Consider the following 144,179-nt stretch of genomic DNA (forward strand, 5'->3'; position numbering starts at 1 on the left):
AAAAATCTAAATTTCAAAAAAACAATGGGCTATAACCCATCGTTTTTTTTCATTTTTTCATTTTTTTCAAATCCTCAAAAATGATGAAAAACGGCGTGCTATAGTATGCCGTACGATATGGGCTATAGCCCATGGTCCAAAATGATGAAAAACGAGGATAAAAAAATATCAAGTTTTCAAAAAAACAATGGGCTATAACCCATCGTTTTTTTCATTTTTTCATTTTTTTCAAATCCTCAAAAATGATGAAAAACGGCGTGCTATAGTATGCCGTACGATATGGGCTATAGCCCATGGTCCAAAATGATGAAAAACGAGGATAAAAAAAAAAAAAAAAACAAAAAACAATGGGCTATAACCCATCGTTTTTTTCATTTTTTCATTTTTTTCAAATCCTCAAAAATGATGAAAAACGGCGTGCTATAGTATGCCGTACGATATGGGCTATAGCCCATGGTCCAAAATGATGAAAAACGAGGATAAAAAAATATCAAAATTTCAAAAATACAATGGGCTATAACCCATCGTTTTTTTTATTTTTTCATTTTTTTCAAATCCTCAAAAATGATGAAAAACGGCGTGCTATAGTATGCCGTACGATATGGGCTATAGCCCATGGTCCAAAATGATGAAAAACGAGGATAAAAAAAAAATCTAAATTTCAAAAAAACAATGGGCTATAACCCATCGTTTTTTTCATTTTTTCATTTTTTTCAAATCCTCAAAAATGATGAAAAACGGCGTGCTATAGTATGCCGTACGATATGGGCTATAGCCCATGGTCCAAAATGATGAAAAACGAGGATAAAAAAATATCAAGTTTTCAAAAAAACAATGGGCTATAACCCATCGTTTTTTTCATTTTTTCATTTTTTTCAAATCCTCAAAAATGATGAAAAATGGCGTGCTATAGTATGCCGTACGATATGGGCTATAGCCCATGGTCCAAAATGATGAAAAACGAGGATAAAAAAATATCAAAATTTCAAAAAAACAATGGGCTATAACCCATCGTTTTTTTTATTTTTTCATTTTTTTCAAATCCTCAAAAATGATGAAAAACGGCGTGCTATAGTATGCCGTACGATATGGGCTATAGCCCATGGTCCAAAATGATGAAAAACGAGGATAAAAAAAAAATCTAAATTTCAAAAAAACAATGGGCTATAACCCATCGTTTTTTTCATTTTTTCATTTTTTTCAAATCCTCAAAAATGATGAAAAACGGCGTGCTATAGTATGCCGTACGATATGGGCTATAGCCCATGGTCCAAAATGATGAAAAACGAGGATAAAAAAATATCAAGTTTTCAAAAAAACAATGGGCTATAACCCATCGTTTTTTTCATTTTTTCATTTTTTTCAAATCCTCAAAAATGATGAAAAATGGCGTGCTATAGTATGCCGTACGATATGGGCTATAGCCCATGGTCCAAAATGATGAAAAACGAGGATTAAAAAAAAATAAAAAAAAATCAAAAAACAATGGGCTATAACCCATCGTTTTTTTCATTTTTTCATTTTTTTCAAATCCTCAAAAATGATGAAAAACGGCGTGCTATAGTATGCCGTACGATATGGGCTATAGCCCATGGTCCAAAATGATGAAAAACGAGGATAAAAAAAAAATCTAAATTTCAAAAAAACAATGGGCTATAACCCATCGTTTTTTTTCATTTTTTCATTTTTTTCAAATCCTCAAAAATGATGAAAAACAGCGTGCTATAGTATGCCGTACGATATGGGCTATAGCCCATGGTCCAAAATGATGAAAAACGAGGATAAAAAAATATCAAGTTTTCAAAAAAACAATGGGCTATAACCCATCGTTTTTTTCATTTTTTCATTTTTTTCAAATCCTCAAAAATGATGAAAAACGGCGTGCTATAGTATGCCGTACGATATGGGCTATAGCCCATGGTCCAAAATGATGAAAAACGAGGATAAAAAAAACAAACAAAAAAAACAATGGGCTATAACCCATCGTTTTTTTCATTTTTTCATTTTTTTCAAATATCAAGTTTTAAAAAAAACAATGGGCTATAACCCATCGTTTTTTTCATTTTTTCATTTTTTTCAAATCCTCAAAAATGATGAAAAATGGCGTGCTATAGTATGCCGTACGATATGGGCTATAGCCCATGGTCCAAAATGATGAAAAACGAGGATAAAAAAATATCAAAATTTCAAAAAAACAATGGGCTATAACCCATCGTTTTTTTTATTTTTTCATTTTTTTCAAATCCTCAAAAATGATGAAAAACGGCGTGCTATAGTATGCCGTACGATATGGGCTATAGCCCATGGTCCAAAATGATGAAAAACGAGGATAAAAAAAAAATCTAAATTTCAAAAAAACAATGGGCTATAACCCATCGTTTTTTTCATTTTTTCATTTTTTTCAAATCCTCAAAAATGATGAAAAACGGCGTGCTATAGTATGCCGTACGATATGGGCTATAGCCCATGGTCCAAAATGATGAAAAACGAGGATAAAAAAATATCAAGTTTTCAAAAAAACAATGGGCTATAACCCATCGTTTTTTTCATTTTTTCATTTTTTTCAAATCCTCAAAAATGATGAAAAATGGCGTGCTATAGTATGCCGTACGATATGGGCTATAGCCCATGGTCCAAAATGATGAAAAACGAGGATTAAAAAAAAATAAAAAAAAATAAAAAAACAATGGGCTATAACCCATCGTTTTTTTCATTTTTTCATTTTTTTCAAATCCTCAAAAATGATGAAAAACGGCGTGCTATAGTATGCCGTACGATATGGGCTATAGCCCATGGTCCAAAATGATGAAAAACGAGGATAAAAAAAAAATCTAAATTTCAAAAAAACAATGGGCTATAACCCATCGTTTTTTTTTCATTTTTTCATTTTTTTCAAATCCTCAAAAATGATGAAAAACGGCGTGCTATAGTATGCCGTACGATATGGGCTATAGCCCATGGTCCAAAATGATGAAAAACGAGGATAAAAAAATATCAAGTTTTCAAAAAAACAATGGGCTATAACCCATCGTTTTTTTCATTTTTTCATTTTTTTCAAATCCTCAAAAATGATGAAAAACGGCGTGCTATAGTATGCCGTACGATATGGGCTATAGCCCATGGTCCAAAATGATGAAAAACGAGGATAAAAAAAAAAAAAAAAAAAAACAATGGGCTATAACCCATCGTTTTTTTCATTTTTTCATTTTTTTCAAATCCTCAAAAATGATGAAAAACGGCGTGCTATAGTATGCCGTACGATATGGGCTATAGCCCATGGTCCAAAATGATGAAAAACGAGGATAAAAAAAAAATCTAAATTTCAAAAAAACAATGGGCTATAACCCATCGTTTTTTTCATTTTTTCATTTTTTTCAAATCCTCAAAAATGATGAAAAACGGCGTGCTATAGTATGCCGTACGATATGGGCTATAGCCCATGGTCCAAAATGATGAAAAACGAGGATAAAAAAATATCAAGTTTTCAAAAAAACAATGGGCTATAACCCATCGTTTTTTTCATTTTTTCATTTTTTTCAAATCCTCAAAAATGATGAAAAATGGCGTGCTATAGTATGCCGTACGATATGGGCTATAGCCCATGGTCCAAAATGATGAAAAACGAGGATAAAAAAATATCAAAATTTCAAAAAAACAATGGGCTATAACCCATCGTTTTTTTTATTTTTTCATTTTTTTCAAATCCTCAAAAATGATGAAAAACGGCGTGCTATAGTATGCCGTACGATATGGGCTATAGCCCATGGTCCAAAATGATGAAAAACGAGGATAAAAAAAAAATCTAAATTTCAAAAAAACAATGGGCTATAACCCATCGTTTTTTTCATTTTTTCATTTTTTTCAAATCCTCAAAAATGATGAAAAACGGCGTGCTATAGTATGCCGTACGATATGGGCTATAGCCCATGGTCCAAAATGATGAAAAACGAGGATAAAAAAATATCAAGTTTTCAAAAAAACAATGGGCTATAACCCATCGTTTTTTTCATTTTTTCATTTTTTTCAAATCCTCAAAAATGATGAAAAATGGCGTGCTATAGTATGCCGTACGATATGGGCTATAGCCCATGGTCCAAAATGATGAAAAACGAGGATTAAAAAAAAATAAAAAAAAATAAAAAAACAATGGGCTATAACCCATCGTTTTTTTCATTTTTTCATTTTTTTCAAATCCTCAAAAATGATGAAAAACGGCGTGCTATAGTATGCCGTACGATATGGGCTATAGCCCATGGTCCAAAATGATGAAAAACGAGGATAAAAAAAAAATCTAAATTTCAAAAAAACAATGGGCTATAACCCATCGTTTTTTTTCATTTTTTCATTTTTTTCAAATCCTCAAAAATGATGAAAAACAGCATGCTATAGTATGCCGTACGATATGGGCTATAGCCCATGGTCCAAAATGATGAAAAACGAGGATAAAAAAATATCAAGTTTTCAAAAAAACAATGGGCTATAACCCATCGTTTTTTTCATTTTTTCATTTTTTTCAAATCCTCAAAAATGATGAAAAACGGCGTGCTATAGTATGCCGTACGATATGGGCTATAGCCCATGGTCCAAAATAATGAAAAACGAGGATAAAAAAAAAAAAAAAAAAAAACAATGGGCTATAACCCATCGTTTTTTTCATTTTTTCATTTTTTTCAAATATCAAGTTTTAAAAAAAACAATGGGCTATAACCCATCGTTTTTTTCATTTTTTCATTTTTTTCAAATCCTCAAAAATGATGAAAAATGGCGTGCTATAGTATGCCGTACGATATGGGCTATAGCCCATGGTCCAAAATGATGAAAAACGAGGATAAAAAAATATCAAAATTTCAAAAAAACAATGGGCTATAACCCATCGTTTTTTTTATTTTTTCATTTTTTTCAAATCCTCAAAAATGATGAAAAACGGCGTGCTATAGTATGCCGTACGATATGGGCTATAGCCCATGGTCCAAAATGATGAAAAACGAGGATAAAAAAAAAATCTAAATTTCAAAAAAACAATGGGCTATAACCCATCGTTTTTTTCATTTTTTCATTTTTTTCAAATCCTGAAAAATGATGAAAAACGGCGTGCTATAGTATGCCGTACGATATGGGCTATAGCCCATGGTCCAAAATGATGAAAAACGAGGATAAAAAAATATCAAGTTTTCAAAAAAACTATGGGCTATAACCCATCGTTTTTTTCATTTTTTCATTTTTTTCAAATCCTCAAAAATGATGAAAAATGGCGTGCTATAGTATGCCGTACGATATCCTCGCTACGATATCCTCGTACGTTATCCTCGCTATAGCCCATGGTCCAAAATGATGAAAAACGAGGATTAAAAAAAAATAAAAAAAAATAAAAAAACAATGGGCTATAACCCATCGTTTTTTTCATTTTTTCATTTTTTTCAAATCCTCAAAAATGATGAAAAACGGCGTGCTATAGTATGCCGTACGATATGGGCTATAGCCCATGGTCCAAAATGATGAAAAACGAGGATAAAAAAAAAATCTAAATTTCAAAAAAACAATGGGCTATAACCCATCGTTTTTTTTCATTTTTTCATTTTTTTCAAATCCTCAAAAATGATGAAAAACGGCGTGCTATAGTATGCCGTACGATATGGGCTATAGCCCATGGTCCAAAATGATGAAAAACGAGGATAAAAAAAAAAAAAAAAAAAAACAATGGGCTATAACCCATCGTTTTTTTCATTTTTTCATTTTTTTCAAATCCTCAAAAATGATGAAAAACGGCGTGCTATAGTATGCCGTACGATATGGTCTATAGCCCATGGTCCAAAATGATGAAAAACGAGGATAAAAAAATATCAAAATTTCAAAAAAACAATGGGCTATAACCCATCGTTTTTTTTATTTTTTCATTTTTTTCAAATCCTCAAAAATGATGAAAAATGGCGTGCTATAGTATGCCGTACGATATGGGCTATAGCCCATGGTCCAAAATGATGAAAAACGAGGATAAAAAAAAAAACAAAAAAAAACAAAAAACAATGGGCTATAACCCATCGTTTTTTTCATTTTTAAATTTTTTTCAAATCCTCAAAAATGATGAAAAACGGCGTGCTATAGTATGCCGTACGATATGGGCTATAGCCCATGGTCCAAAATGATGAAAAACGAGGATTAAAAAAAAACAAAAAACAAAAAAAACAATGGGCTATAACCCATCGTTTTTTTCATTTTTTCATTTTTTTCAAATCCTCAAAAATGATGAAAAACGGCATGCTATAGTATGCCGTACGATATGGGCTATAGCCCATGGTCCAAAATGATGAAAAACTAGGATAAAAAAAATATCAAAATTTCAAAAAAAACAATGGGCTATAACCCATCGTTTTTTTATTTTTTTCATTTTTTTCAAATCCTCAAAAATGATGAAAAATGGCGTGCTATAGTATGCCGTACGATATGGGCTATAGCCCATGGTCCAAAATGATGAAAAACGAGGATAAAAAAAATATCAAAATTTCAAAAAAACAATGGGCTATAACCCATCGTTTTTTTCATTTTTTCATTTTTTTCAAATCCTCAAAAATGATGAAAAACGGCGTGCTATAGTATGCCGTACGATATGGGCTATAGCCCATGGTCCAAAATGATGAAAAACGAGGATAAAAAAAAAATCTAAATTTCAAAAAAACAATGGGCTATAACCCATCGATTTTTTCATTTTTTTCAAATCCTCAAAAATGAAGAAAAACGGCGTGCTATAGTATGCCGTACGATATGGGCTATAGCCCATGGTCCAAAATGATGAAAAACTAGGATAAAAAATATATCAAAATTTCAAAAAAACAATGGGCTATAACCCATCGTTTTATTTATTTTTTTCATTTTTTTTCAAATCCTCAAAAATGATGAAAAACGGCGTGCTATAGTATGCCGTACGATATGGGCTATAGCCCATGGTCCAAAATGATGAAAAACGAGGATAAAAAGAATATCAAGTTTTCAAAAAAACAATGGGCTATAACCCATCGTATTTTTCATTTTTTCATTTTTTTTAAATCCTCAAAAATGATGAAAAACGGCGTGCTATAGTATGCCGTACGATATGGGCTATAGCCCATGGTCCAAAATGATGAAAAACGAGGATAAAAAAATATCAAAATTTCAAAAAAACAATGGGCTATAACCCATCGTTTTTTTCATTTTTTCATTTTTTTCAAATCCTCAAAAATGATGAAAAATGGCGTGCTATAGTATGCCGTACGATATGGGCTATAGCCCATGGTCCAAAATGATGAAAAACGAGGATAAAAAAAAATTAAAAATTAAAAAAAAAACAATGGGCTATAACCCATCATTTTTTTCATTTTTTAATTTTTTTCAAATCCTCAAAAATGATGAAAAACGGCGTGCTATAGTATGCCGTACGATATGGGCTATAGCCCATGGTCCAAAATGATGAAAAACGAGGATTAAAAAAAAACAAAAAACAAAAAAAACAATGGGCTATAACCCAGCGTTTTTTTCATTTTTTCATTTTTTTCAAATCCTCAAAAATGATGAAAAACGGCGTGCTATAGTATGCCGTACGATATGGGCTATAGCCCATGGTCCAAAATGATGAAAAACGAGGATAAAAAATATATCAAAATTTCAAAAAAACAATGGGCTATAACCCATCGTTTTTTTTATTTTTTTCATTTTTTTTTAAATCCTCAAAAATGATGAAAAACGGCGTGCTATAGTATGCCGTACGATATGGGCTATAGCCCATGGTCCAAAATGATGAAAAACGAGGATAAAAAAATATCAAGTTTTCAAAAAAACAATGGGCTATAACCCATCGTTTTTTTCATTTTTTCATTTTTTTCAAATCCTCAAAAATGATGAAAAATGGCGTGCTATAGTATGCCGTACGATATGGGCTATAGCCCATGGTCCAAAATGATGAAAAACGAGGATAAAAAAAATATCAAGTTTTCAAAAAAACAATGGGCTATAACCCATCGTTTTTTTCATTTTTTCATTTTTTTTAAATCCTCAAAAATGATGAAAAACGGCGTGCTATAGTATGCCGTACGATATGGGCTATAGCCCATGGTCCAAAATGATGAAAAACGAGGATAAAAAAATATCAAAATTTCAAAAAAACAATGGGCTATAACCCATCGTTTTTTTCATTTTTTCATTTTTTTCAAATCCTCAAAAATGATGAAAAATGGCGTGCTATAGTATGCCGTACGATATGGGCTATAGCCCATGGTCCAAAATGATGAAAAACGAGGATAAAAAAAAATTAAAAATTAAAAAAAAAACAATGGGCTATAACCCATCGTTTTTTTCATTTTTTCATTTTTTTCAAATCCTCAAAAATGATGAAAAACGGCGTGCTATAGTATGCCGTACGATATGGGCTATAGCCCATGGTCCAAAATGATGAAAAACGAGGATTAAAAAAAAACAAAAAACAAAAAAAACAATGGGCTATAACCCAGCGTTTTTTTCATTTTTTCATTTTTTTGAAATCCTCAAAAATGATGAAAAACGGCGTGCTATAGTATGCCGTACGATATGGGCTATAGCCCATGGTCCAAAATGATGAAAAACGAGGATAAAAAATATATCAAAATTTCAAAAAAACAATGGGCTATAACCCATCGTTTTTTTTTTTTTTTTCATTTTTTTTTAAATCCTCAAAAATGATGAAAAACGGCGTGCTATAGTATGCCGTACGATATGGGCTATAGCCCATGGTCCAAAATGATGAAAAACGAGGATAAAAAAATATCAAGTTTTCAAAAAAACAATGGGCTATAACCCATCGTTTTTTTCATTTTTTCATTTTTTTCAAATCCTCAAAAATGATGAAAAATGGCGTGCTATAGTATGCCGTACGATATGGGCTATAGCCCATGGTCCAAAATGATGAAAAACGAGGATAAAGAAAAAACAAAAAAAAACAAAAAACAATGGGCTATAACCCATCGTTTTTTTCATTTTTTCATTTTTTAAAAATCCTCAAAAATGATGAAAAACGGCGTGCTATAGTATGCCGTACGATATGGGCTATAGCCCATGGTCCAAAATGATGAAAAACGAGGATAAAAAAATATCAAAATTTCAAAAAAACAATGGGCTATAACCCATCGTTTTTTTCATTTTTTCATTTTTTTCAAATCCTCAAAAATGATGAAAAATGGCGTGCTATAGTATGCCGTACGATATGGGCTATAGCCCATGGTCCAAAATGATGAAAAACGAGGATAAAAAAAAAATCAAAATTAAAAAAAAAACAATGGGCTATAACCCATCGTTTTTTTAATTTTTTAATTTTTTTCAAATCCTCAAAAATGATGAAAAACGGCGTGCTATAGTATGCCGTACGATATGGGCTATAGCCCATGGTCCAAAATGATGAAAAACGAGGATTAAAAAAAAACAAAAAACAAAAAAAACAATGGGCTATAACCCAGCGTTTTTTTCATTTTTTCATTTTTTTCAAATCCTCAAAAATGATGAAAAACGGCGTGCTATAGTATGCCGTACGATATGGGCTATAGCCCATGGTCCAAAATGATGAAAAACGAGGATAAAAAAAATATCAAAATTTCAAAAAAAAACAATGGGCTATAACCCATCGTTTTTTAATTTTTTTAATTTTTTTCAAATCCTCAAAAATGATGAAAAATGGCGTGCTATAGTATGCCGTACGATATGGGCTATAGCCCATGGTCCAAAATGATGAAAAACGAGGATAAAAAAAATATCAAAATTTCAAAAAAAACAATGGGCTATAACCCATCGTTTTTTTCATTTTTTCATTTTTTTCAAATCCTCAAAAATTATGAAAAACGGCGTGCTATAGTATGCCGTACGATATGGGCTATAGCCCATGGTCCAAAATGATGAAAAACTAGGATAAAAAAAATATCAAAATTTAAATAAAACAATGGGCTATAACCCATCGTTTTTTTATTTTTTTCATTTTTTTCAAATCCTCAAAAATGATGAAAAATGGCGTGCTATAGTATGCCGTACGATATGGGCTATAGCCCATGGTCCAAAATGATGAAAAACGAGGATAAAAAAAAAATCTAAATTTCAAAAAAACAATGGGCTATAACCCATCGTTTTTTTAATTTTTTCATATTTTTTTCAAATCCTCAAAAATGATGAAAAACGGCGTGCTATAGTATGCCGTACGATATGGGCTATAGCCCATGGTCCAAAATGATGAAAAACTAGGATAAAAAATATATCAAAATTTCAAAAAAACAATGGGCTATAACCCATCGTTTTTTTTATTTTTTTCATTTTTTTTCAAATCCTCAAAAATGATGAAAAACGGCGTGCTATAGTATGCCGTACGATATGGGCTATAGCCCATGGTCCAAAATGATGAAAAACGAGGATAAAAAAATATCAAGTTTTCAAAAAAACAATGGGCTATAACCCATCGTTTTTTTCATTTTTTCATTTTTTTCAAATCCTCAAAAATTATGAAAAACGGCGTGCTATAGTATGCCGTACGATATGGGCTATAGCCCATGGTCCAAAATGATGAAAAACTAGGATAAAAAAAATATCAAAATTTCAAAAAAACAATGGGCTATAACCCATCGTTTTTTTATTTTTTTCATTTTTTTCAAATCCTCAAAAATGATGAAAAACGGCGTGCTATAGTATGCCGTACGATATGGGCTATAGCCCATGGTCCAAAATGATGAAAAACGAGGATAAAAAAATATCAAAATTTCAAAAAGACAATGGGCTATAACCCATCGTTTTTTTCATTTTTTAATTTTTTTCAAATCCTCAAAAATGATGAAAAATGGCGTGCTATAGTATGCCGTACGATATGGGCTATAGCCCATGGTCCAAAATGATGAAAAACGAGGATAAAAAAAAAAAAAAAAAACAATGGGCTATAACCCATCGTTTTTTTCATTTTTTCATTTTTTTCAAATCCTCAAAAATGATGAAAAATGGCGTGCTATAGTATGCCGTACGATATGGGCTATAGCCCATGGTCCAAAATGATGAAAAACGAGGATAAAAAAAAAATCAAAATTTCAAAAAAACAATGGGCTATAACCCATCGTTTTTTTCATTTTTTATTTTTTTTCAAATCCTCAAAAATGATGAAAAACGGCGTGCTATAGTATGCCGTACGATATGGGCTATAGCCCATGGTCCAAAATGATGAAAAACGAGGATAAAAAATATATCAAAATTAAAAAAAAACAATGGGCTATAACCCATCGTTTTTTTTTTTTTTTTCATTTTTTTCAAATCCTCAAAAATGATGAAAAATGGCGTGCTATAGTATGCCGTACGATATGGGCTATAGCCCATGGTCCAAAATGATGAAAAACGAGGATAAAAAAAATATCAAAATTTAAAAAAAAACAATGGGCTATAACCCATCGTTTTTTTATTTTTTTCATTTTTTTCAAATCCTCAAAAATGATGAAAAATGGCGTGCTATAGTATGCCGTACGATATGGGCTATAGCCCATGGTCCAAAATGATGAAAAACGAGGATAAAAAAAAAATCAAAATAAAACAAAAAACAATGGGCTATAACCCATCGTTTTTTTCATTTTTTTCATTTTTTTCAAATCCTCAAAAATGATGAAAAACGGCGTGCTATAGTATGCCGTACGATATGGGCTATAGCACATGGTCCAAAATGATGAAAAACGAGGATTAAAAAAAACAAAAAAAACAATGGGCTATAACCCATCGTTTTTTTCATTTTTTCATTTTTTTCAAATCCTCAAAAATGATGAAAAACGGCATGCTATAGTATGCCGTACGATATGGGCTATAGCCCATGGTCCAAAATGATGAAAAACGAGGATAAAAAAAAATCTAAATTTCAAAAAAACAATGGGCTATAACCCAACGTTTTTTTTATTTTTTTCATTTTTTTCAAATCCTCAAAAATGATGAAAAATGGCGTGCTATAGTATGCCGTACGATATGGGCTATAGCCCATGGTCCAAAATGATGAAAAACGAGGATAAAAAAAAAATCAAAATTTCAAAAAAACAATGGGCTATAACCCATCGTTTTTTTCATTTTTTATTTTTTTTAAAATCCTCAAAAATGATGAAAAACGGCGTGCTATAGTATGCCGTACGATATGGGCTATAGCCCATGGTCCAAAATGATGAAAAACGAGGATAAAAAATATATCAAAATAAAAAAAAAACAATGGGCTATAACCCATCGTTTTTTTTTTTTTTTTCATTTTTTTCAAATCCTCAAAAATGATGAAAAATGGCGTGCTATAGTATGCCGTACGATATGGGCTATAGCCCATGGTCCAAAATGATGAAAAACGAGGATAAAAAAAATATCAAAATTAAAAAAAAAACAATGGGCTATAACCCATCGTTTTTTTATTTTTTTCATTTTTTTCAAATCCTCAAAAATGATGAAAAATGGCGTGCTATAGTATGCCGTACGATATGGGCTATAGCCCATGGTCCAAAATGATGAAAAACGAGGATAAAAAAAAAATCAAAATAAAACAAAAAACAATGGGCTATAACCCATCGTTTTTTTAATTTTTTCATTTTTTTCAAATCCTCAAAAATGATGAAAAACGGCGTGCTATAGTATGCCGTACGATATGGGCTATAGCCCATGGTCCAAAATGATGAAAAACGAGGATAAAAAATATATCAAAATTAAAAAAAAACAATGGGCTATAACCCATCGTTTTTTTTTTTTTTTTCATTTTTTTCAAATCCTCAAAAATGATGAAAAATGGCGTGCTATAGTATGCCGTACGATATGGGCTATAGCCCATGGTCCAAAATGATGAAAAACGAGGATAAAAAAAATATCAAAATTTAAAAAAAAACAATGGGCTATAACCCATCGTTTTTTTTATTTTTTTCATTTTTTTCAAATCCTCAAAAATGATGAAAAATGGCGTGCTATAGTATGCCGTACGATATGGGCTATAGCCCATGGTCCAAAATGATGAAAAACGAGGATAAAAAAAAAATCAAAATAAAACAAAAAACAATGGGCTATAACCCATCGTTTTTTTCATTTTTTTCATTTTTTTCAAATCCTCAAAAATGATGAAAAACGGCGTGCTATAGTATGCCGTACGATATGGGCTATAGCACATGGTCCAAAATGATGAAAAACGAGGATTAAAAAAAACAAAAAAAACAATGGGCTATAACCCATCGTTTTTTTCATTTTTTCATTTTTTTCAAATCCTCAAAAATGATGAAAAACGGCATGCTATAGTATGCCGTACGATATGGGCTATAGCCCATGGTCCAAAATGATGAAAAACGAGGATAAAAAAAAATCTAAATTTCAAAAAAACAATGGGCTATAACCCAACGTTTTTTTTATTTTTTTCATTTTTTTCAAATCCTCAAAAATGATGAAAAATGGCGTGCTATAGTATGCCGTACGATATGGGCTATAGCCCATGGTCCAAAATGATGAAAAACGAGGATAAAAAAAAAATCAAAATTTCAAAAAAACAATGGGCTATAACCCATCGTTTTTTTCATTTTTTATTTTTTTTAAAATCCTCAAAAATGATGAAAAACGGCGTGCTATAGTATGCCGTACGATATGGGCTATAGCCCATGGTCCAAAATGATGAAAAACGAGGATAAAAAATATATCAAAATAAAAAAAAAACAATGGGCTATAACCCATCGTTTTTTTTTTTTTTTTCATTTTTTTCAAATCCTCAAAAATGATGAAAAATGGCGTGCTATAGTATGCCGTACGATATGGGCTATAGCCCATGGTCCAAAATGATGAAAAACGAGGATAAAAAAAATATCAAAATTAAAAAAAAAACAATGGGCTATAACCCATCGTTTTTTTATTTTTTTCATTTTTTTCAAATCCTCAAAAATGATGAAAAATGGCGTGCTATAGTATGCCGTACGATATGGGCTATAGCCCATGGTCCAAAATGATGAAAAACGAGGATAAAAAAAAAATCAAAATAAAACAAAAAACAATGGGCTATAACCCATCGTTTTTTTAATTTTTTCATTTTTTTCAAATCCTCAAAAATGATGAAAAACGGCGTGCTATAGTATGCCGTACGATATGGGCTATAGCCCATGGTCCAAAATGATGAAAAACGAGGATAAAAAAAATATCAAAATTTAAAAAAAAACAATGGGCTATAACCCATCGTTTTTTTTATTTTTTTCATTTTTTTCAAATCCTCAAAAATGATGAAAAATGGCGTGCTATAGTATGCCGTACGATATGGGCTATAGCCCATGGTCCAAAATGATGAAAAACGAGGATAAAAAAAAAATCAAAATTTCAAAAAAACAATGGGCTATAACCCATCGTTTTTTTCATTTTTTATTTTTTTTCAAATCCTCAAAAATGATGAAAAACGGCGTGCTATAGTATGCCGTACGATATGGGCTATAGCCCATGGTCCAAAATGATGAAAAACGAGGATAAAAAATATATCAAAATTAAAAAAAAACAATGGGCTATAACCCATCGTTTTTTTTTTTTTTTTTTTTTTTTTCAAATCCTCAAAAATGATGAAAAATGGCGTGCTATAGTATGCCGTACGATATGGGCTATAGCCCATGGTCCAAAATGATGAAAAACGAGGATAAAAAAAATATCAAAATTAAAAAAAAAAACAATGGGCTATAACCCATCGTTTTTTTATTTTTTTCATTTTTTTCAAATCCTCAAAAATGATGAAAAATGGCGTGCTATAGTATGCCGTACGATATGGGCTATAGCCCATGGTCCAAAATGATGAAAAACGAGGATGAAAAAAAAATCAAAATAAAACAAAAAACAATGGGCTATAACCCATCGTTTTTTTCATTTTTTCATTTTTTTCAAATCCTCAAAAATGATGAAAAACGGCGTGCTATAGTATGCCGTACGATATGGGCTATAGCCCATGGTCCAAAATGATGAAAAACGAGGATTAAAAAAAACAAAAAAAACAATGGGCTATAACCCATCGTTTTTTTTTTTTTTTCATTTTTTTTAAATCCTCAAAAATGATGAAAAACGGCGTGATATAGTATGCCATACGATATGGGCTATAGCCCATGGTCCAAAATGATGAAAAACGAGGATAAAAAAAAATCTAAATTAAAAAAAAAACAATGGGCTATAACCCATCGTTTTTTTCATTTTTTTCAAAAATGATGAAAAACGGCGTGCTATAGTATGCCGTACTATATGGGCTATAGCCCATGGTCCAAAATTATGAAAAACGAGGATAAAAAAAAAATCAAAATTTCAAAAAAAAACAATGGGCTATAACCCATCGTTTTTTTCATTTTTTCATTTTTTCAAATCCTCAAAAATTATGAAAAACGGCGTGCTATAGTATGCCGTACGGTATGGGCTATAGCCCATGGTCAAAAATGATGAAAAACAAGGTTAATGTTTTTTTTTTAAATTCAAAAAACGATGGGCTATAACCCATGTTTTTTTTTTTTTTTTTTTTTTTTTAATCCTCAAAAATGATGAAAAATGGCGTGCTATAGTATGCCGTACGATATGGGCTATAGCCCATGGTCCAAAATGATGAAAAACGAGGTTAAAAAAATTAATTCAAAATTTCAAAAAAACAATGGGCTATAACCCATGTTTTTTTTTTTTTTTCATTTTTTTCAAATCCTCAAAAATGATGAAAAATGGCGTGCTATAGTATGCCGTACGATATGGGCTATAGCCCATGGTCCAAAATGATGAAAAACGAGGATAAAAAAAATATCAAAATTAAAAAAAAAACAATGGGCTATAACCCATCGTTTTTTTATTTTTTTCATTTTTTTCAAATCCTCAAAAATGATGAAAAATGGCGTGCTATAGTATGCCGTACGATATGGGCTATAGCCCATGGTCCAAAATGATGAAAAACGAGGATAAAAAAAAAATCAAAAAAAAAAAAAAAACAATGGGCTATAACCCATCGTTTTTTTCATTTTTTCATTTTTTTCAAATCCTCAAAAATGATGAAAAACGGCGTGCTATAGTATGCCGTACTATATGGGCTATAGCCCATGGTCCAAAATTATGAAAAACGAGGATAAAAAAAAAATCAAAATTTCAAAAAAAAACAATGGGCTATAACCCATCGTTTTTTTCATTTTTTCATTTTTTCAAATCCTCAAAAATTATGAAAAACGGCGTGCTATAGTATGCCGTACGGTATGGGCTATAGCCCATGGTCAAAAATGATGAAAAACAAGGTTAATGTTTTTTTCAAAAATTCAAAAAACGATGGGCTATAACCCATGTTTTTGTTTTTTTTTTTTTTTTTTTCAAATCCTCAAAAATGATGAAAAATGGCGTGCTATAGTATGCCGTACGATATGGGCTATAGCCCATGGTCCAAAATGATGAAAAACGAGGTTAAAAAAATTAATTCAAAATTTCAAAAAAACAATGGGCTATAACCCATGTTTTTTTTTTTTTTCATTTTTTTCAAATCCTCAAAAATGATGAAAAACGGCGTGCTATAGTATGCCATACGGTATGGGCTATAGCCCATGGTCAAAAATGATGAAAAACGAGGTTAATGTTTTTTTTCAAAAAATCAAAAAACGATGGGCTATAACCCATGTTTTTTTTGTTTGTTTGTTTTCCAAATCCTCAAAAATGATGAAAAACGGCGTGCTTTAGTATGCCGTACGGTAGGGGCTATAACCCATGGTCAAAAATGATGAAAAACTAGTTTTTTTTTCTTTTTCAAAAATTCAAAAAACGATGGGCTATAACCCAGACGTCTATTTTTAATCGTTTTTTATACGTCTATTTTTAGACGTTTTTTATCCCATTTTTAGATGCACGTCTAATAGCCGGCTATTGCTCAGTGGGATGGTCAAACATTATGAAAAACGAGGTTAAAATTTTTAATTCGTAAATACAACAAATTGAGCAGAGCACCACAGGGAGTTGAACCCCGTTCTGGTAAACCAGGAAGTACCACACCAGTGCCTTTTTTTGTTTTGTTGTATTTTACAGGTCCAAAAGCAATCACATTCATTACATTTCAACAGTAAAGTTATTTCACAATTTACACTGTAGTTAATAATAACAGTATATAAAATAATAAATCACAAAGCTAACTTTGTCAAATTAGCTAAATATTGTTAAACGTACTCTTGCCGATTTCTCACAACAAGATCATTAAAAAATAGGGTGCAAGTTGTTTTTTTTGCGATTTTGGAGGATTTTAAAAAAAGGTGAAAATCATGGAAAAGCGACAGGCCATCGTCTCGGAGCGATGACGGGGAAAAAGCGATGACATGACGGGAAAAAAGCGATGACGGGAAAAAAAGCGATGACGGGAAAAAAGCGATGACATGACGGGAAAAAGCGATGACGGGGAAAAAAGCCATGATGGGGAAAAAAGCGATGACGGGAAAAAAGCGATGACATGACAGGAAAAAAGCGATGACATGCCGGGAAAAAAGCGATGACGGGAAAAAAGCGATGACGGGAAAAAAGCGATTACGGGGAAAAAGCGATTAAGGGAAAAAAAGCGATGACGGGAAAAAAGCGATTACGGGAAAAAAGCGATGACATGACGGGAAAAAGCGATGACGGGGAAAAAAGCCATGATGGGGAAAAAAGCGATGACGGGAAAAAAGCGATGACGGGAAAAAAGCGATGACGGGAAAAAAGCGATTACGGGAAAAAGCGATTACGGGAAAAAAGCGATGACGGGGAAAAAGCGATTAAGGGAAAAAAAGCGATGACGGGAAAAAAGCGATGACATGACGGGAAAAAGCGATGACGGGGAAAAAAGCCATGATGGGGAAAAAAGCGATGACGGGAAAAAAGCGATGACATGACAGGAAAAAAGCGATGACATGACGGGAAAAAAGCGATTAAGGGAAAAAAGCGATGACGTAAAAACTTAAAACCGTAAAACGTAAAACCGTAAAACCGTAAAACGTAAAACGTAAAAAGGTAAAAAGGGAATACGGAAAACGGAAAACGTAAAAACGTAAAACGTAAAACGTAAAAACGTAAAAACTTATAACGTAAAAACGTAAAACGTACAAACGTACAAACGTACAAACGTAAAACGTAAAAACGTAAAACGTAAAAACGTAAAACGTAAAACGTAAAACGTAAAACGTAAAACGTAAAAACGTAAAACGTAAAACGTAAAAACGTAAAAACGTAAAACGTAAAACGTAAAACGTAAAACGTAAAACGTAAAACGTAAAAACGTAAAACGTAAAACGTAAAACGTAAAAACGTAAAAACGTAAAACGTAAAACGTAAAACGTAAAACGTAAAAACGTATAACGTAAAAACGTAAAACCGTAAAACGTAAAAACGTACAAACGTAAAAACGTAAAACGTAAAACGTAAAACGTAAAACGTAAAACGTAAAACGTAAAACGTAAAAAGTAATAACGTAAAACGTAAAACGTAAAACGTAAAACGTAAAACGTAAAACGTAAAACGTAAAACGTAAAAACGTAAAAACGTAAAAACGTAAAACGTAAAAACGTAAAAAGTAATAACGTAAAACGTAACGGAAAATCGAGAAAACGGAAAACGGAAAACGGAAAATCGAGAAAACGGAAAACGGAAAATCGAGAAAACTGAAAACGGAAAATCGAGAAAACGGAAAATCGAGAAAACGGAAAATCGAGAACGGAAAATCGAGAAAACGGAAAATCGAGAAAACGGAAAATCGAGAAAATCGAGCAAACGGAAAATCGAGCAAACGGAAAATCGAGAAAACGGAAAATCGAGAAAACGGAAAATTGAGAAAATCGAGCAAACGGAAAATCGAGAAAATGGAAAATCGAGAAAACGGAAAACGGAAAATCGAGAAAACGGAAAACGGAAAATCGAGAAAACGGAAAATCGAGAAAATCCAGCAAACGGAAAACGGAAAACGGAAAACCGAGAAAACGGAAAATCAAGAAAACGGAAAACGGAAAATCGAGAAAACGGAAAACCAAGAAAACGGAAAATCGAGAAAACGGAAAACGGAAAATTGAGAAAACCGAGAAAATCGAGCAAACGGAAAATCGAGAAAACGGAAAACGGAAAATCGAGAAAACGGAAAACGGAAAATCGAGAAAACGGAAAATCGAGAAAACTGAAAACGGAAAATCGAGAAAACGGAAAATCGAGAATACGGAAAATCGAGATAACGGAAAATCGAGAAAACGGAAAATCGAGAAAACGGAAAATCGAGAAAACGGAAAATCGAGAAAACGGAAAATCGAGAAAACGGAAAACGGAAAATCGAGAAAACGGAAAATCGAGAATACGGAAAATCGAGATAACGGAAAATCGAGAAAACGGAAAATCGAGAAAACGGAAAATCGAGAAAACGGAAAATCGAGAAAACGGAAAATCGAGAAAACGGAAAACGGAAAATCGAGAAAACGGAAAATCGAGAAAACGGAAAATCGAGAAAATCCAGCAAACGGAAAACGGAAAATCGAGAAAACGGAAAACGGAAAATCGAGAAAACTGAAAACGTTAAATCGAGAAAACTGAAAATCGAGAGAACTGAAAACGGAAAATCGAGAAAATGGAAAATGGAAAAACGGAAAATCGAGAAAACGGAAAATCGAGAAAACATAAAAACGTAAAACGTAAAATCGAGAAAACGTAAAATCGGGAAAAAGAAAAAGAAATTATCCTCGTTTTTCATCATTTTTGAACATGGGCTATAGCCCCTACCGTACGGCATACTATAGCACGCCGTTTTTCATCATTTTTGAGGATTTGAAAAAAAAACAAAAAAACATGGGTTATAGCCCATCGTTTTTTTAATTTTTTAATTTTTCTTTTATCCTCGTTTTTCATCATTTTTGACCATGGGCTATAGCCCCTACCGTACGGCATACTATACATAGCACGCAGTTTTTCATCATTTTTGAGGATTTGAAAAAAATGGGGGAAAAAAAAACATGGGTTATAGCCCATCGTTTTTTGAAAAAAAAAATGAACCTCTTTTTTCATCAGTTTTTAACATGGGCTATAGCCCATACCGTACGGCATACTATAGCACGCCGTTTTTCCTCATTTTTGAGGATTAAAAAAAAACATGGAAACATAGCCCATCATTTTTTGAACTTTTGAAAAAGAAATTTAACCTCATTTTTCATCATTTTTGACCATGGGCTATGGCCCATACCGTACGGCATACTATAGCACGCCGTTTTTCATCATTTTTGAGGATTAAAAAAATTAAAAATAAAAATAAAACATGGGTTATAGCCCATCGTTTTTTTAATTTTTGAAAATAAAAATTAACCTCGTTTTTCATCATTTTTGAAGATGGGCTATAGCCCATACCGTACGGCATACTATGCATACTATAGAACGCCGTTTCTCATCATTTTTGAGGATTTTAAAAAAACAAACAAAAAAAACATGGGTTATAGCCCATCGTTTTTTTTATTTTTGAATAAAAAATTTTAACCTAGTTTTTCATAATTTTTGACCATCCCACTAAGCAATAGCCGGCTATTAGACGTGCATCTAAAAATGGGATAAAAAACGTCTAAAAATAGACGTCTAAATAACGTCTAAAACACGTCTATTTTTAGACGTGTTTTAGACGTCTATTTTTAGACGTTTTTTATCCCATTTGTAGACGCTCGTCTAATAGCCCATATCGTACGGCATACTATAGCACGCCGTTTTTCATCATTTTTGAGGATTAAAAAAAAATAAGAAAAAAAACAAAACATGGGTTATAGCCCATCGTTTTTTGAATTTTTGAAAATAAAAATTAACCTAGTTTTTCATCATTTTTGAAGATGGGCTATAGCCCATACCGTACGGCATACTATGCATACTATAGCACGCCGTTTTTCATCATTTTTGAGGATTTGAAAAAAACAAACAAAAAAAACATGGGTTATAGCCCATCGTTTTTTGAATTTTTGAATAAAATTTTTTAACCTAGTTTTTCATAATTTTTGACCATCCCACTAAGCAATAGCCGGCTATTAGACGTGCATCTAAAAATGGGATAAAAAACGTCTAAAAATATACGTCTAAATAACGTCTAAAAATAGACGTCTAAAACACGTCTATTTTTAGACGTGTTTTAGACGTCTATTTTTAGACGTTTTTTTATCCCATTTGTAGACGCTCGTCTAATAGCCCATATCGTACGGCATACTATAGCACGCCGTTTTTCATCATTTTTGAGGATTTGAACAAAATTAAAAAAAACGATGGGTTATAGCCCATCGTTTTTTGAATTTTTGAAAAAAAAGAATATCCTCGTTTTTCATCATTTTTGACCATGGGCTATAGCCCATATCGTACGGCATACTATAGCACGCCATTTTTCATCATTTTTGAGGATTTTAAAAAAACAAACAAAAAAAACATGGGTTATAGCCCATCGTTTTTTTAATTTTTGAATAAAAAATTTTAACCTAGTTTTTCATAATTTTTGACCATCTAAGCAATAGCCGGCTATTAGACGTGCATCTAAAAATGGGATAAAAAACGTCTAAAAATAGACGTCTAAATAACGTCTAAAACACGTCTATTTTTAGACGTGTTTTAGACGTCTATTTTTAGACGTTTTTTATCCCATTTGTAGACGCTCGTCTAATAGCCCATATCGTACGGCATACTATAGCACGCCGTTTTTCATCATTTTTGAGGATTAAAAAAAAATAAGAAAAAAAACAAAACATGGGTTATAGCCCATCGTTTTTTGAATTTTTGAAAATAAAAATTAACCTAGTTTTTCATCATTTTTGAAGATGGGCTATAGCCCATACCGTACGGCATACTATGCATACTATAGCACGCCGTTTTTCATCATTTTTGAGGATTTGAAAAAAACAAACAAAAAAAACATGGGTTATAGCCCATCGTTTTTTGAATTTTTGAATACAATTTTTTAACCTAGTTTTTCATAATTTTTGACCATCCCACTAAGCAATAGCCGGCTATTAGACGTGCATCTAAAAATGGGATAAAAAACGTCTAAAAATATACGTCTAAATAACGTCTAAAAATAGACGTCTAAAACACGTCTATTTTTAGACGTGTTTTAGACGTCTATTTTTAGACGTTTTTTTATCCCATTTGTAGACGCTCGTCTAATAGCCCATATCGTACGGCATACTATAGCACGCCGTTTTTCATCATTTTTGAGGATTTGAACAAAATTAAAAAAAACGATGGGTTATAGCCCATCGTTTTTTGAATTTTTGAAAAAAAAGAATATCCTCGTTTTTCATCATTTTTGACCATGGGCTATAGCCCATATCGTACGGCATACTATAGCACGCCATTTTTCATCATTTTTGAGGATTTTGAAAAAATTAAAAAAAACGATGGGTTATAGCACATCGTTTTTTGAATTTTTGAAAAAAAAGAATATCCTCGTTTTTCATCATTTTGTATGTAGGACTAGTAGCATGCCAAAGTTTGTGCTATTGCCATATATAATTCATTGGGCGTTTAAGTTAAATCGGGAAAAAGAAAAAGAAATTATCCTCGTTTTTCATCATTTTTGAACATGGGCTATAGCCCCTACCGTACGGCATACTATAGCACGCCGTTTTTCATCATTTTTGAGGATTTGAAAAAAAAACAAAAAAACATGGGTTATAGCCCATCGTTTTTTTAATTTTTTAATTTTTCTTTTATCCTCGTTTTTCATCATTTTTGACCATGGGCTATAGCCCCTACCGTACGGCATACTATACATAGCACGCAGTTTTTCATCATTTTTGAGGATTTGAAAAAAATGGGGGAAAAAAAAACATGGGTTATAGCCCATCGTTTTTTGAAAAAAAAAATGAACCTCTTTTTTCATCAGTTTTTAACATGGGCTATAGCCCATACCGTACGGCATACTATAGCACGCCGTTTTTCCTCATTTTTGAGGATTAAAAAAAAACATGGGTTTATAGCCCATCATTTTTTGAACTTTTGAAAAAGAAATTTAACCTCATTTTTCATCATTTTTGACCATGGGCTATGGCCCATATCGTACGGCATACTATAGCACGCCGTTTTTCATCATTTTTGAGGATTAAAAAATTTAAAAATAAAAATAAAACATGGGTTATAGCCCATCGTTTTTTTAATTTTTGAAAATAAAAATTAACCTCGTTTTTCATCATTTTTGAAGATGGGCTATAGCCCATACCGTACGGCATACTATGCATACTATAGAACGCCGTTTCTCATCATTTTTGAGGATTTTAAAAAAACAAACAAAAAAAACATGGGTTATAGCCCATCGTTTTTTTAATTTTTGAATAAAAAATTTTAACCTAGTTTTTCATAATTTTTGACCATCCCACTAAGCAATAGCCGGCTATTAGACGTGCATCTAAAAATGGGATAAAAAACGTCTAAAAATAGACGTCTAAATAACGTCTAAAACACGTCTATTTTTAGACGTGTTTTAGACGTCTATTTTTAGACGTTTTTTATCCCATTTGTAGACGCTCGTCTAATAGCCCATATCGTACGGCATACTATAGCACGCCGTTTTTCATCATTTTTGAGGATTAAAAAAAAATAAGAAAAAAAACAAAACATGGGTTATAGCCCATCGTTTTTTGAATTTTTGAAAATAAAAATTAACCTAGTTTTTCATCATTTTTGAAGATGGGCTATAGCCCATACCGTACGGCATACTATGCATACTATAGCACGCCGTTTTTCATCATTTTTGAGGATTTGAAAAAAACAAACAAAAAAAACATGGGTTATAGCCCATCGTTTTTTGAATTTTTGAATAAAATTTTTTAACCTAGTTTTTCATAATTTTTGACCATCCCACTAAGCAATAGCCGGCTATTAGACGTGCATCTAAAAATGGGATAAAAAACGTCTAAAAATATACGTCTAAATAACGTCTAAAAATAGACGTCTAAAACACGTCTATTTTTAGACGTGTTTTAGACGTCTATTTTTAGACGTTTTTTTATCCCATTTGTAGACGCTCGTCTAATAGCCCATATCGTACGGCATACTATAGCACGCCGTTTTTCATCATTTTTGAGGATTTGAACAAAATTAAAAAAAACGATGGGTTATAGCCCATCGTTTTTTGAATTTTTGAAAAAAAAGAATATCCTCGTTTTTCATCATTTTTGACCATGGGCTATAGCCCATATCGTACGGCATACTATAGCACGCCATTTTTCATCATTTTTGAGGATTTTAAAAAAACAAACAAAAAAAACATGGGTTATAGCCCATCGTTTTTTTAATTTTTGAATAAAAAATTTTAACCTAGTTTTTCATAATTTTTGACCATCTAAGCAATAGCCGGCTATTAGACGTGCATCTAAAAATGGGATAAAAAACGTCTAAAAATAGACGTCTAAATAACGTCTAAAACACGTCTATTTTTAGACGTGTTTTAGACGTCTATTTTTAGACGTTTTTTATCCCATTTGTAGACGCTCGTCTAATAGCCCATATCGTACGGCATACTATAGCACGCCGTTTTTCATCATTTTTGAGGATTAAAAAAAAATAAGAAAAAAAACAAAACATGGGTTATAGCCCATCGTTTTTTGAATTTTTGAAAATAAAAATTAACCTAGTTTTTCATCATTTTTGAAGATGGGCTATAGCCCATACCGTACGGCATACTATGCATACTATAGCACGCCGTTTTTCATCATTTTTGAGGATTTGAAAAAAACAAACAAAAAAAACATGGGTTATAGCCCATCGTTTTTTGAATTTTTGAATACAATTTTTTTACCTAGTTTTTCATAATTTTTGACCATCCCACTAAGCAATAGCCGGCTATTAGACGTGCATCTAAAAATGGGATAAAAAACGTCTAAAAATATACGTCTAAATAACGTCTAAAAATAGACGTCTAAAACACGTCTATTTTTAGACGTGTTTTAGACGTCTATTTTTAGACGTTTTTTTATCCCATTTGTAGACGCTCGTCTAATAGCCCATATCGTACGGCATACTATAGCACGCCGTTTTTCATCATTTTTGAGGATTTGAACAAAATTAAAAAAAACGATGGGTTATAGCCCATCGTTTTTTGAATTTTTGAAAAAAAAGAATATCCTCGTTTTTCATCATTTTTGACCATGGGCTATAGCCCATATCGTACGGCATACTATAGCACGCCATTTTTCATCATTTTTGAGGATTTTGAAAAAATTAAAAAAAACGATGGGTTATAGCACATCGTTTTTTGAATTTTTGAAAAAAAAGAATATCCTCGTTTTTCATCATTTTGTATGTAGGACTAGTAGCATGCCAAAGTTTGTGCTATTGCCATATATAATTCATTGGGCGTTTAAGTTAAATAACTCAGAAACTATAAAACATTTCAAAGTAAAAAGTTCCAGCATGTGTCTCCACAGTAAGCTGCATAATAAAAAGTGTGAATGGAGTTTCTAGGTGAAAGTGATTTTTGACGTGCCAATGTCTGCCATTGAGCCCCATTGTAAATTTGAAAGGACTATATTTCTAAAACTATGAAACATTTCAAAGATTCCTTTTCAGGCAAACATGTCCACCGTAAGATGAACCTAAGTAGGCTAGGGTTGCTAGGTGTAAGTATGGAGGACTAGTAGCATGCCAAACTTTGTGTCTCATCTTCTGTAAATCGGTCTTGAAAGTAAAGACTTGAGTGTGGTTTGAACTCACCATCTCCCGATCATGTGGCAGCGTTCTAACACACTGAGCCACTGGCTCCAGACAATTCACGGATGCAATTCTAACTCAGCTTCATGTACAATCCTGCTGCAAGCGATAATGTATCCGAATATTTTCAAAAAGCACTGAAATGTTAAAACTAGCTTCTAGGAAGGGGAAGTACGGATCCAAGCTCGGGGTCCCAGTGTCACCGGTTCAAGCCCCGCTTTAAACAAAACGGTATGGAGTAGACTTATGACAGCAGTGAATGGCAAACGTTTAGCATTGGATTCAGAGTGATTTCGAGTAACTGCTACAGTCAACCAAATTATTTTTCACTGCAGGGAGTCAAGTATGCGTTTACTGAACGTCATCATTCATCAGCATGCTCACATATATAGTTATAGCGATATCTGCTGTCTTTGCATAAACACCTTGCTTCCTGCTTTAAGGAACTGACAAGACCTTCCAGCACATAATGTTTGATCATTTCTTCAGTTTTTTAAGTCCCATTTTGTAAAACCCAAGTTTAAAGCATGCATCACTACTTACTAACCAATACATAACTAAGCCCTGGAACAAAATTCAACACAACGATGTAACAACATTCTTTTAAACATTTATTTTCAGGTTTAACACAAGTAAATGTGCATTGTTGTACAAACATGCAAAGTGTGCAAAAATACTGTGCAATATAAAATATATGAACCATGTTAGGTTATTATTAATACAAGTAAACTTTATATGGACCCCCAGGATCGAGTGCACCCAGGGGGCCGGGCCGGTTTCGGCGAGCCACTCCGCTCCGCGTCCGAAACGGTAGAGAAATGACAGAGTTACCGTGTGGGGGTCCCTCTACTGTACCCTCTAGTCTACTGTACTGTACTGTCACACCCGAAATCATCATATATACAGTTAATACGTGCGTGTGTGTTTGTGTGTGTGTTGGTTGCGCACAGGTGGTGAAAAACATGCGGTTTTCGTGCTCATACCCGGCCACCCGGCCACCCACACACATATAGCTCCGTAAGGAGTGGTTGCACCACTCAAAAAAAGGGTGGTATTTTATCATGACCATTAGTGAGGACTGAGGAGGACCAAATATACGAAGATCAGTTGAAAACAATGAAAAGTGGTGAAGTGGTCCTTTAAGGTACATGTATCACTTTTGTTCCACGGTCCACCACGCGTATCTTTGTCGTTTTAGTTTCGTTTCCAGTGCAGTGATACTTAAACTCTTCAGCACACAGCACAGAGCTGAGGTCAGTCACTCATTCTGAAGAGGAGAGCAGCGCACACTCATACACTGCTCCCTCTCGCACTGTATACACACACAGTGCAGGCTGCAGCCATAGGAGGACACCACGAATCAATCGGATCAATAACAATAATAATAATCAATCATAACGATCTGGCACGATGAAGACGGGATTCGTATTGTTCTGTGTCGTATGCGCTGCGGTGTCAGGTAAGAAGTTATGCAACTGTCTTCTACTCTGACTTCTACTGAACTGTTTTCACAGGGTTCTTTTCTCCTTCCCACTTCACTTGTGAGTCGTGACTTATAAATGCTGTTTGTGGACAAAATGTTCCATTTTCGGTGCTTGTCTAATTCTGCACGCGTGCATGTTTCTGTGGGTGTTTCTTTAGAACACAATGGAAACAAAGTTAACAGACTGTCACGATTTGGTCGTGTTTGACTTTGACCGGACGGTTTTTTCGTGGTGTTTCTGTGTGTGTGTGTGTGTGTGTGTGTGTGTGTGTGTGTGTGGTTGTGCGTGCGTGCGTGCGCGCGTAACCTAGCTGCAGCCTACATATCTGCGTAATGAAGAATAATTATAGTCCAATAATAACAACAACAATAAGATCAACCCTACAAGTAACATCTAATTATCCTAAAAGTATTATTCCCATTAAACACGTGTGTGGGAAGGGGGGAAATGCCTATGATGATATGCGAGTTGTTTAGGGGATACCTTAGGTGGTAACGTTTAATGAAACAGACTATTCAACGGTTGTTATTTATTACATTATTTTACAGTGTTTGTAACTTCCTCATGTTGGACGATTGGATAACAACGCTCGTCCATCATGGCGGAACTTCAAACTATAATTTTACACTTGCTCCATTTACAGCCCTTACATCTACATAAAAGCTAATATTTAAAATATAAAGTGCTCGATCACTCCAGAGCCACGGATGTTACAAATGCTCCTCGGGTGGGTACCCGTATCTTCCATGTTGTTCAATAAAAAGCATTTGAATCAGATCATCTGGGGCCATTTTATCATTAGAGTTATATTGTAATCGGAGTGCAATACAACTCTCAACCGATAGGGTCGAGTGGTTGAAATTTAAAGCATAATGAGAAAATGGCCACGGATCTGATTAAAATGCTTTTTGTTGAACAATACGGAAGCTACTGGTACTTATACCCACCCGAGGAGGATTGTAACATCCGTGGCCCTGGGGTGAGAACTTTATATTTGAAATATGAACGTTTATGTAGATGTACGGGCTGTAGAGCAAATTATTATGATGGTTCAGGGTTTATCGATGACATGAGTTTCCGCAAGGCATGGAGCTGCAGTTTGCGGAAACTCTGGAGTCCACTGTCCATGGTCACATGCTTCCATGGTCACAAGTGTGGCAACCGCAAAAAGGCTCACTCCGCAAGTTTTCACATGCAGTGGAAAACATTTGGTTTCATTTGTTATACACGCTCAGAGTTACAGACCTATCCATTTGGTTTTGGTTCCATTTGTACACTCAGAGTTACAGACGCGTAAGGGTCCATTTGGTTCCATTTGTAGGCCTACAAAATAAATGGAATCCTCCTAACTTGGAGACCCCATGGGAACGCCCTCATGGCGCTGACAGTACCCGAACCCTGTGTTGAGAATCACTGATTAATAAATACATATACATATCTCTAAACTTTACAGTCGAGTTGGTTTACATATTATTGTTTGATTGAAAATGTTATTAACAGTTTGTAGAATGGGTCCTACAGTTCAACAAAAGTACAGGTCAATACAAAATCTGCTAAAAGGATGAAACCAGATTAAGACTTCAGTTTTCAATTCATCAGAACATTTAAAGACATACAGACATTTCTGTATGCAAAACTAGGGATTCACATTCATCAAAGGCTTTCGGTAGCGTGTTCCACATTTTAGTGGCATAGGTTGACATTAAGGAAGTATTTTGACAGGTACATGGGTTTTTGTTTTTGATCGCGGACTGCCGCTTTCCCACTGTGTTCATGTTTGTGTAAAAGGAGTCTCCATGTTTAATATTAACCATCAGGCTACTGTCTGTGACCATAACATGCATCATCATAAACGGCTGTACTTTGACCCTCCTGTCAGCTATTCAAACATTAAAGCCATGGTTGATAACGCTGTCATGTTGGCGATTCATTGTAACACAAATAATTGCAATTAACGACCTAATTGTGTGGACATATGAACACAAATTTATTTTTTGTTTGGTTTTTAGGCTTCATAACAAATTTCGCTGGGCAGATATGACAAATAACTTAGATTTCTGAGATATTTACTCAGAATCCTACTTTAAAATAAATAAAAAAATTGCTGAAATAGCTCATCTACAAACTTACAACACGTGTCGCAAGCCTGTAGATCTGCTGTTTGGAAAATGTTTGAGCATGGAAATGATTATGACGAATATGCAAAAACATTCGCGATTATCTCAAATAATTGCGATTAGGCGATCTCAGTTGTTGTGGCACAAAGCAGACTCAGTTTTGCTGGACACTGCCACAGAGCAAAAGACCAGGTCATTGTGGATATTCTTCTGTCCATCAAGAGGAACAAGACCACTCACATTTCCAGATGTTCTGAGTAGGGAGTCTAGGGACACAGGACTCACTGTGAATGCACTTGCTGTGGCAATGAGCAACAGAGACCAGTGAAGCAGCTTGTGTCGCAGATCTCAATGAGCAACAGAGTGGAAGCAGCTTGTGTCGCAGATCAATGAGTAGATTGTAGATTGATTATTCTTCTCACAACAATTGGAACAGAGTCGAACTAAATGCCTCATCTCCTACAATTCCAAGTGTTTATTATTTGGGGGGGTCGCGGCCTGAAAAGGTTGAGAAAGCTGCTATTCAGACAAAAGGCCATGGTTGAGATTAGTTCCCTTGATGTGGGAATACTGTTATTGATACCGATCGGACATAGATTTTGACCTGATTTGTTGCTGTCGCCGTCGGGCAGAAACCCAGCGGTCATCAATATGTCTGTTCAGGGACAAATGTGTCTGTGGCAAAGACTTGGTCTTTTTTTTTTATGATGTTCTTATTTTGATCAAGATACCCAATTAGCCCTTCGCTAAATCCCACCCCAAAAAGCGATTGTCCAATGCCAATCCAAATAGTTTAGCAACTGTTACTATGCAGGTCAAGCTTTCGCCAATAGCTGTCAATGTTAATTACTTTGCATGGCTGTGTTGTTGAACATATACACGGCTTAACGTTTGGAAAGTTACACACCTGACCCACCCAGGTGATGGCAATATACTAATCACCGTAGTCTTACCGTGCATTACATGAAAACTCCTGTTGAAAGTTGATTTCTCCCTCTGTCATTTTCTAGTTTATTTATATAATGACATGCACATTTGTCCAGTGCATTGCCTACTGCAGGCCTGGTTGACTAGATTTAGAAGACATTTTGATGCTCTTCCTACTGAAATGATAAATTATTTTTATGGAGAAATCCTTCTATGGGGGAGAAGGACAGCTTGCCCTGTCTCCTCGCTGCTAATGGACCTATTTGACAAGGACGGGATGAGGAGGGACTTAGCGAAGGGCTAATTATTGGATGTCAAGTCTCCAGGTTTTCTTCAGAACATGTATGACACTTATTTACAACAAAACTATGGCATATTACAGGTCCAACTGGTACTAGTGGTTCTCAAATGTTTTATTTGCAAGGACCCCAAATTGCCGGTGCCACCACATCGTAACAGACCGGACCTTCTCTCTGGTGTGTGTGTGTGTGTGTGTGTGTGTGTGTGTGTGTGTGTGTGTGTAGTTCTGTCATCCGCTGAAGAGGGGAGTCCTGAATACCGACCGGCGGCTACCGTAGGTCCTGCGGCAGAATTTAACCCTGTGACCAAAGTGACAACCACTGCAGCCACAACCACTGCAGCCACAACGACCGCAGCGACAACCACTGCAGCCACAACCACTGCAGCCACAACCACTGCAGCCACAACCACTGCAGCCACAACGACCGCAGCGACAACCACTGCAGCCACAACCACTGCAGCCACAACCACTGCAGCGACAACCACTGCAGCGACAACCACTGCAGCCACAACGACTGCAGCGACAACCACTGCAGCCACAACCACTGCAGCCACAACGACCGCAGCAACAACCACTGCAGCCACAACCACTGCAGCCACAACCACTGCAGCCACAACCACTGCAGCCACAACGACTGCAGCCTCAACAACCGCAGCAACAACAACTGCAGCAACAACTGCAGCCCCGACCACCGCACCACCCAAGCCTACAACGCCGACCCCCGGGCCCACCACACCCACACCGTCGCCCACGACGGCTGCCCCCCCGACCCCCCCCGGGCCCACGCAACCCACCAACCTGACGGCAGGGAACTACAACGTCACGGATGCGGCGGGCGCCACCTGCCTCCTGTGTCAGATGGCCGTGCAGATCCGTCGGCAGACGGACGCCAAGGTAACGTGCGGTTGTAACGAGTGGTTCTTCTACGTCGAACCGAAGCGGAGCGCATTGGAATGGAAAATCTTCAATTTACAATTTTTAGACTTAATCCAGAGAGATTTACAGTAAGCAAGACCAACACATGGTAATACATCAAATAGTCATCAAGGATTATAAGTAAACCAATAACCTATCATCAGTCTAACAGTAGAATACATCCTACTATAAATGCACCACATCTCTGCACATAATGCACATAACTCGAGAACCATTTGCCCCACCGACTTCAAATTCTACACATGCGTTCCACACCCCCACAGGGAGTGCACTAGTGCAGTGCCCGGCATCGAGTCGGTCGATACCCACGGACCACGGTTGTCCAGAACCGCCACAAAAGGCTCTGGTCAGGCTCTGCCAGTGGGCCTAATGAGCCCAATTCCTCTCACCTGTGCAATTTGCCGCCTCTGCCTCAGCCAATTGATTGCTTAACCAGTCCACTTTTCAGTCAGTTTGCAGCACTGTTCAGGCACAGGCAGACAGATACAGAGATCTCCATGTGGGACACAGACGAACAGTTAAAATGGGTGCTATGACAGGTATTGCATACTAGATCTCCATACACAGTATGGGCACAAAAGGGACACAGATAGTTAAAGCAGGTGCTATGACAACGGGTATTATTAGGTTCCCAAGTTGCATTGTTGGTAGGCCGGAGGCCGACGGGCACGTACAGGTTTAGTAAATATAGAAATAGCATCTAGGATCCTAAGTAAACCAAGGACCTATCATCAGTCTAATTCTAGTAGAATATCTGTACAATTAAACTATAAACACTATAGGATGCCAAATCAACAATGACTTGGCATCTGTTTACATAACATGCTATCTAAATGACAGATTTAACCTTTTATCTGCACGGTCGTCGAGGCTAGGGAAAGTGGAGTCTGAAGAGGTGAGTTTTCAGACTACGGCAGAAGATTGGGAGTGAGTCTGCAGTTCTAATTCCAATGGGGAGTTGCGATTAAAGTTCTCAGTAGCCGCGACTGATTTCAGTCATTTGGATTCCATAGAAGTCTTCTACAGAAGTGTGTTGATTGTGTGGTCATTTTAACGTCTACTCAGGCTTTTGTGTTTCAGCCAAGATAGTTTTTAAGTTGCTTGATTCAATATTTAATGTATCTTTTATTAGTTTTGTCAGACACGCTAAGTGCATTGAACTTTAATGTATTTTGTGGCTTTCACCTTTATTTTATATTTTTATGGAGGGACAGACAGTCGACTGACAGGAAATGGGGAGAGAGATGGGGAAGACATGCAGTAAAGGCCGTCGGGATTAGGAGTCGAACCCGCGGCACACTGCCAGACTGGATTACCAGCCAAGGTGCCTGGACCGCTGAGCCATGGCCCAGGCCCAAATTAAAAAGTAACCATGTTCGGACAATATCAGTCACCAGAAGCAGAGACGTGTGTTTTCAATGAGTCTAACATTCATTAGAAGTACAATATCAGTCACCAGAAGCAGAGACGTGTTTTCAATGAGTCTAACATGGGTGTGGGGTCTGATAAAATGTATATATAAATATTGTATATACTGTAGCAGCCTGAATAGACCCCAGAAGTGTTTAAGTGAAATAGCACTTTACGGTATTCTACGTAACCTGATAGTGGTTGACCCGACGTGCCATCAACATGACCCATTTTGACAACAGTGAGTCGACTTTATCAGAGCAATTAGCAATAATGTGAATGACACCTGACTGTTTATCATGTGACTGATGATATCCTATCAGGGGAGAGTCAGTTACTTGTCCCAGATTAACAGGTCAAGTTTGAGATTGGAATAAGCATACTAAAGAAAACACTATTTATTGTCGTCAACAACTTGACATGGGTCACACAGACCCATGTTTATGGGTAGCCTACATGAGCCTAGCATCGGTCAATAAACAACATGCTATCTAAATAACATTATGTACATTATGAAACTATAGGATGGCAGTTAAACAATGAACCTAGCAACTGTCTAAATCATAGGACTCTGCAGTCTATGTGATCCTATAGTTTACTGAGACACGACACAGTCTCTCTGCATTCTATGATCCTATAGTTTACTGAGACACGACAGTCTCTCTGCATTCAATGATCCTATAGTTTACTGAGACACTAAACTGTCTCTCTGCATTCTATGCATGCGTTTACCTTGCTTATTCACTCTGGATAAGAGCGTCTGATTGTAAATTGCATGTGACACATCTAACAACTTCCTCCCTCCGTTTGTTCCACAGACCAGCTTTCCGTTTACGGTCGAACCCGGGGACACCAAGGCGAGCGGCGGCTGCACCGCGGACCAAGCCACGCTCACCCTGTCCTTCAAGCAGGGAGCCATCACATTCACCTTCAAGAGGGTAACTAATCTATTATTATACCACTTCACCTTCAACAGGGTATCTAATCTCCCACGTTTTTGGGTGAACGACTAAACGTTCCCCCCAGAATAGCATTGGTGGGGTTTAAGTGGTTAAACTCCAACTATAAAAGCTATTTTCAGTCTGGAAATGGAAACAAATATTCTCTCCAGTTTTCCTCCTGACATACTATATCTTTAAGGGTTAATATGACATAAGGTTCTATAAAGTAACAATGTAATTCAGGGGTGCCGTGGATGATAACGTTATTATGTGTATTATTATTATACAAATAAGCAGGTGTGTGTTGAGGAAGTTGGAGATGGGTCAGTGGCGTAAAAATAACACCTATTCTCACCTTTACCTTACAATAACATGCTCTACAACATTTTCAGAGTGCCTGCACAAATTACAGGGGCACGCACACACACACACACGCACACACACACACCTGCAGTTGGTCTTACCAGTGACTCTGTAGAAGAAAACATCACAACATGAGTAAACAAATACTAAACACATTCTAAGTTGACTTAAGTTAAAATGATGGCTTGCATGACAAACACCCATGCACTCACACACACACACATCCGTTGTAGATTTACAGTATGCTCATAGTGGAAGTCAGGCTGTGAGAGGTGGTTGGAGTAAAGGGAAGTTGGAGATCCTCTGATTCTTGTGACTGTGGGGGAACTTTGTGTGCGTTTGTGTGTGTGTGTGTGTGTGTGTGTGTGTGTGTGTGTGTGTGTGCGCGCGTGCTTGCGTGCGTATATATAAAGACAGCAATCTGCTGTGCTTTGTAGAATGCACAAACAAGGCGATGACACAACGTAAACACACACGCGCGCACGCACACATACACGCACGCATACCTAACTGCTCATTGGGAGCAGTTAGGTGGGGTCCAGCCCAGCGTATTGCTCAAGGACACTTCGACACTAACCCAAGGGGAGCTGGTAATCGAACCAGGAACCTTCCAATTCCCAGCTAAAGGGGAAGTCTTGAGTAGAAGCCTCCTCTTGTGACAGTCCTGCCGTGAACTTTCGGTATCCTCCAACACGCAGTCTGTGTGTGAAACCACGAAACATGCACTCATCACTGAGTCAGCACAGCTGGGTGCAGAAGCTCACATCACAAGGGCTGTCGGTCATGTGACTAACGTGACGCTCTCCCCGTGTCACAATGTTGATTTTGGCAGCAAATTTTGATACATATTGTTTAGTATAGACAAAATATAAGATTTTAGTCGACTAAATGCAGTTGATTTAGTCAACAAAAGTGGATTTTGGCGGGCCTTGATGCCGTCGTAATGGCTGATTTTATACTTGCTGAAAATAGCCGATCATTTGACGATCATTACTGATTTAACCTCCGTGGGTTAATAAAGGTATCTCTATCTATCAGTGTCATGAATGCTATATATTCAAATATTATGAAATGTAAACAGCACAGAGGTACAGTCAGACAGTAAGGTTTCCATTGCAGTCCTATGCATTTCCTCAAAATACTGTAGCATAAATAATCAACACAATAATACACAATGTGTCATGTCTGTTCTTCTTGTCTCCCCAGAGTAAAGCTGATAATGACGTCTTTGTGGACTCAGTAGCGTTCAACCTGTCCTACCCTCTCGGCAACGGTGAGTGACTGACGCTCCGAACCTGTGGGTCACGACCCTCAGAGGGGTCCCCAGAGGACCATTAAAAGTATAAATACAATATATAAAAAAGTAAAAAAGTCCAAATGTCATCAAAATGTACAAAGAAATACCAAAAGAAGAAAGTACTCATCATGCAGAATGTCTCAATTCACAAGTTCATGAATGGAACATATTTTGAAAATAGGGACGCTTTGTGATCGCCACCGGTATTTTCAAATGGCCGAAATGTATATAGGGCGTGGTTATTAATGTAGTGGTTAATGTATGTATGTTTTGTAACACTAATCAAAATGAACAAAGTAGCTAGTAACTTAACAATTTCAAATAATCGTAGTGGAGTAAAAGTACAATATTTGCCTCTGAAATGTAGTGGAGTAGAAGTAAAAGTACTGAAAATGTGACGCATTCAAGTATAAATACCTCACAATTTGCCCCAGGGGAACGACAGTCTACATGTTGGCGCAATGCAGCCGAGCCAGTTTGACCGCTACAGGAGTGTTGAAAGAAGAGCTCTGATTTCTTTCCTCCAGCAAGGTTTCCCTCCACATTGTTTTGGGTCACACGAGTCAAGACTAAATATCGTTTTTATTATTCCATTTAGAATCTCTGATGGGCAAAATATATTGAAAATGTATTTTGATACAAAATACAAATACTGGGTCAAAATATGTATTTAAATACAAAATACATCTCATTTCTTCCATCTCAGCAAAATACAAAAAGGTATTTCAAATACGTATTTCAAATACATGTATTTCAAATACTGCCCATCTCTGTTGGGTACCAGGCAGACACCAAACGTCTCCTTTGGATCTCGAACTAAGAACGTTTGTGAACCAGTGGGTTAAAGGAAGCACTTCAGCCGTTTTCAACCGATCTGTCTTTATAGAATTGGTCCTTACTAATAATGCTCAATCATGCAACAGTTTAATAGTTCCGAGGAAGCAATCTGATAAGATTGAAATAGCTCTCTACCCAACGTGCTTCAAATGAGCATAATGGAACGCCTAATCAAAACAGCTGTGCTGGGCAGTTCCCACAGACGATTTGGTTGAGTGACTATACTTAAGCTAGGCGTTTGCATGGGACATTTTCGGTGGCTACATCTGTCATTAAAGATTTGTGATTTGTCATCGAATATCTTAGTATGTTTTAATTTATTTTTAATAATGATGTTTGGAAAAGAACCTCCTCCAGCGCCACTCAAAAAAATCTAAAAGGAATCATTACAAATAAATGAAAACAGTAAATTAAAAACCACGGCCCTCTCACGTCTTAGGACAATATCAGTCAACAGAATAAATATATCATGGTTAAAATGGAGTTTGAAGTTATAATGGGTTTATATAGGAAGTAGGCGGGGCAGTAAAATGAATCAAATCAAATATCTAAATACTGAATCGAACAACTTAAAATGTTCACATAAGCCTGAGTAGACGATAAAATGACCAAACGTTTTATTGAAAGTGAAATATCCCTTTAAATCACTCCTGATGTGCCGTTTATATGTTGTTTTCACAGCTAGTGCCTTCTCCCAGTCCATCAACTCGCTGCATCTGTTCAACGCTGCCATCGGCCACTCGTACTCCTGTAAGACGGACTCGGTTAGCATGGGCAACACGCTGTTCCTGGACTTCACTCAAACACGCATGCAGGCGTTCAACCTGACCCAGGCCAAGGAGTTTGGTAAAGGTAAGTCTGGACGCACGCGCTCACACGCACACGCCATCATCATTACCAACAACACCAAGTGGAAGCAGAAAATATATGACCCCGTTTCACCTGCACATTATGTTGCCAGGTCTATAAAAACAAGCCCAAAAGATGCAACTAGCGAGCAAAAAAACACCTATAACTACCAATATAATCCACTTTACAGGAAAAATAAGCCCAGTCGCTTATAACGAGCAGACATGGCAACACTGTGTGTAGTTAAGATACCAGCATTCTTATCTGTCAGCCCCATTTCAGGAACTAGTTATGCTGACTCATTTCCACACATTCCTGCTACTTCTTTCAAAGCAATAGATACACAAATCTGCTCCGCCTTGAATCCTTGAGACTGGCTGTGCCTGGTTGGGCCCGTAGCACTTGGCCTAGCCTTGACAGTCTTATACAAAATGTTAAAATGTCATTTAGATAGCATGCTATTTAGACAAACGCTAGGCTATTTGTTTACCCGGCATCCTATAGTTTACTGGGGTACTACACGGTCTCTCTGCATTCATGACTTTCAGGCCATCGACTTGGCCTGAAAGTTTGTACGGAACAAAAATCCCATCCATAGACTTGGTCACGCACATGACATCATTAAAAGTCCATAGACATGGCCACACACATGACGTCACAGGCAGAACACACAAAGCCAGACGTTGGGAGTGGCTAGCGCCTCAAAAAAATCTATAATCTGTACATTGAAACTACAAACGATAGGATGCCAGGTCAACACATGAACGTGGCATCCCCATTTTCCCCATAGACATTTCAAAAAGTATTTATTTAAAGACCTTAAAGGCCTCGAACAAAGTCAACATCCAAGTTGACAAATCATGACAACACATATTTTTAGGCCGAAGAAATAATTAGAATAAAAACAAAGAAAGTGTTGTACCCTGCCCTTTTTTCGTCTTTCTAATTATGTGTTCCGCCCAAAAAAAGTTGTTTATCGTCATGATTTTTCAACTTGGCTTTGTCCGAGGATTTAAAGGTCTTTAAATAAATACTTTTTGAAAAGTCTATGGCTGAAGGTCAGTAGACCGAAAGCTTGCTAAATAAATACATTGACTGTGCGCAGATCTGAGTGTGCGGAGCTTCCCTTTATTTTTCTCATGTTCCCTTTGTGGCTCCAGCACCTCACTTAAGTTTTTCAGCGGATGAGTTATTTTTACACAAAAGTCTATGGTGAAAATTTATGGGGTTATTCTTTCCTGGTGCCCTTGTCGTTCTGAAAGGGCGCCCCCCTTTCAGGACTGCAACGCTCTATAACTTCCACCAGGAACAGGTGGTGAAAACTAGCACTTGTGCTAACACACTGTAAGCAACGCATCTACAAATTGTACTACTACTACATATCAAATAAATAAACATAACAGGTTTCTATGTCAGTGGTTCTCAAACCTTTTCCCACCGACCTCCATCTCCATCTCTATTCCAGGGAACTCCCAGAAGCCAAGATTTGAGTTAAAACATTTGCTGTGAAATTATATACACAACACATTTTTTTTTGAACACATTGCCACGATTTTTCAAAAATAGTTCCACTTGTAGATCTGCTATTTTTCAATAGGTAAAAAGTAGAGGTCGCTTCTCACCCTCAGGTGTCTTACTGGTTATAATAAATATATTTAATATGCTGGTTATAATAAATATATTTAATATGTATTTTTCAGCTGACATGTGCAAGGCAGACAGACCAGACTACCGCGTGGCCATCGCGGTGGGCGTCACCCTGCTGGTCCTCATCATCATCGTGGTCATCGTCTACCTGATCGGACGAAGGCAGAGGACCAGCGGATACCAGACCCTCTGAGTGGGCCCCCGGGGGCCCTATGTTTACCCCCCTCTCTCTCACACACACACACTCAGGTCACACTGCCATGAGTCACTTGCGGTTTTTTGACATTTTTAAATATATATTTTTAAATGTAGGAAAAGAAAATGGGATTTTAACTCAAGTCGTGACCAATAATAAAAATTGGTCCGTGACCCACAAATGGGTCCCGGCCCACTGTTTGGGAAGCCCTAGGGCTACTGGTTCTCAAACTGTGTGTCGGGATCCCCAGAAGGTGTCCCCCAATGATTCGCTTAAAGGACCACTTCACCACTTTTCAACCTATCTTCATATAATAGGTCCTCACTAATAATCTTGAAAAAATGGCGCAATTTTCTTCTACTCGGTCTGTGTCTCATAGGAGGGCTGTGGGCAGTTCAGAAACCGTCTTCCAGTGACATCATCAATGGGGAATACAAGCTAATAAAAACTGCAGGCTTTCTAGTACTGAAAAGTTGCAATGCGAAAATGGAAGCCATCGTTCTCACGATAATGAAAACAACATTTTCATCAAAAAATCTTGTTTAAAAAATAATCTGCCTAATGATGATGTCACTGGAAGACGGTTTCTAAACTGCCCACAGCCCTCCTATGAGACACGGACTGAGTAGAAAAATATCGTGCCATTTTATCATGATTATTAGTGAGGACCTATTATATGAAGATAGGTTGAAAAGTGGTGAAGTGGTCCTTTAATAACCCACAAGGCCAAGTCTACAAATTCCTTCTAAATCCTTCTCAAACAGTTTTCTGAAAAAATTATATATATATATATATATATCAGGTTGCTGTCGGGCAGAAACCTTTATCTCCATTAAAGGTTTTGTGTTTTAATATAATTCGTGAATAAACGTCCTACTTGATCACACTACAGCGTCACACAAAAGCATCGGGAGTAGCAGATTGTGAAAACTCGAAACTGGCGCGAAAGCGACACGTTTTGAGTCAGGTTTCCACCAGACACTCCGAAAGATAGACAAATAGACAAATAGCTAAAATAATCGTTGTGGCCTGAAAGGTTTGAGAACCATCCATCTAGGCTGCGTTAATGTATCCACATCACATCCATACTGTGATATGAGACTAGACATGGTCTGAGAGTTTGGATACTGTAAGGTTGTGTAACTAAGTGTTTTCCTGGTTGTAACCACTTACGCCTTATTTTATACTTCACACATCATGTGAACTTAGAGATCAGGCTAGTATGGACAATCTTTGGGGGGGGGGGGGGATCTTATCCTCGCAAAACCAATGTATTTGGTCCAAAATATCACAATACTTGGTGCCAAACTGCACTTAGTCTTCTACGCTGTCTGTTTGTACTTGTTTCTCTTGCTTTACTGTTTAATGTTTACAATCAATGTCACTTAAATTACTTTGGACACCTTTGGCACAAAACAAAAATATGAAAGGGAATTAATTAGGGAGTTTATTTTTTTATACATGATTTTGAATGTTATAATCTGTCTGTTGTGTAGTGGGGTGTTCCCGTGGTGGAACCCCCAAAAGACGAACTAAAGGGACAGTATTTGTTAGAGATACTGATATACTGAGATACTGAGTCCCGATACTGTATCGGTATCGGCTCTTATTTGTCATATCGAGTCATATCGGTGGCAAGTAAATAAAATGTTGGGGCATGTGCCATGTGGACTGGAGTGTGCTTTCAAGTTGCACAAACTGCAAGTGCACATTTGAGTCAGGAGTCTGCTATAAACACAACACGAGATATATAGCTAGATAACTATAAACACAACACTGGTAACACAGAAATTGTGGTCGGGACATCCCTAGTATTTGATGATTCTTTAATGGAGTATTTGCATCATACAATAACAGATCTCCACGGTTGTTTTCATTTATGGTTGAATTTTTTTCACAAATGGAATGCTCAAAATGGGGACGCCATATTGAAAGTGGTTAATACGGCACAATGATCTTATGTTTTGATTTGAAATATAATTTCTCATTATTATAAATGCATGTCTTATTATTATTTCCCTCACCGTTGGCGCCCTCTGGTGGGCTGCGGATCCCACTATGAAAATCCCCCGTATGACTTTACAGTCAACATCTACAAGCTGAAACACGCTTTAGGAAAACATGATAGAATATCCATCTTCATTAGGACATAACTTGTTTTTTTTTATACTTGGCATTAAACCACTTGAACCCCAGCATTCTTATTCTGGGGAGAACATTTGACAAAAATAGCAGATCTAGAGATGGAGTGTAGGCCTGCTCTTTTTGGTGAAGAGATTTTGTGTACTGTAGATTGAAAAGGAAGTCTACATGGTCTAAGAAGTGGTTAAACTAAAGTAATGAGAATTCTGAGGCACCCGTGGACTTACCCTATGGTGGCGCGACGGCACCCACTTTGAAAAACCCACAATTTCCCCTGACATTGGAGCCTGAACATTATTATGGGATGTTAAATGGTGGAAGACATATAGGTTGAATAATTGTAAATGTGCGAAAAATTGTTATTTTGTCTCTCGTGTGTTTGAAAAGGGAATACGTGATCACTCGATACGTTTTGAATGATTTTATATTTTCAGTTCTGCAGTAGTACGGTATGCATATTCTGGCATTTGTTTGCATTATGAAATTGATAGATAAAATTGATCGATTTAAATGTACAGTTCTGTCACCATTTTATTAAGAGCAAATCTCTACTGTACAAAGTGTTTTCTGCTAATAAAGAGTTTATTAGGAGATGTCTGGCTATGTCAATATGAACTGGAATGTTTAACCGTTTACAACAACATATATTTCTATTAATGGATAAATACATTGATATTTCTATTTGCCAGAAAAAACCAACAACATCAACACTATTATAGTTTATATTATTATCATTGCATTATTTAGGATGAATTTCTACATGCTCACACATAACATGTGAGCTTGTAGATCTGCTATATTCAACTCAAGTCAATTATAAAAGTACAACTCACACAAAAAGTATGTTGTATACATCCAGATCAACACATTGCCTCGACAATTCTGTGAAATCTACAGATGAATACACACACACGCACATATTGACATTTCATTTCTACAAATGTGCAAATGTGGAGATTAACCCCCGCACGGACTCCTGGGCCGGTCGCATTTCACCCCAGTCCCTGTGTTTCAGTAACCTGACTCCGCCAGATTGCGGCAGTATTGAGTTCACCAGTTCCCTGCATCGTTTCTCAAGCAGAAACGATGAACCCGGAAGCAGCGGGACAAACATTTGATATCTCCATAATAATTTCGAGTTAATAATTTGCGCTGTGTGTAATATGTCATAAGTCTCTAGCGGCCACATACAGCGGCATATCGCTCCGGCCAGAAATGGACCGGAGTACATCGTCTCTGCCTGAGAGTTCCCAGACTCTCCCTGCTGGCAGAATGCAAAGGTTGTCCAGCAGGGGGAGTGGTTTCACCAGGCTAGTGTTTCAGAACCACCGCTGTAAATACAGAGGGGCCCACAACAAAATTATTATTTTATTAACCTGAATTTCATTTTTAGTAGAGTAAATTGTCAATGTCCTTGCGGCCCAGTTCCCTCCAAGGGCCCCGGGGGCCCCAGTGGGTAATCGGTCCTTACTGTGATTTCATGTAGCATTGATCCAAGAGCAGCAACCACACGCAAGCACGCATGCATCTGTGGCTCAGATCTGCAGTTGGTCTGTCCAGTGACTCTGTAGAAGAAAACATCACAATATGAGGAGACGAACATTAAACGCATTCCAAGTTGACTTACAGTACTTACATAATTAATGTCAACGAAGTCCACACCCATAACACCAGAGGGAGTTCAACAAACCATGTGAAACCCAGATTCGGCACAAACAAGGGACTCAATTATTTTCGCTCCTAGGCCACCAAAATGTGGAACCTTAAGACATGCGAATCCCTTGACTCCTTCAAATGCACTCTCAAAGGGCACTTACGGACGGAAACTGGCCCCCGTAAAATCTGATTCTAGCCCCCCCAACCTTTTCCCCCGTCACTGTATATGTTTTTTATTCCCTTTTTACCTCCTCTATGATTTCAAGTTTTTGGCTATAGAAGTGTATATTTGTACGTCTATAAATGTTATGATGAATTGAACATGGTGGGCCCTATTGTAAACAAGTGGAATGCTTTATGGTGTCGTCCACAGTTAACAGTTTTGTATTGAGTTGTGCTTGAAATGTACTGTAATTCTCCACTCTGTTAATAAATATTTCAATCAATCAATCAAAGCAGTCGTGTTGTTTTTTACAGCAAATTTAGATTTTAGTTTACTTTTAGTCATAGTCTTTTGAATAGTTTTCAATTAGTTTTAGTCACATTTTAGTCACCTGGAATGTTTTAGTGTTAGTCTAGTTTTATTCGATTAACTCTACAGTTGATTTAGCGCGACGTGTTGTAAGCTTGTAGATCAGCTATTTTCAGCATGCAACCAAGTGTAAAATGACTTGTGTCTTTTACTTATACTGGTAACCTTCCTAACATTTTAGTCTAGTTTGTATTTGTTGACAAAATTGTCAATATATTTAGTCTCAATTTTAGTTATCACTTAGTTTCCATTTAGTTTGTCAGTGAAAAAAGGTAGTCGAACAGAAAATTGAAGTTGAAGGTGAAATGATGCCTAAACAAACACTAAACACATTCCAAGTTGACGTACAGTAAGGTGAAATGATGCCTAAACAAACACTAAACACATTCCAAGTTGACGTACAGTAAGGTGAAATGGTTTACATGGCAAGTGTGAAATGGCACCACATGGTCTCATCATGACATTGTGTCAGCCATTCATCAAATCAAACTGTATTTATAGAGCATACAGTGAACATGGAAACAAAATGGGAGAATATAAAAACAACAAAGAAAAAGACAGGTATTGCACAATTTAATTAACCCTGGTGGTTCATGAAGGTATTGCATGTGGTCCCTGACCATGCATTTAGTAATGTAGGATTTAGTCGGGACCTAGTTATGATTGGTTGCCTCGTCTTTAAGCAACGGCATGGCTCTCTAGCCTATGGGACTAGTCCTGATTGGCTCAGCAAACAACAGCATGAACAGTCAAGGCTTCCTCTCTAACACAACAGCTGCTAATGTTATGCGCTAAACTGTCATTGAACCACAAAATGTCGCAAACGAACACAAACAATGACCATGAGGTTGTGACACACAAACGTACACGTTACTAAAATACTAATAATACTAATACGGTGATGATCGTCCATTAGGAGGTCAAGAAAGTCAACAGAAAAGGGGAGTTGGAATCTCAAGAGGGGGAAGTGCACCGGATGGTCTGGTTGAGCCATTATTATTAGGACATAATAACCAATGGGCCATTGGTTGAGAAACAGTGGGATGTATATGCATGGGATGCATAGCAAGTGTTACAAAGGCACTAATCTTTAGCCCATAGCCCCACCCAACACAACAACAGTGGTCCCCAGTTTGATTCTAAGTCAGGATGACTTAGACTTCCAGGGTGATGTAGGGTGACCTCGTTCACAATCAGTTGAAAACCCCTGATTTAGGGTTCTAAAAACAAATAATGAAATCTTAAAATCAATTTCTAAATTCAACGGGTAGCCATTCACACAGTCTGCCACTCACACACAACATGTAAACTTCAACACGTTAAGACCCGAGGCCGATTTTGCAGGTCTGCAGATTTCCAGCGCGTCGACGACACCGGTCATACGAAGGAGTGTGAATAGAATCGGGGGCTGATGGTGGTGGTAGAGGGTTCGGAATGCTTTTAACGGTTCCGCTCACCTGTTGCGAGGCTGTGATGTCATCCTCCAGGTCGCGGTAGCAACCATTCTTGTGTCGTAGGAGGTCGCCCCAGAGCAGAGACTGGCGGCAGCGAGGACACGCCCCCTCCACCGGGAGGAGCATGTCACCCGGCTCCGCCTTCAGGAAGTGTCTAGCCAGGCACGTCATGTGACTGCTCATGTGACAGGAAGCGTGGAAGCAGGTCAGATGATCTGCGGGCTGGAATAGGGGGGGGGGGTTAAAGGAGGTTTGGGGTTGATGAAGGTTGATGAACTAAACCAGTGGTTCCCAAACCTTTTCAGGTCAAGGACCCCCAAATTGACACTAATTAGCCCGCGGACCCCAATTTGAAAAGATATGCCAGGGACCCCCATAAGAGAAGAATTTTACGGCTCTAGCAGTGATTCTCAACCCGTTTAATTTTCAAGGACCCCCAGTTTGACATGCATTAGTCTACATACCCCCATTTTATGGCATTCCAATCTCTGGGACCCCCAATTTATATTGTAAAATCAATGTTGATTTAACTGAGAGTGTACAAATGGAACCGTTAGGGTCCATTTGGTTCCATTTGTACACTCTCAGAGTTACAGACCCATAAGGGTCCATTTGGTTCCTAACTATCATTTAGCTGGGGACCCCTGGAACTCACTCAAGGACGCCTGGGGGTCCCTGGACCCCACTTTGGGAACCACTGAACTATAGGGCGATATGACTTCACATCAATATCATGATTATTTCAAAGTTTTGCCTCGATTACGATTATTTAAAGGGGGAAAAAAGAGCACAAAATAGCAGATCTACACTTTTTTATTAAGTATAAACATATGGCTTAAGTGACTATATCACCATAACACAATATCCAAAATGCAGGTCAATATATCTAATCTCATATGACAATATAAATATCATATCCATACTATCTTTTGTGCAGCTAGCTATGAAAATGTAATTTACCAGCTATACAATGGCCCGCCGCTCTGACGGTTCCATAAGACTAATTGGACACCATCGGTTAGCCGCTTACTGTGTGTTCTGTACAGTACCGCAAAATAATTCAGATTTTACACACAATCAATGAGAATAAAATTACTATTGACACATGATTCATAATTGCAGCAGTGCTTTCCGTTCATGGCTCTGACATGGTACTGAATGATTTTGATTGAAATGTTTTTAACACAAATAGTTCCAATGGCATCAAAATGTGGTTGTAAGTACATGCTTATCGGTGTTGTGAGGGTGGGGTGGGGGGGGGGGGGGGGTACTTCCCTCCAAGGGGTACCTGCTGGGCCAAAAAACGTTTGAGAACCTCTGGTATATTGTGTATCGTTGCTGCCATACAGAAACCTCTTGTCAACATTCCAACCTTTTATGTTGTGTCGTAAATTAAAGGGATAGTTCACTCCCAAAATGAATGTATTTCTATCGATTACTCCCCCATGGAGACTTGAATTCATGGAACGGTTCTTGAGTTACGTGGATTACAGCCGTACAGACAGAGACATTGTGCATTTATAGATAGATAGATAGATAGATAGATAGATAGATAGATAGATAGATAGATAGATAGATAGATAGATAGATAGATAGATAGATAGATAGATAGATAGATAGATAGATAGATAGATAGATAGATCCCGTGCTGTTGTCAAACCTGGACAGCTTTCCTACAGATGGAGCACAGGGACGTCACTCGGGGTGCATCCTCTCCCTGGCCGGATGGTGGCGCTGCTGCTGCCGCCTGCTGCTTCTTAGCACGGACGCTTCCGAACGCGATGGGGATGTGGAGAGGAGGCTGGAGGAGAGGCTCAAAGTCCATCCTGTGGAGTGTACAACACCATCATGACAGTTTCCTGGTCAGTCCTTAGTTGTATAATCCATGAATGGTTTTCAACCCTTTTCATATTATCAAGGTTCATTATCTATTCTGCATTTGAGCCATGGACCACCATTTGATGACATTTAGCCTCTCAAACCCAAGACAATATTTTTTTATTTTACTGTTCAACAGCGTTCCATAGCCACACTCTTAACTGTTTAGACTGGTACTAGTAACTGGTTATTACACGTAACATGGCCTCTTGTCATTGGCTCATTGATAGCCTAGACATGCCCATATGCTGCCACCTCTATGACGATGCTTAAGAGAGCCTCCTCCCTCCTGGAGGTATCGGATCACCGACTTCGGTCTGAGTTTGAACTGAGCCCACTACAAAGACTAATAGGTTAAAACGATCCTTTGTCCCGGCTGCTATTCAAATGCTGAACAGCAGATAGCACTTTATTCTTGCCTCTTTGCACATACTGCCCACTGATGCACTTTTGCTGACTTTGCTACTATTGAATGTCATGAATTCTCTGTCTCTAGTGCCCTGTTCTTAGATCTTAGTCTTGTATTGAATGTTGTTGTGTGTATTTTCTTACTATGATCTGGCTGCAAACCAATTTCCCGCAAGGGACAATAAAGCTAACCTTGACCTTGAACCCTTGACTCTGATGAAGACCACAAGGTGGAAACGTTAGTCGTTCTGTATACTTGGCAAATGGCACCTAATAAAAGGCTCTAAATGTCTGTGCTGCTCCAGTGTCCTCTCCTCCTTCTGCAACTTATGTCCCTGTACCTGTACCTGTGAAGCACTGGATCAGCCGTTCCAGGCTTGAGGCGCGTTGGTAGTCTCCCTTTGTTCTTAAGCAATGCATGTGTTTTAACAGTAATTTAACTCTTGGGTGTAAAATGGATATAATTTTACACTCTCAGGAGTAAAATGTGGTTACCAACTCTCCATCATTTAGCTGGGGACCACCTGGAACCCCCTAAAGGACCACATGCGGTCTCCGGCCCACTGGCACCACCAGCACTATCCCCGCTGCTCCCATAGAGTTAGAACTTATAAGGCTGCTCCCTGACGCTGGATCTGCAATTTTTGAGTCTCCTCCCACCGAGTGGTTAAGAAACTGTTGGACGACCAAAAACACTAGCTGGGGTTTCTGCGTTGCATTACATTGAAATCGGTGACCTATGAATACGGTTTCGACGGATGCAACAGCTGTACCTATTTGTAATAGTCTCCCGCACAGAGCCCTGCAAGCTGTGGGCCCTGGAGCTTAAGCTCCACTATGTTCCATTGTTGATCCGAGCCTCTGCAATTTTTCAACAGATACATTTATTCCAATGAATGGTGACAATTCTGACTTCTGAGTAACGATTATGCAAAAGAAAATAATTCTCCAATAAGTATTAAGTGCGATTACCTGTACTCCTGCTTGAGCCAGCGGGTGGTGAGGGGCAGGCGGCTCCACGGCGCCACCCGCAGCATGTTGGAGACCACGCGCCAGTGGAACTGCAGGCTGGACTCCTTCTTAGAGCGCCGCATCACATGGGCCAATCGCCTGGAGGAGTGGGGGTGCTGCCATGCCCACTCAAACTACCAAATAGAACGACAGGAGACATGTCACATGGGCCAGGCAAACTACCAAATACCAATAGAACGACAGGAGACATGTCACATGGGCCAGGCAAACTACCAAATGACGAGTTTGACGCTGTTTAATACAGTTGACATTTTTGACGTTGACGACGACGGCGACGACGTTGACATTTTTGACGTTGACGACGTTGACATTTCTGACGTTGACGACGACGACGTTGACATTTGACGTTGACGACGACGACGTTGACATTTTTGACGTTGACGACGATGACGACGTTGATATTTTTGACGTTGACGACGGCGACGACGTTGACATTTTTGACGTTGACGACGACGACGTTAACATTTTTGACGTTGACGACGACGGTCATTTTTGACGTTGACGACGATGACGTTGACATTTTTGACGTTGACGACGACGTTGACATTGTTGACGTTGACGACGTTGACATTTTTGACGTCGACGACGACGTTGACATTTTTGACGTTGACGACGACGACGTTGACATTTTTGACGTTGACGACGACGACGTTGACATTTTTGACGTTGACGACGTTGACATTTTTGACGTTGACGACGTTGACATTTCTGACGTTGACGACGACGACGTTGACATTTTTGACGTTGACGACGACGACGTTGATATTTTTGACGTTGACGACGACGGCGACGACGTTGACATTTGACGTTGACGACGACGACGTTAACATTTTTGACGTTGACGACGACGCCGTTGACATTTTTGACGTTGACGACGACGACGTTTTTGACGTTGCCGACGACGGTCATTTTTGACGTTGACGACGACGACGTTGACATTTTTGATGTTGACGACGTAGGGCTGACCTTCGATTACGTTTTTGATGATCGACGCTTCGATATAAATTTGTTTCGATCTTCGACGCTTCGAAACCCAACGGGGGGGGTGCGGTGCGAGGTGCGCGATGCGAGGCGCGCACCTTAAACAATAGCGGAGAGAAAGGCTTGCTTGGATTGGTCTCAAAATCGGAAAGCGACAAAATCGACAAAATCGGAAAGCAACAAAATCGGCAAAATCGGAAAGCGACAAAATCGGACATTTCTGACGTTGACATTTTTGATGTTGACGACGTTGACATTTTTGACGACGACGACGTTGACATTTTTGACGTTGACGACGACGACGATGTTGACATTTTTGACGACGACGACGTTGACATTTTTGATGTTGACGACGACGACGTTGACATTTTTGACGTTGACGACGACGTTTGACATCAATTCGATTTCAATTCAATTGAAATTTAATACGATTATTAAATAAAGAGCAGAATGACAAAGCCTCCAGAAATTAATCTCACCCTCAAAGCCGCGATGTCCGATGGAAAGCCATGGATGATCAGAACCATCTCCCTGAAAGGAACAAACACACATGGAGATCATGAGTAATACACTAGGTTAACGAAATAGAGATGTAAAAATCTAATAAAATAAAAACACCCATGGGGATCATGAATAATATACTAGGTTAACGAAATAGAGATGTAAAAATCTAATAAAATAAAAACACCCATGGGGATCATGAATAATATACTAGGTTAACGAAATAGAGATGTAAAAATCTAATAAAATAAAAACACCCATGGGGATCATGAGTAATACATCGTTTACTAACTAAAGATGTAAAAAGAAATATTGAGTCTGTGAAGTGAGGGGCGCTCTTATCATCATACATCATCATGACGTCATATAGAAACTATGCTATTTGCTCAGACACTGACGTAAAATTGCCCATTTATTGTAAATGGGAATTTAATAGGGGGGGTAACAATACATTTTCACAGCGATACGATACATATCACGATACATGGTTGACGATACGATACGATACATGGACGATATTGGTTCATTATGGCGATCCGATACGATTCAATGATTTGAAATCGATACAGTAACTATTTAAAATACATTGACATTATTTTAAACTAAGTAATTAAACCCTTTTTTCTTCTAACAATTGCTGAATACCACGCACAAAATTTTGCTTAGCAACACGATTCAATACCGATTATTTCCATTGCAAAACGATATGATACGAATACATAGTCAATGTTGCCGTTTTCATTTCGCTATACTTTCTTCTTCTTATTCTTGAAATCGATTGCATCGATTTTTCGATGCAGTTACTATATCGTTACACCCCTAGAATGTAATGTTTGTGTAGGACAACGTTTGTGCGCACAAACAGCTTGATATAGGCCACTAAAAAAAAATCACTCGTGTGAAGTGAGGGACGCTCTTATCATCAACATCAGATTCCGTGGTCAGCCAATCAAATCATCACGACCGTGGTACACACAAACACACAAAGCTGGGCATAAGAGGGGCTCAGAAATATTGAATGCAGTGTGTGAACGAAACCAGTCACAAGATGCATGTTTATCGGCCACATGACGTCCTACGTTGTCATTTAGTGCCCTACACATTAAAGTCCACAAACTTCGCTGCCAGAAGGTCGTTGGCTAAAGCCATGCATTGGAGGGCCTAAAGCCATGCATTGGAGCCTGGAGGCCCCTCAAAAATAAACAAGCTTCTCATTATATAACAGGGTTATTACTAGAGACACAGTGACAGGGGTTAACCTAGGGTCCCTCGTTGGTTATTCCACCCTCCATAGGACGCAGATTGACCTACTGTCTGTTAGCGGAGACCTGTGCTGTCGCTTGAGTGTTGGTGAGATGTTTCAAAGATGCATAAAACAGCTATAGGAGTCGGAGACAGCGGGAACGTGTGCAAAACAGCGCTAATCAGAGTTGCCGTTAAGTTTTCTTTTTTTTTTTTTGCTTTGCTGAACTTCTCTCTCCTCTCTCGTCCTTGTTGACTTCCCATTGTACAGCATCCCGCACGAGACTGGCTAGCTGCGCGTCCTAGTTACTGCCTCTGATTGGCCGACCGCATACATGGAGGATGTTTATAATGCTGTTGTGTCGTGGGAGGCGGGACATGGGAAGTGAGGAAGAGAGAATTTCAGCGAAGCAAAACTTTTAAAAAATATTTAAAATACTAAACTCCGATTAGCACTGTTTCGCAAATTCGCACACATTTCCGTTCTCATTCCGTTCACATTCTCCTAAAGCTGTTTTATGCATCTTTGAAACATCTCACCAACACTCAAGCGACAGCGCAGGTCTTCGTGAACAGACAGTAGGTAAATCTGCGTCCTATGGAGGGTGGAATAACCCTAGGGTACCGCCGTCCAAATTCAGAAAAGGTAACCGAGGGTGCCGAAAGGGACTAGCCTAAAGGCAAAGCCCAAACCCCACCAGTTGCAACTCCTTGCAACAAAACCATTTTAAGGTCAACCACACCATTGCAACTGGATTCACATTTTATAATGGCTGTTGGTAGGGGCCGTTCCACATTTTAGTGACATTACTGGCAGAGGAGCGAAAATAATTTAATCCCTATAGTGATCTAAACACTACAGCATGCAGAGGAGAAGTCATAACAGAACCATCTAAATACTACAGCATGCAGAGGAGAAGTCATAACAGAACCATCTAAACACTACAACATGCAGAGGAGAAGTCATAACAGAACCATCTAAATACTACAGCATGCAGAGGAGAAGTCATAACAGAACCATCTAAATACTCAACATGCAGAGGAGAAGTCATAACAGAACCATCTAAACACTACAACATGCAGAGGAGAAGTCATAACAGAACCATCTAAACACTACAACATGCAGAGGAGAAGTCATAACAGAACCATCTAAATACTACAGCATGCAGAGGAGAAGTCATAACAGAACCATCTAAATACTTCAACATGCAGAGGAGAAGTCATAACAGAACCATCTAAACACTACAGCATGCAGAGGAGAAGCCATAACAGGTAAGGTAAGGTAAATTTTATTTATAAAGCGCCTTTCAAAACAAATGTCACAAGGTGCTGTACAATCTCCCCCCTGCTCCGCTCCCTCCACTGGCTCCCGGTCGCTGCCCGCACAGAATACAAAACTCTGATGCTGGCATTCAAAGCAACCAAAGGTATGGCTCCCCCATATCTTGCAAGTATGATCGAACCCTACAAACCCTCCTCCACTCAGATCAGCCAACGCAGGGAAGTTGGAAGTACCCTCACTAAAAACGCCGGGACAACGCTCCACACGTTCCAAACTCTTCTCCCTTCTGGCTCCAAAACTGTGGAATGCACTTCCCATTGCAGTCAGAACTGCAGCATCACTCCCAATCTTCCGCCGCAGTCTGAAAACCCACCTTTTCAGACTCCATCATGGCCCATAGCACTTACCACACCCCCTTAGATAGCATTTCTGTAGACTTAGATAGCATTTGATACAGACTTATAGCATGTTATGTAGACAGCACTATAATTGCATTGTATGTAGTCATAGCACGTCATAGTACATATGTATAGCATAGTAGTATAGATGTGTAGTTTATATGTATAGCTTCATTATATAGATATTCCACTGTTACTTTCTTAGATTACGCATGTTTCTTGATAAATGTTTTTATGTGATGTATTCCCATGCTTTTTTGTTCTTGCTTAATGTAAATCGCTCTGGATTAAGAGTGTCTGCTAAATGCCTAAATTGTAAATTGTAATTGTAAATTGTACAATAAATAAAATGAAATAAACAAGAGCAACACATAGATCAACAATAAAACGAAAACACAATGACAGAGTAATAATACAAATATATATATATATATATATATATATATATATATATATATATATATATATATATATATATATATATAAACATACAGTACCATATAGACAATATTACAGACAAAAGTGCTTTTGAAACAAATGGGTTTTTAGCAGCTTTTTGAAAGCCTTGACAGATTCTGCCCTCCTTAGGGAAAGGGGTAATTCATTCCATAGGGAAGGGGCTACAACTTCAAAAGCTCTATCGCCTTTTGTTCTCAGTCTTGTGTTGGGAACCACTCCATACTGGTTAACAAGCTTAAAGCTATTGGTTTTGATAGCACATCAGCGAGCTGGATGCAATCCTACCTGGAGGGGAGAGAACAGATGGTGGAGGTGAACGGAACACTGCCCCCCCCCCCCCTCCCAGTGAGCTGTGGCGTCCCACAAGGAAGCATACTAGGGCCTTTACTGTTCCTAATATATGTTAAAGGTATATTCAGTGATTTCACTTAATTCAAATATCACTTATTTTTTTGTTTTGTTGTGATAATCCTCTCTAGTGTGCTGACCATATAAGGAGTTCCTCCCTGTCCCCAGTTAACCCCTGTGGGTCAAAAAACCTTAGGTTTCGTTTTTGGCTCTCTATCCTGATTGGATGAAAGGCTTAGGTCCCAGCCAAAAACGAAACCTAAGGTTTTTTTTAGTGAAATCACTGAATATACCTTCAACGACATGACATCAGCTTGTGACTGCAACTTGTTCCTGTTCGCAGATGACTCAGCACTGCTGGTCTCGGACAGGAACAAGCTGCAGGTTGAAAAGACCCTCAGCTCTGAACTCGGTAGAATCTGCACCTGGCTCGCTGATAAACTATCCTTACACCTGGGAAAAACTGAATCCATTCTCTTCGGATCAAATAGTAATCTCAGCAAGGCAGATGGCTTCTTCTTGGTTAGAGTGGGTGACAATATTATCACACGAAAAGATGAAATTACCTACCTAGGTTCCATCCTGGAGGCCAATCTTTCCGGTGATAAAATGGCCACCAACGTAATCAAAAAAGTCAATCAAAGAACAAGATTCCTTTACAGGATCTCCTCACTGGTCAGCAAAAACACCTTGAAGACCTTAACAGGAGCCCTTGTACAAGGTTTCTTTGACTATGCATCCACCTCTTGGTACCACAGCACCTCAAAGGCCCTTAAAACAAGGCTCCAGACCTCCCAAAACAAACTGGTCAGGCTCCTACTTGGCCTCACCCCAGCCCACTTTGACAGGCTGGGATGGCTTAGGGTCGACGACAGAGTACAGCATCTTGCAATGGGTCTGGTTCACAAGATTCGATACACCACAAAGATACCCATGTACCTGTCTATTAAAATACTTCCTTAATGTAAACGAAGTCCACACCCACAACACCAGAGGGAGTGCAACAAACCATGTACAACCCAGATTCGGCACAAACAAGGGACTAAATTATTTTCGCTCCTATGCCACCAAAATGTGGAACGCCCTACCAACAGTCATTAAGACATGTGAATCCCTTGACTCCTTCAAAACCGCTCTCAAAGGGCACCTACGGATGGCTGCAATTCGAACAATGTGGACCCTGTTGTAAAGAAGTGTAATGCTTAATTGGGTCGTCCACTCACAGTTAACAGTCTTTGTATTGAGTTTGTGCTTGAAATGTACTGTAATTCTACAAACTGTTAATACATTTATCAATCAATCAATCAACTTTGAGCAGGTCTTTACCTGAAGACCTCAGAGTTCTCACATTTGAAATGGGGACTAAAAGAGCAGAGGAGAAGTCATAAGAGATTCAGTCCATAGTCAAATCATAAAGTATTCAGTCAATCAAGTCCCTGTACCCCACTTAGTAGCCTACTTACTCAAGGACAATAAATACTTGAGTAAAATTAATGTACTCAGTTAAATTACCATGGTCCTCGCCCACTGGTCCTCTTGGCCCCGCCCTTGTGACGTCCTCCGTTGTGCTGGCCGATGCGCCGCTCCGGGTTTACCGTAAAGCCGATGTAGATGCGCCCCTTGAATTTAGGGTTGGTGCAGTACAGCATGTACACCCCGAAGAACCCCTCCACCTCCACCACCATGATCTATTAAGATAGCTCGAACCAGTGCTGGTTGTCTCCGAACTGAACTTTTTGATATGGTTCATTAAATGCGTATCATGCCAAATAAGTGTGATGTCAGCGCTGGATATCGCTGTTGTCTCCATACATGGGGCTATAGGTGTATGGAGCTCTAGGTGAAAGCTTTCATTACAAGTAATAATTCATTATTAATAATAATACCACCGAGGGGTCTGAGTAATTTAAAACCCTTTTGTCTTTAAACCTAGCGCAATATTGGCTGGGCATATTGTACCGACATTACGGTATAATTAGTAAACAAACTGTTAGAGATGTGTGAAGTTGAGCTACCGTTACAAATTAAACACATTTAAAATAATAAAAAACACGTTTTATCATTCTGTAGCTGTGTTCTCACCCTTCACAAACCGTTGATATATATGCATGTTATTAAATAAAATGTAATTGGAGTTAAAAGGTGCTCTCCTCTATAGCTCTCCTCCACTAGGTTTAATGTACACAAATATCTGCTGCTAAATGCTAATAAACGTTAGCATGCTGCTGTAGTTGTTTCAAATGTACTGTCCGCCGCTCTGCCTGATTAAAACTCTACTGTCTGAAACCGAAACTCACAGATCACACTGAAAACCAGTGGTGGTGGGTGTAGTTAGTTACTTAACTTACTTTCAACTGTAGAACATGTCATTTAACCAAAGATCGACAAAAGCAGGGGCTCGCAACTCACTTTGTATACTGGGCTGGCGTTGGAATATTTTAGTTTGTTTAGCCTATTTTTTTATATTTTGTGTCAGGCAAAATATTCGACGCCATCTAGCAGCGTGGAGGAGGACCCCGGGAATCGGCTCCCGTGATTGGCCACATCGCCGACACACGTCCCGCCTCCGCGTTCCAATGAAACGATTGTCATTGGTCACACTCGTCGCTGCCGCAATGAGATTGGACGCATGATTATCGACCCCTCCCCCCCACAACTTCCATACACCCCACCCCACACTGAATCACACCAACGGATACAAATGTTTCCATGGAATGAATTGATCGTAACACTACTTTGACAGATTCAAGTGTAAAACATTGTAACAATAAGGATAACATCTTGTTAATTGATTTCTGACGTCATCATGGCTGTGACAGCTGATATGATCCGTGATAAACTCACCAAGGAGCTGGAAGCAGTGCATGTGGTATGACGACTTATTGATTATATTCATAGTCATAGAAGCACATTCTCCAGCATTTTCATGTCAAGGACCGCCCAATGAATATGTATTTGGCTGCAGGCTGGCAGACCCCCATCTGGAAATATAAGTTTTTGCCAGCGACCACTAGAATAGTAAAACTAAAAGCAGAGATCAGATCGTGCATCTTTGGGTCATAGACCTTCTGCAGGCATCAAGCAGTCAGTTAGTGAATGTTAAGGGGTCAGGGTGTCATCACTTGATTGTCCAATGTGTCACACCTGTATGTGCCATAAATGTCAGTGACAAAACTCATGGGAGTTGTAGTCCTTACAATTAAGTGTAGTTCCAGGGACTGAGGGACCCCCGGAACGGAATAATTATGTTGTTGAAAATGGTCAACAATGCCCCCTAAAATTGCCCTAACAAGCTTATGTGATTTCCAAATGTAAATGTCTAAATGTTCTAGAAAATAGCAGATCTATAAAGCTTGTAAAGCTTCCAAATAGCCAATTTTGAGAACCAGTGCAATCACACCCACGCCCTGGCAGGAAGAAAGTGTTGATGCTACAGCCTACATCAGCTGCCTGTCGCCTATACATCATCACTGGCTCTCAAACATTTGCAAATCAAAATATTGCCTTCTTACACTGTACCACTACCAAACGTAAAAAAAATACTCATACTTTAGTTACTTTCCACCACTACCAGTGTTACTGTGATAATGGTTGTTATAACAGTTTATTACATGGCTTGGTTGAATGCTTGATTCTAATTGGTCAATCGCTGAATTCAGTGGTCTGTTATTTCTTGATAATGACCGCTCCGCTCTATAACAGACCGATGCCTAATGAATCAAACCCTCTGAGCACCTGCTGCGCCCCGCTTGATTTACTGCTGTTTCCAACAATCCGCTTGATTTACTGCTGTTTCCAACAATGTCATTTACAGTTAAACATTGCTCTCAAAAATGTTTTTGAAAACATTTGAGCGAGAAATAGACGAAGCAGTACCTGAAAATGTTATCAATTCACTTCCTTGTTTTCCGACACTGCTGCAGCTGGGCAGACCCAATGACCACCTAGGCAGACATTATCCCTTACGTACCTCATCCCAGCAAGCCAAATTATGTCACGATGACGTCCTACGACGTTCAGGACTAGCTCAGCTCATATGGGGATGTCATTTCCAGTTGAAATAATATAGCTTATTCTGGGCCAGATCTGACAAGTTATGGCCTCTATCGGACTCTCTGATTCCTCCAGCGATTAGTGGGCAGAATCTATGTTGGTTGAAATCAGGTGATATTCTGGGCCAGATCTGACTAGTCTTGGTTTGACTTGATCTGGCGTCCCCAATAGGGACGTCACTAATTCCACTCCTGACCGTGCTTGCTGGGATGCAGTCAGTGGTGAATCTTATCTCTGGTGGTACGCTAAGTTTCAATGCCACGCGCACGTCGCTTAACACCTACTGTACACTACAAGTCACCAGGATTCCCCTCCCATCCAGTGCCATCTCTATTATTTATATAAAGGAAAGGAAAGGTACTATGTTTACCCAGGGTAACAGGACTAAGCTCAAGAACTTGTTTACATCCAGGCCCTGCTCATAGAACATTTCATGGTAGGGGTTCAATGCCTTGTCCAAGGGCACTTCAGCGGTGGTTCAATGCCTTGTCCAAGGGCACTTCAGCGGTGGTAATTTTAACGTGCCGGTCCGGGGATACGAACTAGCGACCTTCCGATATCAAGACCGCTCCGCAAACCGTTCGGCCACCGCTGCCCCATATATCTATGCTCAAACCAAGTGGAAGTGTGTAGGGTGAGTGGCAAGGAGCTAGTTTCAAAAAGGGGGTGAGGTGACGTCCATGCATAGTCGAAGAAACCTTGTACAAGGGTCTCCTGTCAGGGTCTTCAAGGTGTTTGTGTTGACCAGTGAGGAGATCCTGTACACTAGGGACTGTATTTTGCGTGTCTTAAGTACCAGGTCTTATTCCCTAACTTGAGTAAACTAAAGACCTGGAGGCGTGATCAATGCCATTTGGCTATTCTGAGTGGCCAAAGAGCATTGATCACGCCTCCAGGTCTTTAGTTTACTCAAGTTAGGGAATAAAACCTGGTACTTAAGACACGCAAAATACAGCTACAGGGTCTTGTTCTTTGGTTCTTTGGCAGCCTTTGTAAACTCTGTTGAGGTTGTTCTTAATCGATGCATGTGCGTGAGTGTGCTCCTGAAACATCTCTGGGCGGACGGTGTGGTACTGCGTGCAATGACCAGTGTGACACTGACCGTGTGATTTTCACAGGAAGTGGAAGACACCTCGCCCAACAGATGTGCCGCTAGCTTCAAGGTGCTCATCGTGTCATCACAGTTCGAAGGGAAACCTCTGCTACAGAGACACAGGTATGATTAATGGTGCATTTATATAGCACATTTATGCAAACTTTGCATACATACACACACACACACACACACACACACCGGAAACCATGTAAGCCTGTAAGGCACCAACCTGCACATCGGGAGAAATTAGGGGTTCAGAGTTTTGCTCAAGGACACTTTGACACTGACACTGGGGGAGCCCGGGATCGAACCTGGAACCCAAGTGGCCGCTCCACCTCCTGAGCCACTGCCTATATAGTAACAATGTTATGCTGTTTGTAAGTCTGAGAGTGTACAAATAGAAGTAGAACCACTCTCAGAGTTACACAAACATTCACAAGATTGTGCATATACGTATAAACACCAGCTTCAAGAAATATGACAAAATTTGTGAGTCATGGCGGCACCGCGGCAGGAGCCATTGTTCAGTAAAGCTGGGAAAATTATAATATTTATATATCCAAAAATGAGTTAATAGCACAGGCACAGCCATACTCTAGACATATAGTATGTCTGACAAAAATATCAGACATGCAGAAAAGCTGTGAGTTATAAGAATAGAGCTATAGCTGTGTGCCATTCAAATGTGGGGATTTCTCTGCTTAAGGTTTTTTAACTTGACTTCAGTTCTATAAGCTGTAGTTTCAAAACCATTCACTCAGTTAACCAATATCTAATTATTTTGATATGATGTTCTGCTTTCATATGAAATGAAAAACCCCCAAAATGCAAAAATTCACAATGATTTGATTAGTTGTTAAACAAGTTCGGTCGCACATTTATCCTGATGTCCTTGTGAATTTATAATTGTATTAATTGATTGAATACTTTATGAACATGATTATATTAGCAGAAGTATACAGTCAAAGGTTATGTTAAAAGGCCCAGGGGGGTTGTTTCCATTGTGGTTCATTGTACTCAATTCATCATCAACAAATAATAAATACATACAATATGTATTATACTACTATACCAGCATTGCATTAATTTTTTTTTTTTTAAGATATTTTTTTGCGGCTTACGCCTTTTATTGATTTTTTTTGAAGGGACAGACAGTAGGCTGACAGGAAACGGGAGAGAGATGGGGGGATGACATGCAGTAAAGGCCGTGTCGGGTCCGGGAGTCGAACCCGCGGCACACTGCGACTGGATTACCAGTCCGGTGCCCAGACCGTTACGCTACGGCCTGGGCCGCATTGCATTAATTTAACATAACAATGATAATGCATGGGGTGCTGGCCAAGTGGTCCGGCGCATGCCATATATAGGCTCTGGCCTGACAGCGCATTGCGTGTTCGAGTCCCGTTCATGACGACCTTTGCTGCATGTCTCTCCCCTTCTCTCCCTCCCACTTTCCTGTATGTCTTCAAATAACTATCAATAAAGGCAAAAAGCCCAAAACATATCTCTAAAAAACCCCAATGATAATGCATAATGGAAACAAAAATAATTACACTCTCACTTCACATAACCTAATGTGTAGTTACTGTGGTCAGCCTTTGGGTGGCAGTATAGCCCATCAAAAATAATAATTCCGTTTCTGACCCATCCATCCCTAGCACCTGAACAGTTACTTGCCTTTACAGAACATTAATAATAAGTAATAATTATATAAAAGATCAACTGACATTGTTTTAGAGGTTTTATATATTCTGAAGTTGTCCCTTATCTGTTGCCGTACGTTTAATGCCTGTATCACTAGGCTCCCTCTCTTTTCAACATAGTAGGCCTACCATCTCTTCAGAGATAGCAGATCTACAAACTCGCGTTCTGAGCTTAAAGATTTTCTTTTTTCGCCAAGGGATTTTTCCCCCCAGAATAGGAACTGTAGAATTCATGTGTTTAATCCTCTTATGTTGGTGGTAACTAGGGCTGCCACGATTCCAAAATTAACTTGACGGTAAATTGTCACACAAATAAATGCGATTAACTATTTAATTGTGTTTTTTGCATTGAAAGTTACAATTTGTATTTCTGTTTGCGTTTTAGGCTTCGTAATCACAAATTGCACAGGATACAAAGAAATCAATGGCACACATCATTTTTTTCTTTCCAGAAAATTTACAAAATATCGGAAATAGTTGAAACATTTTAACATGGAAACGATTGTATTCCTCTATGAGTTAAGCCATTTAGGACTGAGACCAGATTCTAGAAAATGTCTTCTAAATCCTGAGTTTTCAGAAAAACCTATGTTTCTATAATTTGAGTGGTTTTCAACTATTTAATGTCAAGGACCCCCAGCATTATATGTAATTGTCTAGCCTGGCTCCAGCCCTGAATCGCTAGCCACGCGGAATAATGAAGTGAAACAAAATGAAAATCCGTTCACTGGGAAAGAATATATATATTCAAAGATTTGCACACGTTTTCACATTTTTTCAAAAATAGTGCAGAGTACATGGATGGAGGTGTGATATGTGTGTCTTATACCTTTTAACCCTTTGTGTGACAGGCTGGTGAACACGTGCCTAGCAGAAGAACTGAAGGAGATCCATGCTTTTGAACAGAAGACGCTGACTCCTGAGCAATGGGAAAAACAGAAGACAGCCCAGTGACACACTGATGTACACACACTCACACACACACACACACACACACACACACACACACAGAGAACAGAAGACGCTGACTCCTGAGCAATGGGAAAAACAGAAGACCCAGTGACACACACACACACACACACATTAAGTGGACTACACGTCTGCTATACAATTACAATAGTGGTTCTCAAGCCACTAAAACTCTGAGAGTATACAAATGGAACCATTTGTACACTCCTTGGTTCCATTTTGTACACTCTCAAGAGTTACAGACCCATTTGGTGCCATTTGGGACACTCAGAGTTAGGGAGCTTAAGGGGTGCATTTATAACCCCATGTAGGAATTGTTAAAGGGAACAGTTAAGGAATGGGACTGTTGAGAGGTTCGTTATAAGGAACCGGAATCGTTAAAATCCTAAAAGATCTCAACCCTACGCAACACAACACACACATTGTGTACACACGCACACCCTTGTAGTGGAACAGCGTGTGTATGTCATTAAGGCGTGCATAACCACATTACCCTCATATAAGTTTACAATGTCACGCTAAAATGTACCTTATCTGTATATAAAGCTAAAGCCAGGCCCAAAATACTGAACCTGCAGTGCTTGGGAAGAGAACTACAAGCTGTCTTATCTGTATATCAGAGATACTACAGTTAAATGTCATGAAACAATAAACAATATCTAAAGGTTATTGTTGTCTGTGTACTAGTGTTTGTTGTTGGTAAGCATCCATTTACAGCAAGGGTTGGCAGGCTTTTTGGGCACATGATCAATAAACCTATAGTGATTCTACACTACAGTCATGCCAAGCACCCCCAAATTGATATGTACTTGGCCATGGACCCCATCTGAAAATACTTTGTGCCAGGGAACGCCCCAAGTGAAAATAGTTTAACATACATATTTCAAGGCTACACCCAGCAAGCATGCACGGTGAGGACCTGGACGAATTAGTTACGTCTTGATGGTGGCCAGATCAAGTCGAACCAAGACTAGTCATATCTGGCCCAGAATATCACCTGATTTCAACAAACATACAGTACATTCTGCCCACTAAGACGGATGTCCCTGGATGAATCACAGAGAGTCCGATCGAGGCCAGATCCACTTAAGTCATTGCATAACTAGTCAGTTCTGGACCAGAATAAGCTATATTATTTCAACTGGTGAAGACGTCCTGGAAATGACGTAAAGAATAAAGATCATCCCCATATGGGCTGTGATCTGGCCTAGTCCTGAACGTCACCGGAGTTACCGGAGCACGTCATAACGTCATCATGACGTGCGTTGTGAGATTGTAGACTACTCAAGTTAGGACGGACGGAGCCATACTTCATACAATTTGATTGATTTATTTATTTGACAAGTGCTTGTTCGACAGAAATACAAACAAATGGCCGACGTCTCTGAGGATGTGCATTTATTAAAAGAAAATTGAATGCAAAAAGAAAAGTAACAAGAAGTAGCCAAATCATTTGAACTGGTTAGTTTGAACTTGTATTCCTTTAGATTTGGCCCATCATCCAAAGGGGTAGAATAACAATTTGTCTTCACAAATATACGCACTTGAGAAACTCTTAAAGAAAAATGTATTAAAAAGGTTACTCAGGTAAATGCAACAGTAAAAAAGCACACTTGTGTGAAGTGAGGGGCGCTCTTATAATACATCACAATGATCGCATTCCGTGCTCAGCCAATCAAATCATCGCTATGGGGTACACACACACAAAGCTGGGCATAAGAGGGTCTAAAAAGGGTCTAATAAGTGTGTGTGTGTGTGTGTGTGTGTGTGTGTGTGTGTGTGTGTGTGTGTGTGTGTGTGTGTGTGTGTGTGTGTGTGTGCGTGTGAGTGTGCATGGGATGTCCATCATGTCCTGGTCAAGAGGTGCATGCACATCCACAATTAAATTGCAAGGTGCAGGATCCAAAAAATTACTGAGGAAGGATTGAGGAGATCCGCACACAGTTTTAAAAGCTCCCAAAATTGTTATTTATATGGTATCCCCCTTCACATTCAGTAGATCCTGTGATATTTTGTGGTCAGATGTAATTCCCTGGGGTCTAGTAGGACTAGAGTAAATAACAATAAAGAAATTGCCATAACATTTAGTAAAAAATACATATTTAGCCACCTGTCAAAAATAGCTAAACTCGCTAAAACGAAAGAAAAATAAATACTCATATTTTACTTTCTTTAATAACCTAAAACATGAACCTTGGTTGATAAAAAAACAAACTTGTCCTTTAAACATCTGCATTACTTAGTTAATTTACAAGAAGTCTACACAATTAGAGAGTGTAGAAGAATTGTTATTTTGATCAACGTTTGCGCCCTTCAATAATGGACCTTGATATGAAAAGGGTTGAAAACCACTGATTCAAATGCAAGAGCAGTTCTATTTCAGCATGCTAATTGTGCAGGAAGAGAAAAGGCAAGATTGTTTCCATTAGCTTGGAATATCTGACATCACCGGAAGTATTATTTCAGACTGTGCAAAACAGAACATATACCATCCTGAACGCAAGTGATGTTTTTCCTCTGTCAGTCTCCTTGAAATATGTGTGTGTGTGTGTGTGTGTGTGTGCGTGTGAGAGAGAGAGAGAGAGCATGTCATTGTAACCTTGTATCTCCAAATACAAAATAAATTAAAAAAATGTCATGTCATTTTAGATTTGAGCTAAAATCCGTTATTTATTTATTTATACTTTAGCTATTCAAACGTAGCAGATATACAAGCTCATTGCACGTTATTTTTTGCTTTGTTAAGTTTGTAGATCTCCTATTTTTGGAAAAATTAAAATCTTTGAACATAGCCTACATATTTCTAAGGCAAAACATATTTTACTCAAATATTTGCTTCTGCTGGAGTCCCTGGAACTAAATATTTTGAAATGGGGATCTGCGGCCAAATATATATCGTTTTGGGGGTCCTTGACATGAAAAAGTTTGAGCACCACTGACACAGAAACACAAGTAACTCAGAAGACGATGTAGAATTGGCCTCATATCTTGAATGGGTTAAAGTACACGCCTGTGGGTTTTACATTTTGATTAACACAAGAGCTTGTTGTGACTAAAGAACAACCTTGGGGCCATCGCAAAACAGATTATTATTATTTTTCCTGAAAGGTATACAGTTTTCTGACATCCAAGGTTTCCACCTGACAGCCGAGGATACAGCGAGTCCAGAATGTGACGCACAAGTGTGTGTGCGCGTGTGTGTGTGTGTGTGTGTGTGTGGAGGATTAGTTCCACTACTTTATCCCCTGTGGTGAGGGGCTTCCATGGTACTAATGGAGGTAGCGGCGCCTCAGAGAGAGGAGGTGGGTGCGTGGGGGTGGGGGGTGGGGTTGGTGGGCGGCATGCTCACTATCCGTGGTGGAAGAAATCTGAGGGCAGAGCTTCGTGGTCAAAGTGAAAGTACCATTTGGCATGTCCCTCTATCATACTGTAAAGTCTCATAAATGTATGTATTAAGGGCTACACACACCGTCTGCGAACGCCGCGCGTCAAAAAAGCCGCCACACGGCAACGCCTGTGCCGGGTCGCTGTGCACCCGGTGTGTGATGGGTTTTAGGGGCACAAGAAGAATTTTCATAAAACTGCAATTTTCATTGGCTAAAACTGCAATTTTCATTGGTTAAAACTGCAATTTCATTGGCTCATAAAACCTTCATTCGTTCACGTGTAGGAAATTGTGTGCATTTTGATCAAAGATCCTGGGAGGAGGAGACACATGTGTATCAAAGTTGTATTGCGGACGGTCAAACGGTTCATGAGCTATGCCTGTTCAAATTGAGTGCTATTTTCAATTGAGTGCTATAGCGCCACCATTTGACCAATGGTCGTGGGCTTAGCGTTCCCTCATCGTTTGGGATAGCCGTCTACCATATTGCCAAGTTTTGCAAAAAACGACTGCACGGTTCAGCCAGAACTTCATGCTATTTTTGGCGGAAGGAGAAGGGGAAGAGGAAGAAAAAAACAGACAAATACAATAAGGGGTCAAAAGTCCCTTCGGACTTGGTCCCTTATTAAAACATGCCTAGCCTATATTTAATATAAGTCGACTACACGCGTATATCGATATACACAATCTAGGTCTCCGCCAGGCCGGGGTGCCTACCCACCCAGGGACTGCTAATGCAGGCCCTGGGAACCTTACGATTCCCAAGCGGCTGCTCTACCGGCCACTCTACCCCTGAGCCACTGCTGCCCCAGGGGTCCTAGACTTCCCATCCACCCACCCAGCCAGCTGCAGGGTCCTTTTTACACGCCAGATGGATAGAGAATTAAAGAATCGCATACGATCAATACATCAACCTGAGCGCTGTATCAGGGACGGATCGCCTCAATTAAGATCTCCACAGGAGAGCTGTGCTGTGTGGTCCTCACTGACTCTCGCTCTCTCTCTCTCTCTCACACACACACACACACACACACACGGGTGGACAGCAGAAAAGTGCATTAGGCTACTCAACTACTGTACATGTGTTGTTGGGAGCTGCTTGTATGGATCGACTATTGTTTTTTTTAAACTGAATTAAGTAGCCTATAAAACCGTGCCAATATAAAGCATAAAACAATACATAATTGTTGCTTTGATGAAGCATGCTTTGATGAAGCATGCTTTGATGAAGGCTGTCTTTTGGTTTGTGCCAATAAAATATATTCCAAAAAAAGTTGTAGCGTGAAATGAAGAGTTAAAGATCTATAAGGGTCCATTGGTTACCAACTCTCTGTGAGCGACTAGTCACCACTCAGGGCAAGAAAGCACAAGACACAGGGCAGCTTCCTTAATTAAGTTGGTTAGGTTATATTTTATTCCTCTCAGTTCAGGGAGTAATGCAACATAGAACATTTTGGCTCTCCTCTGTTTAGACAGTGGCTCAGTCTCTCCTCTGAGTGTTTGTGGAGACGACTGATTTCACCTGTTGTGCCTTGAATAAAGGGACACAGATTTAGAACACTTTCCTGGGGTCTTTATGTGTGTAATACGTGGTTTTAGATATTTTAGATTTTAGCAGCGTCCATGATGTCATCATGGACACTGGGCTCACTTCCTTCCTGGACTACAATTCCCATAATGCTTTGGTGCATTGCTCCTCCTTGTGGATAGGGGAGGGCTGTCTTACTGAGCCAACATGTAGTCCAGGAAGTAAGTGAGCCCAGTGTCCATGACATCAGAGACACTGGGCTCACAGCTAAAATCTAAAATATCTAAAACCACATATTACACACATAAAGACCCCCAGGAAAGCGTTCTAAATATTCTAAACGTCATTAACATATAGTGTCCCTTTAAAGGGATTGTGACATTTAAAAAAAGGTTTTGGAATTGTTCTTATTTTTTTTAGGTTTTCTAATCTCAATTGCACCCAAAAAACATGAACTTTTAACATTCAGTAGATTTTCTGTGATCTGGGGTTTTCTGGCTCAAACAGGTGCTCTGATTTGCCGGCAGTTTGTGATGTAAAATCCTGCAAATCCCATATATGTCAATGGGATTTGCCAGCAGATGTTACTGTTTTCATTGTAGCTCAAAAGGCTTCCAAACCCCAAAGAAAACTTCAGACCACAGAAAATCCACTGAATGTTCAAAGTTCAGGTTTTTTGGGTGTAATTGAGGTCATGAAACCTAAAAGGAAAAAGAAAAATAAATTAAAATGAATGTCATAAAACCTTTAGGTCCATGCACAACAGGTGCGCAGCCACACCCAGCTCTGAGTCCAGTTATAATAGTTTGACTCAGGTGTGACCAGGTGTGACTGCTTAAATCAGTCACCCTTCGTCTCACACCCTCCATCATTTAGCTGGGGACCACCTGGAAGTGGAACCTCCTCAAGGACCTGGTCCCCGGACCACAGCCCTCCCGTGAGACACAGACCGAGTAGAAAACAAAATGTGGCATTTTATCATGAATAGTGAGGACAAATTATATACAGAGGTAGGTTGAAAAGTGGTGAAGTGGTCCTTAAATATTTGTTTTAAACAAAACATATCACTTACACTACCTATACGTAAAACATTTGAGTACTTTTTCCACCACTGAAGCCACGCATGAAGAGGCAGACAGAGTCAGACGCCTGCAGCATGCGGAAGAATAAAGTGCACATCATGCAGGCTCCATTACTCCCAGCTACCAGCTGCGCTGTTCTCCACCGTGCCCCCACGCCCCCCAGGTCTGTTTTTAAACACCGACTAGAAGCCATGCTGTGATGAGCATTAATTCTCGCACATGATCACAACGCCTAGCACTTCTCACTTTAAGTGAAGAGCGTGTACACGCACACGCACACACACAGTAGTTTCTCCCAGTGGATCCTGCCAGGAGCTGCCTATGCCATAAAGAGTATAGGTGAGTTCCAGTCTAGTGCCGGCCACACCCCAGCAACCGTCGTGCCCAGGGCACCCCCCCGCGGACCCACCCACTGGGTCCTTTCTCTCCTGCCAGAACTAACAGGACGTGTGAAAACTAACAAAATGAAAACTACTCAAGAGACTATGGGCTGTATTTTGCGTGTCTTAAGTACCAGGTCTTATTCCCTAACTTGACTAAAGACCTGGAGGCGTGATCAATGCTCTTTGGCCACTCAGAATAGCCAAATGGCATTGATCACACCTCCAGGTCTTTAGTTTACTCAAGTTAGGGAATAAGACCTGGTACTTAAGACCTGGTACAAAATACAGCCCATTATGACTAAAACTAAAATCTAAATTTGCTGTCAAAATCAACACTGGTGCGAATAAGGCGTTCGATGATGTCACTGCGGTCTGCGATGATGTCACTGCGGTCGGCGACGACGTCACTCATTCGTCCTTGCCGACGCTGAGCATGGCGTGCAGCTCCCCCGGCTCGTATCCCAGCAGGCCCTGCAGGTTGCAGACAAAGCGGTAGACGTAGCGCTTGCCCGCCGTCTTGTGGATGATGTTCTTGTCGTAGTAGTAGCGCAGGCCGCGCGACAGCTTCTCGTAGTTCATCTTGGGCTTGTTCTTGCGACGGCCCCACAACAGCGCCACCTGTGGCCGATGGGGTGGAATGTAACCGAGTAAATTTTCTGTATTTTATTATATATTTTTAAAGGGATTGTGACATTAAAAAAAGTTTTTCTTATTTGTTTTTGCTCATTTGCACCCAAAAACATAACATTCAGTAGATTTTCTGGCTCAAACAGGTGCTCTGATTTTCCTGTGGACTGTGAGGTAAGAGTCCACAAAACAGGAATGACAGGAATTTGCCAGCAGATGTCACTGTTTTCACTGTTTTGCCTGTTTTCATTGCAGCTCAAAAGGCTTCAGACCACAGAAAATCCACTGAATGTTCAAAGTTCATGTTGTGTGGGTGTAATTGAGGTCATAAAACCTAAATGAAAATAAATGTCATGAAACCTTTAATGATTAGATTTTTGCTTTTCTGCCTTTATTGATAGTATCAAGTGAAGATGGACAGGAAAGAGGGAGAGAGAGAAGGAGAATATAGTCTCAAGACAGATTGTTATTTCGAGGAACAAACAGGGGTCGCTGTTTTCCAGAATATTTGCTGATGGGATTCTCAGATTGGAAGTGGAGAGACATGCAGCAAAGGTCGTCATGAATGGGACTCGAACACGCTACGCACTGTCAGGCCAAAGCCTATATGTGGCATGCGCCTGGACCGGGCTCCTGTGCCCAGCTTTGTGTGTGCGTGTGTGATTGGCCAGAATGTGATGATGTATAATAAGAGCGCCGCTCACTTCACACGAGTGTGATTTTTGTCCAGCTTTTGGTGTATGTGCACAAACAGATACACAAACTCCCAAACCCCCAATTCCCATTGACAATGAACGGACAATTTTACGCCATAGTGTCTATTTTACATCATGATGGCGATGATAAGAGCGGCCCTCACTTCACACGATTTGTTTTACTTTAGTGGAGCATTTGCCTGCCTGTCTGTCTGTCTGTCTGTCTGTCTGTCTGTGCACGGAATGTCCGTGACGTCATGGTGATTAATCAAACGCACTTGATTATAATATAATTACAAAACATACATTAATCACTTCAGTAGTATATACATTTCGGCTATTTGAAAATAGCCAATCTACTTAGATCTGCTATTTTCATATTTTAAATTTTGTAAAATGATGAGTATGTACTACTTTTGGTACTTTTAAGTAAATTTTGATACCAATACTTTTGTACTTTTCCTCAAGAATTATTTCATTCCGGACTTTTATTTCCTCCTCCCCCCATACTGTCAGCTGAGTTCTTCAGCGAAAACCTTCAACTTGACTCAGTCATCCAGTGGTCCTTGAGGGTGTTCCAGTTGGTCCCCAGCTAAATGATGGATAGCTGGTAACCAAGTGGACCCTTATTAGACTCTCGTAAAATGAAACCAAATATAATGTTGCGCTCTCAAGAGTTAAAATGAGTCAGAAGTTAAAGTTAGAGTCAAACCCTTTAACAATCTAGTAAATAAAGTACATAATCGATCAATACAAACGGTCGTACCTCATCAGGTAATGAGTTAATAGGGTATTCAATCAATCAATCAATCAGCACAAACGGTCATACCTCATCAGGGTCGGTCAGCTTGAACTCCCAGCCGTCGCCTGTCCAGCTGATGCATGATTGACAGCTGCGATCTGTAAGGAGCTCCAATAGGAACTGCCACAGTTGAATGGGACCACTTCCTGTTTGAAAGGAGAGAAACACACCTGGAGTTAAAAGTTAAACTCCTTTTTAGAAAGAAAACATATTTAAACAAATCGGATTCCAATCTTTGAGGCACAGATCTGATTCAGGCTGGATTTGGCTGCCAGTCTGAACACACAGACGATCTGTGGCAGATGCGATCTGGTCACTTGCAAGTGCAGTGTGACTGGTCGGACCAAAAGATCAGATTTGAGAAATACATCAGATCTGACAGTCTAAATGAGGCCTAGACTCTCACCAGTGTATCCAGCCACTATAGTAGCAGGTGAGTATATATATATATATATAAAAGTCTCACCAGTGTATCCAGCCACTATAGTAGCAGGTGAGTATAAATATAAAAGTCTCACCAGTGTATCCAGCCACAATAGTAGCAGGTGAGTATATATAAAAGTCTCACCAGTGTATCCAGCCACTATAGTAGCAGGTGAGTATATATATATATATATAAAAGTCTCACCAGTGTATCCAGCCACTATAGTAGCAGGTGAGTATATAAATATAAAAGTCTCACCGGTGTATCCAGCCAGGATGGCAGCCGGTATGACGGCTCTGCTCATGTCCGTCTGGTTGCCCACGAACTCTTTGAAGCTGCGGTGCTGGTGCTGAGGAGGAGGGAAGCGGAACGGACTCTCCTCCAGCGTGCCAGTGGCCACCGGCCCCGGCTCCACGTCCTGCAGAGACCCGCTCCAGGATATGGAGTCAGCCATGTCAGAGTCGTCATAGCGCAGGGTCTCTTCTAGGTCCGGCTCTGAAGGGTTTAACATCACACACAAACCAGAAACAGAAACCAATGGATTATATATTTCAAGGACGAGAGATCACAATACAAATCCTAATCATTCTTCCTCCACACTGGGAGAAAAACAGCATCTGAAAGTTTGATGGGGCATTTTTACACACGAGTGCAGTTAGAACTTTTCCATTGCATCTTATGAGAGGTGGGGTAATGGGTTCTTGTGCTGCCGGCCTGCGTGCGCATGCTGGTGCCTATCAGCGTGACGTCGTCTGACAAGGCGTCTACACTACAGGCCTGGTTGACTAGATTTAGAAGACATTTTGATGCTCTTTCTACTGAAATTATGGATGGATTTATATGGAGAAATCCCGTCATTGAACATGCATCTCTATGGGGGAGAAGGACAGCTTGCCCAGCTGTCTCCTCGCTGCTAACCTATTGGTTTTCAGTAGGTCCAAAAAACCACACCTACTGCTATACTCGGAACCCTGGACCAGAGATTAAGTGCGTACTACCTCCGGCGGCCCCCAGGTGGTGCAGTAACGTCACAGGGAGCAGGTGGTAGTGTTCAGGGTGATGAGACAGCGTGGCGGACACCGGTTCGAGGCTGTGCAGCTGGACGCCGTCTGACTGGAAATCCACGCTCTGTCTGTCTGGACACACGTGATGGTCCTCGTAGTCTGTAGGACAACACACACACACAACTGAGAAATGCCATACAGTATGTTTGTCCATTATGTGTTTAAAATATATTGTCCATGTATTTGCCAGATAACATCCCTTAGGCCAGTTGCTCTCAAACAGTTTCATGTCAAGAACCCAAATTGCCCAGGCGGTGGCGTAACCGTCTGGGCACCCGACTGGTAATCCAGTCGCAGTGTGCCGCGGGTTCGACTCCCGAGCCCGACACGGCATTTACTGCATGTCTTCCCCCATCTCTCTCCCGTTTCCTGTCAGCCTACTGTCTGTCCCTTTAAAAAACTAAACAAAAAAAAAGAACCCCCAAATTTACATTAGTCCGTGGACCCCATTTGAAGAGATATGCCAGAGACCCCCATAAGAGATGATTTTAACGGTTCTAGGAGTGATTCTCAACCCGTTTAATTTCAAGGACCCCCAGGTTGAAATGCATTAGGCTACAGATCCCCATTTAATGGCATTTCTGCTCTACCGGCCACTCTACCCCCCGAGCATGTGTGTATCGTATCGTCAACCATGTATCGTGGTGTGTATCATATGTTAAAATGTTATTCTAGATCTGCTATTTTTGAAAAATCGTGAAAATGTGGCACAGATCTTTGAATATATAATCTTTCAGAGTGAACGTTTTTAACTCGAATCTTTGCTTCTGGGGGGTGCCTGGAACAAAATATTTTCAGATGGGGGTCGGCAGTCAAATACACATAATTCTGGGGCTCCTTGACATGAAATAGGTTGAAAACCACTGAAACATCAGGTTTTTCAGAAAACAGTCTAGAAGATTTAGAAGACATTTGTAGAATCGACCTCAGGTCTTTGTTACCTTTGTTTACATGAGTGTGGTGGCAGTAGGACGACATCGAGCACAGGGTCAGTGATGAGCTAGAATCATATTCACACTCTGGACACACACACACACACACACACACACACACACACACACACACACACACACACACACACACACACACACACACACACACACACACACACACACACACACACACACACACACACACACACACACACACACACACACACACACACACACACACACACACACACACACACACACACACACACACACACACAGTTAAAGCAGGTCATGTTTGCACGTTTGGAATTGCAACAGCTGAAATAAATAATATAGCAATATTCTGATATTAACCTGCACGTGGCCCCCAGTCGCCCATGTATGATATACATGTAAGGCACTGACCTCTCCTCATGGTGTCCAAGTGCTCCCAGAGGATCTCTCCGGCCGTGCAGTCGGAGGTGAGCCCCAGGAAGGCGTGTCGGTCCAGGGCACACAGCTCGCTGCCCTGCAGGCTTCGTAACTCCGGCCCCAGGCTCCGCAGACCGAACTCCACCTGGCACCAGTCCAGCCAGTGGTTCACCTCCCATTCTGACCACAGGTTGGGGTCTGCATTAGAACACATAAGCAAAAAGGTTCTGACCACAGTTTAGGGTCTGCATTAGAACACATGAGAGCAAAGTTCTGACCACATGGGTTTGGGTCTGCATTAAAACACATAAGAGCAAAGTTCTGACCACAGGTTTGGGTCTGCATTAAAACACATAAGAACAAAATACTTTTTTTACTGGGACCACCTGTATAGGTGTTCTTTTAGGGCAGTTTGGAAGGAGGGTAGGGATTAACACTTCTTCATGGCTGTTAATTGTCAGCACAGATGAGATATGCTATAGCGGTCAGGAGACAGTACCTTGTGTCAAGTGCTGGCTGCTTCTCTCCTGGGTTTAGGGTTTAGGCGTTAGGGTTTGGGGTCAGTTTGTTAACCTTGAGGGAAGTGCTGGCTGCTTCTCTCCTGGGTTTAGGGTTTAGGCGTTAGGGTTTGGGGTCAGTTTGTTACCTTGAGGGAAGTGCTGGGTGCTTCTCTCCTGGGCGAAGCCTGCAAACGTAGCGCTGACCGCCTGACTCAACACCTCCTTACTGGTGGGGGTCAGCGGGGGCACGTCCAGAGGGTCTGACCGCAAGCACAAACAATTGAGTGAAAGCCGTTTAATTTGTTCCATATTCATTAGAAAACAAGTGGTGTATAGTAAGTACATTCAGTAATTACAAAGTAATAAAACAAATCAACCCCACGTTTACCAGCTGCAACATTAAAGCACATTAATGCATTACTAATTCACAATATGATTACATGATTATCAAGTGGACCATTACTGCATACTGCTATGTTTGAATTTAGTGCCGCGCTACGAGCTTGTAGATCTGCTATTTTTGAAAGATCTTGAAAATGGGGTGCAAATCTATTAATACACGGTATATTCTTTCAGAGCGAAGGTTTTTAACTCAAATCTTTGCTTCTGGGGAGTGGTCCCTGGAACTACATATTTTCAGATGGGGGTACTTCCTGGACTACATGTTGTCTCAGTAAGACAGCCCTCCCCCTATCCACAAGGAGGAGCAGTGCACCAAAGCATTATGGGAATTGTAGTCCAGGAAGGAAGTGAGCCCATGGACACTTTGAAATACTGAAATAAACAAAAAAAAAACACATATTACCCAAATAAAAACCCCAGGAAACTGTTTCGTATGGTTGCAAAAGGGGTGAAGTGGCTCTTTAAGCCCCGTCTACAATATCAGATCTACAAGCTCACGTAGATCAGCAACTGCAGTTGTGAACTTGGGGGTGCGAGGGTTCAAGTGGTTAATTAAAAATACCCCGGTCCCACTGTTGAAGACCCCTGGTAATGGTATACACACATGTGGTTTTTTCTTTTCATATCAAGGTCCATTATTTATTCAGCATTTGAGCCACGGACCACCATTTGATGACATTTAGACTCTAAACTAAAGAATATTTTGTTGTCGTTGGATAAGATTTTGTCTACAATTCCATGCTGTATTGATGTCGGTACTATAGGAGAGACAACAGGCAAACGTTGATCAAAATAAGATATTCTCTAATTGTGTAGACTTCTTGTTAATTAAGTAATGCAGATGATTAACAATAAATTAACTCTTGAGAGTGTAACACATGAAACCAAATGGACCCGTCCGATTGATTTAATTTTACACTCTCAAGAGTTACAAGATCTACTGTATTTAAGGGTCCATTTGGTTACCAGCTCTCCCGTCATTTAGCCGGGGGACCACCTGCAACTTCCTCAAGGACCGCTGGTTGAGTACCACTGATATATAAACATAAACAGGAAACAATAAAAGCAGGTTAATTACCGTACGCGTTCCACTCCATGGCAGACGGACCGACGGGGTGTGTAGAGGAGAGGGGATCAGAGTGGATGAAATGACCCCCACACGGGGCGAGGAAGACCCTTTTAACACATTTTGGACGGGAACGCATCTGTGTCGCCTTAGCTTTTAACCATTTTTAACCGTTATTATTTTAAACTTTAGCTGTTGAAAACAGTCCTATACAAGCTCGTAACGCGGCACCGAATGCTACGAGCTTGTATTTTTTTTAACTCGTGAAAATATGTATTCTTTCAGAGCGAATGTTTTTAACTCATATCTTTGCTTCTGGAGGGTTCCTGGAACAACATATTTTCAGATTGTGTTTGGCGGCCAATTACATATACATTTTGGGGCCCAACATGAAATGGTTTGAGAACCACTGACATAGAAACAGGTTCTTTCAGAAAAAAGATTTAGAAGACGTGTTGTAGAATCTGGTCTCAGTTCTAAATGGGTTAATATGATGGATATGTGGGAGGGGACCGGGCCAGGGCTCTAGCTGTGATTGACACGTGCCAATCATGCGGGTATGAGGCGGGGCATGGGACTCGTAGGCTGCATTATGTCTGCATTTTAGGGAGTGGTGTAATCGAGCATGGTGTTCACGCATTAGGACCAGGAAAGCACCTGTGACATTTTAGATTTTAGCGTTGGCTATTAAAAAATAATTCTCATACATCAGCCAATCAAATCATCACATTCCGTTCAGTTCTCATACAGACAAACACAAAGCCGTGTGTGGCACCCCTACAAAAGTGATTTTCGAGGGGGGCTTTCCGAGATTACGTCATGTGGCAGCCCAAGTCTAAGGACTTTTAATGTTTGTTTGGAGCCTTTTTAGCCAAGTCTATGGACTGTTTTGTTAGGGCAGTTATGATGAAAATTGTTTGCCAGCCATGTCTATATGAACTTATTTTTGGAGACGTTTGTTTAGCGCAGAAACAACATAAGACGTCATCTGGCTGATACATCTTGTAATAATTTGTCTTCATACATGAAGTCTCAGCCAACACCAGCCAGGTAAACAGAAGAACTTGAACATTACAAGGTGGTCAAGTTTGGAAATGCATGCTCCAGCCAGTTATTATGTCTGTGTCTCTTTTATGCCCATATATGGAGTTCTTTGTCAGGCATGCCCAAATATGCAAATATGTCAGAACAAGCCAGCATGGAGATGGAGAGCCCGGGCAGGGGCCCATGTCCAGAGCCCGGGCAGGGGTCTTTTGTGCCGGTTCTGGACAGCGGTGTATCTCACCGACTCGACACCGGGCACTGCACACTACAGACGTTTGACGAAAACCTTTTAGTGACGTTGTGCGAGTCAATACATCAGTGGTCGGCACAACCACCACACAACCACACCGAGACTTTGGTTATTTCTAGTGTCATATTGGCCGATAGGCCTACCGATACATTACATTATTACTGTATATTGAACTCATTGATTGCATATGATTCGATACCGATATGGCATTTTTATGGCCGATTTCGATTATATCGCTGCACTATAATTATTATTGTTGAGATCCTTAAAGATGAAAACCGTAGGCGCAGGTCTCCCGGTTTCTTTAAACAGAAAATACATTGATTGGCTCTCGACACTTGTCACACATCCAAGCTTCACGAAATGAACAGTTAAAAACACCAAAAGATTCAAAACAACTTTCTTTAATAATCACATAATTGTAATCCCCATAGGGGGATTTTAGATCGCCTCATATAAGAACTGTGTTTGAACAAATCCCGGCCGTTTCACTCATATGGATTTGAAGAATCAACTGAGAGAAAACGCTATTGTCACGGCTGCTGAGACAGTTTGTTTATTTTTGGACAATTGCACCATTTTAAGATGGGCCCAGGTTATTCTCCATAGAGAAATTACTTCCGTGAACCAGGGGATGAGCGAGCGACGTCAGGACTTCGGCGCTCTATTAATCAAATAAACAAAAAAAGAAAAGAAAAACAGACTTCAATGGATGCGTTTAAATAACCGACCGGGGAACTGTCAGGGAGTAAGTATTAAAACTAGTAGGGGTGTGTTCAATTAATCGATACAGCAACAATCTTAACGTATTCCTAATCGATACAGAGGCTACCATATCGATATGGCAGGAAATGCCGTTTGTGACACGGCTTAAAAAATAAATAAAAATAAAACAGTTTCTGCCCGACACAGTGACAATATATGCTTTTTGTTTAAATGTCATCAATGATTCAAATTGATTTGGAAACGTAACACTTTGACAATATTTGTCAAAACATCTGCAATGGGTGCCCTATAGACCCAAGGTCATTGTGTGCTTCTCTGCTTGTTCTCTATTGGAGTCTAGTCTACATCGTTATGGAGCTTCTTCTTCCCATTTTGGGCGGGAACCCCTTTTGGTGTTTTAAACATTATGTTATAATTTAGCTATTGAAAAATAGCAGATCTACAAGCTCATAGCGTGCCACCGAGTGGCGCGCTACGAGCTTGTAGGTCTGCTATTTTTGAAAAGTCGTGAAAATGTGGCACAAATCTTTGAATATATATTCTTTCAGAGCGAATGTTTTTAACTCAAATCTTTGCTTCTGGGAGGCAACAACATATTTTCAGATGGGGTTCGGCAGCCAAATACATATCATTTTTGGGGTCCTTGACATGAAATATTGAGCACCACTGATATAGAAACATGAGGTATTTCAGAAAACTGTTAGGATATAGAAGATTTTTTTAATTTCGACGTCAGGCCTAAATGGGTTAATGCACTGCTAACATACTGCTAACATTTCTGAGTCTTTGAGTCTGCCATTCTTAGTATACAATTATTATTTTTTAAATCAGTCTACTACAAACAAGCAATGTAAACTTAATTCCAACATCAACCAAAAGCATGAACTCAAACTGAGGGCAGAACAGTCAGTATTCTAAATCAACGCTTATCGCGATACGATATGTATCGTGATAAGTGTTGATTCAGAATCTATAGCGCCTCTGTATCGTGATACGTACCAATTGTGAGGTTCTTAGATAAGCATGTTAATCAATTAGCTTTTAGAGTTTTTATAACCAACACATCTATTAAACAGCAGATCTACCAGCTCATAACATTTTGTGAGCTGGTAGCCATTTTCAAAAGCAACGTAATGTTATGAAATGTATTGGCAATCTTCAACTATGATGACATGCCCAAAGTAGGGATACATTATTAATTGATTATTTCACTAAACTACCGCTAGTCTCATATTGTGGGAATAGGACCGTTAAGTTAAGGAACTGGAATTGTTAAAGGACCCCCAACTCTATGTGTGTGTGCACAGACTAGAGATGGAGTTCAAAACATGATACCCGAAAAACCTGATAACAATCTTATTTTAATTAAAAGAAAGAAAAAAAATGTATCCCACAATTTTGCAACCCATTTTTTCACCCAGTGTCAATTATCTAATCTGGGCGCTACACCTGGTGGGGCAGCAGACTGACCTCATGCTTCCTTCTATGCATGAGGAGTCCAAGCTCATAGACACATAAACGTAGACACCCCTTATCTTGAATAATTGAAGGCACAATTTTCACGAGATACCTTGCAAAGCATTTGCCTTCAATGAGCGGAAGCGTGCGTAACATAAGTCCTGGAAAAGACGCGCTGTGATTGGCCAGTAGTCACTTGAGTGACAGCGAGAGACATGGAGGAGTCGCATGAGTGACGTCACTTGGGCAGCGACGCAGCGTGCCTTCAGCACTTCTAAATAAGAAAGCTGCGGAGAACTGACCATGCCCGAGGGGGCCACCAGAAATACACAATATGTATACATATGTGGATGACATAACCAATTTGATGTTTCTGCACTCCATGAGGGTGTGTGGAACGTGTGTGAATTTGAAGTCGGTGGGGCGAACGGATCTCGAGTTACATGGATTACAAATTACAGACATACATAGACGTGGCACATTTATAGATAGAATATATCAAAACAATCTAAGCAAAATAATCTAAGCATATATAGTTTGCTGCTGAATGAGCAGAAATGGGAATTAATAAATTACAGGTCTCTCAAAACAAGCTGGTCAGGCTCGTTTTGGGGCTGTCTGCAAGGGACCATGTTGGTCACTTTCAGCAGTTGGGTTGGCCCCATTTAGCAGTCAGGTCAGTTCAACTTCAACTGAACATAGTGCATAACGTATATATCAACAGCGCCCCCGAGTACCTTTGTAAAAACTTTTTCAGAAGCGCAGTGAAGTTCATTCCCATCTTACCAGAGCCAGCATAGCAGACCCTGGCCATGCCCAAATTCACCACTGAAATGGGAAAACATTCCTTTAGATTTGGAGGAGCAGTAAACTGGAACTCGCTACCCCGGAATATGAAGAGAATCTCCTTTTTAACTTTTTAAGATAAGGGTCAAAGCATGGCTTTTAGAAAATGTTGCAGAATAGTATCATGTTTAACTATATTAGTAACGAGATCACATGTATTTATGATGTAGGCAGTGTAGCTCTTGATTGTGTTATTTATTGATTTAATTATTTGATTTCAGGAGTTGTAGTTCCAGACTATTATATCATTCGGAGATTGTGGAAAGGTTGTCTGGCTATGCGAGACTACATGTAGTAACTTGATCCTTTGCCTGTTATCTCTCCTAAATTATGGTACCACATCAATACAGCATGGAATTGTGGACAAAATCTAATCGAACGACAACAAAATATGTTTTAGTTTCGGCCTGAGAGGCTAAATGTCATCAAATGGTGGTCCATGGCTGAAATCCAGAATAAATAAGGGACCTTGATATGAATGAAAAGGGTTGAAAACCACTGGATTAAACCACTGTTTCCCAAACACTGGGTCGGGGACCGATTTGTGGGTTGCGAACACATATTTGTGGGTCCCTTTTTGTTTATAATTATTAATATTTCAAAACCTATTCCAAAAACATTTCCCCAAAAAATAAAAATCTTCCATGACTTAAAAACAAATGCAATGATTTTTTTCAGTAATTTCATGAAGAAATCAAAGGAAAATCAAATAATTTCCATAAATTAGAAAACAACTGTTTGAAGAAGTCATGAAGCGGCGCGTTGTGAGCTTGTAGATCAGCAATTTCCACTAGTTCGGGTCCCGGGCAAATGTCTAATCTCTCTTTTGGGTATTGAGCTAAAAGGTTTGTGAAACACTGAATTAAACAAAAGACAAAAATAGTTTTTTTGTTTTTGTTTTCTAAAGTAAAAAAGTGAAATCAGTGAAGGTTTCCGCCGTACTCCCGCTGCCTGCTGTGAGACCGCTGGTGGAACTTGAGGCCGCCGCAGTTTCGGAACGTCTTGCCGCACTGCGCGCACGCGTACGGCTTCTCGCCCGTGTGGATGCGGAAGTGCCTCTTGAGCGCCCCCGAGTGGCGGAAGCGCTTGGTGCACACGGAGCAGGTGTAGGGCCGCTCGCCCGTGTGGATGCGCAGGTGCGTCTTCAGGTTCTCGGCGCGGTTGAAGTCCCGGTTGCACACGGTGCAGCGGAACGGGCTGCAGCCCGGCGGGTACAGCTGCAGCTTGGTCCTCCGGGGGGCGCTACCACCCTGGGGCCTGCTGGGGGAACCATCAGGACATTTTAACACCACAATCAGTGCCGGGATTTCTTTCAAAATAACAGCTCGGGGTGCTGCGCAGATATGGCCGCTTTTACTCTGTAAGTAAAGTCGCTGAATAATCCCTCGCGTTCATATTTCGAACGAGAGGCATGTTGGAAGTCAGAAATGAAGAGCTTAGTATATCCATCTGGTCAAAACCACGGAGAGCTCCTTAGATTAGGAGATATGAGGCATTCTTTCTGATGCGCGAAGAGCAAGGAGTATGGTGCAGAAGGAGAGGCCAACTCAAAAAATATACAGAATATAACAGAATATTTTTATCTCGTTTGACATCAATGAAAATGCGTTATGACGTTCCCACTCCACTTCACCACTTTAGTAGAAAAAAATTGTGCCATTTTATCATGATTATTAGTGAGGACATATTATATGAAGATAGGTTGAAAAGTGGTGAAGTGGTCCTTTAAGTAGAAGCCAAATCTAGTGGTGCCGTGTGTGTGTGTGTGTGTGTGTGTGTTTTAGGCTGATCAGCAGTGACACTTGGTGGTCAAACAAGGCTATTTCCGTGCTCGGACGGACAGACACAGGGACACACATAGCTGCGTAATTGAGTGGCTAGCACCACTCAAAAATAAAAGGTATAACGTCTCGCTCTAGCGCCACAAGGGTAAAAGTAAACAGCAGAAACCCGTGGCGTGTAGAATGATTTGACCATACTGTAGGTGCGCGTATCATCAGGTGTCATGCTCGTAGAAAGCAGTACCACACCGTGGTACAAGTACTTTTTTGACGTGCACGCGCAGGGATGGAACGGTGCAAGTGCGTGCACGTTAGAACGCGTCCCCCTAGATTCAACAGAAGACGCACAAGACTTTCCAAGACGCACCAAGTACCCAGTGGTCTAGATTTCGACTAGATCAACTGTAGATTTTTTAAACTGAACTAACGCTAAAACATTTCAGGTGACCAAAACTAAACGAAAACTATTCAAAAGACTATGACCAAAACTAAAACTCAAAATGTGCTTGTCAAATACAACACTGTTCCCGATACCTTGCAGGCGTGGCTTGCTGCTGCCTGGCGGTGTGCTGCAGCTGCTGCTGCTGGCGTTGCTGCTGCAGGGCGTGTTGCTGACACTGTCCGTAGTGTCTGCGCAGCACGCTGGGGGCGTGGAACGTCTGACCGCACAGCTTGCACGCGTTGTGGTGGTGGAGGCTGGTGGGAGGGGACACGGCGTGGTGAAGGCTGGGAGGAGGAGGGGCTATGGCGCCCGCGGAGGGGGGATGGTTGAGTCCGCCGGCGGCCCCGACGTTGACGCCGTACACCTGGGGGTGAGGTGCACAAAACAGCACATTGAACGCATGTAGATGCACGCGCAATCTAAGATGGCCCGCTCCAGCGTCACACTCGACACCTCAATGCTAACGTGAATCGCCAATCGACTCGAGCGGATCAAAACATGGATAAAACATCAATTTATGTCATTTGATCGATTTACGGGTTTGGCGGGCGGACTAAAACAAATAACGTAAGTTACGCAAATGGCGCTTTATGGGTTAAGTATGGAGCACTTTTCCCACCACTGAGGAGGAGGAGGCCTGGGTGGGGGCCATGTCTCCTGGGGAGAGCAGGTTGGAGAAGGCTCCTGGAGAGGAGAAGTCTGGAGCGCTGCCCCCGCTGAGCTGAGGGAGGTCTGGGGGATGAGCTGCAATGAGGGAGGAAAACAGGATGGTTAGTGAGGTGAGCCCTTACACGAATAACTTCATCAACATTGGTGCTCGAGAGGCATCCTAACCAGATGCTCGAACCACCTAAGCTCCCTAGGGAGGTCCTCGATGCACGTCCCACAGGGGAGGAGACCCCGGGGCAGACCAAGGATCAGGTGGAGGGATTACATCGCCACACTGGCCATGGAACGCCTCGGGATCCCCCAGGAGGACGTTGCTAATGTTGCTCTGAAGAGGGAAGTCTAGAGGTCTCTGGTGGAGCAGTCTAGAGCTCTGGTGGAGCTGTTGCCCCAACTATGGATAAGCGGTTGAAGATGGATGGATGGAACATTAGTGCTGCACAATAAAATAAAATAAAATCGAGATCTAGATTCAGACACCTATGCGATCCCATTTCAAGAATGGTGCAGCACTAGTTGGCTGTCCAATTAATTTTATAGTTACTCTTTGTTTTGCTACAGACTTTAAGAGAGTTTTAAGTCTGTTTAAAGGCTGTCACATTTTGTACATGTAGTAATGTTCAGCCACTACAGAATAAAGACAATAAATATTGACATGGAAAAAAAAGAGAATCGTGTGAAGAATCGTGAGCTCAATTCTTGGGAAAGAAAATCGAGATTCACATTTGAGCAAGAATCGTGCAGCGCGAATCAACATCATATCCTTTATTTAAACTAGGCCTGTCACAATTATTGCATCATTGCCTCATCATCGCAATTAGTTGAGATAATCGCAATTGTTTTGCATAATCGTCAATCGTTTCCACGTTGAAAAGAATGTCCATAAACAGTTTTCAGAAAGAAATAGCAGATTTACAGGCTTATAACTTACAAGCTTACAACACAGCGTGTAGATCAAGTATTTCTGCTATTTTGTAAAAATTGTGATTTTCTTGTATATTTAATTATTATTTTATTTTTCATATCAACCCTGTGCAATTTGTGATTAGGAAGTCTAAAAGGCAAACAAATAGAAATTGTAACGTTCCAATGTTCAATGCAAAAAACACAATTAAATCATTAATCACAATTATTTGTGTGATGAATTAATCTGCAACTTAAATTTATAATCATGAAAGGCCTAGTTTAATCCATTAATTCAAAAAATGTCTAATCTAATTCAAGACCTATGTTTCTGTATCAGTGGTGCTGATACAGAAACATGAAGGAACCCCAAACTTAATGTAATTTGGCTTCAACCCCAATCTGAAAATATGTTGTTCCCAGTGTTGGGCAGTAGCTAGCTACAAGTAGCGAAGCTACATAGCTTAACTACATTTATCAGTAGCTTGATGGTAGCTTCACTCCTTTTGAACCAAGTAGCGTTTTTTGTAGTGTAGCTATTTTTAGACCCAAGTAGTGACGTAGCTTTCAACAAAAGCTATACGTTACAAATTGACTGTTAAATAAAGTTTTGTGGGGGAAAAAATCCCTGGAAAAAGAAAACACGATTGGTTGGTTTAGATAAGAAGAGTCTGACACAGTTATGTTGTTAAGCAGCAAGAGGATCCCACGCAGCAGCTGTCCTTTTATCTCTAGCACAACACAATTAATTACTCACCTAATGCTGCCTGCAGGTTCCATGTTTAATTCCAGCGTGTGTAACCTACATTATTGTCTAAGTGAAAGTTTTCATATTGTAAATTTGATCGCTAACGTGGTTTAGTGACTATAGTACTTTGACAGCTCATTCATCGTAGCTTGTTTACAAGTCAAACGGACTTCTTGTGCAGAAACTGCCCCATCAAAATAAGAGCCACTTGTATTGATTAGTCAACACTAGTTTTATTTCTAAGTCTACCTACAGGACATTAACATCTCATTTAAGTGCCTGTCAGCATTCTCTCAATCTGAGTATCCCATCCTCAAATATTCGGTAAAACAGTGCCTATCGAGGCAACAGTCTGTCTTGAGAGACTAGCATTCTCTAGTCTAAATTATGTCTCTCAGCTGGTGTGCAAATGGCTAGGCTGTGGCAATAATAATTAAAATAAAATAACAAAAAATAACTAAAATCGTTACTTTTTTGGAACCATGAACTTTAGTTCAAAACGTTGAATTATGAACTGAATTAGTTCCTTTAAAAAAAAATTAACTGTGAACTGAACTATAGTTAATAAAAAAAAGAACTTTCCCAACACTGAACACATGAATCAGCCGGCTCCTGACACCGCAAGGTACATTAATACAAGTAAATGTGAAAAAGTTGACACCAAAAGCCAGACAGAGGGCTTGTTTCCTGTTTGTTTTTTAATAAAAAATCAAACTCAGCATTTTTGCCTGCCTATAGGCTATTTGTTCGGTGGAAACTTGATCATTAAGTTGATAAAAAATATTAAAAAAAAAAAGTAGTGTCCATGTAGCTAGCTACTTTTGCCATGTAGCTTATAGTGTAGCTTGCTACAATTATCTGGGGATAGCTTTGTTGTAGTTGAGCTATATTTAATAGAGAGTAACTGGTAGTGTAGCTTACTACATTTTCCAAGTAGCTTGCCCATCACTGGTTGTTCCAGGGACCCACAAGAAGCAAAGATTTGAGTTCAAAACATTTGCTCTGAAAGAATTTATATTCAATGATTTGCGCAGCATTTTCACGATTTTTCTGATCTACAAGCTCGTAGCGTGAGTGCCACGCTACGAGCTTGTAGGTTCCCTTCCTGAATGGGTTAAACACCCCAACACATTAGTGTTTTTTTCAACTACTGAAAAAGGTGAGTTTCTTATCACCTAAATTATAAAATACTTTTAAATCGAATAGTTGTCTGGCTACACGAGACACCATGCCGTAAAACCACTGTACACCTCTGCAAAACAATCCTGGTTATCCGTCGATATAATAAGGGAACATCTGCGGTCGTATAATTTCAAAAAGCTCTTCTTACTTAGTGCACGGCTGGGTCCAGGAACCACAGGCTCCGGGTGATGGTTGTGGACGTCAGTGTCCAACATCTCCAAAGGCTTCCACTCCTCCAGCATCTTGGACTGGACGAGAGACAGACTGTCCGGGCCAAAGTCCTCCATCTTGGACTGGTCGAGAGACAGGCCGTCCGGGCCAAAGTCCTCCATCTTGGACTGCACGAGAGAAGACAGACCATCGGGGCCGAAGTCCTCCACCGCCATGGAGTCAAAGCAGCAGTCTGCGGCCATGCCTTCCTTCGACGCGTTCTCCACCTTGATTCTAACCAGCTGGACGCTACAGGACCTGTCCTGTGTGTCTCTGGGATGCAATGTACCGGACCGGTTGTCCTCCGCGCCTCTGGGACAGATGGTACTGGACACGTTGTCCTCTTTGTCTCTGGGACGAGGTGGCAGGGCTGCGTCTCGACACGACCGCTTGGCACTCTCCGTCTTACGAACACCAGACATTTCTTGCTGGGGTTCTGTGGAGAGAGATGGGACAACAGAACGGGTAGGGGTCAGTGTACTGGGGAAACATGCAGGTCTACTTCAATCCTCTTTGTCAGTGGTTTGGTGTCAAGGTCCATTTTATTGGGCATTTTAGCCACGGACCACCATTTGATGACGTTTAACCTCACCATGTTGATATCGTTGGATAGGATTTTGTCTACAATTCCATTCTGTATTGATGGTGGTACCAACAGGCAAATGTTGATCAAAATAACGTAAAATGGAAACAAATGGACCCGTAATTTAACACTGATTTAGAAGGCATTCGTAGAATCGGCCTCAGGTCTTATTGGGTTTAGACACAGAGCAAAAAAACACACACTATAAAAAAGGATATTTTGGATATAAATCACCAACATACCGTGGTCAGGAAGGGTGGAGGTCTCAGAAGGATACTGCTGGGACAAAACCCTTCCATCTGCACAGATCTCCCTGTACGGAGGGCCGAAATATGGAAAAATAGAATGTCAGTATGTCACCATTCTTTTTCAAGCAGTATCACAATCTTTTGACTATATACCTTTTGACTATATAGTTGTGTATATTCGTACTTCTCTAAATGTTTTGATGAATTGAAAATGGTGGGCCCTATTGTAAACAAGTGTAATGCTTTATGGTGTCGTCCACTCACTGTTTACAGTTTGTAATTCTGCAAACTGTTAATAAATCAATCAATCCACGATATTATCACGATTCATAGTTATTTTAATGGTTATTTTTCAAGTTACTTCACGGTACAGCCACCTACAAGGTAACAAAAACTAAAAGAAAAGGGGGGGGGGGGGGTGATGATTTATTTTTTAAAGGAAAAATAAATTGCAACTGAATGGCTGGAAAATGAAAATTGATTGTTTACATATGATAGCACACATTGGGCATGCATAAACTTTCCTTAATGATTATACATGCATCTGGTTTCAGTATATACTGTATATATTGTATGTATTTTCTCTATTATTAAGGTTATTGTAGCGGTCACTTTGTATTGGTCGTGAGGAGGGGGGCCGGTCAAAAACGGGTTCCCAGCCAAAAAACTTTGAGAACCCCTGAATTAAGGTATAGAACTGAAAATCATTGCATCAGTGCATTCACTGTGTCACGATATCTCTGAAAAGGCATATGGTGGAGACGTTGTATTCAACACCGTATGGCCCACCCCTACCTGAACGTGCCGCTGTCTCCGTCCTCTGAGCCGTCTAGGTCAACCTGGGGTTCTGTCTTCAGGTCACTGATCATCTCATCCTGGGATCCGGACAGGTTCTGGAGAGTTCGGCTGGACAGCACTGCCGGGGCCACAGTAGTAGTAGTAATGTATTTTGGCGGGCCTTGATGCTGTCGTAATGACTGATGACTTATACTGGATCTCTTATCCACTAGGGACTAGTGGACAAGAGATCCAGCCTGGCTTCTAGCCTGGCTTTGGCCAGACACATAAGAGGATTCACTCACGCCTCCTCCCCGCTATGCGTCTGGAGTGGAATTTGGCCCATATAGGCAGAGAGTATGCGGATTAAGATGCAGAAGTATGCTGGAGAAATCAGAAAATGACTGCCCAATAAGTGACAGCGTTTCAACTGCTGTGCCGTACAACAGCCTCCAATTGGTCCACGTGTATATGTGGACATAACTTACACGCTGCGGTATTTTAAAAACAACAATGGCTGCCCTCGACACATGTTTAAAGGTTTCCACAGAAACGAGCCATAGTGTGAGACAGAGTTACGAGTCTATAGGCTTCACAGTGACAAACGAGTTGCATGAACCACGTGACCGGGCTGTTTTCTGCCGCCTCAATGTCGTAATATCTTACTCTATGGCTCTGAATGGGACGAAGTCCAGACTGATACCGGGGAAGAAGCGGCAGGTAAAGCCAGGCGACTGGACTGTATCCTCATGAGGACGACTAACCTTCTGGGGCCACCTTTTAGACAGAAACAGGCTCCAGAGAAAATGGCAAAGTCCCGTTGCGCTCTCATTTTTTATTCAGCTTTTACAAGGGGATGCAGTCAATCACTGAACACGCTGTAATGTGCATGCCAGGTTGGCCGATGTTGCTAGGCGGCGGGGACAGACTGCCAGATAGACCAGGCACCACATGTACAAGAACCACCGTTCTGTCGTACTTCCTATCACAAGGCTGTTTGTTTACATCATGGTTTTACATTCACCATCGCTAGTTGCTACATTTGGATGCGTAGGATGAGCGGGGCGAGGGAGCGCGTGCCCATTATAGATCTGCTATTTTTGAGAAATCGTGAAAATGTGGAGCAAATCTTTTAATAGTATATTCTTTCAGAGTGAACGTTTTTAACTCAAATATTTGCTTCTGGGGGGGGGTCCTCGGTCCCTGGTACAACATATTTTCAGATGGGGGTCAGTGGCCAATTAGATATATTTTTGGGGGTCCTTGACATGAAAATGTTTGAGAACGACTGACATAGCAACATGGTTTTTTTTGGAGTACCATTAAAAACCTATAAGGCAAAAGAATATGTCAAACCAGGGGGTTTTCATGATTCTGAATCCATTCCAAGCATTAGTTTTGCACGGAAAACACTCCTGGGGCTAAAAACGGCTATAACCACTTGCCTAAATGTGATGAGTTCAGTACATTTGGGATCATAAAAAGCCTTGAACGATAACGTTTGCCATTTCTTTTGGGTCAGCCTTTTTTTTTAGCTTAGATTGACTGGCCTAGTATCCGCTGAGGAGGACTCACCAGGTTCTGGATCTCCAAAAGGACCTCCAGAAGAAGGACTGCTCTCTCCTCCCATGTACGCTCGGAAGATCTCCAGCTGCTCCTCGGCCTCCTGCAGCCTCTGCTTCAGGGTGTCATTTTCCCGCTGGGTGTGGGTGACCTTCCCCCTCAGGTCGCCCATCTTCTTGACCAACAGCTTGGTGACCTCCTGTACCGTTATCTCCACCGCCACCTAGAGGGAATACATTACATTACATCTTCTGGACCAACAGCTTGGTGACCTCCTGTACCGTTATCTCTACCACCACCTACAGGGAATACATTACATTACATTAATACATTAGGGATGGACCATATACTGTAAATCGGTAGCATAATCGAAATCGGACAAATCGGCCACAAAAAGGCCATATCGGTATCGGATCGGTGTCAAAATAACAGATTATTTAATCGGTTTTCACCATCAAAATAAATAAATGAATGAAAAAAATTCATCAATGCGTTCAATATAAAAGTGTCTAGTACCTCTAGTCTAGAACAAAAGCCAAATCAAATATAGTGTACAATCTTAACTAAAAATAAACATGTTTCTACATTTAATTTGTGCACTCATCTGATTCAGTAGGTTCATGGTTGTATTTATTGTTACATCTTGTGTACAGGACTACAGGTACATAAGAGTTTAACTTATTTTTGTGTGGCTTCCTTACAGACAATGCAGCAGCATCGATAGCATAACATTAAAAAACTAAACCACAGCAAGCACAGCAAACAAGAATAAAGTGTGCAAGAAAGAGCAAAGTGTAAAAATAATAGTAACATATGTACATGTGCATGTTTTCCCTGTAGTAGCAAAGTTAGGTAAACTTTTTGTGAATAGCTTCAGTCATTCAGTTGTGAAAACACCTTTCACCCCTCCCCAGAGTGAAAGGTGTCTGTGCGAATGTGGTGGAAAAGTGGAGAGATTTGACTAAATACACGTTTTGTGCAAGAACTTTCACATGGATATGAAAGTAGAGGACCATATCTTACTCCAAGTCTTTGGAATTATTTAATGGGTGAGTACAAACGGAGCACCAATCAAAAAGAGGATAATTCAAGCTTGCCTTTCAGCAGTAATGTTAGTGAGTCACTGAGTTTAATGTAATTTAATACAATCAGAAAGGACTTTTCTGTTTGGATGGGTGTCTGTCAATGGCTGGTGTTGTTTATTGTGCTGTTATTCATGTCCTCACTGTTTTTGACTGATTCACTGTATTTTTGCTATTAGTTTAAGGTTTTGCTTTTATTTAATGTTGCTTTATGCTCCCCCCCTTCTCTTTCCACCAGTGATATTATTTATGATAGTATATCATACCTGGAAGTAGCCATGGTTCACATTAGCTCTAGATTTTTTTGATAATGGGATTAATCTAGATTTGCAATAGCCTCCATTGACTCCCTAGTCCTACTCATCCTAATTGCGTTTGCGATCTGCTTGTATTAAACGACGTTAAACTCACCAACATTGCAGCTCTAGGCCAAGCTTGATTTATCCTCTTTCAATCTGCCGAGTTTGTTTTTCATAAAAATCCACCGTAGACATGTTATGAGCTACTTTCTGTCAAGAAATTGTAAGCATGTGATTATTTTTCTTAGTGTTGCAGTTTGTAAGCACTCGTTTTATTAACAGGTCGCACTGCTGCCTCCTGCATTATGTGCAAATTCGAAACAGGTGGTACACAGGGCCATTCAGTGAAATACGACGAGTGCTTCCAAACTCCAGCACTGGGAAAAATAATCACCTGCACATAATTTCTTGACAGAAATTAGCTCATAACATGTCTACGGTGGATTTTTATGAAAAACAAACTCGGCAGATTGAAAGAGTATAATTCAAGCTTGGCCTAGAGCTGCAATTTTGGTGAGTTTAACGTCGTTTAATACAAGCAGATCACAAAGGCAATTTGGATGAGTAGGGAGTCAATTCCCATTATAAAACAATCTGGTGCCATCAAGGTGCAAATTGCGGCTAGGTTCACATGAGCGTCATTGCGGAACTCTTTTTTAAACGTTCAGGTTTCAAAGAGAAAGTGCTTACCTCAGGGCCACGGATGTTACAAATCTACTCAGGCGGGTATAAGTTCCCCTTATTGTTCAATAAAAAGCATTTTAATTCGATCGGTGGCAATTTCCCCATGGTTTATAATGTAATCAGAGTGCAATACACCTCCCAAACGATAGGTTCGCGTATTTGAAAGCAGTAAAATGCATGGGAAAATGGCCACTGATCAAATAAAAATGCTTTTTATTGAACAATAAGAAAGATACTGGTACATATACCCACCCGAAGACTTGTGCTACATCCGTGCCTCAGGGCTGAGCACTTTATATTGGAAATATTAACCTTTATGTAGATGTGAGGTATGAAGCCAGTGCGTAACGCAATGTGAAATTGCGATTTTGACATGACTGTCATAAGGGCTAACCTCGAAGGCTCCATGGATGGTGTTGACCAGCTCCTCCTGAAAGCAGGCCGACACGGAGGGGGAGGAGGGCGGCTTGCTGCTCATCTTCATGCCGCTGAACGGTGTCAGTCTGGTTCTACTGGAGCTCGGATGGAGGCTTTATGAATTTATGCACACATTGAAGCTTTACAACAACACAGCACTAGTACAGCTCTGGTGATGATGATGATGATGATCCGCCATTGTTGTTCCTTCTGTGTGTACTCACTGTGTGCCAGTGTTGCCGGATTTTGCGACAGAAATAAGCCACCAAGCCCAAAAGTAAAGCCACTCCACAAAATGAGCAAATTTAAAATTCCGATTCAGATAATATTCATCAGCTATTTGAAAATAGCATATCTACAAGCATAGCAGAATATAAAATAAAATCTGGTATGTGCTAGGTAGGGACCCCCCTGCCTAGCACATTTTCCAGATGGGGGTTTGTGTGGGTTGTGGGCAAATACATGGGGGTCCTTGACATGGAAATGTTTGAGAACCATTGGTTTAAACATTTACTCATTTAGGAACCAAACCTAAATAAGCAATTTAAATATATAGGCTACACTTTAGTTTAGAAACAAGCCCCAAACAACCGCAACCCGCAACTATTGTACAGGCATCTTTACAGAAAAACAACATGCTCAAAGTCGCTTATAATAAGCGGACATGGCAACACTGGATCTGCTGTAATTCTACTGACTCACGGTGTACATTATTGCTCATGTGCGCCACCTGCTGCTGTGGAGAGTACATACAAAAGAAGAGGGGCCCAATCTTATAGGCATTTGTAATATACTTTGAAAAACATCTTCTGGATGATGGTATTGAAATAGTCTGAAAGATTGATTTAAACAAATTTTACCATTGTGTGCCCAAATGTTCATGTCTGTAGTTAGGGGACAAACAATCTGAGAACCCATCAAGGAAAAACAGCAACAGTCTCTCTCTAGGGCAGTGGTCCAAAGTGGGGTCCGGGGACCCCCAGGGGTCCTTGAGGGAGTTCCAGGGGGGACCCAGCTAAATGATAATTTGGAACCAAATGGACCCTTATGGGTCAGTAACTCAGAGAGCCACTGTGGCTCCCAAACTTTTTCATGTCAAGGACCCCCAAATTTACACTAATTAGCCCACGGACCCCCATTTGAAAAGATATGCCAGGGACCCCCGTAAGAGAATATTTTTAAGTCTCTAGCAGTTGATTCTCAACCCGTTTAATTTCAAGGACCCCCAGTTTGACATGCATTATTCTACGGACCCCCATTTAATGGCATTTCTATCTCTGGGACCCCCAATTTATATTGTAAAATCAATGCTAATTTAACTGAGAGCTAATTTAACTGAGACCCTAACGGGTCCATTTGGTTCCATTTGTACACTCTCTGAGTTACTGACCCATAAGGGTCCATTTGGTTCCAAATGATCATTTAGCTGGGTCCCCCCTGGAACTCCCTCAAGTACCCCTGGGGGTCCCCGGACCCCACTTTTGGAACCACTGCTCTAGGGGACTAGACCGAAGTTACTGACCGAATATACAGTGGCTGAAACTCATGTGGAACTGCTGCTTTTGAGATGTGATGAACAACATTAGCAAAATATGGGAATTTATTATGGCTGATATTAGAGATGTAATATCATAGAGTTGGTTTATTGCTGTGCTGGATAAGTAGCTTATGTTCACAATGTATAATGACAAGTAGGCTATAGTAATGTTAATGTATGTGTCATGTATATAATACATTACATGTGTCATGTAATAATGTATATGTATTTTTTTCTGGCTTCATCCTCATAGCAGTTTTTGTATTGACCTGCACTTAGTTTGACTGTACGCATGTTTCCATACTGTAGGTGTAGGCCTACACATTCTCCCCTTTTTTTAACTGTTTATATGATGGATTTCCTTTTTCATATAAGTGTATATTTGGGTATGTCTTTCAGTTCTGATACATTGAAAATGGAGGACCCTGATGTAAACAAGTCTTAGTGCTTTTTCTGGTTTTATCCTCGTAGCAGATTTTGTATTGACTTGTGTGCTTTCGTTTGAAATGTACCCATTCTACAAATTGAATACAATTTTCAATCAATCAATTTCAAGGGTGCCAAGCAGGGTTAAACAATCACTGCATGTTTTGTTTTGTGATTTCTTCTCCGAAATGTAAAGAAATGCTTGTTTGTATATTTTCATATAATAAACTTTGCATCCTCTCCTGGGAGACCAATCCCATTTTCTTTAAAGCACTTGTGAGCTGCTTGCAGTACCCCATCAACCAGCAGATGTCACACCTGACACACTGTAAACTTTTGAATGGAAGCTCCTGCAGATGTGGATACATTCTAACTTTAAACTAGGCTATCCTACAGAAGAAAATAAGAGTAGGCACCTGAGAGGAATGGGCACTTCAAGTTCAAAATCAAGTTAACTTCTTTCCAAAATCAGAAATTAAAAAAAAAAAATGCTTTGGAAAATGTTCTGAAGTAAGAGGCTATACATGATTTGAAGACACCTGAACATTTGACATTTAAGGACCAATATTTCAACAATTGTGGGTCTGTGGGTCATTCAAGTCCGCAACACTGTAACTTTGTAAAGCTCCCAGTCAAGGCTTTATAGATTAACGTTTCGACATAGTCTTCATCAGAATAGTCAGTCATTATGAAGTGTAAATCTTGGTCCGATAATGATGCACCTGTTGCACCATGCACGTTCAAATCATGTACACTTGTATACATTACTTAAAGAATTGTAAGCACTTGTATCCTTGACATTTAAAAATAGCCAATTTCACAGCGAGATGCTGAGACCTCTCAGACGGCCACTATTCCAAATAAAATACAATTAAGCAATATTACACGAGTGGGTGTGTGTTACTGTCATTAATGGCACGCCTGCGTTGCTGCAAGAACAAGCAGAGTTCTGTAAGCAGTGCAGAAGTGCCATTAATGATAATAACACACACCCTCGAGTGTAATATTGCAATAATGCAACCGTTACCCTTAAAACTAAGATAGTCGCCAAAAAATGACAGATGAAGCCACTACGACCACAAATGTCGCAAGAAATTAGCTAGCCTATAGCCAACTGAGTCTGCCACGCTCTGTGAGAACACCATGGCTGAATTCTTTGTTTTATTTAGGTGTTCCATGATGCTGGTTTGAAGCACGGCTAGAAGGCCGTTTCAGATTGCTTCCTCAAAACGACCCGTTGTATAATGTTTTATTCACCACCATAAACACACAGCCTGGTAGATTTTCTGTCGTTTTATTTATTGAACGTAAGACATCGACATTAAAATGTTAGGTCAGTGTTCCACAATACAATCTTCTCAGTAGCAACAATCCAAACCCATCATGATTCTCCTCCTCATCTCTCCCACCACAGTAAATGCTCTTCAACAGTGACTCACAGTCGTGCACAGTGTGTAAGTTAAGTATAGTGGGATGGTAACACAGCTGGGATAGAGAACTGAACAACGGCCTGGTATGATGTGATTAAAGTCTACAGTGCTCACAGACAGGCTTCAGAATGAACATCACAACATGTATGTGTAGCGACTACACGGTCAGCATTACAACATGCGCGTGTAACTTGCGAGGTCAGTAAGGCAAATGGAGTCGTTTATATGCTTCCTTCAGATCGCAGCCCAATCCTCATTTCTCTAAAATGTCTGCTCGGACAGAGCAGACATCCGTGCAGGTTTTGGGGCTGCTAGTCTGAACAGAAGCCTTATTAAGAGAGGTATCAGTGAGCATGGAGAAGAGAGGAGAGGAGAAGAGAAGAGAAGGGGTCTTTCTTTCTTTACCATTGTGAAACCGTCTCAGGAACAAAGCACAGTACCGTAACTCCACAGACTCCCAACCTGTTCTCTGGTTCAGGCCACGTTCACAGCTGACCACCCATCCGACCACTAAACATAGCAGCCAATCAGTGCATTACCAGAGCATGTTTTTAGGTTTAACGATTGATCAAATCAAATCGGATTTCGCATATTGCACATTATATTATCAATCGAGCAAAACCAACATAGTATACTTCAAAAGGAGTAGTTCATCCAAAAACAACGTAATCGTTTTAACCCATTCGGGACGGAAATCCGTTTTATATATATATATAAATATATATAATATATATATATATATATTCTTTCACAGTGAACATTTTTAACTCAAAACTTTGCTTCTGGTGGGTCTATGAAACGGTCGGCGGCCAATTACAATATTACAAATTACAACAATAATATTTGGAGTCCTTCACATAGAAATGATGATTTAGATTTAGAATCTAAAGAATATGCCCTGCGGGCCACAGATTGGGAGTCACTGGGCAGATACTGAGAGAACACCGACAAGATCATGCTGAACAGAACACGGCAAAAAAATAAGATTATTAACTTATTAGTCCATATTAATTATTAATTCATAATCAATAACAGCCGTCCGGATTGCAGAGGTCAGACAATCAATGAAGGAACACACACACAGAAGCAAATGCATACATTCAACATACATCATAAAATACTGTTGGAAGAAAGAGGTGTTATTTTGGCCCAGTTGGTACTAATTGTGATCTTATAGGTCTGCTATTCTCTCTGTGCGAGAGATTAAAGTATAAATCGGGTCAATCCGTCGCGTCCGTGATGGATTGTGATCTTGTAGGTCTGTTATTCTCGGCCGTCGCACGACGTTAACATAAATCAGGCTATAGGTTGTTACTATTCGGAGTGATGACGTATACAGAGTGAATATGGAAGTACAGCTTCCCTGGCAAGGCAAAAAAATGCCAAATCTCGATGCTTTTGATGGCAGAATTTCATAAATTTCCTGAAAAGTAACATTTTGGACAGAGCAGAGGTGATACATTTTAGTGCATAATGGCTGTGTTGTGTTTACAAGCTGTCGCCGTGGCTACTACTGTACGTGTTTGCTGGTGTGGAAAATCGTGTTGTATAAAGGTTCAAAGGTCATCATTCACTACAGACATACCGTGAAATAATACTCCATGTTGTAAAGGTTTCAGTCTTTAAGTATTTACTACAGAGATACTGCCACAACGTAACACTAGTCACTAGTGGATAGAAGAAAGAATATGCTCTTATCTCTCGTCGGAAGGCAGTGTAAGGGATGTTTTTTCTGGTTAAAACTAAAATGTTGTTTGTTCCTACCTAACCTAACCCTAAACGCAAGCACGGCAGCAGCACGTGTTTGATCGCATGTCCGACCGCTGTTTCTGCATGTCGGTCCGTTGGTGTGTTGGTGTGTGTGCATCGCGTTCATTAAAAAAGCGCTCTATATTCAGGTTCCCGTTTCTCCCCAGCTCTTCAGTAAAACACATTTGCAGGTTGACAGGATGACATTCCAACGCATCCATTCCCGATGCTCTCTGCTCACTCGTTCTTTCTCTGCTCATCACTTTCCAATCACTTTCCAATTTAACTTGCTTATACGTTCCCACGTATACGAGTTCTCTCCCCGGATTGAATGAATTTAGCATCCCAAAACTTGAAAATGTATTCCGTGTTTGCTAAAAAGAGCTGGAGAAACAGGGAGACATGGCCCCGTTACCGTTACTGAACAGACACTCAATAACAATATAGAGCTATTTAACACTTATTTTAACCAAAAGAATATCACTCACACCACCTTTAGACAAACAGACAGTTGTGGAAGAACAGGCCTGGGGGCGGGTGGGTGGGTGTAGCGGCTGAGCCACTACAGATCATCGGGGCTCAGATCATCGGGGGCTCCGATCTTCTCCAGGGTGGGTTCCATACCCCAGATGTCCTTGGCGTACTGAGCGATGGTGCGGTCGCTGGAAAACTTACCGCAGCCGGCGATGTTGTGGATCACCATCTTGGTCCACTCTTTGGGATTCTGTCAAAAACATTGGAGGAGGGAAAAAACCAGGCGTCATAATTCTTGTAGCTATAGTACTGTATAAGAAACCTCATACTCTCCATATCATTTCAACAAGAGTTAGACTAAAGCTGGCAAAATTTAAGGAAGGGACGCGAGTCACGTTTGCTGAAATACATGGCAGTGAATCGGTGTTGATTTTGACAGCAATTTTTGGATTTTAGTTTTCAGTCAGTCTCTTGAATAGTTTTAGTCACATTTTAGTCACCTGGAATGTCTTGGAGTCAAGTTTTAGTCGGCTAAATATAATTTTCAGCATTCTAGCATTTTAGTATAGTTTATATTTGTTGACAAAATTGTCAATATATTTAGTCTTAGTTTTAGTCATCATAGCTTAGTTTTCATTTAGTTTCCATTTAGTTTTCGTCAGTGAAAAAAAGGTAGTGGACGAATTATTTTTGCCATAGTATTAGTCGACAATATCAATACTGCAGTGAATGGAGCCGGCTGGACCAGCTCATGAACAAACACTATTCATTGAGACCTTTGTCATCAAATAATGGGCTCAGGACTATAAAAGAAGACATATCACAGACATAATCACTTGCTTTTCGATGTGCACAGTACATCAATTTATTGAGGGTCTAAACAGTGTCAGGTATCGTTTCTGTCTTGGCGGTATCGCAAGATTTGGTTGCCAGACAGGAAAGGATGGATAGTCTCGAGTCGTGATACTTGGCACGTTCAGAAACTTAGTTTGTGCTCTTTAGATACCTCTAAAAAATTACACAGTGTACATGTTATATCATGTCTTATTTTATTTAACAATGGTCTCAACCATTCATAGTGTTTGTTCAAAATGACGTCGGCGACCTTTGCTCCTAAGCTTCCTTGGACTAATGTCGTGAAAATAGCAGATCTACAAGCTCACAACGTGTCTTGGGTCTGGTGTTTCGGGTTTTATGGAAGATGCTTCTGAACATCCTATTGCTAGTTTGACCAATGTAGGTACTTAAAGGGCCGCTGACACGCCCCGAAATTAATATGGGTGGTACAGCACATCACGTGGTCTGACTGAAAACAGTTTGAAACTGTTTGAAACAGGGCTACGGCGCGCCGCGCTAGCAACAAGTGGCTGCTAGCTCAGGCTAGCGTTTTTGACAGTACATTTAGGTCATATTTGCTATAAATGTAATTGAAAAAAATAAAATTTTCGCTCGAAAATCCTCGTTACAATGACATTGAGTTGACGTGTAAGTTTTAGGGTAAACTGGTGCATAATCGCAATTTCGCGTGACGAGTTCCATGCTCTCCGTCTCCCCCCGCTAGACAGGCAGTGGTAACCTGTGAAGCTCCGTGCTGCGGAGCCCTGTTCAGCACTTAGCCGTGTTTGAGGCCATGTCAGCGGGGGGAGACGGAGAGCATGGAACTCGTCACGCGAAATTGCGATTATGCAACAGTTTACCCTAAAACTTACACGTCAACTCAATGTCATTGTAACGAGGATTTTCGAGCGAAAAAATACTTTTTTTCAAATACATTTATAGCAATTATAGTAGCATAAGTTGCTATGCTACTACGGCCACCAAGCCCGGCGAGCCCGCATAGAAGTCGATGGGGAAAGCTTGTCACACTCTGACGTCAGAATCATGATAGCATTGTTTGATAGCCGTTCTTATCTCCCGAGGGGCGTGTCAGCGGGCCTTTAAGCGTCCGCGCGGCCACGTGCTCGTCGGATCCATGTGGAGGCTGTCTAACATGTGTTAGACAGTTTCCTCGTTTTGGCACAGGCGGGTCGCGGAGAGAAGAACGAGGTCCCGCATTCTTGGCATACATTAGGTTAAAATAATCTTAAAATTACTTTAATATTTAGTATTACTGTAGGGCTTGACCTTACCAGCCTCATGGGTTAGTTAGGGTTTGTGCCTGCTTTACTGTAGACTTGGCTGCATGCCACCCAAAATAACAGATCTACACTCTCAGAGTCCATTTGGTTCCATTTGTTACACTCTCAGAGTGAGATCAACACTCAGGGATACTACAGTACAGTGTTATTGCACTCACCTTGTACAGAGCACTGACTTTATCTTGAGCTTTGATGTAGGCCTTGTAGTCGGCAAACACCTTGAACCTGCAACGATACACAACGACCACATGATTCACACAATGTACGGCAAGGCTATTCATAGAGCACGTCAAGTACCACTAGTGGTGCACTGCACGTACAGTACCAGTGGTTGGGAACCTCTCTGGGCTACATAACATGACATTCAGTCCACACTCCATACTGTGGCTTTGGAGGCAGGGGGGGGAAATGTGTAGCATGTAGAGAAGGCACAGACAGACACAGACAGACATACCAGCTGTGGCAGTTCCGTGCATGGATGCATGGCATTACAACAAGCTCATGATTATGTCAGCACGTCCCAAAGTGCTTATTCAGTGGCGACACAATGTCTCTGTCGTCGCTGACCTGTCATGAAGGTGCCAGCCGTGCCGTGTCATGGTGCAGTAGCATGCTGACAGTGTTACTAACCTGTCATGTTAACAGTTTTACTAACCTGTCATTGTGCAGCAGCATGTCGACGATGTCCTTGAAGAGGTCGGGCTGTTCGGGGCAGAAGAAGCCCGAAGAGATCTGGTCCATGGCCTGCTTCAGCTCTGGGATACTGTTGTAGTAAGACATGGCGTCGTAGCTGGTGGGGAAAATGGGATTCAGTTCAAAAGGTAGTCAAACAAGTAAGTCTGGAGTCTTTGCTCTCGAGTCCCAGAGTCAAGTACCAAATTTAGTCCCATAGAAGTCCTAATCTTATTGGAAGGCATCAAGTGACTTGAGAAGACTTGAAGTATCAAGTCAAGTCACGAGTCATTGAAGTCCAAGTCGAGTCAAAGACTTGAACCCTAGTTAGTGTCCCTATTCTGGGGGCGAACAGTCGTCGAAAATAGCCCCTATATCGAGAATTACCCCTTCTTGTCCATGGCCTCCACGTCGGGCACCCTCATGCCGAAGATGAACATGTTCTCCTCGCCCGCCTCCTCCGCCATCTCCACGTTGGCACCGTCCATGGTGCCGATGGTCAGCGCTCCGTTCAGCATGAACTTCATGTTGCCGGTGCCCGAGGCCTCGGTGCCCGCCGTGGAGATCTGCTCCGAGAGGTCAGAGGCTGGGATCACTGGGGGGGAGAGAGAGAGAGACAGAGAGAGAGAGAGAGAGAGAGAGGGGGAGAGAGAGGGGGAGACAGACAGACCAGAGAGAGAGGGGGGGGGGGGGAGACAGACAGACAGAGAGAGAGAGGGGGGGGGGGGGAGAGACAGACAGAGAGAGAGAGAGGGGGGGGGGGGGGAGAGACAGACAGACAGACAGCAAATTAAAGCAAAAGCAAATGTAAAAACTGAAAATGTGTGTAGTGCCCGACCGATCTATGGGCCGCCGATAGAGTGTTGCAGTTTCATAAAGTATTTATTTAAAGACCTGTAAGCCTTGGTCAAAGACAACTTGGATCGTGACAACTGACAACTCATGACAATAAACAAAAAAAATTGGGCCGAACAAATAATTAGAAAGAAGAAAAAAAGGGCAGGGTACAACACTTTCTTTGTCGTTTTCCTTCTTTCTATTCACACACACACACACACACACGCACAGTCGCACACGCACGCACACACACGTTTGTACTAGCCGAGCACCGAACCGACCTTTCTCCGCCAGCGTGACCTTGTAGTTCTCCAGGAAGATGACCTTGAGACGGTCGCCCACCACGGTGTCAAAGTTCACCACGTCTCCGATGGCTGTGATGAGGCGGATGATCATCTTAGCCGTGTGGTACCCCGGAGCAGCCTGCAGGGGGAGACATTAACCAGCAACGGTGTTGTACAGCAGTGTTGATGGAATAAAGCAAAACTAAATCTCAAGACTGAAAATGTAACAATGTTTTAGGTCATCATTCTAAACCTATTGTTGTCTCCACCAGGCCGAAGTCACGGGGAGAGAGTATGTTTTGCACTCTGTGAGTGTGTGTGGAGCCCAAACACCTCGTAAAAGGTTTCTTCGACTATGCATGCACCTCTTGGTACCACAGCACCACAAAGGCCCTTAATTAAAACAAGGCTCCAGACTTCCCAAAACAAACTGGTCAGGCTCCTACTTGGCCTCACCCCCGAACCTACCTCACCCCTGCCCACTTTGACAGGCTAGAATGGCTGCGATGTAAATGCATGTAACCAAATGTAAAATTAGGCATATAACGATTTTAAAGTATGTAATATTATATTGCTCACCTTTCCTCCAATCATAATAGTCCTAGGGGTCCATGACTTATTGGGTTCCCTCTTGATGCCTGAAGAAAAAAGAAAATGTTTACATTACACAAATTATATCCAAGTATATCAACTCTTTGATTTGGTTTCATTTTACGCTCTCAATAGTTAAATTATTGTTAAACATGTGCATTACTTAATTTACAAGAAGTCTACACAATTAGAGAATGTAGAATAATTATTATTTTGATAAATGTTTACCTGTTATCTCTCCTAATGGTACCAACATCAATACAGCATCAAATTGTGAACAAAATAATATCCAACAATGACAAAAACATTCTTCAGTTTTGGGGTCTGAGAGGCTAAATTTCATCAAAAGGTGGTCTGTGGCTTCAAAGGCAGAATAAATATTGGGCCCTGATATGAAAAGGGTTGAAAATTACTGATATAATAAACCAGAGAACACCTACGGTTGTACAGTGTGATAATGTGATTAGTTTAATAAACCAGAGAAGACCTACGGTTGTACAGTGTGATAATGTGCTAGTTTAATAAACCAGAGAAGACCTACGGTTGTACAGTGTGATAATGTGATTAGTTTAATAAACCAGAGAAGACCTACGGTTGTACAGTGTGATAATGTGATTAGTTTAATAATAAACCAGAGAAGACCTACGGTTGTACAGTGTGATAATGTGCTAGTTTAATAAACCAGAGAAGACCTACGGTTGTACAGTGTGATAATGTGCTAGTTTAATAAACCAGAGAAGACCTAAGGTTGTACAGTGTGATGATGTGCTACTTTAATAAACCAGAGAAGACCTACGGTTGTACAGTGTGATGATGTGCTACTGTAATAAACCAGAGAAGACCTACGGTTGTACAGTGTGATGATGTGCTACTTTAATAAACCAGAGAAGACCTACGGTTGTACAGTGTGATAATGTGATTACTTTAATAAACCAGAGAAGACCTACGGTTGTACAGTGTGATAATGTGATTACTTTAATAAACCAGAGAAGACATACGGTTGTACAGTGTGATAATGTGCTAGTTAAATAAACCAGAGAAGACCTACGGTTGTACAGTGTGATGATGTGCTAGTTAAATAAACCAGAGAAGACCTACGGTTGTACAGTGTGATAATGTGCTAGTTAAATAAACCAGAGAAGACCTACGGTTGTACAGTGTGATAATGTGCTAGTTAAATAAACCAGAGAAGACCTAGGGTTGTACAGTGTGATGATGTGCTAGTTAAATAAACCAGAGAAGACCTACGGTTGTACAGTGTGATGATGTGCTAGTTAAATAAACCAGAGAAGACCTACGGTTGTACTGTGTGATAATGTGCTAGTTAAATAAACCAGAGAAGACCTACGGTTGTACAGGGTGATAATGTGCAGGCAGTTGAGCAGCTGTCTCTTGTATTCGTGGATCCTCTTCACCTGAACGTCGAACATGGAGTTGGGGTTGATCTTCACCTTGTAGTGCTCTTCCAGATACACGGAAAACTTCATCTTGTTCTCCTGGAAAGTAAATAAATAAATCACAGCCAGGAACACACGACCATGGGTTTACTAGTTTGTATTTCGTTTTTTACGCTTAGTTTTCATTGGTTTTAGTGTTAGTTTTAGTTGTTTCAATCCTGCGCACCTGACGAATAAGTCAGATGCAGGATTGAAAAGGGATTATGTCAGCGAATAAAAACTAGACTAAAATGTTAGGAAGGGACTAGTGGACAAGAGATCCAGTAGGCTATAAGAAAACAATTTTTTTTTACACTTGGTTGAGATGCAAATAGCAGATCTACAAGCTCGCGCTGCGACGCGCTGTGAGATTTTTCAGCAAGTTTCAACATTTCGTTTCCAGGTGACTAAAACTAAATGAAAACTATTCAAAAGTCTATGATATGACTAAAACTAAAATCAACACTGGCCAACACACATTCTCTCACCTGTTTGACTTTAGCGATGTCACGTATGAAGGCATCGTCGTCCACAAACTTGAGAAGCTTCTTCAGTTGGACCAGATCACGGATGTAATCCTCTCCAATCCTCTAAATAGTGAACAAGGAACAACCTCCATTTAAAATCATCACACCGGGACATTCACAACTTTACAATGTAGACATTTACTAGTCGAGATCAGATTGAGCAGAGCGAGCAAGAACTTTAGTCAACACTTACAATTCTTGTACATTATGAAATGATAGGACAGCAGGTAAAACATAGCAGAGGTTTTTTATAGTGGGATGAATCTAGAGTTGCAATAACCTCCATTGACATCCCATTCATCCAAATTGCATTTCCGATCTGCTTGTGTTAAACGACGTTAAACTCACCAACAGTGCAGCTGTAGGGAAAGCTTTAATTATCCCCTTTCAAACTGCAAAGCGTTTGTTTCAAGAAAATCCACCGTAGACATGTTATGAGCTATGTTCTGTCAAGAAATTCTGTGCAGGTGATTATTTTTCTGTGTTGGAGTTTGGAAGCGCTTGTCGAGGTAACTGAACTGCCCTGCGTACCACCTGTGTCCAATTTAAATGTTCACATAATGGAGGCGGCAGCAGCACGACCCGTTAATAAAAACGAGTGCTTCCAAACTCCAACACTTGGAAAAAATATCACGGCATGGAATTTCTTGACAGAAAGTAGCTCATAACATGTCTACGGTGGATTTCTATGAAACAAACACTTTGCAGATTGAAAGAGGTTAATTCAAGTTTTCCCGACAGCTGCAATGTTGGTGAGTTTAACGTCGTTTAATACAAGCAGATCGAGAATGCAATTTGGATCAATGGGATGTCAATGAGGGTGAGGGTATTGCAACTCTAGATTCATCCCATTATATTAAAAAAAAAAGTGTTACAAATTGCGGCTAGGTAAAACAATGAACCTAGCATCTGTCTAAACAACATGCTGTACATTTGTGGTTGAGAAAGAACAAAACTCTATTGTACGTATATGGGTTCCATTAGCACCGTGACTACCGACCGTCTCAGAGTTTGTAGAGAGAGCGTACCTCTGCGATGACCTCGGCCAAGCCGGGGTTACACATGACCAGCCAGCGCCTGGGCGTGATGCCGTTGGTCTTGTTCTGGAACTTATCAGGATCCACCTCGTAGAAGTCCTTGAACCTGGAGGACAGATAACAACCACATACCCCATCATGTACTTTATGTCAGTGGACCCCCCCCCCCCCATTTGAAAAGGTATGCCAGGGACCCCCCATAAAAGAAGATTTTTACAGCTCTAGCAGCGACTCTCAACCATTTTAATTTCAAGGACCCACAGTTTGACATGCATTAGGCTACGGACCAATTTATATTGTAAAATCAATGTTAATTTAAGTCCGTGTGTACAAATGGAACCAAATAGACCCGCTAGGCGGCTAGGGTCCATTTGGTTCCATTTGTACACTCTCAGAGTTACAGTCCCATAAGGGTCCATTCGGTCTCCGACCCATTGTCTGGGAAAAGTCAGTCTGCGTGCACGCGCAAGTCAGTGTCAGAGTGGATGAGTATAATATAATGTAGGTTCTTACAATACATAGTACATAATATCTTAACCCACCAGATTCTACAAAATGTCTTCTAAATCATGACAGATTTATGATAAACCTATGTTTCCAAACCTACAAGCTCGCAGTTCTGCTATTTCTCAACAGCTAAAGTTAAAAAATAATGGTTAAAGTGGTTTAAAAGCTATAAGGTGACACGGATGCGTCCTCAGGTCTAAAATGGGTTATTATTATATATATATATATATATATACACGGTGTCTTTGATGATCTCAGAGTGGATCCGCGCCACTCCGTTGACGGCATGCGAGCCGACGATGCAGAGGTGCGCCATGTTGATCTTCTTACAGTCTCCCTCCTCGATCAGAGACATGCGACGGAGCCGGTCAGCGTCTCCGGGGTAGAGCTTGGCGATCCGCTGCAACGGCACAGAGGAAAACAGGCGTAGGGGCAGGTCAAATGCTGCTTTATGTCAGAGGAAAACAGGCGTAGGGCAGGACAAATGTTGCTCTACGTCAGAGGAAAACAGGCGTAGGGGCAGGTCAAATGTTGCTCTACGTCAGAGGAAAACAGTCGTAGGGCAGGTCAAATGTTGCTCTACGTCAGAGGAAAACAAGCGTAGGGCAGGTCAAATGTTGTTGCTCTACGTCAGTGGTTTTCAACATTGAAAACAAGCGTAGGGGAGGTAAAATGTTGTTCTACGTCAGTGGTTTTCAACCTTTTCACGTCAAGGACCATTATTTGTTCAGCATTCACGGACCACCATCTGATGACATTTAGCCTCTCAGAGTCTGAGAGGCTAAGGTCACATTCTCACCTAATACTTCGGTAGACTCAGATCCGTATGGGCGGGGAAAGGGGATACTTGCATATTTAATTGGCTGCGGTTTGCCTTCACACTGTCATTCGCAGCAATTGGAAACGCAGCAGGGGGGACCTTTATCAATGTGTTCCGTTCATAAACTATAGCCTACACAGTGAAATCTATGGTGATAAAATTACACTCATAACGTGCATGTGTCGTGCCGCCTGGGACCCCCCCTCTCTCTCTCTCTCTCTCTCTCCGCACACAGCCGCCACACACTGTTCTTTTGGGCATGGAGGCACAGCGCTGCATGAGCGCACTGATATAACTCCCCAGTCCCACACAGTGACAGCACTCCGTGTTTACGGCACGCACAGACAGACAGACAGAATATTATGTAGGCTATAATACACTGCAGTGTTTTTATGTGTTTTCTTAAGCAATTGATTAATGTAGCCTACACGTCCTCATTTCGATCAGGGCTTCAGTCTCCTTATTCGACCACGTCTATCCACAGTAACGGGACATCTTTGCGCTGCGTAAAATATGCCTTAACCGTCTCCAACTGTGTTCAGCTCCTCACCCGCCACATTATGTTTGCTTCATTTCCTTTATTTACTGCGGATTGCATTCACACCTGCACCGAATCGTAGTCAAGTGCGATTCGAAGCGAAGCGAAACCCACGTTTTTGGACGGAGTAAAATGCGGTTATTTGCTGCGCATTAGGATTCGAATGAGCCTTCACACCTGCCAAACGAAGCGCACTTTCTGACAATGCGCAGCAGGATTCGTTTTAATCGCAGCAAAGCTCTCTGGTATGAATGCGACCTAAATGTCATCAGATGGTGGATAACAAAATATTCTTTAGTCTTGGGTCTGAGACTCAGACCCAAGACTAGGGCAAGACTTGAGGCTAGGGCAAGTGCTATAGGCTAAGATGGAGTCTGAAGATGTGAGTTTTCAGACTACGGCAGAGGATTGGGAGTGAGTCTGCAGTTCTGATTGCAATGGGAGACAACCTCAATCTCCAATCGGACCTCAACAGTACCTCCAAGTGTCTCCTGAATCCGGATAATATTGCGTCATTAATGACCAACTTTACCCCACTGGTTCCCAAACAGTGGGTCGGGACCCATTTGTGGGTCACAGATAAATTTGTATGGGTCACAACTAAAGAAAAACAACACATTTTCTTTTCCTATATTTAATATATATATATATATATATATATATATTTCAAAAGATTCTTATTTACATAAAAAATAAAAATCCATGATTAATTTTTTTATAAAATAAATGGTAAATGGTGCATTTATATAGCACTTTTATTTTACAGAGATTGTGCATTACATTAACCCATTCACACACATCTTGCTCAAGGACACTTTGACACTAACTCTGGGGAGCCTGGGATGGAACTTGCAACCTCTGCGGTTCCCATCCGGTCTCTCTACCCCTGAGCCACTGCCACCCCTACTAATAATAATTAAGTAGTAGTGAAAATAGCTTTGTGCGCTTGTCATTCTCACAGAGAATTGGCAGATTTGGGTCCTGGGACAAACTCTCTTTTGGGTCGACTCCTGTTGATCTGATCTATTCTACCGTACCTCCAGGTGTCTCCTGTTGATCTGATCTATTCTACCGTACCTCCAGGTGTCTCCTGTTGATCTGATCTATTCTACCGTACCTCCAGGTGTCTCCTGTTGATCTGATCTATTCTACCGTACCTCCAGGTGTCTCCTGTTGATCTCGTAGACGATCTCCAGGTGGCGTGGCAGCAGGTTGTGGAACAGGTCGACGGGCCAGCGCTCCAGAGCCTCGGGGAGAACCGTGTGGTTGGTGTAGGCGCAGGTCTGAACCACGATGTCCCACGCCTGGACACAAAGAATTAACAACGTTATGCACAGGTACCTTTACGACAGTGGCTCCCAAAGAGTGGGGTCCCGGGGACCCCTAGGGGTCCTTGAGGGGGTTCCAAGGGGTCCCCAGCTAAATGATAGTCAGGAACCAAATGGACCCTTATGGGTCTGTAACTCTGAAAGTGTAGGGTGTACAAATGGAACCAAATGGTTGTCTGCTATTTTCAGTGTAAAATCAGCCATTACGAGTTTTACAGCGGCATCAATGCCCGCCAAAATACATTTTAGTCGACTAAATCAACTGTAGATTTAGTCGACTAAAATCGTATGATATCTAGTTGACTAAAACTAGACTAACACTAAAACATTCCAGGTGACTAAAATGTGATTACAGATAGATAGATAGATAGATAGATAGATAGATAGATAGATAGATAGAGTTTTTATTAAAGTGTCCTACATCATAAGATGCCCAGCCCGCACGGGCTTACAAGACACTCACAAAATGTACATATATAATAATACATATACACAAATAGACAGTTACTCATGGATACATCGTTCTCCAACGTAACTGCCATGCTTTCTCTATAAATTTTCCAAAAACAAAAACTTCATTACTGAACAACCAATTTAACATAAAACACTCTGGGTTCTTATCCTGATTTTTTTCAAATAAAATGTTTCTTAAATCATGGTATAGTGGACAATAGAAAACAAAATGAAACTCATCCTCTACAACTCCCAGGTCACAAAGAGCACACAGTCGCTGCTCCTCAGGAACGCCAGTATATCTGCCAACCTCAACTGCCAGAGGTAAAGCACTGGGCACAGAGGGACCTCTGTCCTCTTTTTAAATTAAATGCAACATAAGGTTCAGTCATGTAGTCCTCTTTAAATTGAATATAACTTCTTAATTTTGCCTTCTTAGATTCGTTAGATTACAACTAAATTAAAACTATTCAAGAGACTAAACTAAATTAAATTTGCCGTCAAAATTAACATAGGGTTTGAGGTAGGTATTTGTACTGAATATTTGTACTGAATATATAACCCATGTCCTCCATTGTGTCTCTCTGTGAGAACAGTGAGGGAACACTGCTGTGCTGACATTCTAAGCATGCTTCGGGACTCATTTGCATATTTAATTAATGGATGTTTCCGAGGATACCGTGGCAACCATGTGTTCAATGCCATGACGCTATGCATTATGGGTAATTCCCTCCAGCTTTGAGTCTGCAGCCATCCATGCAGACTCAAAGCTCCATTATGTAATGTATTTTCTTTTTTTGTGAATAAACCGTTTGATTAGCCTAAAACAGAAAAGGGCCTTTCTGTGTGGAGTTTGCATGTTCTCCCCGTGTCCCCTAGGGTAGGTACCCTCACAAAAAGCATGCAGTAATCCTGGTCTCTAAACTGCCTCCCCCTGGCCACCCGGGGTGCCTGATGGAGGAGAAAGGAACTGGTCGGAATAACGTGTTCCTTCCACTCGCTACGTCCAACCGGGGACCTGGCTTGGACTCCTCATGCATTGAAGGAAGCATGAGGTCAGTCCCTTGCTCTCTCCAGGTTGGAAGATTACAGCTCAGGCCAACCTACCTCAAACCCTAACCTAACCATAACCGCAAGCACGGAGCGGTTCCTGCATGTCGGACTAATGCTCCGTCGGAATTACGTGCAGATCCCATTGGCACCGGGTGAGAAAGAAAAGGGTTACAAAGTCATGGGGAAAAAAAAATAATAGAAAAGAAAAAAGGGAAAGTCACATTGTGCAGCTTTAAGGAAAGGGTGCATAACAGACTCTGCCAGAGCCTCACACACACACTTTAGTTTAGGATTTGACAATGGGACAGATCTGGAGACCTCAAAGACACGCCAATGCATGTTCCAATCATGAGGCTGTAAGGATGGACTCTGGAACTTTATTAGCACGTAACTGTGTGTGTGTGTGTGTGTGTGTGTGTGTGTGTGTGTGTGTGTGTGTGTGTGTGTGTCGGTCGTACCTCCTCCCAGTCTAGGTTCTCCATGTCCACTAAGATCCTCATCAGCTCAGGGATGGCCAGAGCAGGATGGGTGTCATTCAACTGGATGGCCACCTGGGGGAGACAGAGAAACAGACAGACATAGACATATGCGTTTATTCATTATGCATTCTCAGGCAGTGTGCCATGATTTTTTTGGTTTTTCATGTGTTTATGAGGTGACAGTAATTATTAATTAGACCCCTTGGTGTGGTTCTTATGTGCAATGATGTCTTCCCCTTTTTTAGGGTTTCTTCCTGGAGGCTGAAACCTTGACAGTCAAACGTGCCGATGAAAAAAACTGCGATATAGTGACATAACATTGCATTATCATCCCCTCCCCCTTTATCATACAACAACAGCTGTGAGTGCGGCTTCAGTTCAGGTGGATCGCCACCCATCACCACCCATCAGGCAAACCAGGCATACTTAATGAACTGGTGGGCGTGTCCACATGAAAACGACATTTTAACAAATACTGTACACTTTTTTGAAGAAAGTATTCCTCCTTATATAAAATAATACCTGATGATCATGTTTTAGGGTGGAAAAGACAATCATGACACTCCATCTTTAATATGAATACAATTATTATTATTATTATTATTATTATTATTATTAAATAATTACCTTCTCAGGCAGGGTAGACATGTCCATTCGCACCACATCGGTGGATCCAAACTTGGAGGCCTTGAATCTCCGGACGATGTCCTGGAGGGTGGCGGCCACCACGAAATACTCCTGCTTCAGCCGAAGTTCCTTCCCCTCAAAGAACTACCGTTGAAATAAAAACAACAAAGAACTACTGTTAAAATAAAAACAATTAACAACATGCGGATTAACCCATGTAGGTGTCGGACTGAGACCAGATTCTACAAAATAATGTTTTCCAAATCATGACAGTTTTCTGAAAAACCCATGTTTTCATGATCAGTGATTCTCAAACCATAAAATACATGTTAATTGGCCACCGACCCCCATCTGAAAATGTGTTGTTCCAGGGACCCCCCAGAAACAAAGATTTTAGTTAAAACCTTTCGCTCTGAAATAATATATATTCAACGATTTGCGGCACATTTTCACGATTTTTCTAAAATTTGCAGATCTACCAGCTCGTAGCACAGCACTCTGAGCTTGTAGATCTGCTATTTTTCAATAGCCAAAGTATAACATATCATAATGCTTAAAACACCAAAAGGGGTTCCCATCCTGAATGGGTTAAAAACTCCTGGAACAGTCGTTCCTTACCTTAAGAACTACCATTAAAAAACAGCCAAATATTCTAAACGTTCTCTCCAATTCTGCCAATAATCACATGATCTAGTATGGCATTGATTTACGCAAAAAAACAAAAAGTTTAAATATGGAGATGAGGTGTCGGACACAGTCGGTTTAAAAATAGACACGGAAGAAATGTTCAGTCACACATTATTGTCTTTGTTCTTTTCACTTTCACACAGTTTCAGCCATTATAGGAAGCCGCTCAATTTGGAGGAGGCGTTGTTTCCTTTATCCATGATTTATGTCTGCTGCCCGGTGTCCGACATGTCAGCTGTACTGTATGTAACCATGCTTTGCCGTCCATGCACGTTGTAACTGGCTGCTCTCCCACTGTCAAACTGCACTGGCAGTGTTTATGTCCTTTGTACAAGGTATTCCTGTACTTCTCATTATGTGGACATAAATAAACATTTCAAGTGTGTGTGTGTGTGTGTGTGTGTAGTGTACCATTGTGAATGGGGTGGGTTAGCATAGGTGGGTGTTGTGTGATTGGCTAAGGGAGTAGGCCATCTCATCCATTAGATCCATCATCATTCTGAACTGAAGCCTTTGTCTTCACGTCTATAATAGGTTCAGTGTTTATAATACGGTTTTCCTCTCCGAGCGTCACTTCTCCGTTGATAATAATCTAATCAGGAATAATAATCTAATCAGGAAGGGAGAGGCGATACTCTGGGTAATGATCCCAGAGGAGATCTGGAATCGTGTCCTAGCGGCTACCTCTCGCACACCCGCGCGAGCTTAAAGCCAGTTCACTCAAGAAATAACTTTATTTCTGTCGTTTAGCATTCATTCACAGAGGATTTTAGTTTGTAAAACATCCCTTAATGGCAAATTACGAACCCGAAAAGGATGAAGCAACTTGATGAATGGAATTAATCCGAGACCCAGATTAACAACAGAAAAACGAAGTATCATCATGATCATGATCATTTAGATATTCTACCGAAATAAGCTGGAAAAAGTACCGCTACATTAAAACATTTAAAACAGGCTTGTGCGTATTTCGTGCATGAGCCCGTTTGGCCCGGAATTAAGTGACATGTACATCGGCTATCTTTGATCTTTTTGGAGCTTTGTTCGCCTATAACGACACATGCCAAAATAGGGACACCGGGTTGAAATTGGTCAAATCAAAAGACACACATTTGGCGCACCAATAAATCTCAGGCAGCACGTCGGCTGTTTTTAGAGGCTTTCTATGCGTGTGTGTGTGTGTGTGTGTGTGTGCGTGTGTGTGTGTGTGTGTACACATCTCTACTGCCAACTCATCACTGGGTACAAAAATCCCCCACGGGGGAAATAAAAGGTTCCATTCAGAAATCTATTCATCCACTCACGTTGTCATTAGGGTAGAGAACACGGGAGATGTTCTCTGCCAGGTTCCTGTCCAGCACAGCCTGGATGTATCCACCAACGTTAACTGTAGAGCAGACAGACAGGTTATTACAGAGTGGATGTATCCTCCAACGTTAACTGTAGAGCAAACAGACAGGTTATAACAGAGTGTATGTATCCTCCAACGTTAACTGTAGAGCAGACAGACAGGTTATAAGGGTCATGTCTGTCTAGAACAGAGAAAGGGTTTCTCTGTGTCATGTCTGTCTAGAACAGAGAAAGGGTTTCTCTGGGTCATGTCTGTCTAGAACACAGAAAGGGTTTATCTGGGTCATGTCTGTCTAGAACAGAGAGAGGGTTTATCTGGGTCATGTCTGTCTAGAACAGAGAAAGGGTTTCTCTGTGTCATGTCTGTCTAGAACAGAGAAAGGGTTTCTCTGGGTCATGTCTGTCTAGAACACAGAAAGGGTTTATCTGGGTCATGTCTGTCTAGAACAGAGAAAGGGTTTCTCTGGGTCATGTCTGTCTAGAACAGAGAGAGGGTTTATCTGGGTCGTGTCTGTCTAGAACAGAGAAAGGGTTTCTCTGGGTCATGTCTGTCTAGAACAGAGAAAGGGTTTCTCTGTGTCATGTCTGTCTAGAACAGAGAGAGGGTTTATCTGGGTCATCTCTGTCTAGAACAGAGAAAGGGTTTCTCTGGGTCATGTCTGTCTAGAACAGAGAAAGGGTTCCTCTGGGTCATGTCTGTCTAGAACACAAAGGGTTTATCTGGGTCATGTCTGTCTAGAACATAGAAAGGGTTTCTCTGGGTCATGTCTGTCTAGAACAGAGAAAGGGTTTATCTGGGTCATGTCTGTCTAGAACAGAGAAAGGGTTTCTCTGGGTCATGTCTGTCTAGAACAGAGAAAGGGTTTCTCTGGGTCATGTCTGTCTAGAACACAGAAAGGGTTTATCTGGGTCATGTCTGTCTAGAACAGAGAAAGGGTTTATCTGGGTCATGTCTGTCTAGAACAGAGAAAGGGTTTCTCTGGGTCATATCTGTCTAGAACAGAGAAAGGGTTTCTCTGGGTCATGTCTGTATAGAACAGAGAAAGGGTTTCTCTGGGTCATGTCTGTCTAGAACAGAGAAAGGGTTTCTCTGGGTCATGTCTGTCTAGAACACACAAAGGGTTTATCTGGGTCATGTCTGTCTATAACAGAGAAAGGGTTTCTCTGGGTCATGTCTGTCTAGAACAGAGAAAGGGTTTATCTGGGTCATGTCTGTCTAGAACAGAGAAAGGGTTTCTCTGGGTCATGTCTGTCTAGAACAGAGAAAGGGTTTCTCTGGGTCATGTCTGTCTAGAACACAAAGGGTTTATCTGGGTCATGTCTGTCTAGAACAGAGAGAGGGTTTATCTGGGTCATGTCTGTCTAGAACAGAGAAAGGGTTTCTCTGGGTCATGTCTGTCTAGAACAGAGAGAGGGTTTATCTGGGTCATGTCTGTCTAGAACAGAGAAAGGTTTTCTCTGGGTCATGTCTGTCTAGAACACAAAGGGTTTATCTGGGTCATGTCTGTCTAGAACAGAGAAAGGGTTTCTCTGGGTCATGTCTGTCTAGAACAGAGAGAGGGTTTATCTGGGTCATGTCTGTCTAGAACAGAGAAAGGGTTTCTCTGTGTCATGTCTGTCTAGAACAGAGAAAGGGTTTGGTTCCCAAAACCTTTAGCTGGAGAACCAGAATAGAAACGTGATGTCTCCCCCGGGACAAACACTAGTGGAAATAGCCGATGATCTTGCAAGCTTAGCTTACAACGCCTCGCTTTTATTATGTTTTAAAATTAAGGCATTTCATAGATTTGTTTTTAAATATATTTTTTCATGATTCTTTTATTTTTTTATCTTTGAGGTTGAATTCACAGAATATTAAAACCAACTCACAGTCTTTGAGGTTGAATTCACAGGGAGCCTTGGCAGACCACAGCCTCATGGTGTTGACGATGTTGTTTCTGTATCCGGGGACCGGGGTGTCGTAGGGAAGAGCCAGGACCACCTAAAAAAAACAAATAAAACACTAGTTTATGTTTAGTTACATAATGTGCTACTTTTTCCACTTTTTTCCCAAAATGTAAAAAACTAAATGATAATTGTAAAATGGTCAGATGGTCTTTTGAATAGTTTTCATTTAGTTTTAGTCACATTTTAGTCACCTGGAATGTTTTAGTCTAGTTTTAGTTGACTAAATATCATAAGATTTTAGTCGACTAAGCCTACAGTTGATTTAGGCCTTGATGCCGTTGTAATGGCTGATTTTACACTTGCTGAAAATAGCCGATATACTAGTTCACAACGTGTCGCAAAATCACGTATACTTGCTTCAGAGCATTTTCCAAATATCTTAATTTTGAACATTTTGGAAATGAATTGAGCAGTTGGGTTTTCTGTGCCTTGATCAGGGGCATTTCAGCTGTGTTAGGCATTTTGCATTGTGCGACGCTTTTGCACCAGATGGCACTAAATATTGAAGCCAAATATCAATTTTGGGGTCCTGGACACGACCCACGAAGGGAGGGGCTGGAAGGAGCGCCGAGGCTTGTGATTGGGCAAGACGAGCCATCAGTGAGGTAGGGAGCGTTCCGCTGTGTTCATTGTAGGGGGGGGGATTTACTATTCTGTGCATATCGAGTCGCAACTCGGACAGGGCTGAGAAGGCTCAAGCTAACTTCGGCAACTCCCTCGCTTTAGCTCGCGTGGCTCAAGTTAGCTTGAGACAGCAAAAACAATAGGGCGAAAGTCCCGCCCATACCGGGGCATCAAACTAGTTTGCGTCCTGGACATGGAAATGTTGAAGAACCACTCACTTGTGTGTCGACCCACTTCACGCCCTCGGGAGTGTGCTCCACTCGTCCGTAGTAGTGGACGGGTCTCATGTACTCGGGGCGGGCCTTCTCCCAGGGGTTACCGTAGCGCAGCCAATCGTCTGCCTCCTCCACCTGTAGCAACATGTCAATCACGCCACATATTAGTTTGCATTTCACTCTTGAATGACGTCCTGAGATACAGGATAGCAACCGAACCATATGAAACATACGTTAATGTTGTTTATACTGTCACATGTTCTTGAAAGAATGGGCGGGTGGAAACCTTTTCAGGATTCAAATAAAAAAATCAGACCAGTCTGAAGCGAGTGGTGCAACAGCACCCCCTATTGGTACTCTAAACATCGGGACATAGTCACATAGGTTAGGACATTGGGACAAAGCTGTTCCTTGGAGTGGTTGCACCGCTCAAAAAAGTAGCTCAAAATGTGACGCGATACAAATGTGCTACTGGTTGATGCTTTTGTGTGACGCTGTAGTATTTACATTGTAGCCTACTTCTCAGTACTGACATGGTGACAAATCATATGCAGAGATGTATAAGTGTTAACATTAATGTACCTGCCAGCCGTCAACAATCTTCTGGTTGAAGATGCCAAACTCATAGCGGATGCCGTAGCCATAAGCAGCCAGACCTAGAGAGGCCATGGAGTCTAGGAAACAAGCTGAGAGAGAGAGAGATAGACAGAGAGAGGCAGAGAGAGAGACAGAGAGAGAGAGACGGAGGAGAGAGAGAGAGACAAGGAGGAATCAAATAACGACAACAAGGTATCTACATATATTTACACATATTTATAGCATATTATCAATCCAAATATTATGTACATGTACATGAGGTTTAGAAATATACGGTGCATGAGCATAGCACCCGTGTGAAGTGAGGGGCGCTAATATATTAAAGTCTAACTCGTGTTGATTAGGTGATGTAATGATGATGTAAAACACAAACAAACAAAAATTAAACAATAAACACCATTAACAATAAAGAGACAATATGACGTAATGAGGTACATTATGACGTAACGATTCCCGTCATTGTCAATGGCATTTACAAAACAAACATTAAAACTGTGTATAGGATTATATAGGATCAAAAAAGAAGAGGGACAGAGAGTGAAACACAGGGAGACGGACAGAGATGCAGTAGTTATGTCCAGTCCAGTGAGCATCAGTGCCTAGTTCTATTTTTAGGAGAGAACAGCAGCTGGCGAGCCAACAGCCTGATCAGACAGGCTGCATTATGCACCGCTCTAGCCCTGCGTGCTACAGTCAGCACTGACCCTTCCCCAGCCTCTCTTATTCACTGCTGTGTCACTCTTATGGACCATCATCTGACAAAAAAAAACAAAAAACATGAGGTCCATAGAGTGCAAAGTCATGTCATCCTCACTGAACACAGCAGTGGCACGTTTAAAAACAACAGGAGTTGCATCTAAAGTGCTTTCCGATCGAGGATGACGGCAATCACAAAAGTGAAAACATCGGCACACCAATTCAGGCTCCCAAGTATCTTTACTTTTAATCAGGTAACGTTTCGGGCCGCAGCCCTTCCTCAGACCTTCAAGGAATTTTTAATTTCTTATATTTCTTCATTTTGATCCAGCACCCAGCCTATAGGTATAGATGTGCGTGTCCTTTTTGACTGTTTGTTCAGCCTCCTCTACCACAGAAGATAGAGGTGAAGAATGTTAAAACTGTGTGCCCTAGGCTGTAACCCTGTAATAAATAATAATAGTAATAGTAATAGTAATAGTAATAGTAATAGTAATAGTAATAGTAATAGTAATAGTAATAGTAATAATAACATACTCGACTGAATAGTGTTGCACTGAGATGGAGGTGGATTGAAATAGAACAAGAAGTGGAATGGACTGAGAGAGAGAAGGATGATATTATCATAGTGACATTTCAGCTAGGTTGGGTTCTGTGCTATGCAGAGAGCAAAAAAAAACCTGCACTGGAATGTGTGTTTATGTAACAGAAGACAAGTTTATTCTAAAATATTTGAGATGAAGGCAGGTGGGCAGTTGTTATGCTTGTTGAGGCAAAAAGCAGGCAAGAAAAAGCTTTTAAGGGATTTTTCGCCGCACGGTAGATGGAGACGACTGGCGCTTCTAATTAATTTTCAATGAGGGGCCAGCGTTCAGGTATGGAGTGCATCTTACTCACCGGCCAGACGTCCCAGACCACCATTCCCCAGGCCAGCATCCTCCTCGATGTCCTGCAGTTCTTCCATGTCCAGACCCAGCTGATGGAGAAAAAAGACATTATATTGAACAGTTCTTCCATGTCCAGACCCAGCTGATGGAGAGAACACACATTATAGGCCTACCACTGAGAATGGCACAAGCTATCACTGGGTCTTACACGTCATTTATTGTTCCACCGCTCTGAGTAGATAACTTTTTTTTTTAAGACTTAATTTCTACCAATACCACACCCCATGAAGCCTTGGCTTGAACTCATTGTTGCTTTATTTTTATTTTTCATTTGAGACTTTACGAGTCTCCTACTGGAGACAGCGCTGGTCGTCAAATTATTGGCTTCAGGAATGTGACAAAAGCAAATAAATCTCAATGAGTTCAGGGATTCATGTTTTGGGCGAACTACTCCTTTTGAGTATTGGGATATGAACTGATTAAAGTTGAAATACACCAAAAACAGAAGAAGTTTTCAAAACAAAAAACCTGTTTTTGTGGAATGAACACGGTCCAATTACAGACAGGACAACATTCTAATTCATTCACAGAAATAAGTTGCATAAAGGTCTTTTTTTAACTTCAGGTCTAACATTCTGGTAATTATTAGGACCGGGCAGAGCTTCGGGCCGGCCCAGTTAGGGTAGGGTAGGGTAGAGTTTGAGAACTCTACAGAGGTTAGGGAGCATACGAGCACAGTGTTGGTCACCTGGTAAGTGGCCTCGTCACAGGGTTAGGGAGCATAAAAGCAAAATGTTGTTCCCCTGGTAAGTGGCCTCGTCACAGGGTTAGGGAGCATAAAAGCAAAGTGTTGGTCACCTGGTAAGTGGCCTCGTCACAGGGTTAGGGAGCATAAGAGCAAAGTGTTGGTCACCTGGTAAGTGGCCTCGTCACAGCGTTAGGGACCATAAAAGCAAAGTGTTGGTCACCTGGTAAGTGGCCTCATCACAGGCGTTCTCCAGAGCGAGGTTAACCATGGTGTTCTGGAGGGTTCTGCCCATGTAGAACTCTAGAGAGAGGTAGTACACACGCTGTGGAGACAGAGAACACGCACGCACACACACACACACACACACACACACACACACACACACACACACACACACACACACACACACACACACACACACACACACACACACACACACACACACACACACACACACACACACACACACACACACACACACACACACACACACACACACACACACACACACACACACACACACACACACAAACTTGTTAGAAACTCCCTAGAAACTGGGTTGATTTAACACAGCTATCACACAATCCTATGGGAAGAAGGATTCAATCAAATTGTGCCGTGCGCATGCACCGAAATAGCAGATCTGCAAGCTCACAATGCATTGCAGTGCGACACATTTGTGCGGGTTTGAATCCGGCACAAGAGTCTATAGGAAAACCATTGGCCTGCGTTCGGGGAAGGACACCTGGGCAGGGAGGGTGATGCGATACGTCCTCCCAGTGGGGGCTTCTCACTGGCAGGTGAGTCAGTAGGATACAACAGCAGTTGTGGGGTGGAATCATTTGCCATACATAACGACTAATGAATGAATTGCATTTTTATAGCGCTTTTCCAAGTGTTGAAAGTACAATGGTTCATTCATTCATACATTGGGAGGTGAAGCGGCGAACAGTCGACGCCAGCGTCCTCACTTCCCACATTCACACACCAATGGTGGCGAGCTCACACCGACCAACTCATTGGAGGCAATGTAGGGTTCAGTGTCTTGCCCAAGGACACTTCGACATGTGGACAGGAGGAGCCGGGATTCGAACCGCCAACCCATGGATCATTGCTCAACCTGCTCTACCTTCTGAGCCAGAGCCGCCCATGACTCACTGTTTTCCTCCTATGCCCAGCTGTGTGTACCACATTTGTGATGATTTGATTGGCTGAGCACGGAATGTGATGTATAGATGATGTACGTATGATGACAAGAGCGCCCCTCCCTACACACGGGTGTGATTTTATTATTTTATAAAATGACCCCGAACTCTGAGTTATGGGGTGAGGAGTACCACTGGTTTAGTATATCTGTTCTGTATATCCAGGAATTGACTTGAAACATTGTGACTCCATATAAGTCTCCATGTTATGATCTTGAACTCTAATCAGGGTGCACTGAAGGTGTGGATGTGTTGACACACGTTCCCGTTGGTAAACACTGTTTAACCAAATCTATTCTTTGTCTTTTTCACGTGTATGTTCAGTTAGCCATTCATGTTTATACAGGTCTGGAACCTCCTCACCAAGTCCCACTCCTGTGCATTTATGAACTTAGTTGACTTCTTCTACCTTTACTTAATCAGTCACGGTCAAGGTCAAAGTGAACTTTTATTGTCCACAAGGGAAATCCGTGGTTTGGTCTTCAGACAGAAGGTGGTGTCAGGTGTAGCATGCTCTCTATTCCTGTCCTCGTTGACTGATTCACAGTGACACTGCATCGCTCTTCTGCACAACAACAACTTCACAAACGCATTGACCCTGGGCAGTGACAACAAACCACCCAGATTTCTACAAAGACATCAAGCATCGACCCTAGCCCTGGTCCAGTGCGTTAGCGAGTTCTCTCCAATGCCCTGGACCGATGGCTACATTGGGGTAAATGTGTTTGGTCCGACGTTCTAACAGTCCTACAGTCATGAGGCCGACACCCTACCCAAAACCTAACCTCACAGGAAGCCACGGGTTAGTTGTAATCTGCAACGCATGTCGGGAGCCACGGGTTAGTTGTAACCTGCCACGCATGTCGGGAGCCATGGGTTAGTTGTAACCTGCCACGCATGTCGGGAGCCACGGGTTAGTTGTAACCTGCCACGCATGTCGGGAGCCACGGGTTAGTTGTAACCTGCCACGCATGTCGGGAGCCACGGGTTAGTTGTAACCGGCCACGCATGTCGGGAGCGACGGTGTTGTCGAACTAATGCCTGTCGGACTGTTAGTATGTCTAACAAACGTATGCACCCGCTACGTTGTTGACCCTAGCAGTGACAAAGCAACATGCTCCAAGTCAATGTCGATGCAAGCCAGCCAGGGACAAGCCACAAATTCTCTCACTTCACACTGGTGTGATTTTATGATCTACTACATGTAGACTATAGTTTTAAAGAACTTGTTGTTGCAGCCACTGACCAAGCAGGATGTTGCCTCTCTCTCTCTCTGTCTGTCTGTGTCCCACATGAAGATCTGCCTGTGTCTGAACGGGTTCTTCCTCTGCCAACCTGGGGAGGCAGCAGACTGACCTCATGCTTCCTTCTATGCATGATGAGTCCAAACTGCTTCTTTTCACCTGACCGGACTGGCCAGGGGGAGGAAGTTTAGAGACCAGGATTACTGCATGTTTTTGTGAGGGTACCCATACAGGGGACACAGGGAAAAGCCACACAGAAAAGCCCTTTTGCCATCCCCGCCTTGGGTATGAGCACTGATGATGCAGAGGAGGAAACACGCCCCAGCGTCCACAGCGAACCCAGGACCTTCTAGCTGTGAAGCGACAGCACTATTGACTTTGCCAACGAGCCCCTGATTGATTCTATTTATAATGCACTTCTACATTTGAACAAATCTCAAATTGCAAAAGAAATGGGGCCCAGCATTCTGGTTACCACGGGGAATTAAATAATGGCTGTCTGTCATTCATTGAATAGAACCATCATCCCATTGATGAACACAATAGATCAACATGTTGCCTCTGTTGGGTGGAAACCTCATACGTCCAAAACGGTTGCTCTTCTGGATTCTAATTCAAAAGTAGCAGATCTACAAGCATAAATGAATGATGAATCAATAAGCTACCTGGACAGTAAAGTGCCGATCATCTATTAATGCTGCACGATTCTTGCTCAAAAGTGAGATCACGATTCTCACACGATTCTTGTTTATTCTATGAAAATATTGGTCTTTAGTCTGTAGTTGCTGAACATTACTACGTTCAAAATGTGGCAAACTACCGTGGCTTTAAACAGACAACATCAAAGTGCTTGGCTTAATCCTCTCTTAAAGGAGAATTCCATACTAAAAGGCTTTCTTACCTTTCTTTGTAGTTGTTACGTCCCCACCAAAGAGGTCCAGGTGTTATTTTGTGCAAAAGCTCCTTATTGGCTATTTCCCCTGCCATAAGCCCTAAATGAATTGCATTGAATTGAATGGGAATTGAATGGGGCTATGGGGTGTTGTGCTAATTCGCTTATTTCCATCGCTCAAAATTATAATTTCTTTGTATATATCCTCTCTTCATAATGTAAATAATATCCCAAGCGGCACACTTTACTACTTCTTTCGATGGAAATAAGCAAACTAGCATAACACCCCATAGCCCCATTCAATTCCCATTCAATGCAATGCAATTCATTGAGGGCTTATGGTAGGGAAAATAGCCAATAAGGAGTTTTTGCACAAAAACAACACCTGGACCTCTTTGGTGGGGACGTAACAACTACAAAGAAAGGTAAGAAAGATAAGAAAGCATTCTAGCATGGAATTCTCCTTTAAAGTCTCTCTCGTGTAGCAAAAACATAAGAGTGACTAAAATGAATTGGACAGTCAACTAGTGCTTCACGATTCTTCGCATAAATAGGTGCCTGAATCTAGATCACAATATATTATTTTTGATTAGTTGTACAGCAGTAACATACATTTATTAATCAATTTCATTCATCCACCCATCCATCCACTGCACGCACACTCACACGCACACCGTGTGACGTGCATGGCCATACCTCCCTGCTGCTCTGGTACACAGTGTTCTAGGCATGCATCCATCCCATCCATCCATACGTGCTGGATGCAGTATGCTGCTGCAGCATCTCATACCAAACGCACTTCTTCACACACAGCTAATGATCATTCTTTCTGAACCAAGAATATACATTTAGAAGCTTCTAATTGTCATGCATTTCACAGATAATAATATAGAAACTTAAAAGCAGCAAGAAATATATATATATATATATGGTTGTAACCCGTACAAATAAGAAAACAGTGCAGCATTTCTCAGAAGGCTTTTTTATGTAATTTGGCCGTGTTGGATTAAATGACAGGATGGAAGGAGGGGAGGGGGAGGATATCCCATTATCCTATCCTGTTACATATCTGTGGTCCATAGCGTTATAAGGACTTGTAACGCTATGGGCCAGAGCTACCTGTTACACAACATCAATGCATAATTTAACAACCAGTTGATGCCACTGCACTCTGCACTTCAGTCAACAACAACAAACAAACGACTAATCAACAAATGTTTAGTCCAACCCTAATTTTGTCCATCATCAAATAGAAGACAGATTGTACTAAATGCCTTCTAAAATCACTAGTTCTCACACTTTCAAGATTCTTCAAACATGCTCAACAACAGCAGATGTGCAAGCTCGCAAAGCAGCACAAAGTGACTTGCCGTGAGCTTGTAGATCTGATATTATTTTTCAATACGTGTATGTGTGTGTGTGTGTGTGTGTGTGTGTGTGTGTGTGTGTGTGTGTGTGTGTGTGTATACCGTATAAGGACATTTAAAGTGGATGCGGGCATTGCAGAGACAAGGTTAGTGACATATTATGTAACCAGGAGGAATGTCACATTCATACCCCCAGAGAGAGAGAGAGACAGAGAGAGGGAGAGAGAGAGAGAGAGACAACAACAAGTTCTTTAAAACAATAGCCTACATGTAGTAGATAATAAAAATCACACCAGTGTGAAGTGAGGGGCGCTCTTCTTTATCATTGTACATCATCATGACGTAAAATAGACAGCTATGTCTATTGTATTTGCTCAGACAGCATGACATACAATTCTCCATTCATTGTCATTGTCAATGGGAATTTAATGTTTGTGCAGGACAACGTTTGTTGACAAACCAAAAGCCCCTCAATAAGATTTATATAACGATCAAAGGAAAATCAAAACCATAGATGATCAGGATTCATTGATAGTGCACCATAATAACCAAGTAGGAGGGGGAACCCGCACTCCACTCACACTCACACCCCCCCCCCCCCCCCCCCCCACACACACACCCCCTTACCAGTCAACACACACTCACACAAGTGCGTGCGTGCACGATGGCGTACGTGCATGCAGTGCGGAGCAGCAAGTTAGTGCTGCGGACCTGCTGTGTGCACGCGCACGTCTCGTGCACATGCATGATGCATGCATGATGCATGAAATGATTGAGATCGATCGCAATTCGCAAGCATCATGCAACATGCCATCATGCATGTCATGATGCTGCGCTCATGCAGCCTGCATGAATGCATAATGCAGGTAGGATGGGTGGGTGGGTGGGTGTGTGTGTGCGTGCGTGAGCGCGCGCGCGCGTGTGTGTGTGTGTACGTGCAGACTGCCGAAGGGGGGCGTGGCACACTGGTACTCCGCACTGATATGACTGCGGAAACCAGCCCCCAAACTGCAGACAATAGCAGCCCACAATGAGTTCAGTGAGCTTGTAGATCTGCTATTTACTATTTTACCCCAATGTTGTACCCAAATCATCAGTTTGCGGGAAGATGATGCGTTAAAAATCGCATCAGATGATGATGTGTTTCATAATGAATCATGATTGATTGATGCTAGCCCTGAAACATGACCTGTCATAGGCGTCCCAAATGCAGAAAAGGATAAACCAAGGAAGGAGGTCCCAAAAAGGGGGTCTTTGTTTTAGGGGGTCTTTCTTACTTTGGGGTCTTTCTCGTAGTAGTGCTGCTGCGTGCGGATCCAGCGGCCCACCAGGTGGTCCCTGACGGTGTTGGCCAGCGCGAAGTAGTAGTCCCGTTTCGTGGCGACGTTGCGGTCCTTGGCCAGCGTGAAGTGCAGGTGGCGGTTGAAGTTGGTCTTCAGGTCGGCCACGTTCTCCACGCCGGCCAGTCCGCGCACCGAGATCTGCTTCCTCCGGTCCTGGTCCGTCAGAGGCTTGGGCATCTTGGACGGATAGGGGTTGATGATGATCACACCAAAAGAAAAAGGGGTTTTATTAAAAATGGGGACAGATCGATGAATAAGGCGTGTGGACTGGATATTCTGGGGATGGATGCACTGCGGTTGGGTTGATGGCTGAGACACTACAGCGGTTGAGCTGAGCTTAGTCGTAATGGTCCACTGGCTGCCTGTATATATAAGCTTCCGTGTCTGTGTGTCTGTCGGGCATCACCGCCAAGGGGCGGGGCTGGCTGCTGGCTGGCTGGAGAGAGAGGCCACGTGACCAGCCAACATGACAATGTAGCTAGTCGACCTGCAACAATAATAATTCAAAAATAATTGTATGATACAATAAAAAATACAATAGTATATTACTACTAGGCTACTACACGGCTAGCCTACTACTAATAATATCAATCTATCTATGATATTGTAATCTTATTTGAAAATCTTTTCAATTTTAACTAATTCTAATATTCTACTGACCAGATTTGAACCCAATACTTTTGTCTTTCACCCTTGTTAAATATTTTGCATTTATGTGATGCAACAGCAACAACCACTCCTATAGACAGTTGTGTGTGACTGTGTGTGTGTGTGTGTGTGTGTGTGTGTGACTGTGTGTGTGTGTGTGTGTGTGTGTGTCCGAGCACAGAAATAGCATATTGTCACCACCAAGTGTCACTGTTGTGCAGCCTAACACACAGACACAGAGGCCAGGAAGGAGAGCTTGTACAGTACAGTGCTGTACACTGCAGCTATAGAAATAAAGATTATTATTATTATCAATCTACTATATATCTATATAACAGTATATATAATTATATATACCGGTACCAGTAAGACACCCCATTTGTTTTGCACGAAAAACACTCCTTGGCCTAAAAACGGCCATAGCCGTCATCACAAATGTGATGAGGTCAGCACAAAAGTGACGAGGTCAGCACATTTGGGCACATTTTGGCAAGTGGCTATGGCCGAATTTTTCATGCAAAACTAATGCTTGGAATGGATTCAGAATCATGAAAACCCCCTAGTTTGACATGTCACAATTGTCACAACTACTTAAAGCATGGGAAATGTTGCCTTATATTGGTTGTCTACAGTATGGTGTGGTATACAAACTTTTTCGCAATGTTTCTGGCAGAAGCAGAGCAGGCCTCTCATTCTGTGGACCTTAATGACCAAATTAATAGAGAAAACACAAATAACTAGATAAAGTGCCAATCGGCACAGGTCTCCACCAGGATTCTTCCTCAGCCTAGTGGGAATATGCGTGCAGTTTCATCGCAATCGGACGCTGCGTTGAGGAGTTGTGGCCATTTGCTACTCCTGAAAACTGTAGGAGCCAATCGTGGCCAATCAGGATGGAATATGAGAAATCAAACAAACCTGTCTTGATCACATGACTATGGAGATCATGTGTACCGATTTGCGTGAAATTTGGATAAAATCTGAAGGAGTAATAATAGAAAATGTGTTTTACATATGTCGGCCTCCTGGTGGCGCTATAAAGAGCAGATGTGAAAAATTCCAGGCAAAGGTTTTTCCTTGGCCTCTGCCCTCTAGGGAGTTGGCATACAAAGGTGCAGTTAGAGGTAAAAACACTTTTCGGCCAGTTATAGCGCCACCGCTGAGTTGAAATTGTTCATGTGGCATTTCGTCCTCGGCCTAGTGGGAATGTGGGTGCACAATTTCACGGAAATCACGCGATGTGTTCATGATTTGCAGCATTTTGTTTGGAACTGAGTACTAATTTTGGAAGCCAATCTTAACCAATCAGGATGGAGTCTGAGAAATGTGAAAGACCGGTTTGGTTGAATGGCTCTAGAGAGACTGTGTACCAATTTGCGTGATGTTTGGACACAATCTGTAGGTGTACTGTGCAAAAACTTGTTTTGCACAAAGCGGCCTCCTGGTGGCGCTATAACAGGCCGTTCTGGAAAGTTTGGGGCAGAGGTTCATGGTTGGCATCCAAGGAGTGTGTGTGCAAAATTTGGCATCGACCGGGTTAACGGTGGCCGAGATTAGCTGCTCACGGACGGACGGACACACGGACGGACGGACACACGGACGGACGGAGTGCAAAACATACTCTCCCCCATGCCTTCGGCTGGTGTAGACAACGGACGGACACACGGACACACGGACGGACGGACACACGGACGGACGGAGTGCAAAACATACTCTCCCCCATGACTTCGGCTGGTGGAGACAAAAAGTACGGCATGACGTCACAGGTCCTGTCCAATTTTGGGCCTGTGGCCTATTGGCCATTCTCTCTACTTTAGAATATTTAAGAAAATAAATCATGTGTTAACTGTGAACTTCTGTGAAGTGAGGGCTTTATTGTCGTACATCACATGCCGTGCTCAGCCAATCAAATAATCTCAAATTTGGTACACACAAACACACAAAGCTGGGCATAGGAGGGTCTAACGCCTCCCAGTTCACTGTACAACACAATGGGTTGTGAGCTGGTAGATGTATTTTTGGTGGATTTCGGTGGAAAAATTCTTCTCCCTGGCATGTTTTCAAATGGGGGTCCTTGGGATGAGTGTCGGACATGAACCACTGGTCTAAAACATTGTGCTGAGAACAGGCTCTGTCTCCTCTGTGCAAAATGGGGAGCTAGCATAATACTGTACCCGTTTCCTGTTCCAGTTCATTCATTCCGTTACATCATACATTCACACGTTCCAAACATCACACTTTCAATGCATATAAAAACTATATGCGTGGTATTTATATCAACTAATAAACTGTGGAGGGTCATCCTGTTTATTGTTCCATGAGCCTCACATTGACATGGAGGCCAAACGTTTGGGCTGTTATTCAGCCTTCATCGGTGACGCTGATGAACAAGGCAGTGTTGACTGTGGGGCAGAAACCACTTATCTCCAAAATAAATTACTTTGTGTTTGCACCAAAAGTAGCAGATCCACAAGCTCAAAGCGCAAGCACAGAGCAACACGTTTTGTACGAGCTTTACACGACCTTGTAGATCTGCTGCTTTTGCCATTTTATAATTTCTGAATCCTGAAAAGTGACAGATTTTGGACATGGTAAGGTTTCCACCCAACTGAGACGATAACTCCCATTATCAGCCATGGAAAGGAGAACCGTTCCATATGATCCTCCTAAAACAGAATGCTTCCTTCTCATCCTCCTAAACAGCAGAGTTGGAACAAAAACAGGATTTGTGACACAGCGAGGTTATGTAACATGTCTAAAACCATTAAATTAGACAGGCTTCAGGCTGCAAGCCGCTGAATGCATTGCTGTCCGTTTGCCCGGGAAACCTCCGTAAAGGCCAAAAAATACCCTTTAGCTGAGAGAGAGAGATGAAGCAGAAAATGTTGAAGACGACTACCCTAGGGCCTAGTATATTTAGCAGGCGTTTTGACCGGATGACAGTGAATGAGAAACAATGAACGGGTCTCTCTGCACACTGATGGAGACAGAGGTACAATGAAGGGGTCTCTCTGCACACTGATGGGGACAGCACACTGATGGAGACAGAGGTACAATGAAGGGGTCTCTCTGCACACTGATGGAGACAGCACACTGGAGACAGAGGTACAATGAAGGGGTCTCTCTGCACACTGATGGAGACAGAGGTACAATGAAGGGGTCTCTCTGCACACTGATGGAGACAGAGGTACAATGAAGGGGTCTCTCTGCACACTGATGGGGACAGCACACTGATGGAGACAGAGGTACAATGAAGGGGTCTCTCTGCACACTGATGGAGACAGAGGTACAATGAAGGGGTCTCTCTGCACACTGATGGGGACAGAGGTACAATGAAGGGGTCTCTCTGCACACTGATGGAGACAGAGGTACAATGAAGGGGACACTGAAGGACAGACCGAGGGGGGAATTAAGACGTTTAATGGTTTCCAAGCAAGATTTTCAACAGCTAGTGTCAAGGCCAGCAGAACCAACACAAAAACAGGGGGGCACCACAGACCAAATTCCAAAAATAGAGTAAAAATACTATGTCTAACCTTACCTAATTTTACATTTGTTTCTCCTATGCTAAACCGTGGGTATAGAAAACAAAACAAGAATGTCAGTAATGGTCAGAGCAACCGAAACACTGCAGAGATCTCCATAGAGCAGACAAACCTAGAGACTCAAAGGTTAATTTGTATACCGTCACACGACGTCGTTGCTTACCGGGGGAGGAAAAAAAAGCTGATCTACAAACTTGACAACGCATGGCAATGCCACAGCGTAGTTACCTTGTAGATCAGCTCTTCTCGAGAAGCAATGCCGTTTATAAATTATGCTTCAGTATAAGTAAGTAGTCCCAAGATGACACTAAGGTTGATTTATGCTTTTGCACGGCAAGTGTCTCACGAGTCACGACTGAAGTGGCGTCAGAGAGACCAACAAAATGGAGGACTTCCACATCGGATGACACAACCGTCTGCTATACAATACGTCTGTACAAAATGAAACGGTTGCAGACAGACACCTTCGTCGCAAAACCACTCTGGTCTGGGAAAGTGAAGTTAAGCCTTAGTTAAGAATTACTGTACATTCACATGTTTTTTGTGGCCACATTGCCATGCGAGTGGCAGACGCAGACAGTATAGGTACTTTCAGACGGGAATCGATTAATGCAGAGCATCGCAGACGTTGTCGCTTGGTCTGCTCATGCGGGGCGAGACAACGCAAGTGTAACAAATAAAGCTCAACACAATCCAGGTCAGTCGCGGGCGTGTGCCACGATAATTTCACGGGACTGCGCCCACGTAAATACGATTGCGTAGTCGCGTGTTCTCTGCACGTACAAAAGAAAAACGCAGGTGTCTTTGAAAATGTATTACTAGTCGCCTTAATCACTGCCCAACTGAAAAGGGCTTAAGAAGAATGTGGTGAGATGTGGGACACTCGTCGCTCAAAAGCATAAAAACTGGCTTAAGCCTGCAGTAAAACAACATATTCCTTACTTACGAGCTGAACGACTGCATGACAAAGTTTATTCGGTAGAATGATAGATAGATATACAGGCCAATGACACTAAAGAAAAGATACTCAAAACCTTCTTTAAAACGGCCGGCAACAACGATTACAAAACAAAAACCGGGGGAGTTTGTTTGCCGACCAGGAACTGAGCGATGATACACACACACACTTCACAATCTCGTTCAAGTTTTTACAAAAATATTCATCTCATTCAAATCAAAGCTACTTTAAATGGACCACAAAACAGAACAGGTGAGCTTAGTATGTGAACCAGGAACATGCAAAAATATTAATTAAACATTGATCTGAGCTCCATTAGCCCGATCGATCAACGTTTAAGCTCAAAGATGAAAAGAAAAGCAATATACAGTTTATTCATCAAGTGGAACAACAAAAAAAAGGTGTTCAGCAAAAACGTGGCAGCTATGGATTTATTTTCGTTTGGATAGAAGCAAAGATGACCATCGTTCAACACGCAGAAAGAGAGCTTCATCTTTAGACCCTTTTAACGAACTTTTAAAAACAAGAAAAACAAATTAAGTTATAGGCTAATTTACAAATTCAACTACACAATCCTTTCATTGTTTTTGCGGGTGTCTTCCAAGAAAAAAACAAAACAAAGGACCGGTAATAAAAAGTAAAGCACAGGTTATTATCATATGTATTTGATTGAGCAGACGTGGAAGAATAATAATAAATCTGATTGGTTAATGTGTTGGTGGGTGGGTCCTTGGTGGTTCATGTGTGTAAGATCACCGTTTCTCAACGTCAGGTCCAGGGACCAGTGGAGGTCCAAATGAAACCCTTTGCCGGTCTGCAACTTTTTAACTGTAATAAGCACAGAGGACATTTTTATTTTAAGGACCCCCGGGTTTGATTTACATTAGGCCATTTTATCTACAAGTAAAGTCCTCAAAGTGTTGATTTTACAGACCCTTTACGGGTCCATTTGGTTTCCAGACCAGGTTTTAAGAGGTGTAACGATACATGTCTGCATCGATGCATGGTTTTAATTGCAACGCTCCAACTATATAGATATACAGAAAAATAGTGTTGTTTGGCTTTGTATCGAATAATTTTGCAATGCAAATATTCAAGTTCGCCGGTAGAATCGTATCGCCATAATGAACCAATATCGTCCATGCATCGTCAACCATGTATGGTGATGCGCATATATCGCTGTTAAAATGCATTGTTATGCCCCGACTTTTTAGAATGTATCGTTACACTGCTACGTTATTTTTAACAGACCCGTTGAGGGTCCTCACTCAGGCCAACCGGCGGTCCCCGGACCTTACCGTTGAGAACCCAGCGGGCGGGTTCATTAATTCTGCGGGGGTGGTGGGGGGGGCGCGGGCATGCCGAACGGGGGCATGCCCATGCCCATCATGACGAAGTTGGAGGGGTCCATGGGAGGCGGGGGAGGGGGCGGGGCATACATCATCTGGGCGGAGCCGGGCGGGGGGGGAGGTGGGGGAGGGGGTGCGCCGGGGGGGAGCGGGGGCTGAACCCCCGGTGGAGGGGGCACCCCGCCCCCCATGGGGGGAGGGGGCTGCCCGCCACCGGCACCCCCGCCACCCCCCGAGCCCGAGGACTGCTGTTGATTGGCCTGCTGCTGCCACGGGGGGAGGTTACCGCCCCCGCTGGAGGAGGTGGGCGTGTCTGGGGAGAGAGAGAGACATCTGGTTAACATGGCGAGAGAGAGAGAGATTCTATGACAAGTGACGAAACTCCCGTTAACCGAATCCATGCCAGCATCGACTGCGGTGCTGTGGCAGCAGTGCCAACAGAATGCACAAAAAAGATCTTGTTATAACAATTGATGATGATAGCTGGCCTGGGAATAATATATCTTAAAACCATACACAGTTGCTCCATAACCTCTAGACAAGTTAATCCAATTTAAGGTAGTCCACAAGCTGCATTATTCCTGCTACACTACACTCATTGTAATCCCCCTGTTTATGTTCATTATGTGAAGCATTTTCGTTCCTTCATTCCCAGATTAAAAATCAAAAAACCTGTAACCTCTGGTCTAGGACAAAAAGGGGATCGGGAGTTGGGACCCCGGAATCTGCCATCTGTCGGCCTTTAATCAAACCAGTGAAACAGGCTCTGCTTTTACTGTAAAAACACAGAGCAGTGTGTGTGTGCTTACTCTGTTGCCATGGCAGCGGTGCGCTACTGGAGGGAGGAGGGGGCGGAGCCTGCTGTTGCCATGGCGGCATGGGTCCGGAGGGGGGAGGGGGCTGGCTGCTGGGGGGAGGAGGGGGAGGGGGCATCATGGGCATGGGAGGAGGCAGGAGACCTGGAAACACACACACATTGGTTCAAATTAAACCTTTATATAGACCTGTGTATAAACGCAAGGCAATTTGGTTTCCAAAATGCTTAGTATTGTAGCCGTCGGCGCGCCTCGTTGTTCTATCATATGTGGCTGTGCCCAAAAAAACTAATCTGTGTTTGTTCTTTTGGACACAGACCGTGACGAACATTACTCATGCTATGTATCTGGGTTAAGAGGCAATGATTGATGTAATCTACTAGATTATAGCAAAGTTGGCAGTTGATAATAATATTGTAGACTGTTGCACCTGAGAAAAGGCTTTATCATCATCATCATCATACTATCATCATCATCATACTATAATTCTAACAATGTCTGAGTGTGTGTCAGAAACACTGCCGTAACTCCTTACTGCCTGCACCAATCACTCCCACTTTTCACAGAGCCATTGACCATATGCATGTGGAGGGCGTAACGAAGCCCTTTTTTCGATTTGACACATTAATGGTTATTAATGAATTGATTAGTCAATTACAAACGCACCCGGGCGCACATATCTCACAACGGGTAAGGGCTATTATTATATAAATGCCTACATTGGTGTCCGAGTCATGAGCAAACAATTACCTATTTTCATACTTTCTTCCAAGTCTACTGGGATATCATTGATACAGATGCAGACTTGACCAGAATGTAACCATTGCACAACTTGACTAAAAGCAATAATTATGCTTATTAAACAAGAGATTGAAAGGTGACAATCCAGGCAGTTACATGGATAACAAGTTACATAGATATTTAATATTTTTCTTGCACCCTCCTCTTTGTCATGTACGGTATGTATTAAGAGGTATTTACGCATTGGGGGATGTGTGACAAAAATAATAATAAGATAATGGCACAAAAATAAATGTGCATACTTCTTGAAAACAAGAATAAAACAATTCCACTGCGATACAAGTTGACATGAAGAGAATATCCAATCTACAAGCCGTCAACGCATCGCAATCTGCTATTTTCGGCACAACTCAGGCAGATGAGTGCTTCCTACCCATGGGGTGTCCGTGCTGCTGGCCCATGGGCGGGGGAGGGGGTTGCATCCAGGGTGGGGGCATGCCGTTGGGGTTGGGGGGCATGGGGGGTCCTCCCATGTTGGGCATGGGGGGAGGGTAGTTGTGGTGGCCCCCGCCATGACCCCCGTGACCTCCATGACCTCCTCCGTGACCTCCTCCGTGACCTCCTCCGTGGCCCCCGTGCATGCTGTGGAAGTTCCTGTCCGAGTGGCCCGAGTTCATCCAGGGAGGTCGGTTCTGTGGACAAACACACACACAACAGTTTGTCACAGGCCGGTCACAAGTATACATTTTTGGAAAGAAAACTAAATTCTGATGACAATACTTACTAATACTAGCACAATATGCAAAATTATGTTTTAGTAATATCATTCCTGCTGTTCTACACACTGACAAGCAGGTGAAGAGATCACAGAGCGAGGCTTAAAACCTTTGCTTTTAGATTAAATATCCGAGACTTAAGATGTTATGTAAACAAATTTTGCTCTCAATGCGTCACAGATGCATTGAGAGCTTGTAGATTTGCTATTTTCAAATGACAGTCATGGCTGAGAACTTTCAATGTACCGGTACTTTTTTTTCCTTCTTCTTTTTCTTGATATTATACTGTTTAGATACTTTATACTGACAATAGGTTCTTGGTTTACTTATGATCCTAGATGAATATTTCTATGCATTTGATGTTGCTTACAGCAAGTCGCTCTGGATTAAGAGGGGCTACTAAATGCCTAGATGCTCTTAATCAAGAGTGATTTACAGTAAGCAAGAACAGCACATGGCAATACATCCATCTAACAGTAGAATCAGTATACATTGAAACTATAAACACTATAAGATATCAGGTCATCAATGACCTGCCGTCTGTCTACATGAGATGCTATCTAAATTACATTTTTAGCCTTTGCATGGCAAGTGCTACGGGCTAAGGTGGAGTCTGAAGATCAAGAGGCGAGTCTTCAGACTACAAGTCTTCAGATTGTAAATTGTAACAACATATTTTGAGATGGGGATTGGCAGCCAAATAACATAATTCTGGGGCTCCTTGACATGAAATAGGTTGAGAACCACCGACGTAGACACATGGTTCTCCAGAAATCTGTCAGGATTTAGAAGACATTTGTAGAATCTGGTCTCAGTCCTAAATGGGTTAATCCATGTGAACAGATACTGACCGGCGGGGGCTGGTTGTTTCCTCGCGGTCCTCCTCCTCCATGGTTGTTGTGTCCTCCTCCTCCTCCAGAGGGGACGGGGGCCTCCCCCAGCTCGGCCATGAGGGACAGGTACTCCTTGTCCATGCGGGCCTTGTCCTGGGCCGATTGGGGAGGCTCCCCATTTCCTCCACCTCCTCCTCCTCCTCCGCCGCCCGAACGCCCGTGAGCTGAAAACGAACTGCAGCACAAACACTTTATTAACCACGTTAAAGCTCTAAAACGCTGCCATACAGTGAATAGCAAAAAAAAGGCTCAAGTGTTTACAGAGTTTACAGCTATTTTTCGTTTTTGCCAAGTGAAAACCTGATTTAGACCATGTGAGTCAACTTCATTCAGCGACTTCTGAATCTGCTACGTTTGATGCTTTCGTGTAGCGATAGTAGTATGATCAAGTAAAACCCTGACGTTTATCTCATGTGTGTACCTGGTGTATTTGCAGTCAGAAGAGATGTGTCCTGCTCCTCCACACTTGGTACAGAGTGTCGTGTTGGTGATGCTGCGAGGCTCAGAGTTCTGCCACGGACGCAGGATCCTGAAACACAAAAACACATGAAACTTTACTAATGGAAGATAAAGACACTACAGCCACAGTTAACTCATTTCTACCAGAAATAAGGCAATTATAGTCTTCAACAGACAAAAAAACCCAAAAACTGAAAACTAAAATTGATTGAATAGTTTATTTGACAGAAATGTAAAAACAGCAACTAGGTACAATCAAACACTTAGACCTTGCAGACTTGTTTCCATTTAGGCCCTACTTCTTGTTTTATTGCATCCAAATGACATGAAGCACATTGAATTGCCTTGTTGTTGAAATGTGCTAGTGCTTTGCTTAAACAATTAGCAAACTATGTAGAATTAGGTTTCTAAACATCCTATGTTCTTGCTGTTCTACATGAAGCCAACCAGTTGAAGAAATAACAGTCTGATTCTTTAACCATTGCTTTTATAAAATATGCAATGTGGACAAAATTCACATAACGTATTATTGATTAATTTAATGTATTACTATATGAAACTGCAAGGGAGCTAATGATCACCTGTTGTTCCATGATAAAGTCATTACAGACAGCCGACTCGCCCCAATCTATTTACAAATATCTTAAACTATGCAAGTCACTAATGAGAGAGGTACCTAAAGTAGCCCCATGCCCATGTAAGGAGAGCCATCTGTTACCTCTCTGAAATTGACAATAAAGAATGACGTTTGTATCCTGATATTGAGTCTGGCATCTTCCCGATATGTTTAACTTACTTAAAGTAACATAAAAAACTGAAATGAAAAGGTACTGAATCAGTTTAGTTGAACTGTTATCAGACTGGGCTTAAAACTGACGTGTTGTCCTCTGTGTGAATCACGTTAGTTTAGTGGACATAAAGCTGACCCGTTGTCCTCTGTGTGAATCAGTTAGTTTAGTGGATATAAAGCTGAGCTGTTCTCTCAGAGTGAATCAGCTAGTTTAGTGGACATAAAGCTGACCTGTTCTCTCAGAGTGAATCAGCAAGTTTAGTGGACATAAAGCTGACCTGTTCTCTCAGAGTGAATTCTTAGTGGACATAAAGCTGACCTGTTGTCGTCCTCTCTCAGGGTTCCGTTGAGCCTGGCCAGCTCTCGGAGCTGCATCTTCCTCAGGTCGTTCTGGTCCTCGGGCGTCTCGATGCCTTGCTTCAGGATGTTGCGGATCTGTTGGAGACAGACACACACACACCTCGGACAATTAGTATGCGACCGATGTTAACATCGAAAACTACAACATGACGTCACACTGCGGTGATAAGCGACTCAGTGCTCACCCAAACACATCTCTCTGATTTTACAGAGTTTAAGGCGATAAGGCCTTATTGCCTTAAACTGGAGTATGAATAGGCCGTACTGACCTGTTCCACTGCCTTCTTGACGTTCTCCATGGTGTTGGCAGTCACCAGAGCGTGCAGGGGCTCGTCCTCACCCGGCAGCATCTGGCCGTCCTTGCGGCCCACCTTGCCCTCCTTCACGGAGCCTTTGCCACGGATCATGATCTTAGCGCAGCACTCCTTCTCGATGTTCTTCAGGGTGTTGCCACTGCGCATGCACACACACAGGACAGACCATAAGATGGCATCCTATTTATGATCAACTTGCCACAGTGTCAAGTGTTGTGAGCTTGTAGATCAGCAATGGAGATTCACATGCATAATGGGAGTGGCAAAGTGAGTTTAACGTTGTTTAATGCAATCAGAAGTCGTTTTTTTTACACTAAAAAAAAACAAAAACAAAGAAAATATATATATATATTTTTTCTACTGCATTGATGGACCTAGACAATTAAGACTTTCAGCCATGCAATTTGTATTGTGTTGAGAATAAAGTTTGATTCCGATTCTTATCCGTTACACTTTGATAAGTAAAGTCAAATCTCCTGTAGGCACCAGAAATAGTGTTGGGTTCAAACCCACCGTGGTCCGATGAGCAGACCAACAAAGTTGATCTCTGGGTATTCATCCTGGGGGATCATGACCTTGTCGTTCACTCTGGTGGCTGGAGGTCTGTGGAGAACAACAAGGACATTAAAATATATCAAGACCAACCACAGAGCGAGCAATGTGGGAAATAATAACGTCACAAGTGAGGTGCACGAAGATACACATCAGATGGAGCCGAGGAGTCTTTCAGAGCTTTTAGAGGAGCTTAACTCATTTTCTTTGCTGCTAGCCGTTCGCATAAATGTAGTTAACCTGTTCCACCACCTGCGTCCACTTCAAGAGTCTCGCTGTAGCCTCCTGCACACACTCACTGCAACCATTTTCTATCATTAGCATTAGTGCACACCTGTTGCCAGAAATGTTTACATGTCGGGAGCGATGCGAGACAAAGCCACAAATGACATCCGAACTTTGGATGGCTGAAAGGACAGCTCTCCTAGATTCAGACTTATGGAGGTTTGAAAATCCTGCTTTGAACCGAGGTAAATGGCCCATAGCTGGTGGTGACAGAGGCATTGCATAGCAACCCTCTAGCAAAAAACTCCTAACTCCATAACTGTCTGCTAAAGCAGCTAACTCCACCACCAAGTAATACAATATATAAAGTCACAATACCAACTTTGATGAGGCAGTATTGCTTTGTTTTAAAAATGTTTTTCTTTATTTCCTGAAAGAAAATATATTTTTCATTTCCTGATAAATGAACATTTTGGAGTTAGGTGGTTTCTTCCCAACAGCAGATATATTCTACTGTTTAGACTGATGGTTTACTATTGATGCTAGATGACCATTTCTATGTATTTGATGTTTTACCTTGCTTACTGCAAGTCAAATAGGGCCTTCAAGAGCGTTGTGCACAAGCGTCAGTAGCATTACATAAGTTATACAAAACAGTACCAATTCCATTTTCCACCTCCATTTCTCATTCTGAGTGGGCTTGTTACGCCAGCACCGCTATTCCAAAGCCCCTTTGGGTACATTTTAAAACTATTTTCAGCAATGAGATACAATTTTGAGTGGGTAGATCTTGTTGAGCTGGTCATTTTGAAAGTAGCTCTCAAGTCAAAAAAGTGCAGGCAACCCTGGCCAAAATGGTCAAATCGAGCTCCTACTTGTAGTCGGCGGGGGGCTTGAACTCGGGGTTGAGTCCCACCATCTCGGTGATGAGCGAGTGGCGCTCCTCCTCGATCTTCTTGCGCGTGCGGTACTCGCGGGTGTTCAGCCGCTTTCCCTCGCTGTTGTAGATGGGCTCCGGAGAGGGCGACCTGCGGAGCACACAGAAGCGACCGGCCGACACCGTCAGCATCGCTCTGGACATGAAGCCACAGCGCCGACACTCACACACATTCCCTAAACTTGTCTACAGTCTAACCTGAGCCTTTTTACCAAGACATTGTTCGTTGTTAACCAGTATGGAAACTCTAGGATCAGAGCGACGATGTCCCGTGCTATAGACTCTTTAATAATGGATAAAAGTGGATATAACTTCACTTCAAGTGAAAGCCGTCACTTAGGAAAAAAAGGAATTTAGAAATATGGATAAAACATTATCTCTTAAGCAAATGGAGCTGGGTATATCTATGTAACTCATGCTGATGATAATGCAGCAACAATTTGAAATAGAAAAGAGTGTGCAAGCCAAATTACGAGTCCCATTTATCACTCAATTTCAGGTAAAAAAATAAAAAGGGGGAGGCAGGGGGTGCCAACCTAAAAGTGTGTAGCGGACTAGCGGTTATATAAAACCAATACACTAGTAAATTACAACAAAAGATATTAAGAAGATAAAGGAGATAAAACCTTCGTGAAATGGCCATATATATAAACCTGCATACAGGACTGTTGGCCTGGTGGCTACCAGAAAAGGAAGGTTGGGGGCAACGTTAAAGTAAAGTGTTTGAAGTGAAATGCTGGCTTTGAAAGCTGCCCGTTGAGGTGGGGGGGGGCTTTGAGAGCTGCCGTTGATGTGGGGGGGCTTTGAGGCTCGGCCGGTGCAGAGGTCCGTGTTACCTCCCCGTGGTGGCAGGCATGATGGCTGTTGAAAACCTGCTTCGTTAAGAGGAGGCTCTGTGCTTGAAGAAGGGGGTTAAGTCGTCGTGGGGGTAATTTGAGGGTTAGAGAAAAGGAATTATTAAGATTAGATGTTTCAACCCTTTTCCTAGGATGATAATGCGCTCTCTCTTAAGACGAGAGAACCAAAAAACGAGTCAGTGAGTGACCACTTGGATTAATTCAGAAGAGGAAGTAAGAGTAAGGAGGAAAAAAATAAAATAAAAAATAATAGGTCTTTCAATGTTATGCTTGAAAGTTCCAGCGGTGAGGACCTGAAACCCTGGTTATTTGGTTGAGGTTCAGAGTGAGCGTATAGAAGTGACCTGGAGTCAACTTTTTACGATCGCTGTGGAAATGTCTGATTAAAGATTATGATGAAGAAACTATAGCATGTAAAAAGTAAATAAAAAAAATAAGGACCGGGACTTTTAAGTCTCACACACACTTCTGAGCACAATGGCATTTTCCTGCAGGAATAAATCCTTATAAATGGACACTATTATTATTGTTATTGTTATTAGCCACAGCCCAAGTGGTTAAGTCCCCAGAACACACCCCAGGATGATTCTGGGAGTTGTTCACTTTCTTCCAGAACCCAACCGTCCTACACGTGGGGAAAACTGGAACCAAGCCCTTCCTTTGGTGGGAAATGTTGGAAGTCACATAATGGGAACACCATTCAATGGCCATGACCAATGCTTAGTAATAGTCATTAAGCAATGCATTTCTCAGGTGGAATCATAGTCAAATACTTGTAATAGTGGCACTTGGCCGAGGAGAACAATGATCAGCACTGGGAAATGAGCCTATTACTACAGATTATAAAATATTAAATACTCAACTATTATCAGTGTGGGACTTTAAATTTGTTTCTTTATCTTGTACAAATAAATTATTTTTTGCTCAAAACAGAAGTAGGGGGTGTATGATCCACATTAAAACTCAACAGCTCACAAAGAGCTTAGCCACACACCAACCATGACGTTCCTATGCTAGAGGGGGCCAACATTGGACGTAAATAGCAGGTCTACAACTCACAATGTTGAGCTTGTAGATCGGCCATTTCCGGCAGAGAGATTTGTTATTAAGAGGGGGAGGCGGGGGGGAGGGTGCCGACCTAATATAGAGAGCCCTGGGGTACCCTGGTATACAGGGTTTTAAATTAATCATTTATTGGTCAGAACTATTTGCCCCCAAAACCTGTGTTCAGGAATCAGGATGATTGAGGGAAAGATGTGTGTCTTCATATACATTAGGCATCATTAATATTTCACACAATCATCCACACAACAACAGTCAGTCAGTCAACATTGACTACTTAGCATGTCATGCAAAGTTTGAGACGTAATGAAAACATATCAACACTCGAGACCGTCTAGGAAAACTAAGAACTTTGGGAGGCAAATAATTAGCTCAACGTCAGCGGAGTTGGCAAGCACAACTGACAAGTACACCCAAGACAGCGGCGATGACATACATGCAATTATACATATGGTACCGCAGATCACTAAAACATCGCCACTTAATTAATCTTGTGAATGTTTACGTAAAAATAACTATATTGTCTGTTAAATTGCGATAGCTTCTGTCAGGCGAGGACTTACGTAACCACTCTCCTGTGCTCCTAACTTAACAGAATCCGCAATGATTAAAACTTACGTTTATTATTCCTGTCAGTTATGGGTTTTTTTTCTTCTAATTTGCCTGACACTAAATCTCAGCATGCAGAAAGTAACTTTAAAGCATATTATGAACATTGTCATATTAAAAATTATAGTTGAGTGAGACCCAAGAGAAAAAGGGGTGCAGATATAGAAAGTAAGTAAGACTACAATTATGCCTAATTTATACTCATTCCCACTGAAAACTTAATTTATTTCTTCCCATAGAGATTTACTAAATATATCAATTATTCTAAGCCTAGAATCAATCCATCCAGGATCCTGGTGAATCAGAACCTTTGATTCTGTGGGGAAAAGATAATTGAATATTCAATTATATGATATACTACATTTAATAAATACTCTTTGTTTAGCATTCTTAATTTTTTTACAGAATAAAAATTGTTATGGTCATGACTCACCAGGATTGATTCTAGGCTTAAAATAATCTCTCTATGGGAAAAATGACGATGACGATATTTCAGTGGGTACAAAAAAAAGAGAAAAAAGAATCACACCCACTGCTGAGTATGAATTCAGAGTTTAGTCTAACTGACATAAGGCGTTAATCTTTCACAGAATACAGCCTCCAAAACTTCTAGGATAAATGCTGCTTCCACTAGAGTAAATATGTGACTAAAGGCCTATTGTTACTCAGTTTTAGGTGATAAGGTGACCACCGAAAACTACAACATGACATCACGCTGCGGTGGTCACCTCTCACACAAACACATCTTTTTTTCTGTTTTTACTAACTACCTTATCACCTAAAACTGGAGTATGAATAGGCAATAGGCTTAAATACCACCAAGAGTAGTCAGCTACATTTAGCATAGCATCTGAGAGAATATATATGCTAATCAAGGAACTAGCACGTTAACGAGTAAGTTCAACAACTGTTTTGTCTTCGTAAAGAGAACGGTCAAAGAAGGTAGAGAAAGTGTTACTGTAACATCAGGGGGGTTTAATCTGTGTTTCCGACCTGTCCTCAGGGTTAACAGGGATTCCCAGGTCTCCTGTTCGCAGTTTACGAGTCAGGTCTTCGATCTGCAGTTGGACTGGAAGAATTCAGGTTAGGAAAGAAAAAAAAAAAACAAGGATGGGGAGAAATGTGGTTACCACAACAAACAACCAACAACAACATCATTCATGGCGAGACGGTGCACTTCAACATTAAGAGCACTGTCTCTTTTTTATATAAATGTATAACTCAGGCAGAGAAGACATGATGATGAAGTAATTTAACGTTAAAAACACAAAGGGAGATTAAACAAAAAACAAACAAAAAAAACATCTCATCAGCAGATTATAGCAAGAACATGAAAACCCTTGATCCTTTCTGGGGAAAATCAGAACAAATTATTGAAATGTTGCTGGTACACTACACAAAAATATATATATCCGTTTTTATTATTTTGTTTTGTGTAATTGTTTCTAATTAAGATTAAGTATCTTTTGGCATCCCAGACACGATGGAAGGTTTCAAGAACAAAACTGCAAAATCTCAGTCAATGAACAGGACCAGGGTTCCTCCTAAAAATGCCTGCCACTCACTCATATATTTAAATTAAATGTATACTATTCTCCCTCTGAAAGAGAGGATTACTCTACTACGGTCTGTGTGCCATTCGTTTCGTAATATAAACGTGGCTCTGGCATTTTAAGGAGACATCAAGGTCGCATAGTCCCTAATCAGTTGAGTGGGTTTAATAATAAGACAGGTGATAACATTCTGCAGAGCTAGAAGCCCGAGAGAGGGGGCCACAGACTGTTACATCGAGGCAACTCTCTCACATTCAGAAAAAGGAATGAAAAAAGGACATCACTCATCTCATGCACATTATGAGGTTAAGAATGAACCCCCCACCCCCACCCAGACAGACACAGTCAACATTCATTGAGCTCAGTACTGCGGATGCAGAGAGATGAGTACAGCCCCCTATTTCATATATATATATTTTTTTGTTTTTAAAGGGGGGGAGGGTCTACTGAATGATCAAAAAAGTATAAGTGTGTGACAACGGAAGGTAGGCACAAATGAATGTTTACATACCAAGGAAGACCAACCATTAACAATGAGAGAATAAATAACGGCACATCAATAACTTTTTTTTCCTGGTTATTGACAAAGGAATCCGTCTGGCTTCACGGCGCCCCGTGAGGGCGCATGAAGGCAGCGCGTCGGTGCCAACACTGCTGCTGGAAGGCATCGCCAGGATACACGTGTCCTTATCTACCATTTGATATGGTTTGGGGGCAGACTAAACCATTTGACTTGGTTTGGGGGGTAGACCTCGTCTAGCTACAATTTTGGCGCTGGCGTGTCGACCCCATTTTGGTCATAATGAAGGCTTATCTACAGGCTCACAAGGTTGACACGTTGTGAGTTTGTAAAATAGCCAATTCCATCATTGATCGCAAGACCAAAGTACACATGGCATAAGTTGTTGTTTAAGCGAGATCCACCAACATAAATCGTGGATGGGGTCAAACCGGAGTGTTGATAGTATTTTGCCATTGAAGCAGCATTGCTCACACGTGATACCCAGGGGGAAACAGAAGCATAACTTAGCATGTTTAGAAGGACGGCATGAGAGTCATCCTGTCCATGCAACTTAAGGGAAGGGAACAATACTGATGATGTACAGGGCAGGGCGGGATGGGGGAAACAGGCAAGACAGTGAGTGACCCGCTGACGCTCTCAGTACAATGATCAAATCTGCAAGCAGTGGCATCTGGCCATTTCTCTCTCTGCAAGCTCCACTTGCTAATGGGTGCCCAATGGTATGCAAACCCCCCAACCGACATCACAGAAAAAAAACACTTGCCAACACGGGAGAATTAACACTTTATGTTTCATGTTACTGATGCTCATTGGATTTTGGTTGCTGAATTCCGACACTTCTAGTAGCCGGCTTGTGGAATGAGCTGGCCGAATGCCAACGGGTAAGATGCATTATAAAATGTAATAGTAATAGACATTTAATAACAATGGGACTACTATCATAATTAATTACACCGGTGCAGTTAATGGGAACTCAGCAACCATGAACAAAATCCCTAAAACAAATGCAAGAAATGCAATAACCAAGTCACAGATCATCCCAATAGTATGATAATACATTATAATATTTGTGTGTGATATATTACAACAAGCCAACGTAATGACATTGAAGTCCAGTTTACCTATATAGGCTCTCTCCTGGTCCCGCGTCAGGCCCGGCGGGATGACCGTGGGCATGCCGGGGATGACCGTCTTCTGGTCCGGTGTCTCGCTGCTCCATCGACTCCTCTTCCTGCCTTTCTTATTACCGAAGTCTGTGTGACGCAATACAAAACAACAAAGCACAGTAACTTATGTAGTGTGCACATTAAATAATAATAAAAAAGGTTTGCAACATTGATTCAGACACCAATGCGATCTAATTTCTAAATTTGAGCAAGAACCGTGCAGCATTAGTTTGCTGTCCAATTCATTATAGTTTAAGTCAAGCACTTTGTTGTCAGTTTAAAGCCATAGTACTAGCTCCAGGTGATATATTTTGAATGTAGTAATGTTCAGCAACTACAGGACAAGGACAATATATACCGGTATGTTAATGAAAAAAATAATAATAATCATGTGAGAATCGTGATTTTAATTGTTAATTTGTGGAGGAAAATTGAGATTCACATTTGAGCAAGAATCGTGAAGCACTAGACTTATGTTTAACCAAGTCTACGTTAGAAATGAAAACATGGGGGAACGCTCGTGCTATGCACACACAGTCATGCTAAAACCAAGATGTTTGTTGAGGTAGGTTGATTTAAGTCTTTAATCAAAGTACCTCAATAAACGTATCCCTAAAGGGAGGGGGAAGTCTTTAGTTTTGTTAAAATAAGTGTTAAATTCCCTCGTTTCTATAGAGCGTTCTGTAACAAATTATTTAGTAAACAGAACACAAAATACATAATTTATTCAGGTCAGCAAAAAACTATTTGATCCACACAGGAGGAAGAACTCAAACTCACAAAATGAGCAGACAAAACACTATAACGTTAAATCAGATGAATGGTTTCTCTCTCCTGATTGGATGAAATAGATGAAGATCACAGACATAAATTTCATATTTTGTTTATGAAAGAGCTGGAAACTGGAAGGAGACCCCTGTAAACAGAGGACTCAAAATACACAGCAGTGTAGAAATGATTTAAACCTTTTGCTAATATCTCACTTGTCTTACATTTAAGACCACAATGGAAACAAGTCCCCATTACTTTTTTTGTGTTATCCTTTAGCATGTGATGTGTTCAATCAATCAACAAAATATTTGTGCTACCAGCTGTTGTATTTGTTTGTGGCTCTGTGACTTATGAGGGGTCTCTCTGGGTAGTAGGGGGTCCATGGGTAGTCGTTTATAATAGCATAATTCAAACTCAATTGAAATTATACATACAAATGAAAATAATGCAACTATCGTAACAGTATGCTTCAATATCAAAAGCAAGTCAATTTGGATTTATCTAAAACACATTTTCTTATCGGGGTCCTTGGTCCAGAATAATTTTGAAATGGGGATGCATGGCCTAATGATAGTAGTACATTTGAGAACGAATTAGTCATTTTTAAAGGTCCATATTCTAATGAGTCATTTCGAGGGTTCGTTAAGTAATTAAAATCATTTTTTAGAGTCTTAATACATAACTAGTGTTTTTGGCGGCCAATAAATTAATTATGTCATTTTGAGTCTCGAGCCCCCTTTGCGTTTCGAACAGGCCTCTTAAAAGCCTCGTAGTTGCGTACTAGCCACGACCCGGGATAATCCTCCTAGCTCTTTCGGACCTTATTTACCTATTTTTGTATTTGGGGGTGTGTTATTCTATTCCAAATACAACAAAGACTAAGGTCCCGAAAGGGTATAGGCTAACTACCCCAGCAGCATGGATACACTATTAGCATTAGCATCAATAAATAGCCTACCTGGTTTGTTGATCCCCGCTGCAGCGGCAGCAGCAGCTGCGGCGGCGGCAGCGTGCTGCGCCGCGGCCTGCTGCGCGAACCCGGCCGCGGCAGCGGCGGCCGCCGCCACCGCGGGGTTGAATTGCGGGAAGGCGACGCCCGGAAGGCCGCCAACAACACCGGGCTGCTGCTGCATGAGGCCCGGGACGACGCCTCCGGGTCCCCCGGTGGCCCCCTGGAAGGCCCCGAGGGACGCGAAGGGCACGGGGAGAGCGCCCTGCGGGGTGGGCATGAGACCGTTGCC

At 40.9% G+C, this 144,179-nt stretch overlaps 7 protein-coding genes across 10 annotated transcripts in view; 2 read left to right on the forward strand and 5 right to left on the reverse strand.

The window, feature by feature from the left end:
* The first annotated feature begins 26,811 nt into the window (after nt 1-26,811).
* LOC310875512 (lysosome-associated membrane glycoprotein 1-like) lies at nt 26,812-39,031 on the forward strand. Its single transcript, XM_083788781.1, has 6 exons — nt 26,812-27,100; nt 30,694-31,364; nt 33,635-33,754; nt 35,327-35,393; nt 36,936-37,106; nt 38,804-39,031. The coding sequence occupies exons 1-6, from the start codon at nt 27,052-27,054 to the stop codon at nt 38,941-38,943; spliced, it is 1,218 nt and encodes a 405-aa protein (XP_083644907.1). The 5' UTR covers nt 26,812-27,051; the 3' UTR covers nt 38,944-39,031.
* A 2,625-nt stretch (nt 39,032-41,656) lies between these two features.
* On the reverse strand, nt 41,657-54,944 carry slx1b (SLX1 homolog B, structure-specific endonuclease subunit; the record flags this gene model as incomplete). Its single annotated transcript, XM_083788693.1, has 6 exons — nt 41,657-42,653; nt 44,734-44,952; nt 46,391-46,556; nt 47,989-48,161; nt 49,509-49,560; nt 54,772-54,944. 6 exons carry the CDS (start codon nt 54,942-54,944, stop codon nt 42,624-42,626), a joined length of 813 nt encoding a protein of 270 aa, XP_083644819.1. The 3' UTR covers nt 41,657-42,623.
* Nucleotides 54,945-55,931: 987 nt separating this feature from the next.
* On the forward strand, nt 55,932-61,736 carry LOC310875457 (bolA-like protein 2). Its single transcript, XM_083788694.1, has 3 exons — nt 55,932-56,128; nt 58,431-58,528; nt 60,963-61,736. Exons 1-3 carry the CDS (start codon nt 56,066-56,068, stop codon nt 61,063-61,065), a joined length of 264 nt encoding a protein of 87 aa, XP_083644820.1. The 5' UTR covers nt 55,932-56,065; the 3' UTR covers nt 61,066-61,736.
* A 6,130-nt stretch (nt 61,737-67,866) lies between these two features.
* On the reverse strand, nt 67,867-78,673 carry LOC310876100 (protein c-ets-2-A-like; the record flags this gene model as incomplete). The annotated part of the gene is made up of 10 exons (XM_083789546.1): nt 67,867-68,076; nt 69,610-69,728; nt 70,265-70,501; nt 71,005-71,169; nt 72,012-72,089; nt 72,408-72,611; nt 73,060-73,173; nt 73,302-73,304; nt 74,282-74,347; nt 78,646-78,673. The coding sequence occupies 10 exons, from the start codon at nt 78,671-78,673 to the stop codon at nt 67,867-67,869; spliced, it is 1,224 nt and encodes a 407-aa protein (XP_083645672.1).
* LOC310875454 (uncharacterized protein) lies at nt 77,986-90,471 on the reverse strand. 2 transcript variants are annotated; one of them, XM_083788690.1, is made up of 8 exons: nt 90,268-90,471; nt 87,821-88,031; nt 86,264-86,384; nt 85,463-85,533; nt 84,576-85,073; nt 81,548-81,672; nt 81,021-81,292; nt 77,986-79,962 (listed from the first exon to the last, which is right to left on the reverse strand). In XM_083788690.1, exons 1-8 carry the CDS (start codon nt 90,355-90,357, stop codon nt 79,626-79,628), a joined length of 1,725 nt encoding a protein of 574 aa, XP_083644816.1. In that variant the 5' UTR covers nt 90,358-90,471; the 3' UTR covers nt 77,986-79,625. The 2 variants fall into 2 exon arrangements, with proteins under 2 accessions (XP_083644816.1, XP_083644815.1); XM_083788689.1 differs by having other exon boundaries at nt 77,986-79,965.
* A 3,060-nt stretch (nt 90,472-93,531) lies between these two features.
* LOC310875451 (glycogen phosphorylase, muscle form-like) lies at nt 93,532-123,384 on the reverse strand. Of its 2 annotated transcripts, XM_083788683.1 has the most exons (20): nt 122,970-123,384; nt 117,205-117,306; nt 116,247-116,325; nt 114,639-114,742; nt 114,060-114,191; nt 113,140-113,251; nt 111,225-111,307; nt 109,234-109,377; nt 108,586-108,678; nt 106,451-106,597; nt 104,172-104,335; nt 103,420-103,534; nt 102,353-102,454; nt 101,777-101,924; nt 100,417-100,475; nt 99,835-99,976; nt 99,104-99,311; nt 98,700-98,834; nt 98,203-98,269; nt 93,532-96,156 (listed from the first exon to the last, which is right to left on the reverse strand). In XM_083788683.1, the coding sequence occupies exons 1-20, from the start codon at nt 123,210-123,212 to the stop codon at nt 95,995-95,997; spliced, it is 2,541 nt and encodes an 846-aa protein (XP_083644809.1). In that variant the 5' UTR covers nt 123,213-123,384; the 3' UTR covers nt 93,532-95,994. The 2 variants fall into 2 exon arrangements, with proteins under 2 accessions (XP_083644809.1, XP_083644810.1); XM_083788684.1 differs by lacking the exons at nt 117,205-117,306; nt 122,970-123,384 and adding an exon at nt 116,985-117,001.
* A 4,799-nt stretch (nt 123,385-128,183) lies between these two features.
* The window catches only part of sf1 (splicing factor 1), a 30,195-nt gene continuing 14,199 nt past the window's right edge, over nt 128,184-144,179 (reverse strand). Inside the window, exons 1-12 of one of the 2 annotated variants that reach the window (XM_083788685.1) lie at nt 143,897-144,179; nt 142,123-142,254; nt 139,919-139,994; nt 136,336-136,488; nt 135,197-135,286; nt 134,639-134,822; nt 134,329-134,444; nt 133,182-133,289; nt 132,719-132,935; nt 131,525-131,783; nt 130,345-130,494; nt 128,184-129,848 (exon numbers count right to left, since the gene is read on the reverse strand). The exon at nt 143,897-144,179 is cut by the window's right edge and continues 250 nt beyond it. In XM_083788685.1, the coding sequence (XP_083644811.1) occupies nt 129,511-129,848; nt 130,345-130,494; nt 131,525-131,783; nt 132,719-132,935; nt 133,182-133,289; nt 134,329-134,444; nt 134,639-134,822; nt 135,197-135,286; nt 136,336-136,488; nt 139,919-139,994; nt 142,123-142,254; nt 143,897-144,179 (2,106 nt within the window). In that variant the 3' untranslated portion in view covers nt 128,184-129,510. The remainder of the gene's footprint in view (nt 129,849-130,344; nt 130,495-131,524; nt 131,784-132,718; nt 132,936-133,181; nt 133,290-134,328; nt 134,445-134,638; nt 134,823-135,196; nt 135,287-136,335; nt 136,489-139,918; nt 139,995-142,122; nt 142,255-143,896) is intronic. The other variant, XM_083788687.1, reaches the window with a different exon arrangement.

This window comes from Protomyctophum parallelum (assembly GCF_964188405.1).
Source record: "Protomyctophum parallelum genome assembly, chromosome: 18".
Lineage (NCBI taxonomy): Eukaryota > Metazoa > Chordata > Actinopteri > Myctophiformes > Myctophidae > Protomyctophum > Protomyctophum parallelum.

What these genes read in the sequence shown, in the direction of transcription:
- LOC310875512 (XM_083788781.1), top strand. Translation starts at nt 27,052, where the DNA reads ATGAAGACGGGATTCGTATTGTTCTGTGTCGTATGCGCTGCGGTGTCA. An exon ending in TCACATTCACCTTCAAGAGG is followed by an intron (nt 33,755 to 35,326) that starts GTAACTAATCTA and finishes TTGTCTCCCCAG; the next exon opens with AGTAAAGCTGATAATGACGT. An exon ending in GGCCAAGGAGTTTGGTAAAG is followed by an intron (nt 37,107 to 38,803) that starts GTAAGTCTGGAC and finishes TGTATTTTTCAG; the next exon opens with CTGACATGTGCAAGGCAGAC.
- LOC310875457 (XM_083788694.1), top strand. Translation starts at nt 56,066, where the DNA reads ATGGCTGTGACAGCTGATATGATCCGTGATAAACTCACCAAGGAGCTG. An exon ending in AGCTGGAAGCAGTGCATGTG is followed by an intron (nt 56,129 to 58,430) that starts GTATGACGACTT and finishes TGATTTTCACAG; the next exon opens with GAAGTGGAAGACACCTCGCC. An exon ending in CCTCTGCTACAGAGACACAG is followed by an intron (nt 58,529 to 60,962) that starts GTATGATTAATG and finishes TTTGTGTGACAG; the next exon opens with GCTGGTGAACACGTGCCTAG.
- LOC310875454 (XM_083788689.1), bottom strand. Translation starts at nt 90,357, where the DNA reads ATGAAGATGAGCAGCAAGCCGCCCTCCTCCCCCTCCGTGTCGGCCTGC. An exon ending in CCATCCATGGAGCCTTCGAG is followed by an intron (nt 88,032 to 90,267) that starts GTTAGCCCTTAT and finishes TATTCCCTCTAG; the next exon opens with GTGGCGGTGGAGATAACGGT. An exon ending in GGAGACAGCGGCACGTTCAG is followed by an intron (nt 85,534 to 86,263) that starts GTAGGGGTGGGC and finishes CCCTCCGTACAG; the next exon opens with GGAGATCTGTGCAGATGGAA.
- LOC310875451 (XM_083788683.1), bottom strand. Translation starts at nt 123,212, where the DNA reads ATGCCCAAGCCTCTGACGGACCAGGACCGGAGGAAGCAGATCTCGGTG. An exon ending in AGAACCTAGACTGGGAGGAG is followed by an intron (nt 106,598 to 108,585) that starts GTACGACCGACA and finishes CTTTGTGTCCAG; the next exon opens with GCGTGGGACATCGTGGTTCA. An exon ending in CATTATCACCCTGTACAACC is followed by an intron (nt 100,476 to 101,776) that starts GTAGGTCTTCTC and finishes TTTTTTCTTCAG; the next exon opens with GCATCAAGAGGGAACCCAAT.